This window comes from Bubalus bubalis, chromosome 9 (assembly GCF_019923935.1).
Source record: "Bubalus bubalis isolate 160015118507 breed Murrah chromosome 9, NDDB_SH_1, whole genome shotgun sequence".
Lineage (NCBI taxonomy): Eukaryota > Metazoa > Chordata > Mammalia > Artiodactyla > Bovidae > Bubalus > Bubalus bubalis.
In genome coordinates, this window is record NC_059165.1 from 4,437,937 (window position 1) to 4,582,115 (window position 144,179).

General features: G+C 38.1%; 1 long non-coding RNA gene across 3 annotated transcripts; it reads right to left on the bottom strand.

Moving 5' to 3' along the window:
- Nucleotides 1-3,117: 3,117 nt before the first annotated feature.
- On the bottom strand, nt 3,118-108,171 carry LOC102408134. 3 transcript variants are annotated; one of them, XR_003111233.3, is made up of 4 exons: nt 108,098-108,171; nt 49,238-49,322; nt 42,404-42,462; nt 3,118-4,247 (listed from the first exon to the last, which is right to left on the bottom strand). It is a non-coding gene; the product is annotated as an uncharacterized LOC102408134 (long non-coding RNA). The 3 variants fall into 3 exon arrangements; XR_006553127.2 differs by lacking the exon at nt 3,118-4,247 and adding an exon at nt 31,070-31,442; XR_006553128.2 differs by lacking the exon at nt 3,118-4,247 and adding an exon at nt 34,448-34,576.
- Nucleotides 108,172-144,179: the final 36,008 nt, after the last annotated feature.

Here is a 144,179-nt window from a genome sequence, read left to right on the forward strand (position 1 = left end):
AACAGTTTTAAATCATTGGTTGGAGTTGGTTTGGAAGTAGTCTTATATTAATTGGATAACACAGTCAAGAGAAATCAGTTAATTGCCGACTCACTGGAAAAGATCCTCATGCTGGGGAAGATTGAAGGCAAAAGAAAGAAGAGGGCAGCAGAGGATGAGATGGTTGGATAGCATCACTGATTCAATGGACAAGAACTTGGGCACACTCCAGGAGATGGGGGACAGGGAGTTGTGCTGCAATCCATGGGGTCACAAAGAGTTGGACATGATTTAGCAACTAATCAACAACACAGTCAAGAGAAATCAGCTATTTAACTACAGTTACAGTAAGAAGATAAGGGCCAAGACTGAAAAGAGAAACTAGGAGATCTGGAAAGAGTTACAGAGCAGGAGGAGTAAAGTGGGTGGTTGGCCTCTATGTCTAAGCAATTGGATTCTCAGCTTGCCTCCCTCTTTTGGAGAAGAAAGAATCAACTTTTCAGTTGTTTTCAAATAAAAGCAGGATGAGAACTTTCCTTTTTCAGTATTACACATTTGATTCATTCTTCACTGGTGGAGGAATTATGTATTTTGCTTTAAAATTCTCCAATGAGAGATGCATTTATAATTGTAGGAAGCAGAGAAAGGGTTTACATGCTAGTAGATAATTTAAAAGCGTGGAGATAATTGTGTAAAAATAAAAAATAAAAACTCAGTAAGTGACGGCTGAGTGCCGATAGATTGGATCTGATCCTGAATTTCTAAGGGTCATGGGATGTTGGAATTGAGATTAGTTATTATCATTTCTTCATTTAACAAATTTTAAGGCTTACTTTTAATGTCCAAGTAGATTTGTCCATATGTGTATACCAAATTATTTATGCTTTTATTTTAATTTGAAAGATCTTAACATTTTACACACACACAGATATATGCCTTAAATAATGGGATTTTGAGAGATAAAAATTCTACCAGATCTTTGAACTGTTGGAAGGGACTTTACCTCAAAGCTAATGAAACTTATATTGTTTTGTGATAATAGGAGAGACCCTAGAAATGGGTCCACAGAGTCAGAACTAGATAAAGTTGGCTAGAGTAAGATTCATTATTTCTGTCCATTATTGTTTTTTTTTTTTTCATTCACAACTTCTTTTTTTGTCAGATGAGCCTGGAATGGTGGGAGGTATGTCTCAGATCAGGCCAAAAGGAAGCTGAGCTGTGGATGCACTAAACTTGGGTTTGGTGGTTTTAGTCTCCTGATGGATAGTTAAATTACTGGTTGCCCAAGTATAGTTGAAATACTTCAGATACCCACTGGCCTGATTCCCACAGCAGGGGTAGGTAAGGCCAGAAGTCTTATTATGATATAAATATGTCTTACAACAGTCAACACCAGACATATATGGGAGAAGCTGAGAAACAAGACTCAAAGTATTAATGCATAAATACAGAAGCTGGTTTGTAGAAAATATTTCTAGTCATGAGATATTTTAAATTATAAGTGGAGGATTCAGTTAACATCAGCTCTCAGTCAAAATAAAAGTTCTCTCCTACCCTGAATGTACTTAGTAATACATTTTATGAAGTTCAAATGTACCCTACATTCTTTGTATTTTTGATGGATTTTTGAAATATGGAATATATGAGAATCTCTGTGTTAAGGACACAAATGTCTTGCAGTTCTACAAATGGTGATTGTGTCTGTGTTGACATTGAATGTTTCATCTCACTACTACTGATAAAAACAAATTCAACCAATTGTGTTAGGAATTCTTTTCATAGAAAGATATTATAACATTGTTGTCATTTGAAGAGATGAGCAACGCATATGCAGCCAAAATGAAAGAAAAGCATTATAGGGATGAGTCAGAGGGATTGTTAAGTAAGTCTCACATGTTATTTTTATAAATTCTGTAATGTTTTTAATATTTTCCAGATATTTTGTCTCAGATTTTGTTGTGATTTTCTTTCTTCTTCCAGATAAAAATTCATGTTCGTGCCTAATTTTGTACTTATAACGTTGTAACCTTTTCTGAAAGAGAACTACCCAAATTACACATGGTTCAGGCTCCACAAAACTTAAGTCCACCTTGCAGCTGAAAACAGAACAACTGTGGATGTGCACAGGCAGGGAGTGGGCGGAAAAGGGTAGAGGTGGGGGAAGCGTGGTCCGTCTAGTCAAGGTGTGCTTTTCCTAGGTGGAAAAAGCTTATGAAAAAGCAGCCAGGAACTCAAAAGATGTTTACTCCTTGGAAGGAAAGTTATGACCAACCTAGACAGCATATTAAAAAGCAGAGACATCACTTTGTCAACAAAGGTCCGTCTAGTCAAGGCTATGCTTTTTCCAGTGGTCATGTATGGATGTGAGAGTTGGACTAGAAAGAAAGCTGAGCACCAAAGAATTGATGCTTTTGAAGTGTGGTGTTGGAGAAGACTCTTGAGAGTCCCTTGGACTGCAAGGAGATCCCACCAGCCCATCCTGAAGGAGATCAGTCCTGGGTGTTCTTTGGAAGGACTGATGCTGAAGCTTAAACTCCAATACTTTGGCCACCTGATGCAAGGAGCTGACTCATTTGAAAAGACCCTGATGCTGGGAAAGATTAAACCCAAGAGGATAACGGGACGACAGAGGATGAGATGGTTGGATGGCATCACCGACTCAATGGACGTGAGTTTGGGTGGACTCCAGGAGTTGGTGATGGACAGGGAGGCCTGGCATGCTGCAGTCCATGGAGTCGCAAAGAGTCGGACACGACTCAGCGACTGCACAGAACTGACTGAAAGCGTGGTGGGTTCATGAGAGGAGGAAGCCTCACCCTCATCAGCTCATTTAGTTGTCCTCATCACTCTTTCAGGAGATGCAATGGGAAAATGAGGTTAAACAATTTTTAGTTGAGAGCGGGTACCTCTGAATGCATCTGGAAGCTTATACGGGAAGACAGAGGGAGCCACAGAGGCAGAGTGTAACTTTTTCCTTCAGATCTGATTGTCTAAAACATGCTTCTATCTAGTTTTTATGTTTGGAATCTTTTCATTAATTTTCCATATTCTCCATTGGAGCAGGTCTATTTTTTTTTTAAAATCCACTACATACTGCCTTTCAAAGTCCCTAACACAGGGAGCCCTAGCATTAGCTTTCCCCAGGGATGAGGCACCTGTCCACTCCATGACCCAGCTCCTGCGTTAGCCCCGACTTTGGGGCAGGAGCTCCCTACTTGTTAAGGCCAGCACTTTCCTCTACAGGAGTTGCCTCCTAGAGACTGGGAATTTGTTAAAGGCCTGATAGAAAAGGTAGGGCAAATGTTTCATCTGTTCTTGGTTTGTGGGTTCCAAGCACATGGTTTCTGAATGTTACATTTGGAAGTGGAATTCAGTTAATTCACAAGCGTTTTGATCAAATCATTGATTTTATCCATTGTCTTCTGTGAATGAACAACGCATGATGCCTGGCTCGTTTCAAGCTGTCTCTTCCCTCCTCTTATATATTCAGTTGACACGTTCTTTCAAAGGTTAGGGGCATTTGGGAATCTGTGTGTTTTGAGAAGAAAGGTGAACTCATTAGCTTCACTTTCTAAATATTTTAATAATGTTACTGAAGCCTGGAATGCCACCTTTATTCAGCTATCTCTTTTGTTTTTCTGCCACAACCGAGTACTTATAGTGAATGGCAGTACATATTAATAAGCAGGCAGCCCAGGTTAATGATGATAATTATTCCTACATGGTGTACACTGACAATGTGTGCAAAGATATTCACTCTTCAAAAAAGCCCCAAGGCAGTACAGATAATTCTGACACTGAGTACGTTATCTGAGAAGAAGGTTAACAATGCTATGTGATACTTAGCTTTTTTTTTTTCTTAAGTGAACATTTTAATTACCTGGGGATACCGTCCATGACTGGAATTCAGTCAGTGAGCAGAGGGCCAGTTAACTTTTCAGGAGATCCCTCAGAGAGAATTAGAATTTTAACCATTAACATTATAGGCTTGCAAATAGGGACACTATCTAGAAATAAATAAGCATAGTCAAGAGTTTAGAAAAGGTCAGTGTTTTAACTCAAATTCTCATAGTGGCTTTCTAGTTTGAAATAAACATTTACTTTTTGATTAGCCACGGCAAAAGCATGAAACTATAGAGTTATCCTTACTATATTCTTTTCCAAGTCCACCAAATTTTCCACAAAACCAAACGCTCTCACACTTACCGTGCCTGTGCTTTGCTTTCTATTCTTCTAGTCTAGGTTACTCTCCAAACCTCCGTTCACACCTGAAGAATTAATGACAAGTGACGGATTAACAGTTCATTGTGACATTCCACTGTTTTCCTCCCAGGGTCAATCAAGAAGCATTAAAACCTTAAATCAGGCATCTCAAATAAAACACCAACAAGGGCCTGTCGAGCGACATTCATGGGTAAAGCTGGGCAACTGAGAATTAGAGTAAAACTAAACGGGAGGCTTCAGGAAGCGGGGATATCCCTGCATGTCTCCAGTAGATTATTTCCAAATAAACATACTGCTCCAATTTTGCTAAAAAAAAAAAAAAAAGTGCTTTTTCAGAAGACGCTTGCAATGTAGGTTTTTGTGAATTCTTCCATGTTTAAATTTTGTTCACGAATTCAAACACTGTACAGGTCAGACATAACATATCCAGGGCCAAAAACAGTCCAAAGGGCAGAGGTTGGTAACTTCTGCTTTGAACTGGAGGGGACTGCAGTAACACACACACTTTTATTCCCAAGCTCAAGAAACTGGAAGATCCACAATCCTCTGATGCACTCGGAACCCTTTGTCCTTCTTTATGGTCCTTCATATGCTCTCCACCCTGGGGACCCGTCACTCTGCGTGGCTTTCGGTACATCCTCTTTGTACAGCTTTCTAAGCTCCTTCTTGCTTACCAAACCATATTCCTACTACCTCCCTTCCTTGGAGAATGAATCAATTTTCTCATTAGGTTGCGAGGGTATCTGGCACATACTATACTTAGCACTTAACATGGTGTGCACATGCTAAATCTTTGTTTGTGTGTTGGTCTCCCCAGTCATAATGTGAAGCCCATCTGGAGAGTCTTTTCATTTCTTTATCAGCATCACAGTATCTACTTTGTAATAAACAATAAATATGTGTGGAATGAGTGCATGGATGAGTGAATGAACGCTAGAAAGCTACTTTGAAGGTTTAAGTATTCTTTAAACATCTTTGCTTCCATCAGGGGGTGAGACTATAGAATACATTCAGTACATATTTGTTAAATAGGAAATGAATGTCAGCCAATGAGGGAGGTTATTCTTTGAAGAGTTAGGGGGTGGAACATAGGAAATTCTCAGTGCCTGTATCCCTTAAATCATTTTCCACCAGGATAAATAGGTTCTTAAATTCTCTCTGATTCCTAAAATGTAATTTAAAATATAAAGTATCATATATGAATACATACATATGTCTACATGTGTGTATACATACGTATATATATGATGGCAATGTATTCATTGCTTTCATGATGATCTTTTAACATATCCTTTAGTGCTTCTTCTAATTGAGACAAATAAGTAATGGCTTCAATACCACAACTGAGCAGTTACTACTGAGGCAATACCTTATATGAAGTCTATTGATTATAAAGTAAATTTTTTCAGAAGCATGTCATGATGAATTTGAATAAAAAAACCATCTGGCAATATTCTACCCACACGACATTTATTATAAATGCACACACAGTTACTTGAAATATATTTGTTTATATCCAAGGTGTTCAGTCTGATCATTACACAAGTGAAAATCTGCTTGAATCCTTCTGCCCTGAGTCTTCTAGGAAACTGCCGTACTAGAGCTGGATTTTAATTTAAAAATCGAGATTGATTTGGAAATATGTTAACGATTAAGTTAACGACCTAGTATAAAAGTGTCATCCAAGAACTCGATCCTTCCTGTTGACCAATGAAGATACCTAAGGGTGAACAAAATGACGCTTCTTCTGTAATAGACATCTTCTGTACCTATGGCCCTCTCTTATTTTTACAGGGATAGTGCCAGTAGACGACCAACTGCTTGTTCTAAGGGTGACTCCAGCTAGCTGAATAGTTTTGAGGACAAAATCAAATGATGAAGGCCAGTTGTTTCATCACTTGTACGTCTTACCGTTAAGATCTTAGCTAACCAGTTACGTGAGGATCAACCAACGAATTAAAGGTCTAGGCATGTAGGTAGCTTGTGGCATGCAACTGAACTTTAAAAGTAGAAAACAAAAGTTGCTTGTTAGTTTGTCATGCATCTCTTGATAGCACGCCGTAGCATATCACGATACCGTTCAGGAGCTTGTACTATTTTATCTGACATCAGACACTTCAACAATGAGCGGTTAAGAATCAGGAACGTTTTTCCCATTGGGATGATGCATACCATGTAACCAAATTCAAATGAGCAGATTTTCAGAGAGAATTTGAATCTCTTCCTGGGGCTAAAATAGACCTGCCACTGGTCTCTCCATTTCCTTTGGTAAGCCCTTTGTATCTTAAGCAGTGGAAAATAAAACAACAAATGTTATTCAGCAGAAAGATGAAAGCTCAATATATGTAAAGTGAGACAGAGAAATGGAAACATGGCCTGTGGATTCTGCATGCGCGCCTCATAAAATGCAAGCACGAATTTCCTCTCGCAGTGAGTGTGGTCCAACATTAACCGAGGCATGGGGCACGATTATGAGAGATAAGATTAGTAGTTAGAGAACAGACAGCAAGCTGTTTTACCCACACTGAATATAATTTCACTCCTCTGATCTATTAGGCCCTCTTGGCGCACATCTTTGTAGATTTTTGCTAGTTCTCAGGAATGCATTAAAAAACCCTATAGGCTATAGCTAAAATGACTGAATATTTTTTAACGTCTCACATGTTGACAGTCCTGATTTTCGTTATATAAGAAATAACTGTCGATAGTGCCATTTAAATCCCTACTCTTTAGACTTGTGAATGCTAATGGCTGGGCTGTCGAACTTCAGCTTTTCCTGTAATCGTTATTCCCGGTTTCCTGTGGTGGGGATGTATTGAACATAAGAAATTAGCTGCAGAGAGAATTAGAGGGTGGAAGTCTGAGTCATGTAAATGCCAAAAGCTTTTTGTGACATTTTTCAGACTTTAAAAATGGAAATATGTTATTTGCACAGTAGCTCCTGATGGAATATGACATACTGCAGCGATGTGGTGAGTTTAAGATTGGGCTGCAGGCCATTAGGAGCCCTCTGCGTGAGAGCCTGGGGCCTGAGCAGAGGGATGGGAGTGAGCTACTTGGAAGAAGCTCGTCATTTGCTGACAAGCCAAAGAATCCTCGTTAGATCAAGAACGGCTAATGAGAACTGAGAACTTGCTTGAACCTGTTATCCTAAGTAAGGCTTAGGAATATAATTTTCAGCTTGATGTAACTTTTGTCTTTATTCCAGCTGGTCTGACATCATCATCATTATATCAGCACACGCACAAAAAATTATAGGGCTAAGTACATCCCTTAACGCTCATATTTCAATTAAGGCTGAGTGCTTTCATTCAGTTCAAATGAGAAATCTTTCTTAGTAGATTGTGAGGCTTTTTGGGGGTCCTGAGAGGCATGGAGGGTGGTGTGGTGGTACATGGCAGAACTTTCTCTAGAGAAAACTGGAGGACTCCCATCTGTCTCACTGTCCTTCACCTCCTGTTCCAACGGCTTTTGGCTTTTGAAGCCTATGGGGGTGATGGGGGTCGGGGGTCGGGGGGCAGAAACTGTCTCCGGTTTCACCTTTGGTTTGCAGAGTAGATCTCTCTAGACGTTTATTTCCACTTCAGGGGATAGCTTTGTAATCCTCTGAGCCCAAGTTTCCTATAAACACGGGAACGTGGTCACACTTACTTATTTTTCTGTTTGGGGGATAGAGTAACCCAATTAGTAATTTTGCTGTTTTCCTGCAGGGTGTCATGAATTGTGGTGAGAAATGAGCTTTCTTAACCTCTTCTGCTTTCTGTTCTAGAAAATTCAGCATTCAGCTTTTGGAAGATACAGAATCTAGGAAAATAGACATATGATGTTTGGAAGGAGAAGAGTCAGATGGCCAAAGGGACACCGGAAAGAATTTTAGAAGTGTAGCACGGAAATAGATGATTAGTAAAAAAGATGAAACAAAGCAAAACAGGAAGCAGGGGTTTTGACATTTATTTCCTTTCGAAAATGTCTTCTGGGAAGCCCCTGTCCAGGCTTCGCCATGTACTCCCATAAATTTAATGCTGTTTTCCCTTAAATTCTCAGTGAAGCTGAAAAATGTCATTAAACTTCTTCTCCCAAAGCAAAAAACCTAGCTGGCATCTTTGACAATTTCCTCGTCATCTCCCCTCAACTTACCATCAAGACATTAATTTTAATGTAAAAACCTCCTCATTTCTCCTTGCTTTCCCCCGACTCCTGCTTCTTAGTCGTGACCCTTATTTCATCATAACCAGATTGGGCAGTTTACTGATCTCTCATCTTCCTGTCTCACCCCATTTCTCCATCTTCACTATTGAGATAGATATTTCACAGTTTTGTGATTATGAAATATTGCTATTCAGTCACTCAGTTTTGTCTGCTTCTTTGTGACCCCATGGACTGCACCACATGATGCTTCCTGTCCTTCACCATCTCCCGGAGTTTTCTCAAACTCGTGTCCGTTGAGTTGATGATGCCATCCAACCATCTCATCCTCTGTCGCCCCCTTCTCCTCCTGCTTTCAGTCTTTCCCAGCATCAGGGTCTTTTCCAATGAGTCAGCTCTTTGCATCAGGTGGACAAAATATTGGAGCTTCAGCATCAGTCCTTCCAATGAATATTCAGGGTTGATTTCCTCTAAGATGGACTGGTTTGATCTCCTTGCAGTCCATAGGACTCTCAAGAGTCTTCTCTAGCACCACAGTTCGAAGGCATCAATTCTTTGATGCTCAGCCTTTTTTATGGTTCAGCTCTCACATCCATACATGACTACTGGAAAAACCACAGCTTTGACTAGATGGACCTTTGTTGGCAAAGTGATGTCTCTGCTTTTTAATATGCTGCTAGGTTGGTCATAGCTTTTCGTCCAAGGAGCAAGCGTCTTTTAACTTCAAGGCTGCAGTCACCATTCACAGTGATATTGGAGCCCAAGAAAATAAAGTCTCTCACTGCTTCAATTGTTTCCCCATCTACTTGCAATGAAGTGATGGGACTGGAAATATTAATACTTTTTTTTCCCCTTCTCTACTGATGCTCAGGCATCTTGCAGGAAAGTCTGAGACTGAAAAGAGTAATTCATTGCTTCCTGAGAGTGATAAAAACCTGTCATCATGTTCTTTTGCTCTCCCGTTCAGTTCAGGAACTATTTTCCTGTTGCCCATGGGAAAAAGTCCATATCAACAGTCAAAGCAATTCACAATTGGTTCTTTCTTACTTCTCAGGTTTACTTGTCTGCCTGTGTTCACCCACACACAAGTCAAGCTGACAGTGTTACGGTTTCATGAACTGTCATTTTTATAACTTCACACTTTTTTCATATTCAGTTTTCTGTGCCTCAGGTGCCTTTCCCTATCTGACAAATATCTGGTCTCTCTTTAAAGTGAAAGTGAAGACGCTCAGTGGTGCCCGACTCTTTGCAACCATGTGGACCGTAGCCTTCCAGGCTCCTCTGGCCACAGGACTTTCCAGGTGAGAGTACTAGAGTGGGGTGCCATTGCCTTCTCCAGGGGATCTTCCCAACCCAGGGATCCAACCTGGGTCTCCCCCATTACAGGCAGACTCTGCAGTCAGAGCCACCAGGGAATCCTAGTCTTCTTTAAGATTCCTCCTAAATGTCATCTCTTCTCTACTTTCTTGATACTCTCAGGCTGAGTGAGGGGTTTTCAACCTGTAGGCTTTCATACTTTGAGATGTATTTACACTTCTGGATTGACTGTAATGTTCAAAGCTCTTTATGACAACGGTTTTGTTTCATTCATCTTCTGGAATTGCAGGTTTTAGCACTTTATGGGAGAAAATATACACTACAAAATATGCTTCTTTAGCATGTAGATTATTTTAGGCTGATTATTTTAAAGAAAACAGCATACAGAAGAGCTGTGGAAACAGTAAAATCTTCCTGCTGTAAAAGACATTTAGATTTATAAGGAAAATCTCCACTTGTACAAGAGTCTGCCTGGAGGTCACATGAAGGGAAGGATAACAAAGTCTTTAGACACATTATCAGCGGAGAAGGCAGTGATTTAAATCTGCATAACCATATATGTGTTTACTATGCTTTTCCTGGTAGCCTCTCATCACTGACTCCCCACCCCCAACTTCTTTTGTCTTTAGCTGAAGATGCTGTTTAAGGTGATGGCTTCAACCATTTTAGAGAGTTATTCAGTTTTCCTGGGTCTCTCCTACATACACAGAGAATATATACATTGTGAAACTTCTCTTTGTTTTTTCTCCTGCTAACCTGTCTCATTTTATATTAGATGAACCGAAGAACCTAGATGAGAAGGGATTTTTTTTCCACCCCTACATTCACAAACCCAATCAAACCCATTCAAGTAAATGCATGAATTGAAGACAGAACTCAATCCTTTTCTCTTTGCATCAACTATCAGAAGCAGTGGAAATCAAACAGACTGAATATTCTATATACTGCCTATATGGAATATGATACAGGGAGCAGTGAATTCATAGAAGGAGCATCTGCAGTTTTGTCGGAACAGGATCTCTGGTCACTCTGAGGTTTACCCATCAATGTCATTTGAAGAAACGTTCTGCTAACAATGTGCCACCTTATTGAATTCTATTAGAGAATTTCACTGCAGGTCTAATCGCTGCTCACCTTGGTGTCAGGCTGCTTTTCCTTTATTAACTAATCATCTACTGGCCCAGTGGGGTTCTTCTAGCCTCCAAGCTTCTCAAGATATGTCAAATCAGATTATCTGCCTTTATTTTACACGGATCAAATTTTAAGTTTTTCCGAAACTCGTGAAGAAACAATTTCCCACCATTTAATATATGCAAGCTATACCAAGGCATGCACTTCCATAACCTGAGCTGAGTTAGTCATCGGCTTTGTTAATTAGCTTCGGAAAAGTAAGTCAGCATAACCATAGTACTAAATACATATATTTGACAAATTTTTTGTTCTACCTTACAACACAAAGTAGAATGGTTTCTAAATATCAGCTGTAGAACAGAGATCACAGACTAGGCTTCGTGTACACTAACATGACAATGTCATAGTTCAGAATATTTTTGCTTCACCAGCTCTCTCTCAGGAAGGATTCTATGAACTGGGTTGGCCTTGAAATTAACTGTTATTCGTAAACTGTTTTTGTTAATTCCAAATCAACATGCTGAGAATTATTTCTATAATATAGTCTTCTAGTGTTCTAGAAGACTTTCATAGTGAAATGTTCTCAAATTTAAAGGTGAGGCATTTTGAAATATCACAAAGTACCAACTGGCATAAAATATGTCAAAAGTATCTTCAGATTTGCAACCAGTTTGAAAATTAGAGTTCAGTGGTTTATGACCTTTTGGAGTGTTCTTGAGTTCCTCTAAGTTTATACTCTATGAAACCTAGTCATCATATGTTAGAGACAATAAATCTTTTTACCTTCTCGTGTGTGTGGATTGGGGGTATATACTTGTATGAAAGTCCAATAAATGGTTCAGTTCAGTTCAGTTTAGTCGCTCAGTTGTGTCCGACTGTTTGCGACGCCATGGACTGCAGCACGCCAGGCCTCCCTGTCCATTACCAACTCCTGGAGCTTACTCAAACCCATGTCCATTGAGTCCATGATGCCATCCAACCATCTCAACTTCTGCTGTCCCCTTCTCCCACCTTCAGTCTTTCCCAGAATCAGGGTCTTTTCCAATGAGGAAGTTCTTCGCATCAGGTGGCTAAAATATTGGAGTTTCAGCTTCAGCATCAGTCCCTTCAATGAATATTCAGGACTGATTTCTTTTAGGATGAACTTATTGGATCTCCTTGCAGTCCAAGGGACTCTCAAGAGTCTTCTCCAGCACCACAGTTCAAAAGCATCAATTCTTCAGTGCTTTATATTTATAGTCCAACTCTCACATCCATACATGACTACTAGAGAATCCATAGCTTTGACTAGATGGACCTTTGTTGGCAAAGTAATGTCTCTGCTTTTTAATATGCTGTCTAGGTTGGTCATAACTTTTCTTCCAAGGAGTAAGCGTCTTTTAATTTCATGGCTGCAATCACCATCTGCAGTGATTTTGGAAACCCCAAAATAAATTCTGCCACTGTTTCCACCGTTTCCCCATCTATTTGCCATGAAGTGATGGGACCAGATGTCATGATCTTAGTTTTCTGAATGTTGAGTTTTAAGCCAACTTTTTCACTCTCTTCTTTCACTTTCATCAAGAGGCTCTTTAGTTCTTCCTCACTTTCTACCATAAGGGTGGTGTCGTCTGCATATCTAATGTTATTGATATTTCTCCTGGCAATCTTGATTCCAGTTAGTGCTTCATTCAGTCCAGCATTTCTCATGATATACTCTGCATTTAAGCTAAACAAGCAGGGTGACAATATACAGCCTTGATGTACTCCTTTCCCGATTTGGAACCAGTCTGTTGTTTCAAGTCTGGTTCTAACTATTGCTTCTGACCTGCTTACAGATTTCAAATAAATGGTTAAGAAAACGATACTTTTCTGTTAAGTATAGTTCAGTTCAGTTCAGTTCAGTCGCTCAGTCATGTCTGACTCTTTGCAACTCCATTAATCGCAGCACCCCAGGCCTCCCTGTCCATCACCAACTCCCGGAGTTCACTCAGACTCACGTCCATCGAGTCAGTGATGCCATCCAGCCATCTCATCCTCTGTCGTCCCCTTCTCCTCCTGCCCCCAATCCCTCCCAGCATCAGAGACTTTTCCAATGAGTCAACTCTTCGCTTGAGAAGGCCAAAGTACTGGAGTTTCAGCTTTAGCATCATTCCTTCCAAAGAAATCCCAGGGCTGATCTCCTTCAGAAAGGACTGGTTGGATCTCCTTGCAGTCCAAGGGACTCTCAAGAGTCTTCTCCAACACCACAGTTCAAAAGCATCAATTCTTCAGTGCTCAGCTTTCTTCACAGTCCAACTCTCACATCCATACATGACCACTGGAAAAACCATGGCCTTGACTAGACGGACCTTTGTTGGCAAAGTAATGTCTCTGCTTTTGAATATGCTGTCTAGGTTGGTCATAACTTTTCTTCCAAGGAGTAAGCGTCTTTTAATTTCATGGGTGCAGTCACCATCTGCAGTGACTTTGGAGGCCCCCAAAATAAAGTCTGACACTGTTTCCACTGTTTCCCCATCTATTTCCCATGAAGTGATGGGACCAGATGTCATGATCTTCATTTTCTGAATGTTGAGTTTTAAGCCAACTTTTTCACTCTCCTCTTTCACTTTCATCAAGAGGCTCTTTAGTTCTTCCTCACTTTCTGCCATAAGGGTGATGTCATCTGCATATCTGAGGTTATTGATATTTCTCCCGGCAATCTTGATTCCAGCTTGTGCTTCTTCCAGCCCAGCATTTCTCATGATGTACTCTGCATATAAGTTAAATAAGCAGGGTGATAATATACAGCCTTGACGAACTTCTTTTCCTATTTGGAACCAGTTTATTGTTCCATGTCCAGTTCTAACTGTTGCTTCCTGACCTGCACATAGATTTCTCAAGAGGCAAGTCAGGTGGTCTAATTAGTAATAGATGAAGAAACCAGAAGTTATATAATTTACTCACATAAATGAGGTGAGTTGTTGCAAATATAAGAATCGAATTTATGATTTCTTCTCTTCATTGCCAGATCCACTGCACTTAAAAATAATTAATAACTTAACTCAAAAGTAATGGATAATTTGAAAATATTTGTTTTCCCTCATAGTTGCTATACTTATTACAGCTTATATGCTAGTATTTTTACTTTTGACAATGTGACAATAATTTTTGATAAACTTTAGTTTTATAGCAAATTTATGAGGGCCAACCTAAGTAGAAAATATATCTGAGTTGTAAGTTCATTTCAATTTTACTGAGATGTTGTTTGCCTTGAATTTATCTTGAATGAACCTGGATTTAAGAATGAAAGATTTGAAAGCTATTTTTTCCTCTTCATTTTATTTAGCTATTTAACAATTTATAACATATAACTAATGAAAAAGTAGTATAAGGCTAGCTGTAAAGTTGTTTTTAATTAAATAGAAAAGTGCTCACCATTTTTTTTATTTGTTGCAAATTTTTATTATGAATACCTACTGAAATTTGTCAAGTGCTTTTTGTGTATTATTTATTGAGATGATTACATTTTACTTTTTTATTCTGCTAATGTGATTTATGCTGATTTTCAAATGTTGAAACAGTTTTTTTGAGTTCTTAAATATATCTCACTTATGATTCATTATCCTTTTTATATCTTGTTGTATTCTAATTGATGTATTTTGTTAATTTTTGTGTCTATTTGTATGGAAGATTTTGTCCTATAATTTTATTTTCCCCTCTACTCCTACCTTTTCTGTTTTTTTTTTTTTTTTTCCTTTTCTGGTTTTAATTAAGCATTTCATTTGATCCATTGTATCTTCTCTCTTTATATTTTAATTTTCCTTTTTTGTTTTTTTTTAAATTGTTGCTGATTGTCCTAGAATTTGCAATATAAATTAAACTAAGATGTGTGGTGTGCTTAGCAGCTCAATCATGTCTGAATCTTTGTGACCCCATGGACTATAGCCCACCAGGCTCCTCTGTCCATTGGATTATCCAGACAAGATACTGGAATAGGTTGCCATTTCCTTCTCCATGGGATCCTCCTGACCTAGGGATCAAACCCCCATCTCTTATGGTTTCTGCATTGGCAGACAGATTATTTACCACTGATCCACCTGGAAAGCCCTAAATGACCTCAGTCTATCATCAGATAACATTATAGCACTTCACAAGTAGTACAGAGACTCATAATACAGTATTTCTATTGCCTCCAACTCATCCCTTATGACATTACTGTCGTCTATTTCACTTACACATATACTATGTATTACTTTAAAAAATAACTATTTTAGATCCATTAAGATTAAGAAAACTAAGATTTTGTTTATATTTTCCTTCTCCAGTGCTCTTTCTGCAGATTCACATTTCTATCTATAGAATTTTTTTTTTTCTCCTTGAATAACTTCTTTTAATACTTATTTCAGGGCAGGTCTGTTGCTGATAAATTCCCTCATTTTTCATTTATCTAAAAAGTCCCTATTTTTCTTTTATTTTTGAAGAACAATTGGCGGAGTTCCCTCCCCTCCCAGTACAGTAAATATTTCATTCTATTTCCTTCCTATGTGTATGATTTCTGATGAGAAGTCTGCTGTAATTCTTTGTTTCTCTTGGGGAAAGTGCCCTGCATCTACCCCCAGCTTTTTTCAGGATTTTCTTTTTGTCCTTGGTTTCCTGCAGTTTGAAAATGATATGCCAATATGTATATTTTATGATACTTTTCTTGCTTGGTTACCCCAGAGCTTCCTGGACCTGTGGTTTGGTATATTTTATTATTTTTATAATGTTCTTGGCCATTATGAAAATATTTATTTTGCTCTATTCTTTATTGATCTTCCAGTATTCTAAATACACACATGTTGGACTATTTGAAATTCTCCCACAATTCTTAGATGTTCTTTTCTGATTTTTTTTTTCATGTCTTTTTCTCTTTGTATTTCAGTTTGGAAAGTTTTATTAATCTGTCTTCAAGCTCAGTGATCTGTCCTCGGCTGTCTGGTCTACCAAAAAGTCCATCAAAGGCATTTTTCTTGTTACCATATTTTCAATTTCTACCATTTCCTTTGGATTCTTTCATAGAGTTCTCATTTGTATGCTAGAGTCAGAGAAAAGCCTTTCTGCCAGGTGAAATAAGGCTCTGCTAAAGTTTTTCCCACTGGAGAGAAGGTATTTAGTAAGGAGACCAGACTCTGGGAATACTTCATAATGGTTACACTACCTCTCCCCGTCTTTTCTGAGCCAACAGGACATCTCTATTGGCTCCTCACTATGAGAATCTGGTGGGATTCCTGGAGTAGAAGTGTGAGCCCCTCCTAAGATTGCAGCCCCAAGGAGTTTTTCAAACTAGTTTACTCTCAGGTTCTAGCAATTCATCAATATTACCACTTAGTGTTGCTACCTTACCATGGCTTTTCTTCCAGGAAACCCAGCTTTGGTTGTGACTTTCTGAATATGCCTGATGCTGCAACTTCTGTGATGGAAGCTTGCCTTATTTCCTCCACGGGTCTAAGAAAAGTTGTTGATTTTCAATCTGTGTATTTTTTTTTCTTGTTGTTTAAGGATGGAAGTGATGACTTCCAAGCTCTTCCATGTCAGAGCTGAAACTAGAGTCCTGGCTTTCTATTCTTATGATAAATTGGCATTCTTTGCTTCCAGGGCTATGTTGTCCTTATAAAACAAATTAGAAAGAATTCCTTCCTCTGTTGTTTTTTGAAATATTTTGTGTGAGAGTGATATTTTATCTTCCTTAAATGTTTGATATTAGTAGAAACTGCCAAACAAAGCTAGGATTTTTTTTGAAAATATTCTGATTATAAATTCAATTTCTTTAATAATTGAGCTTGCCAGATTTTTCTATTTCTTCTTTTGTCAGCTTTTCAAAAAATTCAAACTGCTTTTAAGTTTCTCTCTCTTTTTCTTTTTTCTTCAAGAAATGGTTCCATCTTATGGTCTAATTTACTAACCTGAGATGGCTTACAGTATTTCCATTATCTGAACATAGTGTAATAATAGCTACTAGTTAATTTCTGTTATTGCTAATTTTAGGGCTTCCCAGGTAGTAGAGTGAAGCAGTGGTTAAGAATCTGCCTGCCAATGCAAAGGATACAGGAGACGCAAGTAATGGCAACCCACTACATTATTCTTGCTTGTAAAATTTCATGGACAGAGTAACTTGTCAGGCTTCGGTCCGTGGGGTTACAAAGAGACAGACATGCCTGACCATGCATCACATTACTAATTTTATTTTATTTTTCATCAATCTTCCCATAGGGTTTCCGTTTTCTCTTTTAAAGACTCAACTTTTGGATTTTCTCCATGTTTGTCAGTCATCAGTTCAGTTCAGTTCAGTCGCTCAGTCTTGTCCAACTCTTTGCGACCCCATGGATTGCAGCGAACCAGGCCTCCCTGTCCATCACCAACTCCTGGAGTTCACTCAAACCCATGTCCATTGAGATGGTGAAGCCATCAATCTTTCCTAGCATCAGGGTTTTTCCCCAGTGAGTCAGTTCTTCGCATCAGGTGGCCTGAGTACTGGAGTTTTCGCTTCAGCATCAGTCCTGCCAATGAATATTCAGGACTGATTTCCTTTAGGATTGACTGGTTGGATCTCCTTGCAGTCCAAGAGACTCTCAACAGTCTTCTCCAACATGAAGTGATGGGACTGGATGCCATGATCTTAGTTTTCTGAATGTCGAGCTTTAAGCCAACTTTTTCACTCTCTTCTTTCACTTTCATCAAGAAGCTCTTTAGTTCTTCTTCACTTTCTGCCATAAGGGTGGTGTCATCTGCATATCTGAGGTTATTGGTATTTCTCCTGGCAATCTTGATTCCAGCTTGTGCTTCATCCAGCCTGACATTCAGCATGATGTACTCTGCTATGAGTTAAATAAGCAGGGTGACAACAAACAGCCCTTACCTTCTCCTTTCCTGATTTGGAACCAGTCTGTTGTTTCATGTCCAGTTCTAACTGTTGCTTCTTGACCTGCATACAGGTTTCTCAGGAGTCAGGTTAGGTGGTCTGGTATTCCCATCTCTATTTTTGTGTATTTGTTTTATTAGTTAATATGAACGGTGTGTTTAACATTGCAACTATGACTATTTCTTTCTTTAGTTCCATCAGTTTCGTATCATACTTTTCAATGTTTTCTCATTAGGTGCATATTTAAACTTGTTTTGTATTCTGTTGTTTGATCTTTTATTATTATACAACATATCTCTTTGTTTCTAGTAACATCCCTTGTCTTGAATTATAACTTGTCTCATACTAATACAGCCATAGCAGTTTTTAAAATGTGTTTATTGCTATGTGGTGTATATTTTCCATCTTTTTACTTTCAGTTTCTGTGCCTGTTTTTAATGTATGCATCTCTTAGTGAGCATATGGTTGGAATTTGCTTTCTGAAAGCAGTCATACAATATCTGTCTTTTAATTTGAGTACTTAGTCTATTTACCTTTAATGTAATTATTGGTATGGTTGGGTTAAAGTTTACTGTTTTAACCCAGGCATTCTATTTATATAATTTTTTTTTGTTCCTCTGTTCTTTTTTTTTTTTTTTGATGTCTACTTTGGGTTTAATTTAATATTCCTAGTGTTTCATTGAGGCTTCCCTGGTAGCTCAGTCAGTAAAGAATCTGCCTGCAGTGCAGGAGACCCAAGTTCAATCTCTGGGTCATGAAGATGCCCTGGAGAAGGAAATGACAAACCTCTCCAGTATCTCTGCCTGGAAAATCCCATGGACAGAGGGGCCTGGCAGGCTACAGTCCATGGGATTGCAAGAGTGGGACACAATTTAGCAACTAAACCACCACAGTGTTTCATTTATTTTCTCTCATGGTTTTTAGCTATACCTTTATATTATTATTTTAGTGGTTTCTCTACTAAATAACATATCACTCTCATTAGAGTCAATTTAGAATATTTTATCACTGCCGGATTTGCACATCACACATTAAGACATAAATATCTTACAGCAGTATACGCACAACTTTCTTTTGTTCTAATTTATCAAATATTATCATTTTACATGGGCTATAAAGCACTTTATAATTATAATATTTTTGCTTCAATGTTTCACTTGTTTTCAAAGAGAAATTCATAGACAAAAAGGATAATAATTATTTGCTCATGTATTTAAGATGTCTTTGGCTCCAGTATTTTCTGAGAAGTCAGTTTCGTGCCTACTTGTGGTCCTCTACATCCAATGTCTTGATTTTCTGTGATTTCATTTCGTTGTCTGCCTTCTTTATGTTTGGTTTATGGCAATTTTGCTATCATGTGTATAGGCATGGTTTTCTTTGAGTTTATTCTGGGTTTAATGAGCTTCTCAGATCTGTAATTAGATTTTTTTCATCAAATTGAGACTTCAACCATGTATCGTCATATATTTATTCCATGTCTTTTTATCTCTCCTGTCTTTTTTGGGGGCCCTATTTGCAGATGTTCGACTGTATGATATTTCCCCATGGATCACTGAACTGATCATTTTTCTTCTATCTTTTTTTATGTATTATTCAGATTGGTTGATTTCAATCAAACTGTGTTGAAGTTTTCGAACCCTTCCTGCTATTTCCAATCTGACATCAAGCTTATGAAAGTGAACTTTTTCATTTCAGATATTGTTATTTTTCATTCTAGGTTTCACTTTGCTTCTTTTTGTACTTTCCTTTCTCATCTGAGATTTCCCATCACTTTACTCATTGAGGCCATATTTTTCTTTAAGATCTTTATAGTACCTTTTCTATTATATATATTTATTTTAATATATGTATATATTTATTATAGTATCTTTATTTCACTACCTTTTAATTAAAATATTTGGATCACCTCAGAGTCATTCTACTCACTACTTTATGATGCATCATACTTTTCTGCTTTCCAACATGCTTATTAATTTTGCATTATTTTTGGAAATTTACAGGTGATAAATTATAAATAGCATAGATTGTATAGTCTTTTTAAAATAATGTAGAGTTTTGTTTCAGCAGTTTGACAGTTTACCAGGGGGCTCCTAGATCTTATCAAGGCTTGGCTTAGGCTTTCTTAGTATATGGTCCTTATTATTCTAAAGATATTTATTTTCTAGTGTTTCAGCTGAATGGCCAGGATTGATAAGTTTTTTCAACCCTGGTTGGGTTGGAACTTAAGGCTTCCACACTGTGCAACGTTTAGTATTTTTGTTTCACTCCCAATCTTTGTTAGCACCACTCTCTGGCTGACTGCTCAGCATCTTACTCTCTAAAATGTAAAGTGAAGACTTTGATCCAGGGACTTAAATTGAGACTAGTTTTTTCCTACAGAGGATGAGATGGTTGGACAGCATCACCAATTCAATGGACATGACTTTGAGCAAACTTGTGGGAGATAGTGAAGGGCAGGGAAGTCCGGCGTGCTGCAGTCCATGGGCTTGCAGAGCTGTACACGACTGAGCGACTGAACAACACCAACTCTTCCCAAGCAACCTTCTCTCTGACACTTTGTCCTACAAAGTATTCCACTGCTTTCTGCAGCTCTAAATTCTGGCTTTTGCCTTCTCAACCTTGGAACTGCCCGGTTTCTGTTGGTCTTCAATTCCTTATTCTGCTTTAGGGGATCTGTCCCTAGACAAAAGCCTTGGTGACCGTGGAATGCAGCTCCTGTGTCATCCTTTTTCTCAGAAAGAATTCCTGTGCTGCCTGTTGTCCAATGCCACAAAAAAGACACTTCGTATACTTTGTTCGGTTTTATGGTTACTTAACAAGTTTGGGCAAGTCTGGTACAAATAAATCTTTCATATTTGGAAATAAAAGTCCCAATAAAAGTCCCACACTGTTATCTTTTAAAGAGAAGAATAGCTTCTGGAAGGTGATAATTCCAGTCTTGTACAAGGGGATGTACTGATATATTCGTTGCTGGTAAGCGTTGCAGTACCTGAGACGAAGCAGCGATGCCACCTCGCTGTACTCAACAAAAAGGTCCAGGTAGAGGAAGAGGACTCTCTCTTTTGGTACTATGACATCTGTTCTCAAAAGTGGTCCTTGGCTTTACATCTAGTGTCTCAGTATTTTGGGTTAGAGCATCTAAATTCAAAAGGCAGGCAATGAAGAGGCAAATCTGGAATTTGTGTTAGATAGCTTAGTAAATATTTGTAACTAATTTTTTCTTCCTATTAAAAAAAAAAACCCGAAATGGTGTGATTTAACTTTATATGTTTCAACACATACTAGGAGATATGAAAATGTTTACAGTCATGTGATATTGACACAACCATTTTATTTGATTTTAAAACATCACCTTTTACAATATGAAGAAGAGTTGAAAGGATGTGGTTAAGCTATTGATATGAGAATTTAAAATTTGGGCTTTCTTTCTTTTATTAGGTTCTAGCTTTTAGATTTATTTTTACCTAAACTGGAGATTTTCCACATGAAGTATATTTCATAGCAGTTTTTCTATAATCAACAAAATGAAAAAGACATGTGTTAAACACACAATCCTACATAGCAAAGTATTGGGCATGGATCAGATTACAGTGGCCATTTTTAAACATAACATAACCCATGCTTCCTCATTTGATTTTGAATAAAGACTGAAACAGCTGGGTCCCATTCTTTTTCATTCACCCTGCAGACTCAAGAGTATGGTTTTCCAGCTGTCACTCTTAGCATTTTGTGATTTTTTAAAAAAATTTAACTCACTCCATTCCTTCAAAATGTTTCTACACATTTTCTTCTTAACTAATTGTAGTGTAATATATATTAGAGATTGAGAATTATCTTTTCTTCTTTTCTGGTATTATATATCAAAAATTTGCCTTTAAGATTGTATTTTCTCAACTGACAACTCACTTAAAAAAGAACTCTATTCATGTATCCTGTGAAATTATCTACTAAACCAATCCCTCCCCAATCTTAAGAGTTATGTTTCCAAAAATCCCTACAGTGGGAGATCTAAGTTTTCTGTGCTCTATGTGATAGTAAAACTTGAGCCTTGTGTAGTCTGAGGGCAACCATCAGAGCTCATATTAATAGTTTTTACTTTCACCAAAGTAAAGAAATAAAAATGTCCTGTTTCACTACATTTTACTTAGTAATAAAGTGTCCTATACTATTAAAATATGTAAGTCACTTGTTTGCAAAAAATGATGAATGTCCCCCTTCATCCTTAACTCAGTTATCTGTAATTGTGAACAACTTAATCCCCAGTTAATGTATGCACTAAGGAGTATTTCTTTTTATGTTTGATACTCCATGGTTGACTTCTTTATGACTCTATAGCTCAGACTGGTTGACTCCCTCTGTTCAATTCTGTGATCCCAGTAAGCCAGTGTGACTCATTAACCCTCAAGAAATATATGTACTCAGCATGATCTTCCACTCATTTTCACAACCTATTTTGTTTCACTCTGAGTTCCTTTCCTCTTAAATTCTCTCCAGAAAAAATTACTTATGATTCACACATCCATGATTTTCATGTAATGAGAATATGAGCTTCAGAAGGATTTGGTATACATATTTGTTCCCGTTATTTAGAGAACTTAGAAAGACATTATATTTTGGAATAACTCTTCAAATTTATTATTATATTGCACATATGAAGCATGGTCAATGAGTCCTTGTTTTATGAGTAAGTCGTCTTAAGTTTTAGCCACCCATCCACACTATCCTTGCACTTCTAATTCAACATTTCTATTCTTTCTAGCTTTGTTTTACTAACTGAGATTATTTTCCCTAGTTCATGGGCTTTTTTGTAGACTTTCCATGTGTAGAATTTGCTTGTTCTTACAATTTAGAGAACTTAGATATTAAAATTTGATAAAAATGCAAGCAACCAAGTAAAGTGGCAAAAGTAAACAAAATATTGCAATGGAGATTTCTACAAATTAATTTTTCAGAACTTATGGTCATTAGTATTGTGAAATAGAAGTTATTTAATGATATTACTAGACCTGGAGGACACCCAAAATTTAGAAGCAAGTTAAATAATTTCCCTGCTCTAAATTAGTCCTAACAAAAAAATTAAGGAGAAGATTTTTGATCAGCTATTTATACAGTCTTCATAGAAAATACACCATCTCGTTACAAAACATGGGATGATTCTACTAAGAAGTCTGATGAGCCTTCAGAACTGAGTACCCATCTCTAGAATATGGTGGCTTTATCAAAGGGCAGCCACTCTGTGAAGCTAGCTTAAAATAAACTGGGAACTTTTCACATCACCTTAAAGATGTTTTCTCCATAACATTTGGCACCTGGTAATCTTCATGGGTATGTGTGTCCCTGAGATGTTGACACTGGTCATTACTACTTAATTGAGACAATGTGGATTGGTTTTATGGGAGTTGATGAGTTCTTGGCTCCAAACTCATATTTAGCAGCCTACTCCACATGTATACCTAGATTTCCACATTCAAAACTCTACATGTACAAAACTGAACTCGTAGTATACACCTTGTCTCAAATCTGCATCTCCTGTGGGTCTTTTCCACTTGTTTCTATTCTTATATGTCAACATCATTCATAATCCGTGTTTTCTTTCTCTACACACCAAGTCCAGCGGAACTGCAAAGCCTCCTGACCAATATATCTAAGTTACATCATTCTTTCCTAAATTACTGAAATAATCTCATATTTCTTGAATCAAGTTATTTGTTGATACTATCTTCTGGGCATTATGCTTAGGACTTTACCTACATGATTTTGATTAGTCTTAATTCACATTAAAAGATGATTACTAGCCCCACTTTACATTTCAGAGAGCCGACACTTCAAAAAATATTTTCTCTCCAAGACCTTGTAAATCACAGAGCTAGCATTTGAACCCAACTTCTTTAATTCTAAATCTGGACTTTACACCTCAATGATGATTAAACCTTTGTGGCAATCTTAGTTATAATAACAACAAAACGAAAGCACAGGTTGTAGGATGAGAATCTTTTATAAAATTTATGATATTTAGAAGGTAAACAAACAGAACTCCCCAAACCCTAAAGTAATTGTGATCATTAAAATGGCACTCTCAGAGTTATTAAGGTAATTGTTCTACTTTTTTAATTCTGCCTGTGCACGTGGCAGAAACTGTGAGAGGCCTGAGATTCTTCCCTGCTTGCAAGCACCAGAGTTTCACAGATGACTGCAGAAGACGTGGGGCTCCTGGGTATATGGGGTTATAGTATATCATTCATTTTTTTAGGCCTATTGTTAGAGAAACCTTTCTCATATTAGTATGTTAGGATATTTTAATAGCACATAAATGTCTGTGGTTTAAATTCAATATGGGTCCTAATTTCAGACTATATATTAAAGCTACAGCAACCAAAATAGTATTTTGTACTAATCGTGTAAAAACAGACACAAAGAAAAATGGGACAGAAGAGAGAGCCCATGCACTGATGGTCAATTAATCTATGACAAAGGAAGCAAGAATATATAACGGAGAAAAGACAGTATCTTCAACAAGTAAGTGGTCTTGAGAAAACTGGACAGCTAGATGTAAAAGAATAAAATTAGAACATTTCATCATGCCCTATACAAAAATAAAGTAAAAATAGATTAAAGACAAAAATGTAAGAACAGAAATCATAAAACTTCTGGGAGAAAACATAGAAAACTCTGACATAAATCATAGCAATATTTTTGGATCTGTCACCTAAGGAAATGGAAATGAAAGAAAAGTAAACAAACGGGACCTTAAGTTAAACATAAAAGCTTTTGCCCAGAAAGGAAACCATTGACAAAATGAAAAGGAGACCTACAGAAAGGGAGAAAATATTTGCAAATGATGTGACTCACAAGGGGTTAATATCCAAAAATATACAAACAGTTCATACAACTCAGCATCAAAAAAAAAAAAAAAAAAAACCAAAAAACCCAAACAACCCAATTTTTAAAAATGGGCAGAAATCTAAATAGACATTTTTCCAAAGAGGATACACAGACTGCCAACAATCACATGAAAAGATGTTCAACATTGATAAACATCACAGAAATGCAAGTCAATGAGATAGCACCTCACAGCTCTCAGAATGGCTAGCATCAAAATGACCAAACACAGTACATGTCACTGAGGACTGGAGAAAAGGAAACTCTTGTTCACTATTGGTGGGAGTATAAATTGGTGCAGCCACTATGGGAAGCAGTATAGAGGATCCTTAAAAAAATTAGAACTACCATATGATCCAACAGTCATGTGTGGATGTGAGAGCTGGACCATAAAGGCTGAGCGCCGAAGAGGATGCTTTCGAACTGTGGTGTTGAGAAGACTCTTGAGAGTCCCTTGGACTGCAAGGAGATCCAACCAGTCCATCCTAAAGGAGATCAGCCCTGAATATTCATTGGAAAGACTGATGCTGAAGATGAAGCTTCAATACTTTGGCCACCCAATGTGGGTCACAGTCAAGAACTGACTCATTGGAAAAGACCCTGACGCTGGGAAAGGTTGAGGGCAGGAGGAGAAGGGGACGACAGAGGATGAGATGGCTGGATGGCATCACTGACTCAATGGACATGGGTTTGTGCAAACTCCTGGAGACTGTGAAGGACGAAAGCCTGACTGCAGTCCATGGGGTTGCAAAGAGTCGGACACGTCTGAGTGACTGAACAACAACAGTGATCCAGCAAGTCCACTCTGTGGGATGTATCCAAAGAAACCAAAAACGTTAATCAAAAAGATACATGCATCTTTCATAGGAGAAATATTGATAATAGTAAAGATATAGAAGCAACCTACATATTCATCAACAGATGAAGAGATAAATATGTACACAACAGAATACTGCTCAGTGACAAAAATAATGAAAGTTTGCTATTTGCAACAACATGGGTGAACCTGGAGTGTATTCAGTTCAGTTCAGTTCAGTCACTCAGTCATGTCTGACTCTTTGCGACCCCATGAATTGCAGCACGCCAGGCCTCCCTGTCCATCACCAACTCCCAGAGTTCACTCAGAGTCACGTCCATCGAGTCAGTGATGCCATCCAGCCATCTCATCCTCTGTCGTCCCCTTCTCCTCCTGCCCCCATCCCTCCCAGCATCAGAGTCTTTTCCAATGAGTCAACTCTTTGCATGAGGTGGCCAAAGTACTGGAGTTTCAGCTTTAGCATCATTCCTTCCAAAGAAATCCCAGGGCTGATCTCCTTCAGAATGGACTGGTGGGATCTCTTTGCAGTCCAAGGGACTCTCAAGAGTCTTCTCCAACACCACACTTCAAAAGCATCAATTCTTTGGTGCTCAGCCTTCTTCACAGTCCATCCATACATGACCACAGAAAAAACCATAGCCTTGACTAGACGGACCTTTGTTGGCAAAGTGTATTATGCTCAGTGAAATAAGTCATCCAGAGAAAGACAAATACTGTATGTTGTTACTTATAAGTAAAAGCTCAAATATAAAATAAGCAAATGAATATAACAAAACAGAAACAGAGCCACAGGTAAAGAGAACAAACTAGTGATGACCAGTGGGGAGAGGAAAATGGGAGGGGCAAATAAATGAGGGCAAGGTAGAGGTAGGGTCACAGTAGATGAACCAACTATTATGCATAAAATAAGCTATAAGGAAACATGTGCTACACAGGGAATGTAGCCAATATTTTATAACAACTTTAAATGCAGTATAGTCTACAAAAATATTAATTATGTTGTACATCTGTAATTAATATAATATTATAAATCAATTATAACTCAATAAAAATTTTTTTCCAAATGAAATTGTTACCATTGTGGGGAAAAAATGATTTAAAAAACTAAATCCATTAAGTACAATCTAATGTTGGTTTCACATTAACACAGGTCAGAGCTAAAGGTAGAAGGGCATTTAAAAAATTTTTACAGATTTACAAATTTGCTAAGATTCTTTGTGTTCAGTGGAGGTCTAGGCAGAACCACCCAAGAGAGAACTTCAAAATAACTGAGGGTGATAAGAAATTCAGTGTATCTGAGCTAATGATCTCAAGCTCTGAAATATAATAACAGTTTGCTTGTTATTTAGTATATTAATAACTATTCCACTTTATAGGATTCCTTAAACACAGTTTAACTTCAGATAAATTTAAAACAAATTCTGCTGTTTGGGCAGATTTCAAGTGTGCACTGAAGAGAGGAAGAGGTGAAAACACTTTCAGCTGAGCTACATATTAACAAACAAAAAAAGGCACATTATGGTACCTATTAATATGAACCTAAGTATTTTAGAAAGATTTAAATTCAGTGTGCAAGGTTTACTTTTTTTTAATGCTGACATCATTCTTAAAGAGATGGGAATACCAGGCCACCTGACCTGCCCCCTGTGAAATCTGTATGCAGGTCAAGAAGCAACCGTTAGAACCAGACATGGAACAACAGACTGGTTCCAAATCTCGAAAGGAGTATGTCAACGCTGTATATTGTCATCCTGCTTATTTAACTTATATGCAGAGTACATCATGTGACATGCCAGGCTGGATGAACCACAAGCTGGAATCAAGATTGCTGGGAGAAATATCAATAACCCCAGATATGCAGATGGCACCACCCTTATGGCAGAAAGTGAAGAGGAACTAAAGAGCCTCTTGATGAAAGTGAAAGAGGAGAGTGAAAAAGTTGGCTTAAAACTCAACATCCAGAAAACGAAGATCATGGCATCTGGTCCCATCACTTCATGGCAAATAAATGAGGAAACAATGGAAACAGTGACAGCCTTTAATTTTTTGACCTCCAAAATCACTGCAGATGGTGATTGCAGCCATGAAATAAAAAGACGCTACTCCTTGGAAGAAAAGTTATGACCAACATAGACAGAATATTTAAAAGCAGAGACATTACTTTGCCAACAAAGGTCTGTCTAGTCAAAGCTATGGTTTTTTCCATTAGTCATGTATGGATGTGAGAGTTGGACATTAAAGAAGGCTGAGTGCCAAAGAATTGATGCTTTTGAACTGTGGTGTTGGAGACGACTCTTAAGAGTCCTTTGGACTGCAAGGAGATCCAACCAGTCCATTCTAAAGGAAATCAGTCCTGAGTATTCATTGGAAGGACTGATGCTAAAGCTGAAACTCCAATACTTTGGCCACCTGATGTGAAGAACTGACTCATTTGAAAAGACCCTGATGCTGGGAAAGATTGAAGGTGGGAGGAGAAGGGGATGGCAGAGGATGAGATGGTTGGATGGCATCACTGACTCAATGATCATGAGTTTGGGTGGACTCTGGGAGTTGGTGATGGACAGAGAGGCCTGGCTTGCTGCGGTCCATGGGGACGCAAAGAGTTAGACACAACTGAGAGACTGAACTGAACTGAACTGAATGCTGACATCACTGTTTAAATAAAATGTTTTTCCCTGGCAACAATTTTTGATTATTTCTTATTTTTAAGTGCATTCTTAAATTTGACAGGCAAAGATATATTCTTCAATAATGAGAGAATTTAAAGTAATGTCCATATATATAACAAAACAGAGAGCAAAACAGCAGAAAGGATCTCTGAAAGAGGCGTTGGGCAGGACGAGAATGAATAATGGGAGAAGAGAATATCAACTGATGGTTGTCATCTTTTTTTGATAGGGAAGCTGACCTAGCACTAACCAGATTTTGTTATCATTGCTTTAACAAACCATTTTATCCAAAGGATAATTTCGAAACCACACTCAGGACAAATTTATTGAGTTCCACTTTTATAGACAAAACTGAAGCAGCATTTTAAAAATTTTCATTGAAAATGCTTATAATGCGGATCTTGATTGCACTGATGTTAATCAATTCAAGGGCTATGATAAAACTTGTAATGAGATTGGCAGGCCAGCAAGAATCCTCACCCCTTTCCCTCTCGTAACATTAGTTTTTATGAATTGAAACAATTCCAGTTTTCATTTTATGTTTTAATTAAGGAATGTGCATCTGAAAGACTTAAGACATCAATTAGGTGATTTGAAAGGTTTTCCAGAAATGAGTTCTACTTTTATGTCCCCCAGTGTTTGATGTGATACGGTTGGAAGAATGTAATATTTATTTATTTTTTAATTGACATAGAGTTGCTCTATAATGATTTGTTAGTTTCTGCTGTGCAGCAAAATGATTCAGTTATACATACATATACATTCATTTTTATGTCCTTTTCCATTGTGGTTTATCACAAGGTATTGAATATACTTCCCTGTGCTATATGGTAGACCTTTGTTGTTTATCAAAAGATAATTTTAAAATAATCAATTTAGAAAGATTTTTCATGTCTTAGATTCTAAAAATGGTGAGCAAATGTATGGGCCTATTGCACTGAATTGCATATCATGTCTACTGAGTGATTTCCATTCAATGTATAGTCTTTTCTCTATTTCTCATACGTACCATTAATTTAGTTTTTAAAAAACAAATATGTAAGTATTAGATCCATTTCAGCTTTTTCTTGCAAAGGTGTATAATCAGGATTTAAATCTGTAAATAATTTGTGCCTTCTTAGCTGTTGAATTTGAAAATGTTTATTCTGTGTCTGAAAAATAGCTATATGTAGACATGCTTTGAAGATATTCAATAATTCTCTCCTTGATCTCCCAGATTGCCCACTGACAGATCCTTTTTACTATTTGACAGGCTGCTATTCTACTTGATAGCTGTTCCAACTCTCTAGGAATAAAAATCTACTGTTTCATCCTTAAAGTTCACCTGTATTATGCTTTATCTTCCATGTCCCCCTCTTGTTACTTTAGTTTGATCTGGTTGTACTTGTCATAGTTCAGTTTATCAAACAGAATACCTTTCAGGTGCTCTGCCATCTGGTGTCTATATATATAGAGAGAGACAGAGGTATATAAAACTGGTAATATTTTTTCTTTTTTGCATCAGCTATGTATTATTTAATTTTGTAAGAGTTTGCCTTCCCTGAATAATACTTTAAAAATTTATTTAGATATTTCATTTATGATTCCAGTGAATATTTACAATCATTTCATTAAATTTTCTAAAAATATTACAAAGAGACCATGAGTAGAATAGCATTATGCTTATGAATTAGTTGAGAACTATTCATCCTTTATACTCAGTCTTATAATTTGGGAATTTTTAAAGAATACCTAACAAAGAAGATCTCAGAAACGAATGAATAAAGGTTTACTGAAATGAATTGAAAAAACTTGGAAAATTTTTGGAAAAATCGATTAACTATGGGAAAACTTAGATCTCTCATTCAAATATTCACACATTCTGGCTGAATTAAAGATTTAAATAATAAAATTTAAAGAAAATGTCTTGCAAGGAAAAAAAACGAAATAAAGTAGAATTTTATAAGCTCTCTAAAGTAGGAGACAATTTCTAAGAAGATGAGTGCTAGAAGTAGTGAATGAAAATGTTAGTTGTTCTGAGTAACATTAAAATTAAAAACTTCTTAAATGTCATAAAGTAAATAATGAAGCCGAACTGGAAAAAAAACCATGCAGCATATATGAGAGGGTAGAGTATATTATAATTAGTACATAGGGAATTTATTCAAATTTAAGCAGTATATAATCACACTAGATAAATGGGTCAAAGGCATGAACAGATGATTCACAATTCAATTAAAGGTACTGAGAATTGTCTTATAAGCTAGTATATGGTCTAACCTAAAAATATTTCATTTGTGCTGGCAAAGATTATATGTTTTGTTGTTGTCAGATGCAGTGTTCTATGGCTGTCCAAATTATTGCTCTACTTGTTAAAATCTACCCTATGTTTACTGACTGTATTTAGTAGTATTGTCAATTATTGAGAATGTGGCACTGGACTCTCCAAATACAATTGCTGAGTCATTTAGTTCTCCTCTCAATATGTCAGCTTTGGTTCCATGTACTTCTGGGTTCCTGTTTTAAGTACATATCTAAGTTCTTTCTTTCTAATAGCCCTTTATCATTATAAAATATCCCCTTTATTTCCAATAATGTTCTTTGCCTTAATATTCCTTTTCTTATGGTATCGTTTAGCTACACCAGTCTCACAGATCTGTTTGCCTGGTATGTGTTTTTCCATCCTTTGAGCCTATTTGTGCCTTAGACGCTAAGGTATTTTTCTTGCAGGTAACGAAGTTGAGTCTTAATTTTTACTCAGTTTAACGAAATGCTTTTTATTGGAGTATTCACCCCATTCACACCTAATGTAATTATTGCAAAAATTGATGAAAATTTTGGTTTCGGCACTTACACTATATTATATCTACTATGGTTCTCCTTATGTTTATTCTACTCAGAGTTTTTGGAGATCATTGATTCTTTTCAGGAATTTTTTTCATCTAATAGGTCATACTTCTTTCACTGTTTTTTTTTTCTACCTTTTTCCTTTGTTTTGGGACATCCATTGTACAAATATTATTAGTATGCTTGATGTCTCACAGTTCAATGGAGAGCTTTATTTTGTCAATCTTTTCCTTTCTGTTCTTCAGAATGGATTATTTCTATTGATTTATTTTCAGCTTCCTTGAGATTTCTCTTCTGTCATTTCAAATCTACTTTTGAGCAAATCTAGTTAGGGGATGGGAGCCACTCCAGACAGGAAGGCCTCAGATTTCCACGATTCTTTCTTGGAGGCCAGCAGTTCTTCATTAATAAGCGTCTCTATTTGCTAATTGGTCCATTTGCAGAGTTCTGAAAGGGTTGCTTTTGATATTGTCTAGTTTTATAATTATTTTGGGGGAAGGTTTTTTTGTCCACTTCACATCACCGTAGTCACATTCCTGCTCACCAAATAATTAAATTCTTAATATGCATTTTTAAAATAGTTCAGCTCCATTATCTACGAAAGATAAAAGTCATAATAAGATATTGGATGGTTTGCCTATAAAATCAGCAAAGATTGAACACTTTTGTACACTGAATTTGGCAAGAACAAGGATATGGGCATTCTCAGGTGTTTCTGATTGCACTATAACATCAAAACTTTTGTTTTCTCTTTTCTGTTTCCTGAGCCATACAGCAAATTCCCATTGGCTATCTATTTTACATATGGTAATGTAAGTTTCCATGTTAATCTCTCCATACATCTCACGGTCTCCTCCCCTCTTCCGTGTCCATAAGTCTATTCTTATTCTGTATGTCTGTTTCTCCACTGTCACTTTATAAGTAAATTCTTCAGTATCATTTTTCTAGACTTTGTATATATGTGTTAGAATATGGTATCTCTTTTTCTCTTTCTGACTCACTTCATTCTGTACAATAGGTTCTAGGATCATCCACCTCATCAGACTTGACTCAAATGCATTCCTTTTTATGGCTGAGTAATATTCTATTGTGTGTATGTACCACAACTTCTTTATTCATTTATCTGTCGATGGACATACAGGTTACTTCCATGTTCTAGCTATTGTAAACAGTGCTGCAATGAACAATGGGATACATGTGTCTATTTCAATTTTGGTTTACAGTGGCTCTGTATCAACCTAGAGAGGTGGGGTGGAGAGGGAGATGGGGGGGAGGTTCAAAAGGGAGGGGATATATATATGTATATGTACGTATGTATGTATACCTATGGCTGATTCATGTTGAGGTTTGATAGAAAACAGCAAAATTCTGTAAAGCAATTATCCTTCAATAAAAAATGAATAAATTAATAAAAAAAAAAGAATGAGGAGCAAAGGAGAAAATCACATGTTGTCAGTGTCAATTTAAACTGGTATGGTCATTATGGAAAGTAGTATGGAGTTGCCTCAACAAATCAAAAATAAAACTATAATATGACATAGCAAAAAAATTATTTTCTCTTTTATTGATTATATTTCCCTGAATCTAAATTTATAAAATGTTTTAAAGTAGTTGTTTAAAAAAATGTTACTATGAGCATATTATAACATTCAAAGAATAATTTAATAGGGAATATAGTTAAAAGTAAGTCCTTCTCCTGAACTTTCACATCCTCTCCCTGGAGGCAATCATGGTGATGTCTTTCTTGTGAATATTTATAGAACTAGTCTTTGTACATTTAAACTCAAAAGTCTATAAGTTAAAAAAAGAAATACAGACACTTGGATATTCAATATGCAAAGTTTTCCTCCTACTGTTTATTATTAACAGAATATCTTCTGTTATTGATCATGACCAATCAATATACGAGGATACTCTGCAACCAAATATTTTACAATTTTCATATTTGGAAAATTAGAAAATTTCAGTTTTTTTTTTTTAAACTATCTCTACTTTTTCATACTTAAGAAAATTCCATAATGGACATGTATTGATTCTGTAATTGTAAAAGAGACTTATTATTAAATGCATATGTGTTTTGACTCATTACTTTTACTTTCATAAATTTATTTTAGAAAATGATTGCAAATGAAAAAATTATAATGTATAAATTAGCTTGTTGCTGAATATATATTAAAATAAGAGTTTAAACTAAACTCTAAATTTATTATGTACAATATGGCTCATTCATTTGAAAGATATTTAAGCAGATAGCAAAATGAATATAATAGCTAATATTTTACTGAATAGCATTATTACATGCCAGGCATTGTTCTAAAATCTTTAAATGTATTACTACTTTTCACTGTAAGAATAATTTTGTGAGATAAGGATTTAAATTTTTCTTCATTTAACGGAAGAGAAAACTGAAGCAAAGTTCATTACCTTGCCCAAGGAAAAGTCTATAATGATATGCAAAAATACTTAGGTAGTTTTAGGTCAGGCTGCCCAGAGAAAGGATTTTGAAATTATGTAGGAGGAGGGGGCAGCCACGAGGGTAAACACCGGAAGGGAAGCAGAGGAAACAGTTCAGATATGCTCCAGACGTGTGGTCACAGGGAAGGTCTCAGCAGACCCTGTGGGGAGCTCTGGGGCTGCGGCGGCCCTTCAGAAACGTCCTGAGCCAGCGTAATGGGCTGGGCCTTCATACTTCTGCAGTGAATGTGGATCCTCCTTAGTGGGTGTGTGTGAAAAGAGAGGAGGTGTGATTTTGGCAAGCCTGCCTTCTCTAACTGAGGGTATTTCCCTAAGAGTGTGAGCTCCGCAACCTGCCAATCCTCCTAGCATCTGAGAAAGCTAGTGCCTCAGTCCTGAAGGAGGGTCAAGGTGGTACACACAGCCCATGAAATGATAAATCACTATAAATGCATATGGGGTCAAAAATAAAAGTATTTATACATGTATAATTTGTTACCTGATATGGATGGTCTATGCACACACACATGCAGACACACATATATGCTTAGAATGGAAAGAAAATATGTGTTCATGATGGGAAACAACTCTTTTCTTCTAATTTAAATTACTTCTTTTATAAGTACAAATACTTTAAATAAATGGTTATTCTCAAAATTTCTATCAGCTTGGTTAGTTGAGTTCAGTTCAGTCGCTTAGTCGTGGCGACCCCATGGACTGCAGCATGCCAGGCCTCCCTGTCCATCACCAACTCCTGGACCTTATTCAAACTCACATCCATTGAGTCAGTGATGCCATCCAACCATCTCATCCTCTGTCGTCCCCTTCTCCTCCTGCTTTCAATCTTTCCCAGCATCAGGGTCTTTTCCAATGAGTCAGTTCTTCGCATCAGGTGGCCAAAGTCTTGGAGTTTCAGCTTCAGCATCAGTCCTTTCAATGAATATTCAGGATTGATTTCCTTTAGGATGGACTGGTTGGATCTCCTTGCAGTCTAAGGGACTCTTAAGGGTCTTCTGCAACACCAGTTTCAAAGCATCAGTTCTTCGGCACTAAGCTTTCTTTAAAGTCCAACTCTCACATCCATACATGACTACCAGAAAAACCATAGCTTTGACTAGATGGACCATTGTTGGCAAAATAATGTCTCTGCTTTTTAATATGCTGTCTAGGTTGGTCAGAACTTTTCTTCCAAGGAGCAAGTGTCTTTTAATTTCATGCTGTCAGCTTGGTGAATTGAAAGAATTCCAGGTGTGTAGGATTTTTCTAATGCACATACTGAAGTATAAAAGACAAAAGTTATATCAATGGGAAGAAACCCAGGGTTTAAAAAGACTATTAATTCCATATTTGAATAAAAAGGATAACTAGAGTTAAATGTCAGGTATAAGAATATTATAAGACCATGTATTCTCTTGAATGTTTCATATAATAAACTATAACTTTTTTGTTACTGTTGGGAAGTTTTGTAATTAGAATAACTCCTTTCAGTCGGAAACTTCAGAGACAAAATCCATTCACAGTTTAGGCAATATGAAGTATCTGACCATATGTAATTTGCTGCCTGAGTTATTCTGATCGACTTCTAAATTGTTGGCTTTTCATTTCTTAAGTTTTGCATTGTCTTTTCCATGGAAAAAGTAAAGAGTTAAGAAAGAAAAGGAATAGACTGATAACAGGAATGACTGCTTCTGGGTACTCAAGGTGGAGAAGGCAATGGCACCCCACTCCAGTACTCTTGCCTGGAAAATCCCATGGATGGAGGTCCCTGGTGGGCTGCAGTCCATGGGGTCGCTAAGAGTCGGACACGACTGAAGTGACTTAGCAGCAGCAGCAGCAGCAGGATACTCAAGGAGTACAGTTTAGCTCATCTTCCGGGCAGCTTTCAATATTCCCGACCAGCGCCAAGGTGCCAACTGCTGATTGCCTGTGGCTATTACAGAGATCACCTCCACGAATATAAACCGGTCTTTTACAATTTTCTCATCTTGCTGTAAGCTCTCTCTTGTGTGCTCTGCTCTTAGGAGAACCAGTATTAAGTTGACACAGTCACTTTAGGTACTCTCTTCCTCTACTCTTCAGTGTTCTTAAAGCCAGTGATTCCTCCTGATGCAACTTAATTTCTCCATATTAGTGGCCATTGCTGGGCACCCGTGACTGGGGGCCCAGGAAAGCCTGCTAGGGCTGACTGGTGTGACCCACCGGGATAACGCTTCATCGGGAGCCTGAAGGGTCACACAGGACAAGCAGCACTAAAGTGACTTTTGTCACCTTCCTGGGGTACTAATTTACCACCACTTTGCAGACATCTGGCATATAGTTGTTTATGGAATTTTTAAGTTTAGGAATCTCCCCACTTTAGGAGTTTTGAAGGGGCAAGTCTTCGAGTTCATAGGAGCTGAAAATACTACAAGCACAGACACCTGAACTGAGCTCTGCTAAGCAGACTCATTTATGTCCGGCCTGGATTCAGGACGTAACATCACAGGTCAAAACGGACTGAGAGCTCGCTCCTTCTCACTGACGGTGGCAGTTCTGGGTGGGCCGAACGGAACTCCAGGGACGCAGTGGTATCAAGGGGCAGTAGACGTGCTTGCTGAGGGCATTACTGCTCCCCTTTTTGGATACATAGGAGGGTCACCCTTGCTGACTTCCTTGTCACTGGCTAAAGGATAGGTGACTAGTCCTGATTTAGGAGCAGAAATGAGAGTCTGACTTCTGGCTCAGGTGTTTAACAGCTGGTGAAAGACTCTCTAGAGCTAGTTCCCTCTGCCAGAGTGAATGGTAAAATTCCAGATATTGACTCCTACCAGCTCGGGTCCCAGCGTGGAGACCACGCAGAGCCGAGCTGCCTGAGACGGGCAAGCGGTGTGGATGAAAAACAGCCTCTGCATCAGGACTGATGCAGTGGCCACAAAGCAGGGCTCCTGGGGTCAAAGTGGCAGCTGGGCTGATGGGCGTTTGGCCAGAATCCTTATCCAAACAGTCTGTAAGCATGATTTTTGAGCTGTTTCCAAAAAAAAAAGGAAAAAAAAAAAAAAAGCCTGTAGCCTATTCTTCACCCTTTTCAACATTTCTGTGAACTGCCTGGCGTGTTCCATACACTCCTTTTTCTTTTTCGTCCCAATCGGTAAGACCCAGCACAACTCTGCCCACTCCAGCTCCCAAACATCTCGGTTACCTTCAGGATCCAGCTCTGAATTTCTCTTCCATAAATTTGTAAGAAAAAAAAAAAAATCTTTGGAAGCTACTGATTTTTAAAATCTAAACTTCCTCTCTCAGTTCAGCTCAGTGGCTCAGTCGTGTCCAACTCTTTGAGACCCTATGGACTGCAGCACACCAGGCCTCCCTTGTCCATCACCAACTCCTGGAGTTTACTCAAACTCATGTCCATCGACTTCTTCTCTAGAGTAACAGATTTCAAAATTTTACTAAAGTTATAAAGTTTGTGTAGGTTGTCTTCCCCTAAGTTTATCACTTTCAAGCTCCAAGGTTTACCTCAATTCTGTACAATAACTTTGATGAATAAAGAAACATTCACCCCTGTTTTCCCTAATCACGCTGTTAACTTCAGAAATATCCCTTCCTGCTCTTTGCTGTCCAGATTAAGCTCTCTTTATCTGATTACACTGACCATTGCAGATGGCTCCTGGGGGCTTCAAGGACTGTACTGGCCACTGAAGTCCATCTGACATTCCTATCCCACCCCTGCCAGCCAGGGGTGTGCACGCAGTGGGGGAGTGTGTGGCATGCCTTCCCACTGCACCACATGGTCTTACTTTCTGTTAAGTGATGTCTGAACTGGATAACCTCTCATATCTCTTCCAACTTTATGAAGTTTTGGATATCTTTCTTTCTGAAGTAACAACTGGTAGCTCAGAACTTATCTCACCATAAACATAGTTCTGTGAACTTTTATTTTCCAATTTTGAAGTGCCAGCAGTTCCTTAGGCCTTGAGGATTCCCTCGATAGAGCAGTTCCTTATTTTTGGCACTACTGATTGCTGGGTCCAGATAATATATTGCTGCAGGGAAAAGGGCTGGCTAGTGTATGGTAGGATGCATAGCAGCATCCTACCTCTACCCACTGCAGGGCAGTAGCAAAGCCAAGGTGTGATGATCAAAACTGTCTCAGTTCAGTTCAGCTCAGTTCAGTTCAGTTGCTCAGTTGCATCCGACTCTGTGACCCCATGGACTGCAGCACGCCAAGCCTCCTTGTCCATCACCAACTCCTGGAGTTTACTCAAACTCATGCCCATTGCATTGGTGATGCCATCCAGCCATCTCATCATCTGTCATCCCCTTCTCCTCCCACCTTCAATCTTTCCCAGCATTAGGATCTTTTCCAATGAGTCAGCTCTTCGCATAAGGTGGCCAAAGCATTGGAGTTTCAGTTTCAACATCAGTCCTTCCAATGAACACTCATGGCTGATTTCCTTTAGGATGGACTGGTTGGATCTCCTCACAGTCCAAGGGACTCTCAAGAGTCTTCTCCAACACCACAGTTCATAAGCATCAATTTTTCAGTGCTCAGCCTTCTCTATAGTCCAACTCTCACATCCAGACATGACCATTGGAAAAACCATAACTTTGACTAGATGGACCTTTGTTGGCAAAGTAATGTCTCTGCTTTTTAGTATGCTGTCTAGGTTGGTCAGAGCTTTTCTTCCAAGGAGCAAGTGTCTTTTAATTTCATGACTGCAGTCACCATCTACAGTGATTTTGGAGCCCCCAAAATTAGTCTGTCACTGTTTCCATTGTTTCCCCATCTATTTGTGATGAAGTGATGGGACCAGATGCCGTGATCTTAGTTTTCTTAATGTTGAGTTTTAAGCCAACTTTTTCACTCTCCTCTTTCCCTTTCATCAAGCGGCTCTTTAGTTTGTCTTCACTTTCTGCCATAAAGGTGATGTCATCTGCATATCTGAGGTTATTGATATTTCTCCCAGCAATCTTGATTCCAGCTTGTGCTTTATCCAGTCCAGTGTTTCTCATGATGTTCTTTGCATATAAGTTAAATAAGCAGGATGACAATATACAGCCTTGATGTACTCCTTTCCTGATTTGGTACCAGTCTGTTGTTCCATGTCCAGTTCTGAATGTTGCTTCTTGACCTGCATACAGATTTCACAGGAGGCAGGTCAGGTGGTCTGGTATTCCCATTTATTTAAGAATTTTCCACAGTTTGTACTAGTGAGTCACACAGTCAAAGACTTTGGCGTAGTCAATAAAGCAGAAGTAGATGTTTTCTGGAACTCTCTTGCTTTTTCAATGATCCAGCAGATGTGGGCAATTTGATCCCTGGTTCCTCTGCCTTTTCTAAAACGAGCTTGAACATCTGGAAGTTCATGGTTCCCATACCGTTGGAGCCTGGCTTGGAGAATTTTGAGCATTACTTTGTTAGCATGTGAGACGAGTGCAATTGTGTGGTAGTTTGAACATTCTTTGGCATTGTCTTTCTTTGGGATTGGAATGAAAACTGACCTTTTCCAGTCCTGTGGCCCCTGCTGAGTTTTCCAGATTTGCTGGCACATTGAGTGCATGGGCTATATACAAACACAGTTTTTAAAGCTAGGGTATCATGTTACTCTGTCTCCATTTCAAACGCTTGCTGTAAACTCTTCTAAATAATTTTTAGCAGTATCAAACTAGTTTAAGTCTGGACTAACAAGAGTTTTTTTTTTTTCCTTAAAAAAATACAGTATCCAAGATGTTTAAAATGTTTTAAGTATCTTCTCTGCAGAGAGTAATGAGAATTAAGCTTTTATTATTCTTTGTATCTAGTGATCATACCATTGTTAGTGGTAAAATCTCTGTTGTTAGAAGAACTTTTTATTGCTTTTCCCTCTTCTTATTCTTCATCCTTAACCTGCAGGCCACTGGTATTCAAATTGAAACAGCTAGCAGGGGCTGAGTGACAGCTGACATTTTTGTTTGGCTGGTAGTACATGTACTTTGCGTGTGTGTGCTTATTATGAGTGTGAATTGTGTGTGTGATATGTCCCTGTACATCTAGCCATTCAGCGCTTTCTCTCTTTTTTTTTTCTTTTGGTTCAGGAGACAGATGTCCACCCTGATAATCTTTACTGATAACCCTGTGACTGGAAATTGACTTGCTACCTATGATAAAGTGAAAATGAGGCTGAGTCAGATAAAGAGGAAATGAAAGAGTCTGTAGAGAGGAAAATGAGCACGGAGTCGATGGGTGAGAAAGAAGGCTGAGGCACGGTGATTCAGGATTATTTGATCAATGCAGGGGAAACACAGGGGGAAATAGCAAGCCACCCCATGGTTTAGTACTCTATCTACACATCAGTCAGAGAGCCGTCTGGGAAATGATTAGCTATTCCAGCATCCAGCGGGTAATGCTGGAGTGAGAAAAGCAGGAGACGTGAACGAACCGAAACAACTCAGGTCATGAGACAGCTGGATGTGTGGATGCTATTCGGACCAGCAATCGGCTCGTAACAGAAATAGTGTGAAACTGTGATTTTAGCATTATCCGTATTGGCACTACCCTTGGATATTATGTACAGACTGCATTCTTTTAGAACAAACAGTAAGCTGAAGGGAGAGCAAAGGCAAAAGAGGCAGGGATTCCTTGAAAGGACAAGCATAGGTTTAAAAATTAATGAGAAGGCAGATGACAGAAGAAAAAGGAAGCTTGAATGGGATGGTCACTCTGAAGCAGACAGACCCTTGTGGTCCTCTGAGGCCTGCCTATCATTAATTGTTGCCTCTCTCAGTCTTCTTAGAGTCTATTCACTATTATCTTTTGAAAGTGGTATTTGATTTTTTTCAAGTCCAGCTCAGGAATATGTTTTAACTCCATTAATTTTTTTGCTATGTCAAACTTAAAAAGAGCTGCTTTGTTTTGGCTTCTCATGAGTTCTGAAATATTTTCATCATATGCCCGGAGATATGTTTTACACAGCAGGTGTTAAGGATCCAATAAGGTCTGTTGGACAAATGATTCATAAATATGTGTTCACATGCTGTACAATAGTTGAATAGAACCGCCCAGATGGAGCCACCCTATTCTATTGAGGAAGTGGAATGTGTTTTTGTAAAAACTGTGATACACATGGTTTTTAGCCAAGGAGCCAGACTCTGAGAAAGTTTTTGGAATAATATACTTATGTTGTACTGATTTGTTCAGTGGGAGTGTGATGTAAATACACCCTGATTACATATTACAGCAAGGCCTAGAGGGTCTTAATAAAAGAAACTTGAGACATTTCAGGGGAACTATGACAAGAAAACAGTTAAAATGAATGCTACTGATGAAAAAGATGCTATCTGGTATTTTTAAAGTGACAGAGATTAAGACGTAAGCTTGAATACTTGGGTGAAGAGTATGTTTTACATCAAATAGACGATGACTAAAGACCAGATTTTGATTCCAACACATTCCATTTTGTACAAATGTCACACTGGTGAGTGGGAGACGTAACTGTTTTCTGAAGGCCTGGAAGATGGGGTTATCTAGGGCCTTTCTCAATCATGTTTTAGCTAAGAACTAGGAACTGAAGTGACAGGCTTTTAGTGCTCATACACTGCGTCTTATGGAAGAGCTTTCTAATTTTGATGAAATACTGAAAAAGCATGAAAGACCTTGCCCCACCATCTACATGAAAACACCCTTTCGTCTGTTATCACGGTTCCCAGGATGTCTCATCATCATGTAGGCATTCACAGTGACAGGGGATTAGTGAAAAGACCCTGACTGGAGAAGGACCTGAGTGCCAGAAGGAGCGGTTCGGATTTCATTCTACATACATAGGGGGCCCATCAAGGAAAGGAATGGCCAAGCTGCAGTCAGATTTCAAGAAGTTGATGCCAGCAGAACTAAAAAGAAGGGATTTGAGGAGAGAGAATGAGCACAGTGAAAGTACTCAGTGGTGTTTTTCTTGGCTGTGGTCAGCTCGCTGCACTATGAGTTCCCGAAATGACTGATAAAAGCAGGCCATGGATGCCCTCGGTAGATTAGTGTGTTTGCAAAGGACTCCCTTGCTCGTTCTATACCTTGCCCCCAAATTCAAATGTTTAGTTTCTGCTTCTTGCCTTAAGATTGTCTGTATCCCAATTTCAAGGCCTTTGGATCATTCTTTTCTCCCAAAGACTTTGACCTTTTCCTCTCCTAGAAGGCCACCCACCATGCAGAACCCCTTGCCATTCACTTGGATTGTTCTTCACCCTCAAATCCCCGTGTGGTGGGCAGAATTTGGACAATTATAATGATCTTTATACTCCAGCTGAAAGATAATGCCGGTTACGGCAGGGAGCTGATGATTAAGGGAGATATTATAGTCAGAGCAACAGTATTTGGTGATTAGTTTGAGGGGCAGAATAAACAGAAGGCAGATCTGTGATTGTAGCCCTGAAGAATCTAGAGGACTGTGTGTGTGTGTGTGTGTGTGTGTGTGTGTGTGTGAGTTGCTCAGTGGTGTCTGACTCTTTGCGACCCCATGGACTTGTAGCCCGCCAGGCTTCCCTGTCCATGGGATTCTCCAGGCAAGAAGGCTGGAGTGGATTGCCATTCCCTTCTTCATAGGAACTTCCCCACCCAGGGATCAAAACCTGGTCTCCTGCATTTCAGGCAGATTCTTTACTGTTTAAGCTACAGGGAAGTCCTCTAGAGAACCATGTGTGAGAGCTTGGAAAACATGCGAGCAACAGGGTTTTTAAAAAGTGACTTAAATATTCAGTATGTTAAGTTTGAGATACCTGGAACATATTTTGGTGGAATTGTGAGAGCAGTTCTTTCAGGAGTCTGTATTTAGACACATAGACATGCAAGTGATTTCTGGAGATGGGAGATGAGACAAGCTCAGTGCTGATTTTCACCACAGGAAGGAGGAGAGGAGGGAAAAAGAAGACCCATGAAGGATTTTATTCACTCTTACTTGATTCAGAGGGACAAAAACCGGCAAAGAAAATTCAAGGAGGGTTAACAGAGGTGTGAGGAAAGGCAGGGGTGTGAAGCAAAGGTGAATCGAACACTGCACAGCCTTATTCTTCTTAATAAAAATGGTATATAATCATCTGCTATAGAAGGAACCAAGAATGAAATACACTGGCATGCCATTTTCCCGAATAACTTACTGTTTGGTGGTTTTCTTTGGTTATTTACACTTCTTCCTGGTTAATTGTGTTCCGTTAGCCTGAAAGTAAAGACCAATAAAAGAATAAAGCATAGTCCCTGCTGAGCACAGGTGAAGGCAAGCCTTTGATTAGTGACTATACTCTGAGCTTAAGGGTTTGTGACTATTTTTTGACTTGCCTGCTGGATTCATAATTTACATGAAAATAGCTAATAGGTGTGCAGCTGCTGGGTTCCTCAGCTGGCTACTAGATGTTTTTTGGAAACTTCATGTCAGTGAATTCTGGAAATGCTTCTTCTAGCCTCCTTGCTTGTAACTTGCTCCTTCAGCTGTCTATGTAATTAACTTGCCTGGAACCATGTTGTGCTTTATGATTTAAATGGTCCCAATTAAGTGAGTCATACTTTCAGGGGTACTGGTGGGATTTAAATTTTTAGCGAGACATTTCTGTTCAGCAAGTCTTCATGTGAAAGAGATGAAATTTTTAACGAAGTTGTTCACAGGCTCTTGGAGAAGGCAATGGCACCCGACTCCAGTACTCTTGCCTGGACAATCCCATGGACGGAGGAGCCTGGTGGGCTGCAGTCCATGAGGTCGCTAAGAGTCGGACACGACTGAGTGACTTCACTTTCACTTTTTGCTTTCATGCATCGGAGAAGGAAATGGCAACCCACTCCAGTGTTTTTGCCTGGAGAATCCCAGGGATGGGGGAGCCTGGTGGGCTGCCGTCTGTGGGGTTGCACAGGGTCGGACACGACTGAAGCAACTTAGCAGCAGCAGCAGCAGCAGCAGCAGGTGTGTGCAAGAGAAAGGAGAGAGACAGAGGATGAGGAGAGAGCGAGAGAGAGTGGAGAGGAGTGAAAGCAGAGAATACTCTGGTTTTCAATTCAGTCCTTTTGGGACTAAGACAAATTGATCAACCACCTGAATGTTCTGATAACCATTTAATCAGATTTTTCTTTACTTCATGCTTTGTTTTACACATTGCTCCTACCCTGGAAAAGTTAATACTATTTCCAGAGAGTGTGATTTAGAAAACTGATGAATATTAGACCTTATGGGAATTAGACTCAATAGGAGATAAAGTCTTATCTCTTTTAATATTTTGAGGATAATGAAAAAGAGTTTGTTACTATAAATAAGAAAATATTCACATACCACCAAAAGATTATTCCCATCCTTTAAAAAAATCATCCCCAGATTTGCATCGTATGAACAATTGTCAAGCTAGAGTTGGTACTAATTGTACTCTATGTACCAATATAGATGATGTGGATGAAAATTATGTACCTATGGTGGTGGTTTTGTCACTAAATCACATTCAACTCTTGCAATTCCATCGACTGCAGCCCACCAGGCTCCTCTGTCCATGGGATTTCCCAGGCAAGAATGGAGTGGGTTGCCGTTTTTTTCTACAGGGGATCTTCCCAACCCAGAGCCTGAACCTGCATCTCCTGCATTGCAGGCAGATTCTTTACCAACTGAGCCACCAGGGAAGCCATGTATCCATAAAACTGTGTATTTGTCAGAGATCTTTCCACACGTGATTAATAATCATGCTACATTACCATCATAAATATTTTGGAATTGAAAATACTGTAAATAAACTCAACATGTGAAGGTAAATATCATATTCATGCCTTTGTACAATAATAATAGTTCTCGACACAACTGAAGCGACTTAGCAGCTGCAGCAGCAGCATAGTGTAAGACACAGGATATGAGAAAAAGACTCAAAGATGAAAAGAGAGCATTTGCCTGAGCAATTGAGAAAATGCCATTTCTACTTAGTGAAATGGGGAAATATGGGGAGGAGGTTGTAGTAAGAAAAATCTGAAGTTCAGTGTTGGGCATTTAAACTTTGTAATCATTTTTTATGAATAAGTTTATCTTTCGGGGGCTCCAAAATCACTGCAGATGGTGACTGCAGCCATGAAATTAAAAGACGCTTGCTCTTTGGAAGGAAAGTTATGACCAACCTAGACAGCATATTAAAAAGCAGAGACATTATTGTGCCAACAAAGGTCCGTCTAGTCAAAGTTACGATTTTTCCAGTCGTCATGTATGGATGTGAGAGTTGGAGTATAAAGAAAGCTGAGCACTAAATAATTGATGCTTTGGAACTGTGGTGTTGGAGAAGACTCTTGAGAGTCACTTGGACTGGAAGGAGATCCAACCAGTCTATCCTAAAGGAAATCAGTTCTGAATGTTCATTGGAAGGACTGATGCTGAAGCTGAAACTCCAGTACTTTGGCCACCTCATGCGAAGAACTGACTCATTGGAAAAGACCTCGATGCTGGGAAAGATTGAAGGCAGGAGAAGGGGACGACAGAGGATGAGATGGATGGCATCACCGAATCAATGGACATGAGTTTGAGTGAACTCTGGGAGTTGATGATGGACAGGGAGGCCTGGAGTGCTGCAGTCCATGGGGTCGCAAAGAGTTGGACACAAATGAGCGACTGAACTGAACTCAACTGATAAATAGACAGAGATACACATGAACATATATCATAATGTATGTAAAAGGGAATACTCTCAATCTTTGGCTGTTTGTATTTTCAATTTAGTAACACTCCTTGGAGACCTGTCCATGTCATCATATCCTGGTACACCTCATTCTTTTCTAGTAGCTGCACAGTGTTGTACTCTTACAAAATTCAGTAGTCCCTCACTGACTGACATTCAGTTTGTTTCTATTTAGATTATTTGCCTTTGCTAACAGTGTTCCAGGGGACATCCTTGTCTCTACAGCAATGCACACTGAGAGCTGTGTATCTGAAGGACGTATCCCAATAGATTAATTTCTGGATGAAAATATACACACTTTACAGTTTGATGGACATTATCAAATGCTTTCACAGGCAAGGTAGCATGTCACTAATAGTTTACAGCAAGGTAGCCATCTCATGAATAGTTTACAGGTTTCTTTAAAAGGCTGTTCATCAGTTGAGTGACTGTTGTGTCAAGAGATTCATTTGTGTAAAGTCAAAAGAGTAACTGACACAGGTCATAGAGAATAAAGTTTTGATTGATGCTACGAGGAAGAGTTCTTCCATAGCCACAAGACCCTGCAATACTTGTGTGATTACGAGTTCTGGTTCCATAAATGTCCAAAGCAGAGAAGTGTATTACTTTGGATGCAGTAACTTTTTCACTATAAAAAATTTTACTGTGATAAATTTAAGCCAAGATTCCAAATAAGCACTGTTTAATAGCAGGATGTACTGGGGATAACTGATTAGCTATCTGGACAAAAGTAAATTTATACACTCATACTTTATCACCAGAGTAACTGCAAAGGAACAGAAGTGCTAAGTATTAAAGGTCATATCATCAAAAGGCTGAATATCTACCACCAGAGTCATAGAAGCAACAAAAACAACCAATCTAAGAATGAATATTTACCTATAATCTTAAGAGGAAAGAACTTCCAAAGCCTCTGAAAGGTAAAAAATGTAGGGAAAAAAAACCCCAATAACTTTTAGTAAAGTAGAAAAAAACTGATTCATTTTCATAAAAATGAATATTTTTGCATAAAATAACTAAACTAAAATATTCAGCACTTAAGAAAGGATATATAAAATACATATAGAAAAGAAAATATAAAATATAAGGGTTAAATTGATACAACATCAAATCAAATATGTTATTATATAAGAGTGAAGTCTCTCAGTCATGTCTGACTCTTTGCGACCCCATGGACTGTAGCCTATCAGGCTCTTCTGTCCATGGGATTTTCCAGGCAAGAGTACTGGAGTGGGGTGCCATCGCCTTCTCCAGGGGATCTTCCTGACCCAGGGATTGAACCCAGGTCTTCCACCTTCCAGGCATTATATAAAAAGGATACTTTAAATAAACCAACATTAAAATTTAAGGAAACGGGCCGACACTTAAGCAACTATGTTAAAGAGAAATAGGAACCATAAGTTCAGAACTGGAATGATAATGCTCAATTTCACTAGGAACCATAAACACAAATTAAAACAATATACTACATTTAATCTATGAATCACAAGATACTTAAAAAGGTACTGAGAAAACCATCTGGCTGACAAGAGTGAATAAACTGGACATTTTAATAAACTGTTAATGTTGATTTTAGAAAGCAATATAGTACTGCTGCTGCTGCTGCTGCTAAGTCGCTTCAGTCGTGTCTGACTCTGTGTGACCCCATAGACGGCAGCCCGCCAGGCTCCCCCGTCCCTGGGACTCTCCAGGCAAGAACACTGGAGTGGGTTGCCATTTCCTTCTCCAATGCATGAAAAGGAAAAGTGAAAGGGAAGTCGCTCCGCCGTGTCCGACTCCTCATGACCCCATGGTCTGCAACCCACCAGGCTCCTCCGTCCATGGGATTTTCCAGGCAAGAGTACTGGAGTGGGGTGCCATTGCCTTCTCCAAATATAGTACTGGAGTACCTCATTTATAGATGTTATCTTTTGATTGACATATAAATTATTTTCTGTCTCCTGAGAAAATAATATATATGTAAAATAAAATTCAATCATTAAAATGATTAACAGCAGTATTTATGAAAGAACTTTTATTCTATCTCACATTCAATGATAAGGAAATAGATACCTATGAATATATATTGTGATGGATTATTATGCAGAATTTAACACTAAATCACTGCAGATTGTGATTGCAGCCATGAAATTAAAAGATGCTTACTCCTTGCATAGAAAGTTATGACCAACCTAGATAGCATATTAAAAAGCAGAGACATTACTTTGCCAACAAAGGTCTGTCTAGTCAAGGCTATGGTTTTTCCTGTGGTCATGTATGGATGTGAGAGTTGGACTGTGAAGAAAGCTGAGCGCCGAAGACTTGATGCTTTTGAACTGTGGTGTGGGAGAAGACTCTTGAGAGTCCCTTGGACTGCAAGGAGATACAACCAGTCCATTCTAAAGGAGATCAGTCCTGGGTGTTCTTTGGAAGGAATGATGCTAAAGCTGAAGCTCCAATATTTGGCCACCTGATGTGAAGAGCTGACTCATTGGAAAAGACCCTGATGCTGGGAGGGATTGGGCCAGGAGGAGAAGGGGACGACAGAGGATGAGATGGCTGGATGGCATCACCAACTCAATGGACGTGAGTTTGAGTGAACTCTGGAAGTTGGTAATGGACAGGGAGGCCTGGCATGCTGCAATTCATGAGGTCACAAAGAGTAGGACATGACTGAGCGACTGAACTGAACCGAAGAGGAACTTAAGGAAAATTCTGAAAGAGATGGGAATACCAGACCACCTGACCTTCCTCTTGAGAAACCTGTATGCAGGTCAAGAAGCAACAGTTAGAACTGGACATGGAACAACAGACTGGTTCCAAATAGGAAAAGGAGTACGTCAAGGCTGCATATTGTCACCCTGCTTAGTTAGCTTATATGCAGAGTACATCATGAGAAACGCTGGGCTGGAAGAAACACAAGCTGGAATCAAGACGGCCAGGAGAAATATCAATAACCTCAGATATGCAGATGATAACACCCTTATGGCAGAAAGTGAAGGAGAACTAAAGAGCCTGTTGATGAAAGTGAAAGAGGAGAGTGAAAAAGTTGGCTTAAAGCTCAACATTCAGAAAACTAAGATCATGGCATCTGGTCCCATCACTTCATGGCAAATAGTTGGGGAAACAGTGGAAACAGGGGCTGACTTTTTTTTCTGGGCTCCAAAATCACTGCGGATGGTGATTGCAGCCATGGAATTAAAAGATGCTTACTCCTTGGACGGAAAGTTATGACCAACCTAGACAGCATATTCAAAAGCAGAGACATTACTTTGCCAGCAAATGTCCATCTAGTCAGGGCTATGGTTTTTCCAGTGGTCATGTATGGATTGAGAGTTGGACTGTGAAGAAGGCTGAGTGCTGAAGAATTGATACTTTTGAACTGTGCTGTTGGAGAAGACTCTTGAGAGTCCCTTGGACTACAAGGAGATCCAGCCAGTGCATCCTACAGTTGATCAGTCCTGGGTGTTCATTGGAAGGACTGATGCTGAAGCTGAATCTCCAATACTTTGGCCACCTCATAAGAAGAGTTGACTCATTGGAAAAGACTTTGATGCTGGGAGGGATTGGGGGCAGGAGGAGAAGGGGACGACATTGGATGAGATGGTTCGATGGCATCACGGACTCAGTGGACGTGAGTTTGAGTGAATTCCAGGAGTTGGTGATGGACAGGGAGGCCTGGCGTGCCGTGGTTCATGGGGTTGCAAAGAGTCGGAGACGACTGAGCAACTGAACTGAACTGCACTAAGAGGAACAATAATAAGGATGTGATTAGAATATAACAAATCAAAAAAAAAGACACAAAATTCAATAAACATTATGATTAGACCCTTAGGGAGAAACATTCACTGATAGATTAAAAAAATAAAGGAAATACATCAAAATATTTAGAGTGGTTTTTTTTTTTGCCTAGAGGATCTTCAGGTGGTTACTTTCTTTTTTTAATTTTTTTTTAAATTTTATTTTATTTTTAAACTTTACATAATTGTATTAGTTTTGCAAAATATCAAAATGAATCTGCCACAGGTATACATGTGTTCCCCACCCTGAACCCTCCTCCGTCCTCCCTCCCCATACCATCCCTCTTGGTCGAAACGTATCCTTTTATATATTTGAAATGCTCTTTAGTCAGAATGTACGATTTTCTGGTTAAAAACTAATTTCATGAAATGAACAGTTATGCACTGTAAAGATTCATCCTGATGCTGCTTTTTTTTTTTTTTTTTCGACTTTAGAGAAATAAATAAATTTTTACCTCTGGATTCTGAGGCTTTTTCTTAAATTTTGTATGATAAGAAATCAAACCTTACTTGAAGAATTACACACCTGAAAGGAGCAGTCTCTGCGTTGCTAATTCTGCCTCCTAAAGGATTCTCAGAGTTTCCCAATCTCCAAAGCACTCCCTTTCATCCTGTTTGAAAGATAAATTCTGTGTTATATCTGTGTTGCGGTAATTGCCAACTTTAGCAACAGGCAGTGACTCCCCACACCCCGGCATGAACCTGTGTAAGTGTGCTCATTTGAAAGTTTCCAAGAGTCTAAATCTTGCTCAGTGCTTTGAGTTTCCACAGAAGTCTATCACCTGGGATTGCAGACCGTGCACTTTTAAGTACTGTGTCCCGGCAAAGGGAAGAGAGAAAGAAAACTGAAGCGCTGAATAAGAAGTTGAAAATTCATACTCAAAATCCCCACTAAGTGATTCCCATATCTTTTAAAATTTTCAAATGACCAGAACACACTAAAGCCTCTAAATTTGCTCTATCTTATGACCACTGAGCAGAATTAAAACTCTGGAACATGAATACCAGTGTGACTGACAGCCAAGTCTCCCTTGAGGGCAACGCAGAGTAGAATTAGATGTGCATTCCAAAGACAGGATTCCTCTTCACCCATCTCCAATATCAGGGTCTTCGCATTTTTTAACAGACTGTGTCAGACTTGGATCATGAGAAAGAATAGAGATTGTCAATAACTTAACTGTACATGTGCATGTGTGTTATACACACGTATGTAGGACACAAATACCCGTATTTCTACACATATATATTATATGCAAGGCATGTTACACACTCCTTTAGAAAATTTAAAAATTATGTTTATCTGTTAAATAGTGAGATAAGATGGGTTATTATTGACCCAACATGAGCTTCCTCAATTTTTATCTAATTAAACTAATTAGGAAACCCAGTACTTGCTCATCTAGAAACTACAAAGCTGGTCTTTAATCTTCAAAGCAGTTTGCTATGTTAATTCATTTATTCTTATATTCAGGTGTGCATTTGTTATTTTTATATTAACCTCCTGAATATTTTCTACATGTCCCATTGCCAAGAATAAGAGACTATCTAATGCATTACAAGGTAATATTACTCACATGAGTGTTCTAACTTTTGACACTGATTCTTCAAGGTAACAGCAGAAGTCTCATAAAATAGATTCGGTTTGCCATCATTTGGAATAACTGAGCAGCTTATAAATACATTTCCCTGGGGACCTCAGCAGGTTATGAATTTTTTAAGAGACATCGAGCACTACCAGCAAGTCACAGGCAGTCTCCGGCATCACAGCTCTTCCAGCTGGCCTGAGCCTTGCTGCCTCTATTTGTACATCTTCACACGAGGAACACTCTAGGAACTAAAAACTGTTCCCTCCTTCATTATGCATGTGGCGTGCGATGCAATTTACCACCTAACAGATGTCATAGCTAAGTACCCAGGATCATGTCATGATTCATTCATCTTAAGATAATCTGCTTCAGAAATGCATGGCTTTTTATAAATTGAGAGAATTTGGCTTTTGAGTAATTCTTTAAAATGCTGTCTATAATTTTTATTTTTTTCTTAAAACAATTACAGCCTTTAGATATTTGTTTTCAGGTTAGCTGCCATTTTTTTTTGTTTGACTCTGAATATCTCTGTCATAAAAACAATAATAAAAAGCATCATTTTTTTTTAACCAGAATGGTTATTGAGGTAACCCTGGATATTATCCTAAAATTGAGGTTTTAATGTCTAGGCAAATCTGGAGAAACATTATTTCTCTGCCCCCATAAAGCAGACAAAAAAATTCCTGCCGGGTGGTATTTTACATAATATTGTCATTAAACATGGTCTATCTTTAGCGGAAGAAGCAGACGGTAATAAGTCAAATAGGGATGAAGAATTATCTGAATCTGAGGTGATACACTTGCAAATGAGTAACCGAAATTATTATTAAAGGTAGAAATATGACATCCAGATTAGTGGAGTAAAAGGTTGAAAGAAATGTTTAACTATTGGGAGTAATTATCAAAGGCTTTTTTGTAAAAGAATAGGTTACACACTCTCCTATTTTTAGCAGCTTATTTTTCTATGCTAGAATAAAGAACTCATAGATTCTTCGCTGCAGCTGTTTCGGTCTTGATTAATCTAAGTACTTTAGCCATAAAAGGAAAAGTAGCTTAATTAAAAAATGTTAGAGCAGAATAGAATACATTTACAATAATTTCCCTTCTCTTTTTGGCTAAATGCAAGAAAGAAGATCATCCTTTCTTTTAGAGGGAGCGAATCAATATCTGTGCCTTTACAATTACCCTCGAGGCGCAATGTTACACAGACGGGTGCACAAACAAAGGAATCACGGCTTAAAACCATATCCCCCAGCGTTAAAATAAGAACTATTTAAGTCTTGCTACATTTATTTCTGTTCTCCTCCTCCAATCAAATGCTATCATTACAACTTTCAATGTTAATCCCATAAAAACTTTTCTCCCAAATTAATTCTGTTTTTAATTTCCCTTTGAAGGGATCCCAACTGATTTCCTAATTACCTTAAGGTGACTATGTCTCATTAGGTCGATGTTGTTTAGCTTGTTTATAAAATAAATTTAGCCTCTTAATATTTACACGGCTCTTGAAAAGTTTGGCTTTACCTCATACTTTCCAGTTGGGAATTCTCTGCTTTCCTCCCTTGTGAATGCAGAAGTCGATTTCCTATGTTGGGCATTTGTAGGAGCCCTATAAGAGGGGTTTTCTTATGACTGCTGTCAACTGCTTTCCATAAGTATCTGTAATGATAGGCTATAGTGGGAGAGAATACACAGTTTAAACTAGAACAGATGAATATTTAAAGTGTTGATTGTATGCTGGTAAAAGTTTCCTTTTTGGTAAGTTTAAGAATACATCTAAAGATTTCTCAGTTGTCACGGCGGGAAAAGGGAGAGGATTAGGCACAGAGTTCTGTAGTATTAATCATCAAGATCTATGGTTCTAATATCAGTGTCTTACCTTCCTCAGCAATTATCTCGATTTTCTTACCACAGAACCAGCCTGTTGCTTTGCATCACGGCTGAGGCAGATGACAACCCCGACATTAGTTATTTTTCAGTGGGAACTTCCCACAAAAACTCAATTCGTTATGTTCAATTCTACCTCGTGGTTTATTTAATTTTAAAGGATTTTTTACTATTCCATGTGAAGATAATAAAACATTTTTAATAATGCTCAATAATACTGCACACAGAATAAAACTAAGCACCACCCACTGCTTAGCTCCCCAGAGTCTGTATTAAAGGCTAAACAAAACATACCACACAAAATTAAGGGAAGGAATGGGACCAAGCTGGATTGAGCAACAGGACAGTATTTTATTTCATTGGCCTAAATATATCATGGGAATATAAAGCTATCTGTACTCCTAATATAAAATTGAAAATAATACATTGCTTTGCAGATCCTTCAGGAATTGATAGAAGAGGCAATTTGGTTAAAACATTTTCTAATTCTTTTCCTTTTGGCTAAACTCACAACTATAAACTGCATGTTAAAAGAGCAATTCCATTATAGCTTTTAGAAACATATGAAGAGAACCTCATTTTTTTTTTCCCATTGTGGGACTAGTTTATAGATTCTGCTTCTTCTACACAGAAAATATGCTTGCAATACAGTTGGCTCCTTCAAAAGAAGGAGCTTCTTGGTACGGCCAAAAGTCTCTAAGAAGACTCAACAGTCAAGTTGTTTTGAGTTGCCCTTGAATTGATTGAAAAAGTAAGAGACTTGATTTCAGGAATCTAAAGAGTATGAGAAGCTATCTTTTAAGAGACATATCTTCAAAATTGGCAACAAAGAATAGTCGTACTTGAGGTACTTGCTGATGGAGAATCTATAACCTCTGCCAACTAATATCTAGCAAAAGACTTAGCCAGGGAGAAACGATACATATGACATTTATCCAGTCCACTCTTTCTGATAGGTCAGGCAGTTTTCTAGTCCTAAATGCACATTCCTTCAGAGGACAGGTAAGTAAGTGAGTGAGACAGGGCAGGGGAGGCATGAGTATTTGCAATCAACATTTGAGTTTATAATTACAAAACAGAAAAGGGGCATGTCATTGTCTCAGATGAAATGCACGTGCCAGATACATATACAACTATGTGGCTCTTCTGATTGATTCCAATCTGTGGCAAGTCCTAGGGTTTCCACTTACCATCTGTTTGACCAAGCAAGTTTCTTACACTCTTTGTACTTCGGTTTCCTTATCTGGAAAATGGGAAGTATAACAGCACCTACCTCATGGAATTACTATGGGGAGTAGATGATTTGATACATTTATAGTGCTTCAGATAGTACCTGGTACACACCAAGGGCTTTATCCACATTCATTTTGTGTACGTGTTTTGTTCTGTGCCTCTATCTCAATTTTCCGTGTTTACACACACACAGCACACACGTACAGACATACTCATGAATAAATGAATGATTAAGACTGGATTTGGAGGATAAGAGAGAAGCTGCAAAGACTGGACGGTTCGTATTTGTCCTCCAGGAGCCACTCTCTACCTCCTTCCCCCTGTTCTGTCTCCTCTGGGCGCCAGGAGGCTGACTTCTGCCAGTGACACAATGGACTCCCATGCCCTCAGGCTTTCAGGCAGATTTGCCTAAGGGGAGTCACACACTGGAGACTGGGAAGACTAAGGGAAATGATGTCAGGGTGTTTTCTCCTCTGCTTCCTCCCTGTGGGAATATTGCTGGTTGGGTGGGTTCCTCTGCTAAAGGAGCCGTAACTACTGTCATGGTCCATGATGCTCTCATTCACCTCTTTAGGTCTAGAAGGTGACAGCGCCTTGTCTTGCTAGCCCTGGGATGTTTCATCATATCTCATGGTGCCTGTTCACCTTTGTCAATCACCTTCCTTGACCAGCCTGTTGATTATACCCTCTCTTTCTTGCCTGAATCCTGACTGATATACACTCTTATTTAAAATGTCTTGATGTGTTCTCTCTTCTTTTCTTAAATCCTGCTAAAATGATAGAAGATTAAAAAAAAAAAAAAGGTAACGAATCCACAGAAAGCCTGGACATCCAGTAGGAGAGGTAGCAACAGAAAACACAGTGAGTAGACTGACATGAAAATCAACTCAACTGAGGACCACAGAGGGAGAGAAGACAGTGAAGTCGCTCAGTCACGTCTGAGTCTGGGCGACGCCAGGGACAGTAGCCCACCAGGCTCCTCCGTCTGTGGGATTCTCCAGGCAAGAGTACTGGAGTGGGTTGTCCTTTCCTTCTCCAGGGACCCTTCCTGACTCAGGGATCGAACCCAGGTCTCCCGCATTGCAGGCAGATGCTTTTGCTGTCTGAGGACCATGCTTGCCCACAAAAGAGACCTTCAAAACAACTGATCTTCCTTCTGCTTCCAACCTGAACAAAAGCCTGGAAAAATCTATACTAGAGAAAGCACAAACTAGTTGAAGTAATGGCTAGTGGGATGACCTGAAGTTACTAAGAGAGCAACACATTTGAAGCAGTAATATCCTTGGGAGGGGTTCCCCCAAAATAAGCTATGAGGAAAGCTGGATAGAGCATTTCACAAGTCCAAGAAACAGGATCAGTTTGCAAGGTTACAAGTGAGATGGACAGACGTCTGCCTGGAATGGCTCTGATGACCTTATTGGTTCTGATGATGTTGCATCTACAGGCTAAACTGTAGGAGAGACAGCCTTTGAAAATGCCAAGTCAACATCTAATTTGCAGCACTCTTGTTCTGCGTTATCAGGAAACCTAAATTCACATAGTTATTACACAGTGAAAAAAAGAATAAATGTTGAAAATATATTATTCAGACAAATATAAAGTGATCTGGAAATTTAGTTTATGTGAGCCTATAAAACTGGGTGTTTTTCTGTTCAGGCATTTATGTGAACATTCACGCATGTATGAAAACAAAATATTGGAAAAATTGCTTTCTAGATTCACTGGAACTTTATAACACCCTCAGAGTCAAGAATGATTTTCTTAATATAAATGCACAGTGCTTGACGAGAGGGTAATAAAGAAGGGTGTGTGTGCGTGTGCACACACGTACTCCTCTAGAAGTCTACACTGCTGAAAAGCATCAAAATGGTGTCCACATGGCTGGTTCCTTCCTTCCATTATTATCAACTGACTTTGTATTGTACTTTTCTCTGGAAAGAATGTACACAATACAAATGCTCAGTTTTATAGTTGCTTACATTCTAACCAGATGAAGTGAAGAAAAGCAACATTTTCCCTTTTGTTTTCTTACACAGTAAATGGAAGGGATATTTAACTGTAGTAAAAATGAATCTCTTTCCAATAGTAAGAGCAACTTATAACTACCAATAACCAAAAACACGCCCCAGAACATTTTGTCATTTTAAAATAACTTAGATACTGTTTATTTTGTGGTTGGACTATCAATTCATTATAAATAGCTAAAAACTCCTGAACATCTAAACACATTTCAAACATGGTTTGAAGTGGCAGAATTTTATTATTATAAAATCCTTTTAAAACTAACTTAACATCATGGTTTCCTAACTTCTTCCCCAACTAAAGCAAAACAAAAACAAACAATGGACATAAAAGGAAGAGAAAGAAGAACCAAAAGTGGCTAAGAGAACTAGACAAATATAATGCTTTAGTGTCTGAGCTATGTGATCCATATTAACCACACAAATGCATTTCAGACAACATTCATGAGAAGTTTCTTAAAAAAGTATACAATTTGGTGGGTATTCATTGAACAACAGAAGTTTAGTTCTCATCTGAACTCCTATAAGTGATTCTAAGAGCATCAACAATAAATATTCCCAAGGCTTTTTTTAAGACACGAAAATGAGCATATTCCTTGATGGGTATAATTTCACTAAATCCTAAAGGGGTTCTGGTATCAGGTTTCCTGAATCTGAAATATCTAACTCATTAAGGACTTTTAAATATGGTTTCCTTTACACAGGCTCAGAGTAAAGATCGTAATTGTACGTGTGTGTGTTCAGTTGCTCAGTCCTGTCCAACTCTTGGTGATTCCATGGATTGTAGCCTGCCAGGCTCCTCTGTCCATGGAATTTTCCAGGCAAGAACTCTGGAGCAGATGGCCATTTCCTACTCCAGGGGATCTTCCAGGGATCAAACCCACGTCTTGTATTTTCTGAATTGGCAGGTGGATTCTTTACCACTTGCCATCTGGGAAGCCCAAAGTTTATATTTATTGGGGCTTCTCTGGTAGCTTAGTCAGTAAAGAATCTGCCTACAGTGCAGGAGACCCAGGTTCAGTCCCTGGGTTGGGAAGATCCTCTGGAGAAGGAAATGTCAAACCACTCTGATAGCCTTGCCTGGAAAATCCCATGGACAGAGGAGACTGGTGGGCTACAGTCCATGGGGTTGCAAAGGGTTGGACACAACTTAGCGACTAAACCACCAAATATCCATTGAGGCTGTTAAGACCAATACAGAGAATTAGAATTTCAACATTGTAGATAATGAGGATAATTAACTTTCTGGGTTAAATGGATGAAATAATTTCAAAATAGAGTGAAATATTTTATTTAAGTTAATCACTGTTAAGAAACATTATTTATGAAAAGAAAATCATTTTTACAGTTAAAGTATACATAGCAATACAGCTCAGTGGCATTAGATACATTCACATTATTATGCAATCATCATTACAATTCATCTCCAGAACTTTTTCTTCTTCCCAAACTGAAACTCCATATCCATTAAACAATTTTCCATTGCTCAATTTCCCCAGCCAATGCCCCACCCTGCTTTTTTTAAAAGTTGCTCAATCACGTCAAACTCTTTGAGACCCCATGGTCTATACAGTCCATAGAATTCTCCAGGCTAGAATACTGGAGTGGGTAGCCTTTCCCTTCTCCAGGGGATCTTCCCAACCCAGGGATCAAACCCAGGTCTCCTCCATTGCAGGCGGATTCTTTACCAGCTGAGCCACAAGGGAAGCCTGGTAACCACAATTCTACTTTCTGTTTCTAAGAATCTGACTACTCTAGGTACCTCATATAAGTGGAATCATATAATGTTTGCTCTTCTGTGTCTAGCTTAATTTAAAATAATCTCTTCAAGTTTCATTCACATTGTAGCACATGTCAGAATTTCATCACTTTTTAAGGCTGAATAATATTCCATTGTATACACATATGACATCTTTTAAATATATTCATATATTGATAGACAAAGAGCTGTTTCCACCTCTGGGTTACTGTGGATAATACTGCCTTGACACGGGCACAGACATCTGTTTGGGTCCCTGCTTTCATTAATTTTGTGTATATACCTAAAAGTGGAACTGCGGGATCATATGGTAACTCTGTTGAATTTTCCAAAGAACTGCCATCTTGTTTTCCACAGAGGCTGTATCATTTTACATATCCACCAACAATGCACAAGGATTTAAATTTCTCAACATTGTCCCAAAGTTGGTTATTTCAGTCTTTTGATAATAGCCAACTTAATGGGTGTTAAGTGATCTCTCATTGTGGTTTTGACTTGTATTTCTCTAACGATTGGATATGTTGAGCCTCCAAAAACAAAATAATTTCAAAGTTTGTGCTTTTTAGTTCCCATCAACACTAGAATCAGAAAGTTGAAATTGCTTTCTATAATCATTTAGGTCAATCTAACATTATATTTTTTAAAAGGAAAACTTAAAAGTCACTGCATATTAAATTAAAATTTAATGAAATTCAAGTTATAAATAAGAGTATCACAGCTATTCATTTGATCGAAACGATGGAAAAATATTTTCTACACCCTGTAAATTGCTAATTTACTTTCTCATTTCAAGATTATGTGAGTAGCAGGTTATCATGAGGTAAAAACGTATTCTAAAAGATGAAGAAAATGTTTATACATGTTTATACCTAAAGAAACAAAAAAATTATCAAACAAGCAAACTGGGGTATTTACTAAAGCAATAGTTGGGCTAAGAATAAAGAAATGTCAAAGAAATTGAGGGTAAATATTGAAAAGGAACTAAAAAGCCTCTTGATGAAGGTGAAAGAGGAGAGTGAAAAAGTTGGCTTAAAGCTCAACATTCAGAAAACAAAGATCATGGCATCTGGTCCCATCACTTCATGGGAAATAGATGGGGAAACAGTGGAAACAGTGTCAGACTTTATTTTGGGGGGCTCCAAAATCACTTCAGATGGTAATTGCAGCCATGAAATTAGAAGATGCTTACTCCTTGGAAGGAAAGCTATGACCAACCTAGATAGCATATTGAAAAGCAGAAACATTACTTTGCCAACAATGGTCTGTCTAGCCAAGGCTATGCTTTTTCCAGTGGTCATGTATGGATGTGAGAGTTGGACTTACTTTCAATAAGAAAGCTGAGCACCAAAAAGTTGATGCTTTTGAACTGTGGTGTTGGAGAAGACTCTTGAGAGTCCCTTGGACTTCAAGGAGATCCAACCAGTCCATCCTAAAGGAGATCAGTCCTGGGTGTTTATTGGAAGGACTGATGTTGAAGCTGAAACTCCAATACTTTGGCTACTTGATGCGAAGAGTTGATTCACTGGAAAAGACCCTGATGCTGGGAGGGACTGGGGGCAGGAGGAGAAGGGGACGACAGAGGATGAGATGGCTGGATGGCATCACCGACTCGATGGATGTGAGTTTGGGTAAACTCTGGGAGTTGGTGATGGACAGGGAGGCCTGGCGTGCTGCGATTCATGGGGTCACAAAGAGTCAGACACGACTGAGTGACTGAACTGAACTGAACTGTTCTAAATTTAAATTTTTAAAAAAATCTTTAATGGATGAAAGTAAAGAGGCTATGAGATGTGTTGATGCTTTCATTTCAGAGATCTTTATTAATGTTGTGTATAAATAATGGGGACCATGGCTGGAAGGAGCATAAAGAAGGATGGTTAAGGCCAAGAAATATGGTCTATTTGGAAAACAGATGGCTTGTAAAAATCCAGTTTATGAACGAAGGTTTGCAGGAATTTTGCTGGTTGGATGTAAGGAGGGTTCCCCCCCACTCTCAGTATTTCCATTTGATCATAGAAAGCTTTGTGGTGATATTTTTGAAGCTAGTGACTCTGATGCTGCCAGCCAAAGAGTTTCAATGGTTTCCTCTGAAAAGTAGTTTCATACTTCCTTTTCCAAGACAGTAAATTACCCAAACAAAAGTAACATGTGTAGTTTGCTGGAGGCCATATAAAGAGAGAGAGAAATGTGTTTGCGCAGCAACAAAGGACTGTGGCTTTATTGGCAGCCCCATCAAAGCTAGCCCATTTGCTTGCCAAGGCAGTGTGAATCCACTGCAAGATGTGTGGAGTCTGTTACAGAAATAATTTTCCTGGAGCACCCACTTGCGGACTGTAACTCTTTTCAAGTCTCCTGATTGAGAAGGAAGATTTTCTGTGAGAGTGCATAGCTGCTTTCATCTTTTAGCTTTCAGAAATTACACATGAAACAATTTTGATTTTCATCGGTCAACAATTTTTTTTTTCTTTTTATTTATCAAATCACTGAAAAGATTTATTCTGGAAGCCCTTTCCGAACTATCTTATCAACAATCACTTCTGATAGTAATGAGTTGGAATCACTTAAGATGTGATTCCAAGAATTATCCTGAACTGTTTTAATCTACTGACTGGAAGTGTTCTTTTTTGAAGGATTAATAGGGAACATTCCAAACTAGAGAAATTCTACTTCTGTCTTGTGATAATATATATTAAATCTATGAATATGGCACACTACAAATCCACAAAATCTTATTTACTTTTAATCCAAAGACTTTGTTCTATTTCTTAAGCTCTAATTTAAAGACAATGAGGGATCTAAGTTAAGCCCTTTTGCTTGTGAAGATAAACCTTTATAACTGCAAATCACTGAACATCTTGTTAACTGGTTGAGCCTGCAGCCAGCTGGAATGACACAAAGTGCAAAAAAAGGAAAAAAGCTATCGAAACCTGATTCACATTATAAAGGTCTTGAAGTCTTATATAGAGGTTTAGGTACTATAAATAATTCTGTACTGTAATTTGCTCAATGTAATTCAGTATCTTCTAACTTAAAAAAAAAACATCATTCACTTCATCTTCAGTAGAGGAATGATCGTGGTTAAAAGGAATTCATAAAATTAATGCCTTAGACTTAGCAATTAACAACAGGCTTGAATTTGTATGTTATTTATTTAATATATTTGACATAAGAATATTTTAAGAAATGCTACAATAATTTTTTATGATTTTGATGTGTTTATATTTACTATCAGATAATAATGGACCATATTTGCTAGCATATGCTGGCTTGTACTGCTACATCTGATTTATAAAATCTGAATAGAATACAAAATATATATTTGCCAGTATGTTTGACACTACTGAATTCTATCATTGGGAGATGACATCTTAAAACAATTCTGGAAAGCATCCTTAAAAACACACAGAATTAGAACTCTTGTACCAGAAAGGACATCAGGTAGCTAGTCTTTTTCCCTTATCTAGGCTCCTGGCCTCCTGGAGTAGGAGGGGAAAATAAGCCACTGGAAGTAAAAACAAAGCATGTTAGTTCTATTAATACTCATTTCATTTTTTAAAAAAAGCACATTCACATTACTTTAAAAATATACATTATATGGGAGAGAACAAGATGGTGGAGAAGTTGATGGACATGCAATACATCGCTCTCTGTGGATACATCAGGAATACACCTTCAGACATAGAAGTCCTTGCAGAACAGCTGAGAGCAGACAGGACAACCAGACCAGTGGAAAAGAATATATAGAACCACGCAAAACTCGGTAAGACAAAGTAACTAAGGGGAAAAACAGGAGTGTCAGTAGGACTGGACTTGCCCTTGGAGGGTGGGGGCACTGAAGCAGGGGTCCCATCCCCACATTGGAGCAATTGTCTGGGTCAGAGGAGAAACATTTAAGGCTGCGAGTGAAGCACCTGATCTGTGGCAGCCCAAATGGAATGAGAATTAGACAGTCCTTGCCGCAGCCATACATACCCCGGACAGGGACACAGGTTTCTAGAAAGTGCAGCAGCTGGGAGCTGGAGTAGAGGGATTGTGAAGCAATCCCAGGGAGAGGGCTGCTATTGACTGTGGAGAGATGGACCAAGAGGTCGTGAAAGAGGAGATTGTGGTGGAAAACGCCTTTGGAGGAAAGTGGGGCAGCCATGGAAGCAAGGCAATACTGCTCACCATAGCTTCTCTCCACACACCAGCATTGGCAGCTGAACAATAGAGAGGCTGGCCCATCCAGAGCCTGAAGCTGGGAACTACAGAGTAGGACCCCACCCAGGCTGGCCCCTCTATGTGCCTGATGCACTGAACAACAGAGAAGGACCTCAGGCAAGAGAGCCCTCTAAATGCCTGAACAGGCGGAGCTACGGAGAAAGACTAACCAAAAAGGCCTTGTGATTGCCAGCTACCAGAGGCTTGAAAAAAGACTCTGATAGGGCCATAACTCCTGCAGCTGAAGCAGTCCACGTCCCTGCACACTTGGCGCCATCAGGGCTCCGTGATACAAGCAGCTGCACCGCCTTCATGCTCAACCCTCACTGGGGCACAGCTGCCACAGTCAAAAAAAGCCTTGCATCTATGCACGCAGAGTTGTTTTGGTGATGTCCAGTTCTTTGCAACCCTGTGGACTGTGTCCTGCCAGGCTTCTCCGTCAATGGGGTTCTCCAGGCAAGGATGCTGCAGTGTATTGGCCAATACTGGTTACCATACTCTTCTAGAGCACTATATTTCCTGCTGCCCTAGCTGCCAACTCCCCTGAGTACTTGGTGTTTCCAGGACCCCTGCGACTCAAGCAGCTGCATCACCTCCACACCTGGCCTTCACAGGGGCAAACTCAAATCCTCCAGGGAAGCTTCAGGAGCAAACCCCAGTGGTCAACCAACAGGCAGAGGTGGAAATAAAACCACAATTGAAGCCCAGGGGCAGTGTGGCTAAGAAAGAAGCCCCCAAACCTTCTCACCAGTTTTACAAGCTGCAGATAAAATCTACATGATCAACTAGACAGACTGTGTCTGTGGAATATATAAAAGGACATTGAGAGTTCCCACAAAAGAAAATGCATTAGTGTTGATGGCTGTGGACATTGGAGGCAAAAACACACAGGAGTAGGACCAGATTTGAGTCTGAGCTGCCCCCACAGCAGGTCCAGAGAGCAGCACAGTGTTGGAGGGCATCCTAGGGAGGTGAGGTGGACAGTGACCCCAGCGAGGGAAAGGACCCTAAGAGCAATGACTCAAGAAAAGATTTATTATTCTTATATTTTGACTTGTTCTGTAGTTTCCTGAGGTTTGTTGTTGTTGTTGTTGTTGTTTTTTCTCTCCTCTGTTACAGTTGCCAATTTTATTAGCACTGTGAAATCTAATCAAGGATTTGTTTTCTTTTTTTTTTCAATCACATTTTTAATTGCTATTATAAATCTCAACCTCTACATTGGCCTTTTGCAGTTCTGTGGGGTTTTCCTTTTTTTTTCTTCTTTTTTTCCCTCTTTATTTAATTAAAAAAATTTTTAAACCCATTATTATTTTTTCTACATTTATTTCTTTGTTTGCTTTTCCAACTGTTCTTTTCCCCTTTCAGTTACTCTTTAATGTATATAGATCTTCTTTATCTACCTATCTATAACTTTGCATTTCTATTCTTTTCTTTCTTTTTCTCACCAAATTTGTTAGTTTTGCTTTCATTGCTTTATTTCCCAATTAACATCTGGCTTTAGTTTTGTTTTCCAGTTTGTGCTTTAGTTAGTTTTGTTCTTAATTGGTGGATATCATTTTTGGTTTCCTTTGTTTGCTGGGTCAATCTATTTACTTTATTTTTGTTGGACTGTTTTGATTTTGTTTATGGGTGTATATGTATATTCCATTAATTTAATTATTATTTGCCTGATTTTATAACTGCCATTTGTCTGGGGTTCACCTTTGGTTTCTCATTTTAGATATTTTTAAAAATCTCATTTAATGCCATAAAAAAAACAGCTGTGTAATCTCCTTTCCTGGCCAGAGATCAAGCTCAGAGCCTTTGGAGTGGGAGCAGTGACTTCAAGACCCTAGACTACCGGAAAACTACTAACCTTAGGGAGTATAAAATAGTGAGAACTCCTACAAAGGAAACCACTTGAATATAACACCAAGTATCACCCAACTCCCAGTAGCACCCTGTGCAGGACGCCTCATCCAAACAACAAACAAGACAAAAATACAAACCTAGTTATCATTAGACAGGATTACCACCTCACCCAGCCCCGTCCATCAGAGGAAGAAAAAAAAACACTCAGCACAAATCTCACCCTATACAAACCTTATACAAACAACTGAACCAATCTAAGGAGGGCAGAAACCAAAAGGAAGAAAGGGTTCAAACTTGAAGCCTGGGAAAAGGAAATCTCAAACACAGTAAGTTTAAAAAAAAAAATGAAAAGGGAGATAAATATTGCACAAATGAAGGAACAAACTAGAAACGCAGAAGTCCAAATAAATGAAGAGGAAATAGGCAAACTATCTGAAAAAGAATTCAGAATAATGATAGCAAAGATGATCAAAAACCTTGAAAACAAAATGGAGAAAACGCAAGAATCAATTAACAAAGATCTATAAGAATTAAAGAATAAACATATAGAGACAAACACCACAATTACTGAAATTAAAAATCTCTAGAAGGACTCAGTAGCAGGATATCTGAAGCAGAAGAATGGATCAGTGAGCTGGAAGACAAAATGGTGGAGATAACGTCTAAAGAGCAGAATAAAGTAAAAAGAATAAAAAGAACCGAAGATAGTCTCAGAGACCTCTGGGAAAATATCAAATGCACCAACATTTGAATTATAGGGGTCCCAGAAGAAGAAGAGAAAAAGAAAGTGTATGAGAAAATTTTTAAATAGATTGTAGTTGAAAATTTCCCCAACATGGAAAATGAAATAGTCAATCAAGTCCAAGAGGCACAGAGTCCCATACAGGATAAACTCAAGGAAAAAAAAGTCAAGACATATACTAATCACACTAACAAAGATTAAACACAAAGAAAGAATAGTGACAGCAGCAAGGGAAAAGCAACAAGTAACATACAATGAAAACCCCATATGCTTAACAGCTGAAGATCTTTCAGCAGAGACTCTGCAGGCCAGAAGGGAATGGCAGGATATATTTAAAGTACTGAAAGGGAAAAATCTACCATCAAGATTACTGCACCTGGCAAGGATCTCAATCAAATTTGATGGAGAAATCAAAAGCTTTTCAGAAAAGCAAAAGTTAAGAGAATTCAACACCACCAAACCAGCTTTACAACAAATGTTAAAGGGATGTATATAGTCATGAAATACAAGAGAAGAAAAAGATCTACAAAATCAACCCCAAACAATTAAGAAAATGGCAATAGGAACATATATATCAATAATTACTTTAAATGTAAATGGATTAAATGCTCCAACCTAAAGACACAGAATGGCTGAATGGATACAAAAAGAAGACCTATATATATGCTGTCCACAAGAAAACAACTTCAAACCTAAAGACACATATAGACTGAAAGTGAGAGGATGGAAAAACATATTCCATGCAAATGGAAAGCAAAAGAAAGCTGAAGTAGTAATCCTCATATCAGACAAAGTAGAAGAGGTAAGGAAGGACACTTCATAATGATCAAGGGACCAATCCAAGAGGAAGATATAACAATTATAAATATCTATGCACCCAACATAGGAACACCTAAATACATAAGATAAACACTAACAGACATAAATGGAGAAATTGACAGTAACAAAATAATAGTAGGAGAATTTAACACCCCACTTACACCAATGGACAGATCATTAAACAGAAAATTAATAAGGAAACATGTCTTAAATGATACAAGATGGATCTCATTGATATCTTCAGGACATTCCACTCAAATGCAGAAGAATACACTTCTTCTCAAGTGCACATGGAACATTCTCCAGGATAGATCACATCTTGGGTCACAAATCAAACCACAGTAAATTTGAGAAAATTGAAATTCTATCAAGCATCTTTTCCAACCACAACACTATGAGACTAGATATGAATTACAAGAAAAAGACTGTAAAAAACACAAGCACATGGAGATTAAACAATACATTTCTAAATAATGGACAGGTTAGTGAAGAAATCAAAAGGGACAACAAAAAATTCCCAGACACAAATGACAATGTAAACACAACAACTCAAAACCTATGGGATGCAGCAAAAGCAGCTCCAAGAGGGAAGTTTGTAGCAGTACATACTACCTCAAGAAACAGGAAACACATTGAATAGACAACCTAACTTTACACCTAAAGCAACTGGAAAAAGAACAAAAACAACAACAAAGCCCCCAAAATTAGAAGAAGGAAAATAATCATAAAGATCAGAGCAGGAATAATTGAAAAAGAAATGAAAGAAATAGTAAAGATTAATAAAACCAAAAGCTAGTTCTTTGAGAAGATAAAGCTGACAAACCTTTTGCCAGACTCATCAAGAAAAAAAAGAGAGAAGAATCAAATCAACAAAATTAGAAATGAAAAAGAAGAGGTTACAGCAGACAATGCAGAAATACAAAGGATTGTAAGAGACTATTATGAACAACTATATGGCAATAAAATGGATAACCTGGAAGAAATGGACAGATTCTTAGAAAAGTTCAATCTTGCAAGACTGAACTAGGAAGGAATAGAAATTATGAACTCCCCAATTACAAGCACTGACATTGAAAGTATTTGTGATAAAAAAATCTCCCAGAAAACAAAAATCCAGGACCAGATGACCTGCACAGGTGAATTCTATCAAACATTTAGAGAAGAGCTAACGACCATCCTTCTAAAACTCTTTCAAAAAATTGTAGAGGAAGGAACATTTCCCAACTCATTCTATGAGGCCACCATGACCCTGATACCAAAACCAGACAAAGAAAACATAAAAAAGAAAACTTCAGGCCAATATCAGTGATGAACATAAATGCAAAAATCCTCAACAAAATTCTAGCAAACAGAATTCAACAATACATTTAAAAGCTCATACACCATGATTAAGTTGCGTTTATTCCAGGATCAATCTTGCATTTATCCAAGGATTCTTCAATATATGCAGTCAATCAATGTGATACACCATATTAACAAACTGAAAGATAAAAATCATATGATAATCTCAATAGATGCAGAAAAAGTCTTTGACAAAATTCAGCACCCATCTATGATTCAGTTCAGTCGCTCAGTTGTGTTCAACTCTTTGCGACCCCGTGAATCGCAGCATGCCAGGCCTCCCTGTCCATCACCAACTCCCGGAGTTTACCCAAACTCATGTTAATCGAGTCGGTGATGCCATCCAGCCATCTCATCCTCTATCATCCCCTTTTCCTCCTGCCCGCAATCCCTCCCAGCATCAGGGTCTTTTCCAATGAGTCAACTCTTTGCATGAGGTGGCCAAAGTATTGGAGTTTCAGCTTTAGCATCATTCCTTCCAAAGAAATCCCAGGGCTGATCTCCTTTAGAATGGACTGGTTGGATCTCCTTGCAGTCCAAGGGACTCTCAAGAGTCTTCTCCAACACCACAGTTCAAAAGCATCAATTCTTCGGCGTTCAGCCTTCTTCACAGTCCAACTCTCACATCCATACATAACCACTGGAAAAACCATAACCTCGACTAGATGGACCTTGTGATTAAAACTCTTCAAAAAATGGGCATAGAAGGAACCTACCTCAACATAGTAAAGGCCATATATGATAAGCCCACAGCAAACATTCTCAGTGGTGGAAAACTGAAAGCATTCCCCCTAAGATAAGGAATAAGACAAGTATGTCCACTCTTACCACTACTATTCAACATAATTTTGGAAGTCTTAGCTATAGCAATCAGAGAAGAAAATGAAATAAAAGGAATCCAGATCAGAAAAGAAGTAAAACTCTCACTGTTTGCAGATGACATGATACTATACATAGAAAACCCTAAAGATGCTATCAGAAATTTGCTAGAGCTAATCAGTGAATTTAGCAAAGTCACAGCATACAAAATCAATACACAAAAATCACTTGCATTCCTAAATACTAACAATGAAAATCAGAAAGAGAAATTAAGATTCAATCCTATTCACCATTGCAACAAAAAGAATAAAATATCTAGGAATAAACTTACCTGAGGAGACAAAAGCAGAGACATTACTTTGCCAACAAAGGTCTGTCTAGTCAAGGCTATGGTTTTTCCTGTAGTCATATATGGATGTGAGAGTTGGACTGTGAAGAAGGCTGAGCGCCAAAGAATTGATGCTTTTGAACTGTGGTGTTGGAGAAGACTCTTGAGAGTCCCTTGGACTGCAAGGAGATCCAACCAGTCCATTCTAAAGGAGATCAGCCCTGGGATTTCTTTGGAAGGAATGATGCTAAAGCTGAAACTCCAGTACTTTGCCCACTTCATGCAGAGAGTTGACTCATTGGAAAAGACTCTGATGCTGGGAGGGATTGAGCGCAGGAGGAGAAGGGGACGACAGAGGATGAGATGGCTGGATGGCATCACTGACTCGATGGACATGAGTCTGGGTGAACTCCAGGAGTTGATGATGGACAGGGAGGCCTGGCATGCTGCGATTCATAGGGTCTCAAAGAGTCGGACACGACTAAGCGACTGAACTGTACCATATATTTCAATGCTATGTGAAGCAGGTACTTAATAAATAGAATTGAATAGTTTTCCAAGGCTTAACTTACTTTTTTTTGATTATCTACTTGACAGATGAGTTGGAAAACTGTACTCTTTTCATATTCTCAATATTTGTGCTTCAGAAAAGTAGTTCAGTCTTCTGATAATGTAGACAAGCTTACCTTTGAGAGGGAGCAATTGAGGGGGAGAAAAAATGTGTATATTTGGGAAAAACATATTCATCAGATTAGAAAATATTTTTCTGGAATTTTTTTGTTGCTATGCTTATTATGTGAGATGCTCACATTTAAACATTACATGTGTTATGTTTAAACACATTTAAACATAACAGAAATTTTAAAATTTATGTAAATATTGTGAAAATTAAAGATATGTCTAAATCATCTAATTACATATAAACAATATACCCAAGTTTATTTTCTATTGAAGTTGCTCTGATGATAAGCAAAATCTGTTTGTTCTTGTCATCAAATTTCAGTTTAAAAGATTACTACTGTTTTATTTTTAAGTGCTCTGGTTCAGTAATTCACCTTGATATATTTTTATTATCTAGGAATTATTCCCAGTGCAGTTACTGGGACAATGTATTGGCTTTTCCCCTATGCAGAAGATTGTTTAATTAATACTGTAACATCGAGAGTGCAAAAACAATCACAACATATTAAAATGTGTCAGATACTTTAACTGACTACTACATTTAATCCTTAGAAGAACTCTATAAGGTATTTTAATTATTAATCTTTATATGTAAAGAAATGGAAATTCAGAAGGTTAAGTGACATTCTCACATTGCTTGTAATGAGAAAATCAGATGTGAAACCCATTTTTCATGACTCCAAAGTCCATCAGAGAGAAATCCTTTCCTATGGCAACCATGCAGAGCCTAGCATTAACCATTCGCTTCACATATACATCCTACTGGCGACGGGCTTCCCTGGTGGCTCAGCCAGTGAAGAATCTGCCTGCAGTGTGGGAGGCTTGGGTTTGGTCCCTGGGTTGGGAAGATCCCCTGGAGGAGGGCACGGCAGCCCACTCCAGTATTCTTGCCTGGAGGATCCCCATGGACAGAGGAGCTGGGTGGGCTTCAGACACGACTGAGCGACTAAGCACCCACACTACTGGTTATAAGGTTGAGGATATCAGCTCATTGTTGCTGGAATAAACAGTTTGAATCACACATTCAAGGTGGTGATTCAGTGTATCATCTATCATCTATTTTGTGGTTTTAACCAGTCCAATGCTCTAAGTAAAATTAATTCAAGTAACATTAGCTGCTGCTGCTATTACTACTACTTTGTCTCTCCCCACTCCCACAACCTCCCATTCCTCCTTTTTATTGTTATTATTATTACCATTGTTATTGATTGGTTGCAGCAACACATATAGCTTTCTTTCTTTTTTGGAAAATTCTGTTTTCCCTCCTTCAAATGTGATTTCCTAGTGCTGTAGATAAAATTCTGGAAAGCTGACATTTAAACTTTTCAAAATAAAATATTTTTCAAAGCTAGATTTTAAGGAATCAGTCTGATAGCAAAAGCAACTCATTAATAAACTAATTTAATTTAGTGGGTCTCCAAGAGACACCCACTATAAGTAGTACAATAACTGCTTTGGGTTCATGGATAAGTTACACTTACCTTTTAAAGATAGATATGTGCATAATTAATTACAAAAACATTTCAAAATGCTGTAGCAATTGAGGCATCCACCAGATACTGTGAAGCACTGAGAAATGAGTAATGAAGAATTCCAGGGGAAATTAGAGGCAAGCAGATGAAGTAGACCAGACAAGGAGGAAAGTTACTGACTACCCTATTCTTTTTGGTAATTTAGTTTTAGTACTGTATGTTAGAATGATTATAGAATAAACTTATTTGCTATTTAACCAATGAAGAGGATTCTGGGACTATGGCTCCTTGAACATGTTTCATCTCTATTTACTGCTCAGTCAATCAGTGTCTCCCGAGGCAGGTGGTTTCTGAGACTGTGGCCAGCTGAGTACAAGTCAGGCAAAGACTTTGTAGAAAGAAGCAGCCAACGACTTTCTCACTCATGATCAGGCAATCGCCTGGAGACCAGAAACAGGAAACCTCAAGAGTTTCTCTATGGTAGATGCTGTGAAAAGCTTGGCTGTCAGAGTCTAGGAGACGCAAAGTTTAGTTTTGACAGACCCACAGGAGTTGGCCTGGTCTGGTTGATTGAAAAGAACCTGAGAAATTGCTGACAAGTCGGGCTGTTTTCAGCCTTTCCTGGGGCCTCATATGGGAAAGAATTTGCTGGCAATGCAAGAAACCCAGGTTCTATTCCTGGGTCAGGATCTCCTGGAAAAGGGCATGGCTACCCACTGCAGTACTCTTGCTTGGAGAAGTCCATGGACAGAGGAGCCTGGTGGGCTACAGTCCATCGGGTCACCAAGAGTCAGACATGACTGACTGACTTCACTTACACTTAAGGCTGTTTTCACTGAATTCGTGAAGGAAAGAATACGTGAGAAAACTGGATACCAGGAAAATTTCCATCTCACTGTCTTAAGGGAATGTTAACTTTCCTGCTGCTACCATTCCTGCCCATGGTGGAAGAGAAGGTTTTGGCTTCCTTTTATTTTGGAACTGTTTAGTTTAGTTCAGTTTAGTCGCTCAGTCGTGTCTGACTCTTTGCAACCTTGTGGACTGCTGCATTCCAGGCCTCCCTGTCCATCACCAACTCCTGGAGTTTACTCAAAGTCATGTCCATTGAGTTGGTGATGCCATCCAACCATCTCATCCTCTGCTGTCCCCTTCTCCCACTTTCAATCTTTCCCAGCATCAGGGTCTTGTCTAATGAGTCAGTTCTTCGCCTAAGGTGGCCAAAGTATTGGAGTTTCAGCTTCAACATCAATCTTTCCAACGAATATAACTGATTTCCTTTAGGATGGACTGGTTGGATTTTCTTGCAGTCCAAAGGACTCTCAAGAGTCTTCTCCAACACCACAGTTCAAAAGCATCAATTCTTCAGCACTCAGCTTTCTTTATAGACCAACTCTCACATTCATATAAGACTACTGGAAAAACCATAGCCTTGACTAGACAGACCTTTGTTGGCAAAGTAATGTCTCTGCTTTTTAATATGCTGTTTAGGTTGATCATAACTTTCCTTCCAAGGAGTAAGTGTCTTTTAATTACATGCATAAGTGAGTGAAGTTGCTCAGTCGTGTCCAAGTCTTTTCAATCCCATGGACTGTAACCTACCAGCCTCCTCTGTCAATGGGATATTCCATGCAAGAGTACTAGAGTGGGTTGCCATTTCCTTCTCCAGGGGATCTTCTTGACCCAGGGACCTAACCCCAGTCTCCTGCATTGTAGGCAGACGCTTTACCATCTGAGCCACCAGGAAAGCCCAATTACATGCATTACATGCATGGTACAGCCTTAAAAAAAAAAGTCATGCAAATACAAATATTTTGAATTAATTATTGGTAAAGAGAATCCAACACAGAAACACAATAATGCACTTAAATGAGTCATAATTTATTCCAGGAATACAAGGGTGATTAAGTATCAAGAATCTAATGGCATAATCCACTACACAAAGGAATTAAAGGAACAACATAATTACAGAAGAGGAAAATAATTTGCTTAAATTTGCCAGTCAGTAAGAAAATCATTAGGTTAAATAGTAACAGAAGAAACTCACTTAAAGATAATAAAGATCATAAAACCTGGATCAAGATGGCAGAGTAGGAGGATGTAGAACTTACCTCCTCCCACAAACACATTAAAAATACATCTATATGTGTAACAATTCTCATGAAAGTAACTGGAAACTGGCAGAACTCCTATATAATCAAAGCTCCAAGAAAGAACTCTATGTAACTGGGTAGGACAAAAAAACCCAAAGGCATCAAGGCATGATCTATGTCCCTGGGAGGGACCTGGTCTCCTCAACGGGAGGAGAAGGTCTGCATGGGTGGACTCTCACCCTGGGGTGTGAGCAAGTTGAGCCACAACCGAGCACCTCAGTCCTGGGGTCCTGCATGGAGGAGGTGGGCCTCCTCACCTGTTGGAAAGTGCTCTGAGACAGAAGGGCTGGAGAAACCTAGACTCTACTCCCAAGGAGGGTACTTATGCTGATTTGCTGGCAATCGGGGTGGAGAGAGCCTTGCACTGGTGATGTCACTTCCCTGCACTCCCCAGTCTGAAGGGGTGAACGCCTCAGCCCTACTAACTCCACAGCATAACCTATTGCAAGAGCTGGGCAGAGACTTGATCCACCTGTGCAGACACCAGGGTGCCCAGGGAATGACAGAGGTAAAGCTACAGAAGCCATTGTTAGAACCCGCAAGGGGTGGTGAGGGTAGCCGTGAAAGAAATTGTCAGTATGCACGAGGAGTGATGCTACAAAAGTGTATAGCAGCTAAGTGCTCAAGCCCAGGCAAGCAGGGCCTGGAACAGGACTCATTCTAGCTACAGAGAGACAGCCCAAAGGACTCCAGGTATAGTCCAGATGGGCTGGTGATCACCATTGTCAGCGCACTTAGGAGTGGGCAGTGGCTGATGTTTTAGCAATGAATCCCAGCTCTACCCTCTCCACATCATAGCCTAGCATTAGATCTAGGAGAGACAGGCCCTAGGAGAAGTCTGCCAAAGAGGCCGCCCAGATCTCAGGTGGCGGTTCAGCAGCCTCAATTCTTGCAGCCATAGTACTTTGACTCCCAGCCACAGCGTCCTCCACAGCATGGCCTCATGCTAGATCTGGGATGAATACAACAGAGAAAGGAGTGCATTCTTGGGCTGCTTCTGAGCAGAAGGGGCAGATCCCCACACAGATGGCACATGGTCCTCTGTGACTGTATGGGCCCAGCTTACTTCAGCAATCACCTTTTTTGGGGCAGGGCACATACTCAAAGGCAGAGGAGCCTGGCTAAATCCAATTCTCAGGGTTCGTATGCCAAAAACTGAGAAGTAGAGCCCATCCTTGACAAGGCAGAGACAGAGTAGAGGAAGCCCTGCCTCATGTCCAGCACAGACTGTAGTTACTACACCAACCATATCCCTATCAAGGGGATACTGGCCAGCACACCCTGAAGGTAGCCATCGCCATCACTGACACCAACACCAGCCCTCATACCAGAAAACACTGGATCCACACTGTCTGCACAGGGATGCGTGCATGCGTGCTGTCATGCTCAATTCTTTGCCACCCCGTGAACTGTAGCCAGCTAGGCTCCTCTATCCAGGGGATTAGCCAGGCAACTATTCTGGGGTGGGTTGCCATTTGCTCCTTCAGGGAATCTTCCCAACCCAGGTGTTGAACCCACGTCTCCTGGGTCTCTGACATTGGCAGTGGATTCTTTACCACTGCGCCACCTAAACAGCCCCCTACACAGGGATACTCCTACATAAAAACATGACCTTCAAGACCACAGTAGATAATGATCTTCTAAATTTATAGAGGCCTAGAAAGCTAAGTAAAATGGAAACGGAGAGGAACTACTCACAGCTAAGAGAACAAGAGAAATTCCCTAAAAGAACAAATAATGAAACAGAAATCCCTAGTCTACTAGACCTCCAAATTCAAAACTATGGTAAAAAAAAAATGTTAACTGAACTAAGAAAAATTATCAATAGAAATGCAGAACACTGTAACAAGGAACCAGAAACTAAAGATGATCAATCAAGAGTAGATAGTTAAATTGCTGAGATAAAAACCTATCTAGAAGCAATAAATAGCAGACCACCACAGATGAGGGCTTCCCTGGAGACTCAGCTGGTAAAGAGTCCGCCTGCAATGTGGGAGGCCTGGGTTCCATCCCTGGGTTGGGAAGATCCTCTGAAGAAGAGAACGGCTATTCACTTCATTATTCTGGCCTGGGGAATTCCATGGAATGTATCATTCAGTTCAGTTTAGTCACTGAGTTGTGTCCGCCTCTTTGCGACCTCATGAATTGCAGCACGCCAGGCTTCCCTGTCCATCACCATCTCCCGGAGTTCACTGAGACTCACGTCCATCGAGTCAGTGATGCCATCCAGCCATCTCATCCTCTGTCATCCCCTTCTCCTCCTGCCCCCAATCCCTCCCAGCATCAGAGTCTTTTCCAATGAGTCAACTCTTCGCATGAGGTGGCCAAAGGACTGGTTTCAGCTTTAGCATCATGGAATGTATAGTCCTTGGGATTGCAAAGAGTTGTACATGACTGAGTGATTTTCACTTTCACTTTTCACAGAAGAAGAAATAAGTGATCTGGAAGATAAAATAATGGAAATTACCCCATCAGAACAGCAGACAAAAAGACAGATGAAAATATAAAGGAAGAAAGTAACATATGAGGTCTATAGGATAATATCATGTGCCAGCCTAGGTATATTATAAATTCCAGAAGGAGAAAAGAAAGATAAATGGATCAAAAATGTATTTGAATAAATTATGACTGAAAACTTCCTAAACCTAAAGAAGGAAACATATATCAAGGTACAGGAACCACAGAGAATCCCAAACAAGATGTACCCAAGAAGACCTACTTCAACACATACCATAATTAAAATGGCAAAAGTTAAGAATATATAATTCTAAAGGCAGCAAAAGAAGAATAGTCAGTCTGTTACAAGGGAGCCCCCACAAGGCTATCAGCTGATTTCTCTGCAGAAACTTTTCAGGCCATAATGGAATATCATGATATATTCAAAGTCCTGACAGGGAAAAACTGAAACCTAGAATACTCTATCCAGTAAGACTATCATTAAAGCAGATGGAGAGAGAAAGAATTTCTCAGATAAGCAAAACCTAAAAGAGTTCAGCAGTATTACATTTACCCTAAAATAAATAATAAAGGGCCTTCTTTAAATAGCAAAGAAGAATCCATAGGAAAGGGAAAATCACAGTAGGAAAGGGAAATAGGTAAAAGAATTGAAGAGCACTTAAATAAGCCAGTAAGTATATTAAAAAGCCAAAAAATTATAAAAGCAATTATGTCTACAATTAATAGTTAGAAGATGAGCATGAAGACGTAAAACAGGACAAAGGCATAATATGTGGCAGAAGAACATATAAAATTGTAGATCTTTTATAATGTGTTTCAACTTGAATGACTATCAGTTTAAAGCAAGTAGATATAGTTATGAGTCAAGCTACTGAAATCCATGGTGACCAAAAATCAAAAATATACAACAGATTTTTAAAAACTAAAAAGAAAGCAACTCAAGTATACTAGACAGGAAAACCATCAAACTACACAAGGGAAAACAAAAAGAATAAGAAATGAAGAACTACAAAAAAACTGGAAAACACGGATTAAAGAGGCAAAAATTACATACCTATCTATAATTACATTAAGTGTCAATGGACTAAATGCTCTGATCGAAACAGTCAGAGTGGACTGACAAAAAAAGAATCTATAATATGCTGCCTGTAAGAGATTCCCATTCACGTCTGGGCAAAATACACACTTAAGCTGAAAGTGAGGGATGGAAAGAGATGCTTTGTGGAAATAGAAAGTATAACAAAGCAGGGGTAGCATTACTTATATCAGATAAAATAGACTTTAAAACAAAAGCCATAAAGAAAGACATGATATAATGATGAAGGGATGAATAGAGATGAGGATATTACACTCCATAACATATACACATCCAGTGCAGGAGTACTTAGATATATGAAACAAATACTAAAAGACATAAAGGGAAAAATGAACAAGAAAACTATAACAAGAGGAGACTTTACATCCCACTGACATCAATGGATGGATCAGCAATGACGCAATAAACCAGTTGGACTTAATTGATAGATATAGGACATCAAATCCAATAAAATCAGAATACAAATTATTTTCAAGATCAAACACTAAGTCATGAAATGCACCTCAACAAATTTATGATGACATAAATTATTTCAAGCATCTTCTTTTGTTTGTTTGTTTTACTACAACGGTATGAAACTAGAAATCAACCACAAAAAGAAAAATGGGAAAATAACAAACATATGGAGGATAAACAGCATGCTACTAAAACACCAATGGGACAAAATAAAATCAAAGAAGAAATCAGAAAGTATTTCAAGACAAACTAAAATTACAAAAAAATCATACAAAATGTCTGGGGTACAGTAAACAGTTTAAGAGGAAAATTTATAGTGATACAGATATTCCTCAAAAAGCAAGAAAAACTTCAGATAAACAACCAAACATACCACATACAAAAGTAATAAAATAACAAACAAAACTCAATCAGCAGAAGGAAGAAGATATTAAAGATCAGAGAAAAAGCAAAACAGAGATTAAAAGAAACAACAGAAAAGATCAATAAAACCAAGAGCTGATTTTTTGAAAAGATAAATAAAATCCAAATGCTCTAGCCAGAATAATAAAGAAGAAAAGAAAGAGGACCCACACAAATTCAAAAGTAAAAGAGGAGAAATAACTGAAACCACATAAATATAAAAAACATAAGAGAAAACTAGAACAGTTATGTGCCAACAAATTGGACAACTAAGAAATGGGGAAATATCTAGACATACAGCCTGTAAAAACTGATCTAAGAAATAATTTGAACAAACTGATCACTAGAAGTGAAATAGAATCTGTAATGAGAAACATCCCTGCAAAAAAAGTGCAATACTGGATGGCTTCCCTGGAGAAGTATACCAAACACACAAAGAAACACTTACACCTAGCCTTCTCAGACTATTCCAAGATAAGGAAGAGGAGCAAACACTCCTAAGTTCTTTCTATGAAGGCAACATTACCTTGATCCCAAAGCAAAGACATACAAAAAAAAAAAAAAGAAAGAAAATTACAGGCCAATATCTATGATGAATATAGATGCAAAATTCCTCAACAAAATATTAGCAAACCAAGTCCAACAAGACATAAAAAGGATCATATGCCACAATCAAGCTGGATTCATTCTATGGTCTAAGGACAGCTCAACATATGCAAATCAATCATATGGTGAATCAGTATGTGATACACCATATTAGTAAAAAGAAAGACAAAAATTGAATGATCACCTCAATTAGACACAGAGAAAAACATTTGACAAAATTCAATAACCATTCATGATTTTGTAAAAAACTCTCAATTAAGTGGATAAAGGGGGAACATATATGAACATAATAAAAGCATTTACAACAAACTCACAGCCAACATAACAATCCATGATGAAAAGCTGAAACCATTCCTGCTAAATTCAGGAATGAGACAACAATTCCTACTCTCAGCACTTCTATTCAAAATAGTGTTGGTAGTCTTAGCATAGCAATCAGATGAAAGGAAGAAAAGGTATCTGAATGGGAAAGAAAGAGGTAAAATTATTACTATTTGTAGATAGCATGAGATTGAGAGAATCTAAATCTAAATTTTTAGATCTAAAATCTAAATTTTTAGATCTAAAATCTAAACTTTAGATCTAAGATCTAAATTTAAATCTAAGATCTAAATTTTTAGAGAATCTAAATTTTTATCTAGATACAAATATCTAGATACATACATAGATAGAAAGAGAATCCTAAAATCTCCATACAAACCTATCAAGTCTAATAAACAAATTCCATAAAGTATAATGTACAAGTAGAATAAACAGAAATCTGTTGCATTTCTTTACACCAATATGAAATATTCAAAAGAGAAAGTAAAACATCAATCTTGTTTAAAATAGCACAAAAATAAAACCTAGGAAGAAACTCAACCAAGAATCAGAAAGACTTATATGCTAAAAATGATATAACATTGATAAAGAAAACTGAATGTGATTTAAAGAAATGAAAAGATATCCCATGTTCTCAGACTGGAAAATTAATCTGGTTAAAATGTTCATACTACTGAAAGCAATCCACAGATTTATTGTAATTCCTATCAAAATACCCATATCGTTCACAGAACTAGAACACATAGTCATAAATTTTATATGGAACTAAAAAAGGCCTAGAATTGCCAAAGCAGTCCTGAGGAAAAAGAAAAAGCTAGAGGCATAATCCATTCAGACTTCAAACGTACTATAAACCTACAGTAATCAAAACAGCATGGCATTGCCACAGAATCAACTAGGGAATCAATGGAACAGAGAATACAGAAACAAACCAATGCACCTACCATCAGTTAATTTACAATAAATATAGCAAGACTACACAGTGGAAAAAAGACAGTCTAGTCAACAACTTGTGTTGGGAAAGCTGGATAGCTACATGTAAATCAATGAAGTCAGAACACACTCTCACACCAAAACTTACAGCACAAAACTTACAGTAGTTTGAAGATCTAAATATAAGACACAACACCATAAAACCCCTACAAGAGAACACAGGCAAACATTCTTTGACATGAATCATAGCAATGTTTTCTTAGATCAGCTTCTCAAGGCAAAAAAAAAAAAAAAAAAAGAAAGCAATATAAACAAACGGGCCAATCAGACATAAAAGCTTTTGCATAGCAAAAGAAATCATCAACAAAACAAAAGACAATTTACAGAATGGGAAAAATATTTGCAAAGAATGTGACTGAAAAGGGGCTAATATCCAAAATACACAAGCATCTAATTCAACTTAATATTGAAAAAGCAAATAATTCAATCAGAAGTTGGAAAGAAGACCTAAATAGACATTTGTCCAAGGAAGACACAGATTACCAACAAGCACATGAAAAGATGCTCAATATAACTAATTATTAGAGAAATACAAACTAAAATCTACAATAAGGTATCACCTCACACTGGTCAGAATGGTTCTCAGAAAAAAAAAAAAAACTACAAAGTCATAATAAATCCTAGAGTGAGTATAGAGAAAAAGGAACCCTTTACACTGCTGGTAGGAATGTAAATTGGTACAACCACTGTGGAAAACTCTACGAAGATTCCTTGGAAAAAAAACAAAAGAGCTACCATATCATCTACCAATCCCACTCTTGGGTATATATTCAGAAAAAATGAGAAGAGCAATTCAAAAAGACACATGCACCCCAAAGATTATAGCATCACTATTTACAAAACCCAGGGCATGGAAACAGCCCAAGTGCTCATCAGAAGACAAGTGGCTTCAGAAGATGTGCCATATGCCACGGACAATGGATTCTCACAATACCACGCAGGCATAATAAAAGCATGAAATACTGTCATTTGCGGCAATATCAATGAACCTAGAGACCATTATACTTAGTGAAGTCAGACAAACACAAATACTATATGATGTCACTTACACATAGAATCTAAAAATAACACAAATGAATCTATATACAAAACAGAAACAGGCTCACAGACAGAAAGCAAACTTATGGTTACCAAAGGGCAACAGAGTGGGGAAGGGAAAAATTAAGAGTGTGGGGTTAACAGATACTAATTACACAAACAGTTAAGCAACAAGGATTTACTGTATAGCACAGCGAACTATATTCAAGGTCTTATACTAATATACAATGCAATATAATGCAAAAAAAAAAAAACCTAAATCACTTTGCTGTACACCTTAAACTAAAACAGTGTTTTAAATCAACTATACTTCAAAAGATCAGGAACAAGACCAGGATGTCCATTCTTGCTGCTATATGATACAGCTTATATGTGGAATTTAAGAAATAAAACAAACTAGTGAACAAAACAAAAGAAGCAGACTCTCAGATACACAGAACAAACTAGAAAGTGGAGAAAATGAAGAGCCTCTTGATAAAAGTGAAAGAGGAGAACGAAAAAGTTGGTTTAAACCTCAACATTCAAACAATGAAGATCATGGCATCTGGTCCCATCACTTCATGGCAAATAGATGGTGAAACAATGGAAACAGTGATGGGCTTTATTTTCTTGGGCTCCAAAATGGTGACTGCAGCCATGAAATTAAAAGACACTTGCTCCTTATAAGAAAAGCTATGACTAACCTAGACAGCATATTAAAAAGCAGAGACATGACTTTTCTGACAAAGGTCCATCTAGTCAAAGCTATGGTTTTTCCAGTATTCTTATACAGATGTGAGAGCTGGACCATAAAGAAAGTTGAGTGCTGAAGAATTGATGCTTTTGAATTGTGGTGTTGGAGAAGACCCTTAAGAGTCCCTTGAACTGCAAGGAGATCCAACCAGTACATCCTAAAAGAAATCAGTCCTGAATATTCATTGGAATGACTGCTGCTGAAGCTGAAACTCCAATACTTTGGTCACCTGATGCGAAGAACTGATTCATTGGAAAAGACCCTGATGCTGGGAAAGATTGAAGGCGGGGGGAGAAGGGGACAACAGAGAATGAGATGGTTGGATGGCATCACCGACTCAATGGACATGAGTTTGAGTAAACTCCAGGAGTTGGTGATGGACAGGGAGACCTGGCGTGCTGCAGTCCATGGGGTCTCAAAGAGTCCTACACAACTGAGCAACTGAACTGAACTGAACCACTGGAGGGAGGGAATGTGGTAGGAGGGGAATACAGGGGTAGAGTAAAAAAGATTATTGTGGAATATATGCTATCACGTGTGTGAAAGTTTTGAAATTTGTAAAGCACTACAGAATTTAAAGAATCATTCAAGAAAAAAGTTAAAAATAAACAATTAAATTTTAAAAGATAATAAAGGTGATTTATTAAAAACAAAAATCAGCATTTTTCTAAGAAGCAAAAATTATTACCATTAATAGCAGGAATGTGACAAACATATCTGCCATTTTTATTATTATTCATCAGTCTGGAAAAGCTAGATAAAACATTAAGACAATCAAGTTATGTATTAGAAAAAGTAGAAATAAATCTTATTACATCCAAAATCTCTGATTTAAAAAATTCACTAAAATTAATAAAAGTATGTGATACATTGCTTGCATAAAATACAAAACACAAAATTAGATGCTTTTTCTATACTAAAAATAAGTCGGAAATAGATATAGCAAGACTTTTATTAACAATACTATGAAAAAAAAATCACAAAATTCTTAGGAATTAAAAAGAAAGGAAAAGTATCTATAGAAAAAAAGTAAAGAAATATTACTGGAGGACATATGTGGAATATAAACAGTATGTCTCAGGGAGGGCATGAAAACCCACTGCAGTATTTTTGCTGGAAAATCTCCTGGACAGAGGAGCCTGGTGGGCTACAGTCCATAGTATCCCAAAGAATTAGACACAACTGAACCTAGATAGCATATTCAAAAGCAGAGACATTACTTTGCCAACAAAGGTCCATCTAGTCAAGGCTATGGTTTTTCCAGTAGTCTTATATGAAGGTGAGAGTTGGACTGTGAAGAAAGCTGAGCGCCGAAGAATTGATGCTTTTGCACTGTGGTGTTGGAGAAGACTCTTGAGAGTCCCTTGGACTGTAAGGAGAGCCAACCAGTCCATTCTGAAGGAGATCAGCCCTGGGATTTCTTTGGAAGGAATGATGCTAAAGCTGAAACTTCAGTACTTTGGCCACCTCATGCGAAGAGTTGACTCATTGGAAAAGACTCTGATGCTGGGAGGGACTAGGGGCAGGAGGAGAAGGGGACGACAGAGGATGAGATGGCTGGATGGCATCACCGACTGGATGGACGTGAGTTTGAGTGAACTCCGGGAGATGGTGATGGACAGGGAGGCCTAGCGTGCTGGGATTCATGGGGTCGCAAAGAGTCGGACACGACTGAGCGATTGAACTGAACTGACTGAAGTGAAGCTACTTAGCACGCACAGATGCAAATGATATGTCTACAAAGGAAAGGTTATTTTACTGGATGGAAAACACTTGCTATCATAGAAAATAAAATGGACAAAATACTAAATAGAATCTCAAGATTTTTTTCAACTTGATAAATGTCAATGTAAAACTTACATGAAAGAAATGCCATTTTAAGATAATCAGAAAAATTACAAAAGAAAGTAATAGAGACTTGTCCTATAAAATAATGTCATGACATAAAACATTCAGCTCCAATTTCTATGATATTGCTATAGGTATAGTTAAGCACATCATAGAGCAGAATAGTGAATCCAGAAAAAGATCCAAATGTATATGAAAACTTAATACAAGATATAATGACATTTCAATTCAGAGTAAAAAGAGTGGTTGTTGCTCAATTGATTATCTATCTGGAAGCTAATAAAATAAGTTCTCCATTTTAGAGTATACAAAAACTAAATTCCATCTGGGGCAAAAACTGAAATATAAAGAGAAAAACAATAAAACCTTATAAAAAAAAACATACGGAAACTATTTTAGTCTGGGAAGTATGGGAAAAGAGAAGGAAAAACTTTTCACTCGAAGAAAACAGGAAATTACGAAATTAAAGATGTGTCTACATCGTAGACCATATAAAATTACATACAGATATGACATATAAGCAATAAATAATAGAGTTTGGTAAATACTTGAATGTATAAGACAAATGCAGGGATACCATCATACCGTATGATCCAGCAATCCCACTGCTGGCTATATACCCAGAAACAAGAAGAGCGATTCAAAACGACACACGCATGCGCATCACAGCAGCGCTGTTCACAATACCCAGGACTTGGGAGCAACGCAAGTGCTCACCCCTAGACAAGCGGCTTCAGGAGATGTGCTGCGCACACACACAGCGGACCACTCAGATGCCAAAAAAGACGGAGATACTGCCATGCGCAGCAATGTTGATGAACCTAGAGAATATCATGCTTCCTGAAGTTAAGTCAGAGAAAGACAAATACAATCTGATGTCACACATGGAATCTCAAAATGATACAAAGAATCTGTATGCAAAATAGAAGCAGACTCACAGACATAGAAAACAAATTTATGGTTTACCAAAGGGTAAAGGAGGGGGAGAAACAAATTAGAAATATAGCACTAACAGATATAAACTGCAATACACAAAATAGAAAAGCAACAAGGATTTACTGTATAGCCCAGGGAATTACATTCAGTATCTTGTAACAACCTATAATGGAATATAATCAGAAAAAAAATCACTATACTACCCACCCAAAACTAACACAATAGTGTAAATCAAGTATGTGTGTGTGCTTAGTCACTCAGTTGAGTCCAACTCTTTGTGACCCCATGGACTGTAGCCCAGCAGGCTCTTCTGTCCATGGGGATTCTCCAGGCAAGAACACTGAAGTGAGTGGTCATGCCCTCCTCCAAAGTAAATCAAGTAGACTTCAATAAAAAAAATTCTGCATTTAGGCATCTCTTGAAAATTTATTACAAAATTGTATTTGTAAACCCCAAGAGAGAAGGAATATGAAATACCAATTCATGGGACACCAAACCAAACAGCTTGCAATTATAAGAAAATTGAGCTCACTAGTATTCAGGGAAGTTTGATAATGTGATAGGGCTAATATTCATTACTTGAACAAAAATAAAAGACCAATAACTATCTTTGACGCAATGATATGACTAGAGAGTTACTGACGGAAATGTGGGATGTTTTATCATTTTGCACAGCAATTTAAACACTACGCAAATCTATTTCTGTCCTTCCTATCTATCTGGTTTTGACAATCCTGCTCCTGGGACTCCATGCCATTGAGGGGGGAAAAACATGTGTTTGGGTGCACCCAGAAAGAAATGAACTATCTATGAATTAATCTTCACAAAACACTGGATACACGCTAAGTCATGGTGGAACATGCCATCGAATGACACAGGACCACATGAGCTGATTTGAAATGATCTCATGATGTGTTTTTCAGAAGAGAAAGCAAGATGGAGGAAAGTGTGCAAACCGTATCCCATTTCTGAAGGAAACCATGATCAACCTCATATATGTTTATGTTACACGTATATGGGGCTTCCCAGGTAATGCTAGCAGTAAGGAGCCTGTCTGCCAATGCAGGAGACCTAAGCCACCCAGGTTCGATCTATGTCAGGAAGAACCGCTGGAGGAGGGCATGACAACCCACTCCAGTATTCTCACCTGGAGAATCCCTGGTCAGAGGAGGCTGGTGGGCTACAGTCCATGGGGTTGCAAAGAGTTGGACATGACAGAAGCAATTTAGCATGCATGTATATGCACATGTATATGCATATGTGATTGTATGATATGAAAACAGCATGACAGTGTGCATAAGAAGTAGTTAATATCCTATAACTTATAGGGAAGGAAAACAAGGAGGAAATAAGTGGGGGAAAAAAGGAGAAAAACACAATAAGAAAAGCATAACACACATAATTCTACTTCTGTGTTGATGCGAAGCCATATTTATCTACATTTATGGAATCTTAAAGAAAATTAATAAAAACAAAGAGAAGAAGCTGGGAAAGATGTCTATATTATGAGTGCCATAAAAAAGGGTGAAATGTTTTGAGCATTTTATTTTTTATCTTAAAGGGTTAGTTATTTATTTTTGGTCACAATGTTGGCAGAAATACCTTTAAAACATTACATCTACTTCTATAAAAGAAATTAGCATGTTCCGGGGGTTTGTTAAAACTCCATGTTTGGAATTCATACCGTAGGAATAGACCTGAAGAATGCTTGCAGTCCAGACCCATTACAAATGGGAGATGGTAAGTTGAAGGTCATTTCTCAAAAATACAACAAACTGGTGGATACAAGAAAAAAGAATCTAACTCGCAGGCAAAGAGAACACGCTAGTGGTTACCAGCAGGCATGGGAGAAGGGCTGAGGGAGGTAAAATAGGGTTAGGTGAGCAAAAGGCACAAACTATCAGATGCCAGAGATTCAAGGGTGTATCGGACAACATGACGAAACAGCCAATGTTTATAACTGCAAATGGAGAGTAATCTTTAAAAATTGTATTTTATAAAAATAGTATTTAAAAAATATCTTGGCCCAATTTATTTATTTATTTTTACTTGTTTGGCATGTGGGATCTTAAACTGAAAAAAATGAAAAAACAAAAAAATATTTTCTTGGATTCTTTTATTCAAGAAATGGTCAAGAACACACTGTTGCTGTTCTGAGTTACCTTCATTTGGTGAGCAAGCAGGCACATAGACTGCTTCTTTACAAGAGCTGAAGAGAGTCAGAAGGTTATTAAGCCTCTTAAGAATGGAAGGAAATAAGCTTTCTGGAAGAACCAGATGGAATTTTAATCTGAAACCACATTGGCAGCTGGGCTCCCAAGGGCATGGACGTTTGTCCCTCCAATTTGAAATACGTTCCTGTTTCTCTTAGCTCTGATTATTTGTCTGTTAAAAAGAATGTAGTATTATTTCCTTACCAACCTCAGTAGAACTTGAATCCCTTGTCTGTGTCTGTTGGTGTCTTACCTTTGTGTCATCATTGCATATGTTATTTTAGAAAACTGCCTTCGTTTGTTTATTCAGCAAGTATCTTTTGAATGCCTACCACGGACTAGACACTGTGCTAGGTACATTGCATGTGTAAAGCTGCATTACGGCGGCTTTATTGTTACTTCAGTATATCTTCTCTCTGGAAAAACTTCAAGACTTCCTTGCCTACCTTTGTGATATTAATAGCTTCCTATAAAGAGTTCCTACAATAGCTGCGCTAGAGAAACTGCTCCTTATTGTACGGTAGTGGAGTGCCTTACACTGCATTCTGTACAATAATAAATATTATAGTAAGGTTCTAGTGCATTTGATGATATCTGGCCAGCTTACCCATAATAACTCTGCCTTCATTGTGCAAGAAGGGCCTTCTATGCAAGGCATAAAACCCAATTGATTTTTATGAAATAAGATGCTATGAAGAAGAAATGCACTAAGTGTACCGTATCACAATAATTCCACTTTGTAAGCTTTGGCTTTGGGAACATTGCTGAAAATGCTGTCACTATTCTGAGCATACATAAAGGAGCAAGATAAGGCCAATAATTTAAAAGCCAATGCTATTCCTAGTCAAAGACTTCTTTCCTCAATTAATAAAGAATTTTCTCCTCTGTGTCAGTTAAAAATAAAATCCAAAATAGCTTTATATGATATGATCAAAGAGCAATATGTAAGTTATGTTGAGTCTACAAAGTTTCTTTATTGAATTCTGGGCTTGTTGCTATCTAACTTCAATGTAAGACACCTTATAGAATCTATTATGTGTATTTTAAATGATGCATTCATGCTTGGGCTGCATTTATCAAATTGTTTTAAAGTTAGTTTATTTCAAGAAGCCTGGTTAGTTAAATTTCGTAAACATTTCTAAAATAATGGGATATGAATGGGATATGAATGCAGAAAAGCAAGCCTTCTGATTTCCGGGACAGAAATGTAGCTCTTATATCAGACAGTAAACTGCAGTGCGTTTGGTTGAGTAGACGAACGCCTGCAGCACCGGTTCTTCATCTTATTTCTGCCCGATGCACTTGAAGAAGATAGTAAACTCCAGCAAGCAACAGACACGCGGTGACAGTGATACTGTGGATTGGAGAAGTAGGCTGGAAATGACCAGCCAGTCAACCAACCCACGTCCCACAGGAAAGAGAGGATGTGTAAATGCTCTTCTGGCAGACATATCTGAATGTAGTTAAAACTATGTGGGCAATTCTTGAACCCAGCAATTTTTAATTCTTATTTCTGGTGATCCTAAGTGAAGTAATATATTGTTTTCAAGGCTGGCATCTAGGTGTTCAGTAAAAATACAATTAAATCAAACAAGGAATGGGAGATGCTTTTTAATATCCCTTAATTTCCCATTATGGGAAAGCAGTATATAGTGCCTTGTCATTTAATATTTCCATGTTAAAGGGAACTTCTCACAGTGTTTTATAAAAGCTATCTGGAAATATCTAAAAAATATGCATATATGATAATTATACTACTTATGTATCCACTTCTGATACATAAGGCATTCCCTGGTGGCTCAGAGGTAAAGAATCTGCCTGCAATGAGGGAGACCTGGGTTCAGTCCCTGGGTTGGGAAGATCCCATGCAGGAGGGCCTGGCAACCCAGTCCAGTATTCTTGCCTGGAGAATCCCCATGGACAGAGGAGCCTGGCAAGCTACATGGGGTCGAAAGAGTCAGACATGACCAAGCAACTAAGCACAGCACATCTACTTTTGAAAATCTCTCTCATGAAAGTAAGCCCCTTATATATCTATCACAGAAAGGTCCAGAGATGATCCTTTTAGAGCTATTAAAAAAAAAAAAAAAGACACACCGAGTGACCATTATTTGTATTTTCATACTAGGACATATTCGGCTATTAAGAAGAATAAATTATATTTAAACTAATTCACAGAGGTTTCCTCAAGACATTTTCAAGGAGAAAAAGCAATAACAAAGAAATACCTGACAATTTTTGTGAAAAGAACAGTTACAAAATCCTCATGTATCACTGCAGATGATTAAATATTGGGAAAAAAATAGAAAAGATAAACAAATTACTAATTCCAATACTTTGGCCACCTCATGTGACGAGTTGACTCATTGGAAAAGACTCTGATGCTGGGAGGGATGGGGGCAGGAGGAGAAGGGGACGACAGAGGATGAGATGGCTGGATGGCATCACTGCCTCTATGGACGTGAGTCTGAGTGAACTCCGGGAGTTGGTGATGGACAGGGAGGCCTGGCGTGCTGTGATTCATGGGGTTGCAAAGAGTTGGACACAACTGAGCCACTGAACTGAACTGAACTGAATACAAATTACTGATGGCTGGCATTGAGGGGCAGTCATGTGGCTGGCTATAGGTTAGAGGTTAAAAAAAAGTAAAAATTAATGATAATTAAAAAGAAAACCTCTATGTGCTTTCTTCTACTTATGCAAAATTCTTTGTTTCCTCTCCTACCTACCTATTACCTAACATGTACAAAGTTCTACAAGAAAGCTGAGTCACCAGAATGTTAATGATGGTTATCACAGAATGGCCCAAATACCGTATATATTTTACTTGTTTTCACTTTTATGTATTGTTTGACCTGTTTACATTGTTTGCATTATCTGGACTTTTTTTAAGCACTTTAGTTTTTACATTTAATTGATTTATTTTTTCTTTTTTTAATTTATTTTTTAATTGGAGGAAAATTGCTTTATAAAAATGAAAACTATAAAAACTTTTTAATTATAAAAATAAAAATGGCTTTACAATGCTGTGTTGGTTTCTGCCACACAACAGTGCAAACCAGCGTAGTTACACATGGCGCGCCTCCCCTCCAGGTCGGCACCGAGGGCTAGGCTGGGTTCCCTGCGTAAAAGAGCAGCTTCTCCGCAGCTCTCTGTTTTATACACGATAGCTCACATATGTTGCTGATCCTTTCTCCGTTTGTCTCATTCTCTCCTTCCCCCACTGTGTCCACAAGTCTGTTCTAGACGACTGCATTTCCATTCCTTCCCTGGAAATAGGTTCACCAAAACCATTTTTTTTTTAGATTCCATATATGTGCATGAATATATGATATTTGTCTTTCTCCTTTCTGAATTACTTCCCTCCGTATAACAGGGTCTAGGTTCATCCACTTTATTAGAACTGAACCAAAGGACAGTATTATAAGTATTCATTCTGAAAATTAAATGCTTAGCTTCTTGGCTTTCAGAGTTTTCTCTTTAGCTTTGCTGGACTGAATTTCATGGCTGGAGGAGGCTGGCAGGGTATAGTCCATGGGTTCACAGAGTCAGACATGACTGAGCACACACACACACGAACACACAGAAGAAATGAGTATCTTAGTTAAGATGATGAGATTGTTTGAAGACTCTGACTCAGACCCACGACCCAATTCAGGCCCCTTCGAGCAATATGAAGACCACAGCATGCACACAGAACTCCCTGGATACGGAAATGAAACAGGATGCATTTCAAATCCCTGTGCCACCTCTTATGAGCTGTGAAGCTTGGCAAGTCTAAGTAAGTAAACCAAAACTAAGTCTTGGTAAATAAACTCTTTCTAGAGATTTTGTTTCTTCGCTATCAAGTGGGCACAGCAACTCTTACTTTCAGAGATGTAGAAAGTCTCAAGGACCTATATCTACAAGCGTGCAGCCCAGGGCCTGGATGGTACTTCTTAATCACTCAATAAATAATAACCACTACTGTGATTACTGTTATATATCTGTATATTTTCAGGATGTGTTGCTGTCACAAAAAATGATTGCTTCTATGTGTATGTGTATAAGCATTATTTATATCAAAGGGAGAAGTATCCTTATTTTTATTTTTTAGCTACTTAAGTTCCAGCCATCATAATATATAAATACAATATTGTATTTTCCATGAACTGGGGGAAGTGGAGAAAGCAGAACTGATTCAGGAATACGAAATAATTTTATTTAACTGTCTTCTCTATCTTTATGCCGTGTAATCTTAGCTGAATCTTGCTTTCCCTTTTAACAAGAATCCATCATGATGCTCTTGAACACTAAATCCTTAATCATCACTTGCATCGCCAAGGAAATGCTTGTTCTTGCCAAATGCACTGTTTATTGAAAAGATGCCAACATTTACCACTGAAAAGACAACATACTTGGAAAAGTAAAATGAAGCACAGAATTAATCTTGTGTATATTAAATAAGTTTCTAGAAGCCATTTAATTTGTGTGGCAGACCTGGGTTTGATCCCTGGGTTGGGAAGATCCCCCCTGGAGAAGGGAAAGGCTACCCACTAGGGTATCAGACACGACTGAGTGACTTTCGTTTCACTTTTGAACGTTAGAATTCATACATTCAGACACTGCATAAGAGGAATTGTCTTCCCCACTAAGCTACACTTGTTTAACACTTCCATTTTTTTTTTTCTGTAGAAATAATCACTAAAACAAACAACAGTTTAAGGTGGTTCTCAAATTTCTTGAAAAGTATCAGCAAAAACAAATTATTTCTTATTGTAAGAAGAAATGTCTCAATTAAAGTACTTAAGATAACATAAATTTTCTTTAAAAGAATTCCCATTAGATGAAAATAAAACACAAGAAAAGAACTAAGAGAGACGAATATCATTGACAGTCTCATTAAGCAAACACGTTTTCTCCTGTTCTCATTTTTCCCAAGGTTAAATTTTTTGTCTTCATAGTTGTAATCCTACTGCATGTTGTTTGTAACCTGTGTGAAAAAATTTTATGAAGTAGTTAATTAAAATAGACATAGCATTAACTCAGAGACTTTATACTTCCTCTACCCTTTGTGAGTCAATATCCTGTTTTCTGTTAGGGTTCAGAAAACAGTGAGTTTAAAAAATCATACAGTCAGATGGGAAAATAATTTACCCATAGTATATAAACTAATTTGACCCTTTCTCTGTAAATTTGGCAACCTCTCGCGAAATTGTGAATTGGATGTTGAATTTGATTAATAACCATATTCAGGATCACATATTTTATGTAGGAAATTTCCCATCATCAAGCTTTTAGAGAAGATTAAAGAACTACTGTGTTAAATCTGTTTATTCTGTGGCAAGGAGAAAGGTTACAAGTGGGAAAATGTGCAGGTTAATTCCCTCTGGTTGGGGCTGCCTTTCATTAGCCATCCTGTAATGAAACATTTGGTTATTGTCACCGGTAGGCATTAATTGCCAGGAAATACATATTTAAATAGCTCATATTTTAGAGCACTTTAGTGATCACAGGATTTTAAACAGTATCTACTTTAGATTAAGATGTCAGAAGTATCAAAACTTGTGAAGTGTGATATGAAAGAGTCCATGTGCTAGACGGGAATAATCTCAATGAAGGCCATTACATAATCATCACTGTTTTCCTCGCGCTTGAGTGATAGTTCTTAATATTCAATTAAGAAGCCTGGTTACAAGGCTCAGATGCTGATCCAGATCTCAAAGAAAGCTTAATTTGTTTGACCCTTATAACCTGCTTTTATTTTATTTGAATTTTTGACTAACCCAGTTCCTGCTACAGCCAGGGAATTTAATCTACATTTATTATTATTATCTCATCATCAACTATTGAGAGATGGACAGGTATCATAAAAGCTAAGTTTCTTCAGGATATTGATTTCTTTTTTAAAGGGAAATAAGCCCAGAGAACCTTTGACCTACATTCCATCTTTTTTATTTGCTAACATAAACAGGAACTATCCATAGATGCAAGGGATTAAGAGACACAGGAGACTAGATTATATATTTTAAACTTTGGAGACCTGAGAGAATGCTTCAGTGTAGAACTGCATTAACTTTTTGACACTTTCCTTAAAATACATCTAAGTTATATGGCTTTGTTTTTCAACTCTGTAGGTACTTAGCGGTATAGGTTTTGAGGTTCTGAGTAAAGCACTCTTAAATTTTACCAAGAAGAGGATATTTACACTGTTTTCATCATTTTCACTCTGTAGTTCCCTTCATAAAGCTCTTTCCAAAAAGAAGACTGTTTACTGAGAGCTGCTGCTGCTAAGTCACTTCAGTCACGTCCGACTCTGTGTGACCCCATAGATGTCAGCCCACCAGGCTCCCCGTCCCTGGGATTCTCCAGGCAAGAACACTGGAGTGGGTTGCCATTTCCTTCTCCAATGCATGAAAGTGAAAAAGTGAAAGTGAAGTCGCTCAGTCGTGTCCGACTCTTAGTGACCCCATGGACTGCAGCCCACCAGGCTCCTCCATCCATGGGATTCTTCAGGCAAGAGTACTGGAGTGGGGTGCCATGCTATTCTGTGTCAATCCTTATATTGGAGCAATTCCTGAGAAATTTACCAACCGTGGTTTTTACTGGATCAGTGTGGTTCTTCATAGTGAATTCTACACAAAGTTTTTTCCAAATCTATTTATACACTGCAAAGAGTTTGAGGTGTACTACATTTGCCAAGCTTAGATAAAGAGATAGCATATCCATTACTGCTCAAGTACTTTTTTCTTTGCCTCATCTGTTATCCACCTCATCTTTTAACATGGAAAAGAATACTCCTCAAATTAGTACTGATTTACATTTATTCACTTAGTGGATACATTGAATAAAATATTATGATCAGTTATGAGAATTTTGGATCAAACAAAAGCACAAAGAGTACTCTTTCAAATTATTTTACTCAGAGTATTATATGGAGCTAATTTCTTTTTCTATTTCTTGCCCTGTTTCATCTCCCTCTCTTATTTCTCTTTTAATTTTAGATATTTTATATAAATCACTATAAGTACAAGTGCCATTTTAAAGTGTTAGTACATGGTTGCAAAATTTTCAGTTTCATTTAAACATATCATTTTGAAATCTCAACACCACCTTCTAAACACTGAAATATATTTTTCCTCAAGTGAAAGAAATTTTCTCTAGGCACAATAAAAGGTCTATTTTTATAATATTTTCCATTTTACTTTTGATTTTTCAGTTACTTTTTGCTATTAAAATCATCCCTTGGTGAGGTTCTTTATGCCAAAATTTTCACGCCGGCTTCAAACTTGTGATCACATCATGGAATGCTTCTCTAGATTCTCCTCAGCCTTTTTTTCCTGTATCTAAAGTCCTCGTGGGTGTTGAAATAGCTGGAAGCAGAAAAGTGTTTGAGCACCTTCTGTTTGCCAAGCACTAAGCACCAGGAAGAATAAAGAAAAGGCATGGCTACATGACTTCTAAATTTAATCCACACATACAGATTGCCAAAAGTGGCACCATTGGACTACTGAAAGCACTAACCCTCTTTCGATGGGCAAATTTGTTGATAATATTTAATATAAACCCTGGGAAGACCAAAAGAACCCTTTCAGTAATTGGGTAGACTAAAGTTTTATGTGATCAGAGACCATGCTTCTGTTAAACAGACCAAAGCCACAAGGTCCAATTAGTTCTCCAGCCTCTTATACATCGTCCTAAGGTAAGAAGGTGGCTCTCTGCCTCTCCTTTAATACGGTGTGATTCTACTACATGCCGAACTCCACAACTGCATCTCTCTTAGGTTAGGTACGGTGTTCACATTTAAAGCTTTGTATATGTTGTTCCTCCAACTTTTTTCCATTATTTCCACGTGCCCCTTTAGTTGTTTCTATCTTACATTGTAACGTATCAGTCAACACTTGATGATTTTTATAGCAGCTGCTTTATGGACCTAGTTTTCCCTTTTTCTGTGATTCAGTTTCAAAAAGAAAGTAAAAGATTCAATTTTCTTAATTGAGGTTCGAGATATAGTGAAGTGGACAGACAAAAAAGGAACTAAATTAATACAGTATACGCATTCTTTCTTAATATCTCCCAGGATTTTTCTCTTCATTTTTGTTTTGTTGTTAAGAGAAAACCTGTAAGACTCTTCATTTTTACCATTATATTGACATTTTTTATTCTTCCTAGATATCTATTTCAGGTAAAATATTCAGCATTGTAGTATATTACGTAGAAATGAAACTGTTAGTTTGGCTCTGACAAAGCTGTCAAAAGTATAGCACAATGTTTAGAATCATCTGTTTTTCTCATCTTTCTAAAGGGAATGACAATATAAACATGATCCCTAAAAAAAAAAGGACCTCATAAAATTAAAAAAAAAAAAGTCTAAGTAATGACATCATCACCATTTGCATTTAATTTTGACACCTACCTCCTAGCTGCTATGTCTGATTTCAAAATGATTTTAAAAACATTCTGGGGTGATTATTTAGAATATCAATATGGCTATGTTTGCAAGTGTATCAGACTGTTTACAGATGTTTTAGTAGAGTATTCAAAATTCTAAGTACAATTTAGAAATCCCCAGGAGAATATTTAGGTGCTATTTGACAATTTACCAAAGAAAGAGCAAATCTTACTTAAAATAGCTGCCCACCATCACGTTTCAATATTGCGAACAAAAGAGCTAAACAAAAGTTATTTTGCAAAATGTTCTCTGTATACGTTTTATAAATTATTCTTTGTATTTCAGTATAACTATCAAACAAGGAAAATTTATCAGGAATTATGTATCTGTGTGTATACATATGGATATTATGTATTTCTTTATGGAAAAAACATATATTTATATATTTTTGATTTTTTCCCATGTAATATAGTGGGATGAGCATCTCTTTGCACATAGTTTTGCCACATAACAAATCCAGAAGATAGTATAACCTTGGTATGCTAACACTGATTAAAAGAAAAAGAGTGATAGAGGGAAGCAAAAGGATATATACACCTCATTAATCATTAACCCAGACAAGATAAATGGTATTTAACAGTTATCTCCTTTAATGCTGAAAAAAAAATATTACTGAATTTCTGTTTAGTGATATCTGGCCTGTTTTAGACACATCAGCATGGCTAACAAATTCCCTTTTAGTCAGTGCTTAAAGAAGATGGCTGCGTTTAGTCAAGGGAAAGGAAGGAATGCCCCTAATTTGACACTTTCTATGTAGGTTATTCTTAAAAATGTTGCAGCTGTTCTTAGTTTTCCATAGAACAATGGAGATACTCCTACAGTTACTTCCCACAGGAAATTATTCCCCAGAGATCGCACTTGAGGAGAATAAGTGAAACTCCTCAGCTAAAGTTCATGTAGCTGCTTTCAAGTAAGACATGAGCTGTGTGAACCAGGGAAGCAGATTAGCATTCAATCTTAAAATCTATATTTAAAAATGCAAATAGTGTAATAAAGTGCTTATTCAAAATTGAATGGTTTTGGAGAGAAATAAAATATACTCAATATATAGGAGTCGTTTAAGTTTCCGATTTTCTTTTAAAAAGTCACAGAGCCAACTTCTACAGGCAATTGCCAATTTAAAAGCTGTGCTTTCTGGCATGATTAGATTTATCTTCTGAAACGCAAGTTCTAAGAAAAGACTCTTCTGCTTAAAAGGAGCTAACCTTAAAACTTTGTGAATTTTAGAATGACATATGTTCAAAATGTCGTATGATTGATGGATGTTTTGTATTGCAAGAGAATAGCTGTACACCTTTTGTGATTAAAAATAGTTGGCAGTTTCAGTCTGAGCTTTGGTGACTCTATTGTTGAGTAGGAGCGGGATGAGGTGCAAACAGGTGAGATGAGAGGCTCAAGGGGGTGTTGGTGGACCAGATGGGAAATGCCCCACATGGCCGACATGGGAAGTGTGGGAAGTGACCCGACACACAGGCAACACAATGAAGTTTGCCTTTGTCTTCCTGATCCTGCTTGAAGTGAATACAGATACCTGTTCAGAAAACTGAGGTTGCTTCTTGAGCTACGGACTCCCTAGGCATACCAGATTCTTGGTGACAGAAATGGTACATTATAGGCTTCCACAAGAGAAAAAGTAGTGGATATTAATTTGAATACTAACAAAATGGAAATGGGTGTTGGTTTCATTAGGGGTAACACTTGTTACTGTAGAAGTATTTAATGACTGATTATCAGTTACAAAATGAGATAACGAAAAAGGGCATATACCTTTAACTGTCCAGTCATTTTGCTGAGAAGCTGAAATAATCCTCAGGTGAATATATCTGTTGTAAGTCACTCTGTTAAAACAGCTGCTTTCACCAACTGTGACACTGTTCTGGAGTTTAAAGGAAAAGGCCTTGCTTTGCCTCAGGCCACGCTTCTTTTCTTTTTGCTTAATGCAGAGATGAGAGAAAAGATGGAAATCTCAGGTGAAACCTCCAGGAGAAAATGCCCTTGTGCATTACAACTTATTTTTCTGGTCTCAGAGAATCTAAAATAGATTAGTCTTGGTGTCTTCCTGATTTTGGCTTGGTTGGCCAGCTCCTTGTGAGCAAGAGGGCTGCATTAGACTCTGAATTGAAGCATTTATGCTGCAATACACAGTTCTCTCTATGAACAATTTGCTAAGCTGTTTAAAATCACAAAAGAAGAAAAGGACATAAAATGTACCATTAAGTCATTCCATGAGATTTACAAAGGCTTTAATGAGATAGGGATGGATGAAAAAGCCTTTTTTGATTCATTAAAGATATCCATCTGATTAAAAGAGATTTTCATCACCTTATCAGCTAATCCAATAAATTGACTACCCATTTCAAAATGACTCCAATTGGATTCATGTCCATCAGAAGGATTTTCTGAAAAGCCCGGCATATTGTATGAAATTCAAAATTATTATCAAATTGCCACTGGAAAAAAAATGTACTAGATCCTGATAAATCTGGAGGATTAGGGAAAAAATGCCCAGAGCTGAAAGGTTACCACAAATCAAAGTTTAGGCTGCACAGTTCTCTTTAAGATTATTATTTATCAGTTGAAAACAAAAATTCCTAAATCAGGTTTGTTTTTTTTTTTTTTTTTGGTAGCCAAAGTAGAAGTGTTTTACAAGGAGGTTATTTGGTATGTTTTTTTGCTAACCCCCTAAAGACCTTCAAAAAACTAACACGGCTTTGTATATCTGGAAAATATTTTAAAATGCCATAGCAATGAGATAGCTAATGCATGGGACCAGCTAATCAAATTTCCAGTTTTTGGCTGGTGTATGCCCTAGTCTAACAAAGTAAGATTAATGGGGTGTTAAAAGTCTGTATGAACTTGTCAGCTTCATGCTGCAAATAGGGTTAATATCATCCAAATGTAGAAATTTTGAAAATTAATGTGAATGAACTAAAGCTTTATGTTTGTCTTTGCTATTAAGAAACCTATGTTTGGGGGCCATTCCTAGCCTTACTTGCCGGGCTATGGGAAAAGCTAAGGGAAGAAAGAAACGTCTCTTAGGGAATATAGTGCCATGAGGTCAGCTACAATGGAGAAATGCCAGACACTGAAATTTAGAAGCAGATAATTTTACCTATTGGACTAGCCAAAAGCGTTTATTTTGGGCCAGTATCTGATACTATGCAGGAAGACAGGCCCCTCCTTTATTTTTTAATTTTTTTTCTCAAAATCACTTTTTGCACAGTCTTCACAGGAAAACTGGGGTGAAGATATTTTGCCCTTGGTGGAATACTTTAGGTAAGGAGGAGGGGTTTTCATACACCATCTCCAGCATTTTAACAAACTGGCCACCATCCATATATTTGTCTATATAATGCCAAACACTTGGATCTCTGGAATCATCCAGATGTCTGACTGCATTTTGAACTTGTCATTCAAATGGTCTAAACCTAGCCTATATCTTATGTGTAGTCTGAATTTTATGGTAGTTGAACAGGCAAGGGGTGAGCAGAATTTCAACAACACCTTTTTTTATTGCTCTATATGTTTTGATTCCCCTGAGACAGCTTCAAATTAAATAATGGAAGCGCACATTTTTAGGATCCCCCAAAGAAGGAAAATACGCGAAACCCAAACCTAAACAGAATTAATTCATTCAGGATGATGCAGGGGGCTGGCGTAAGACACTGACACAGATGATATATGGTGCCTCCGCTATTTGGCACTTATTTTTTGGCACCCTGAAGAAACAGGGCAATAGACCAAGGGCTGGCTCTGGAAGAACACAGTTTATGGTGAGCAATTTGAAGAGTACCAAGAATTCTCTCTCTCACCAACGATTTCCCACATCTGGACTAAGTAACTTCCTTTTGCCTTATTATCTATACAGTATCATAGAGAACCACTATTGATGGTATTCATGGTAATAAACACCATCTTTCAAAGTATAAATCCCTTTCCTCTAATGGAACGATTCTGAATTACAGGGACGATTCTGAATTACAGATTTGTTATGAAAGCGATGAGTAACACTCCATGTGCTCTTATCCGAGTCCTTTATACAGGAAAAGGGAAGTGGAAAGTGGGGGTGGTTGGGGTAAGCATTCTGCAAAACAGACCAGATCCGAGTGGGGGACTCGAAAGAGAAGGAAGCGAAGCTGAGTTAGAGGGTCACAGAGCAGATTGGCGAAAAGAGAATGAAGACGGCCGCGCGTGCGCGGCACCATTTCACTTCCGCCCTGCGCTCACGACGGTCTCCTTCTCTGCGGGAGCGTCTGCAGGCCGTGGCGTAGTCTTACTGCATCATGTTGATCACCGCACCTCTCAGAGCTTCGCACAGAACCAAGCATGTAGTAGACGCTCAGCAAACGTTTAATAGGTGAATCAGTAAATGAAGAAAACAACTGTGGGGCCTGACGGTGTGGGTTAAATTTCAAAGCCTCTAGGCTCACAGGAATTTCAGGAAGTCATATAGCTCAACTTGTCTTCAGCTAGCACTTAAACCACACCAAGAAAGAGCTTTCGATAATTTTCTTTTTAAAATTCCCACATCCTTTCTTCAAAGCATATTTCAGCATCATTTAAAAAATCTATCTTGAGACGTTTCTTCTATAATGCAAGATCATTTTCCTTCATAATAGACAGGAATCTTTGCATAGAACACATCTTTTAGTTTTTCCATGAGCTTCTGCACATGCTTCCCCTTCTTTCCAGAACAAACTGCTCAGGAAAAAGGCCAGGGCTTGCTGTCATTGTTTTAGCTTAATTTGTTCAAAATGTCTTCATCTTAGTTTCTCATTTTTAAAGGGAGAATAATTTGAGGAATCTTCCAGCAAAGTCTGGGCAGAGAGTGGTCTCCCAGTTCTTTATTCTTTTTTTTTTTTTAATGGTATGACAATTTTATTCTTATTTTTTTAATTATTATTGTTATTATTTACTTTATTGTATTGGTTTTGCCATACATCAACGTCAGTTCTTCATTCTTAAAGTTGAGGAAAAACTAAGATACTTTAGAAATTTGGGGGTTTTCATAGCAGTCTGTGATGAAGGCAGACCTAAAACCAGATTCCACTTACTTCACTGTGATAACGTTTTACATACTCCGTGTAGTTCCCTTTATTCATGTATGTTCACTTAGCATCAGCTTTGTCAAGGGACACCCACCTCTTTCAAATACGACATAGACTTTCGATGTTGAGATGGTTTTTTCATTTGCCACCATGATCCTTATAAACTTTTATTTTAGTTTTCTAAAATGGCTTGGTTGTAGGATAAACACTGATAACAAAAATAGGAGTATCCAGTGACTGTTAGATCATTTTCAGTGTTTATATAATTGTTAACTCTTTATGAAAAGGATGAGTTTCAGGGAAGTTGTGAAGTAAATATGGGTAAAGTAATTCTGATATTCCTATTGTCTTACTCTTTATTTTACCATGGGGAATCTTACTTAAAAGATTAACGTGAAAACATTTGGTTTGGAAATAATAACAGTATCTACCTTTTAGATAGGGTATTTCCAAAAAGCTATGATCAACCTAAACAGCATATTAGAAAGCAGAGACGTTACTTTGCCAACAAAGGTCCCTGTAGTCAAAGCTATGGTTTTTCCAGTAGCCATGTATGGATGTGAGAGTTGGACCATAAAGAAAGCTGAGTGCCAAAGACTTGATGCTTTTGAACTGTGGAGTTGGAGAAGATTCTTGAGAGTCCCTTGGACTGCAAGGAGATCAAACCAGTCAATCGTAAAGTAATCATTCCTGGGTGTTCATTGGAAGGACTGATGTTGAAGCTGAAACTCCAATACTTTGCCCACCTTATGTGAAGAACAGACTCATTAGAAAAGACCCTTATTCTGGGAAGGATTGAGGGCAGGAAGAGAAGGGGACGACAGAGGATGAGATGGTTGGATGGCATCACTAACTCAATGGACATGAGTTTGAGTAAACTCTGGGAGTTGGTGATGGACAGGGAGGCCTGGTGTGCTGCTGTCCATGGAGTCGCAGAGTTGGACAGGACTGAGCAACTGAACTGACTGACTGACTTATCTACCTTTTAGATGATTCAAACAAAGATAGTTCTCTAAGTTTTGGAAAGATATAGTTTTATGCAAAACAGGTATACTCCACGCACATTAAGTTTATATTGTTTAGAAAATTAAAGTACCAAAATGAGATGACTAGTCCAGTGATAGATTGGTTGATCGAAAGGTCTGCAACTCTGCCTAGGGTGTCCCTCAAAACTTGGTTCCAAGAGAAAACAGCCACAGCCACGTGAAGAAGCCAGTTAATACGGAGGCGGCACAAGCTGACAGATCAAATTGCCAACTATTCCCAGCCTCAAAGAAGAAGTCCAGCTTGTTCACATTTGCCAGCAGAGGAGTCCCATTTTAGGCTCAAACCTTCTCTCCATTTCTTTGTGAGTGAGCTCTAACAGAGGACACCTTAGACCTTGGTGTGGGGAGCCAAGGTCAAGCTTACCTCAGCTTTTGGCATTCAGCCTTGGCAAGAGCTGCAGCCTTCGGAAGAACAATAGAGGTTTCAGTTTATCACTCTCCTTTGTTGCAACCACTGCTGAGAAACTTTCCATACAGGTACCTAATCATGACAACCCTGAAAGGCTGTGCTAGCTTTCTGTATATTTTGATGAGAATGCTTAGACTCAGAGAGGTTAAATAATGTACTCCCAGATACACAGTCTGGAGAAGGCAATGGCACCCCACTCCAGTACTCTTGCCTGGAAAATCCCATGGACGGGGGAGCCTGGTAGGCTGCAGTCTATGGGGTTGCGAAGAGTCGGACATGACTGACATGGCTTAGCAGCAGCAGCAGCAGATACACAGTCTGAAAGTGACAGAACCAGATAGCCTGTGCTGTTGGATTGGAAGAATTAGTATTGTTAATATGGCCATACTACCCAAAGCAATCCCCAGATTTAATGCAATCTTTACTAAAGTACCCATGACATTTTTTCACAGAACTACAAAAAAATAATTCAAATCCATAATGAGCCTTGAATAACAGACCTTAAGTTAACAAAGCAATCTTGAGAAAAAAGAACAAAGCTGGAGGTATAAACCTCCTAGACTCTAGTCAATACTGCAAAACTACTGTAATCAAAACAGCATGTTACTGACACAGAAACAGACACAAAGATCAGTGGAACAGAACACAGAGCCCGGAAGTAAATCCATGCACCTGTGGTCAATTAATCCATGATTAAAGTATCAAGAATAGACAATGGAGAAAAGACAGTCATTTCAATAAGCAATGCTGTGAAAACCAGACTTGTAAAAGAATGAAGTTAGAACATTTTCTCACAGCATTTACAAAAATTAATTCAAAATGGATTAAAGATCTAAATGTAAGATCCCAAATCATAACATTTCTAGAAGAAAACACAGGGGAAGCACTCTAACATAAATTGTAGCAATTTTTTTTGGCGGGAGTTCTGTCTACTCAGTCAATAAATTAAAAAAATAAAAGTGAAAATAAACAAATGGGACCTAATTAAGCTTGAAAGAAACCACTGACACAAAATGAAAAAGCCTGTGAAATGAGAACATATTGACAAATGATGTGACCAATGAGGGGTTAATATTTAAATATATAAACAGCTCACACAACTCTCTCTATATATATATTAAAAAAAAAGAACAATCCAATTTTAAAATGGGCATAAGACCTGAACAGACATTCTTTCAAAGAAGACAAACAGATAGCCAACAGGCATATGAAAAGATACTCAACATTACTAATTATCAGAGAAAGGTAGTCAAAACCACAATGAGATACTGCTTCACACCTATTAGAATGGCTATCATTGAAGAGCTTACAGATAACAAATGCTGGATAAGATGTAGAGAAAAGGGAACCCTCCTACGCTGTTGGCAGAAATGTAAATTAGTGCAGCCGCTATAGAAAACTGTATACTGCTAAGTCACTTCAGTCGTGTCCGACTCTGTGTGACCCCATAGAAAGCACAGCCCAACAGGCTCCTCTGTCCCTGGGATTCTCCAGGCAAGAATACTGGAGTGGGTTGCCATGTCCTTCTCCAATAGAAAACTGTATAGAGGTTCCTTAAAAAAAACTAAAATAGAGCTGCCACGTGGTCCAGTGATTCCATTCCTGGTATATAGCCAGAAAAAATGAAAGCGTTAATTTAATAAGATACATGCACCCCGATGTTCACAGCAGCCAAGACGGGGAAGCAGCCTAAGTGTCATCAACAAAGGAATGCCTACAGAAGATGCGCTCTGCGTGTACAGTAATACGCAGACTATCACTCAGCTGTTAGAAAGAATGAAATTCTGCTATTTGCAGCAAGACGGATGGACCTAGAAATATTATGCTTAGTGAAATAAATCACAGAAAAGACAAATACTGTATGATATAACTTATATGTGGAATGTAAAGAATAATACAAATGAAGGTTTATGCAACACAGAATCAGACTTACGGATATAGAAAACAAATTTGCAGTTGCCCAAGGAGAGAGGGAAGAGGGGAAGGACAGATTAGGGTATGGGATTCAGAGAGAAAAATCACTCTGTATAAAATAGTAAAGTAACAAGGATATATTGTATACACAGGGAATTGCAACTATCATCTTTTAATAATTTATAATGGAGTATAGTCTGCAAATATACTGAATCATTATGCTTACACTTGAAACTAATATAGTATTTTAAATTAACTATATGTCAATACAAATGGAGAAGGCAGTGGCACCCCACTCCAGTACTCTTGCCTGGAAAATCCCGTGGATGGAGGAGCCTGGTGGGCTGCAGTCCGCGGGGTTGTGAAGAGTCGGACACGACTGAGTGACTTCACTTTTCACTTTCATGCGTTGGAGAAGGAAATGGCAACCCACTCCAGTGTTCTTGCCTGGAGAATCCCAGGGATGGGGGAGCCTGGTGGGCTGCCGTCTATGGGGTCGCACAGAGTCAGACATGACTGAAGTGACTTAGCAGCAATACAAATAAATGAATAAAGATAAAATAAAATCATGTTCTTAAAGGACCCAGAATTTATGCCCCTCAGTGGGGTATCTCCCCGACCCCAGGAGACAGCAGGGTCCGGGCTTGGCGACACTGTTCCCCTCGGCAGCACTGGGGCTGGAAGCGCCAGGGAAACAGGTCAGCTAAGTGGGATCAGCTGGTACAACAGTACATGCTCATCTCATAGGGAGCCTACCCTCTGTTTGTTTAAAATGATTACATTTACAGTCAGAAGAAACAAATATTTCAGTTTCCCACTTTTCTAGTTTCATAATCTAAGTGCATTAAACTCTGGTGGTAATCCTATCGATACATGCCTACAGCCTAAGAGAAAGAGCCCAGGTTTCGGATTCAGGCAGATCTGGACTTGGAATTCCACCTTGATTAAGTCACATCAGGCCAGTTACTCTATCTACATTTTCTCATTTGTAGAAACACAGCAACACCTTCTGCACAAGGTAGTTATGAGCAATAAAAACAGTGCAGGAAAAGATCCAGTGCATGCTATAGAATAGAAACCAAATAAGTGATATGCTTTATTTTTTATCATCATAGATTTAATATTAATTTTTATTAATAATAGGAGTAATAAGTCTTGCCTACTATAAGTGGTTGTTTTTATTTTGCCTACAAGATAAGAATTCCTAACAAGCTAATTCGTTTGCAAAAAAAAAAAAAAAATAATAAATAATGTTTGCCTATGTGCTGTGCTTAGTTGCTCAGTCATGTCTGACTCTTGTGGCCCCATAGACTATAGCCTGCCAGGCTCCTCTGTCCCTGGGAGTCTCCGATAGGGCCAGGTATTTTAAAAGTAACCTTTTTGCTATGCCCTTTAATGGCTTTTGTGTACCTATTGTAATCTTATTAGTTGGAATGTTAATTCTGTAAAGCATACTAGACTGAAGCTAATTGTTAAACATAACTCTTATTCTTTTCATAAAGAAATACCAGGTTCACTTGCAAAATAGTGATAGTGCAACTCGGTGGATGTAAATCATTAGCCACATTGGATTAAAGATTTTAGTAATATTTCATAATACTTGGAGAATGATTCTCGATGACTGCCTCCTACGACTATATATCAAATTCGACTAATAATGCCAACAGTTAAATATCAACCTTGTCAAGAAGTACAAATGAAATGACTTCGAGACAAGAGGGAACTGTCAGGACATTAAAGTGCTGTTTCTGCTACTAAAATGGGTAGATTGATGTCACACCATCTCCTTTGTTTCCCCTCTCCTTGCGAATGGGCCCTTTCTTCCCCGTCACATTCACCAATGCCTAGCGTTCCCTTGGCTTTCAGCTACAGCCGTCTTGATAGGAAACCACGTCAAAGCTAGGAGGCATACAAGGTAGTCTTTATCTTCTCTTAAAATCTCAGTGCTGAAAAAGGATTCTTCTAGTGTTTGCTTGTTAGAGTGCTCGTAAAAAGATGTGCTGTTCCAGCAACTTGTAGGCTAGTCAGAAGGTGGTATAAAACCATCAGTTATCACGTGGTAATATCCTTTTATTAACCACTGAAATATATCAAGATGTTTCATGACAACCGACAATGCCAGGTGCTATTATTGGTCTAATGGTTTATACATTTGCGCTTTCTTCCACTGAGCTCTCTCTTCATGCTTACTTTTCCTTTTGTTTAAAACATTTTTAAAGCATGTGGGAGCATCCTAACTTTTCAACATCTATTTTAATATCATATATTTATGGGCACTCAGTCAGCTTTTCAGGTTTCTTGCATGCTATTTCCTAAAGTGCAGGCATTTCCCAAGTCAAGAGCACCTGATGTGCAAACATCCCATCCTTCCACTGTTTGCTGTGGAGCTGTTCTCCCTTGCCCTTCAAATAGTGACCCTCTCTTCCCAGCCTGCTTCTGGAAGTAACTTTCTTTAGAGGATGATGTTTTCTCATAGCTGGTGCATGGAGTAATCTTGCTAAGTTCTCAGTTATTTGGCTTATTTTTTCTTTCAGTACATTTCAGATCAGTCAACACCACTTTGGGCTCCCCCCTGCCTTCTTTTGCAGCCATATATTCATTTTAACACATCTTTTCTCTTGTCCTGTAATTCTTGCCTAGATCCTTCTTGTAAAGTCTCTTTCTTCTGTCTTCTTTCCTCTCAATTGTGAGGCCTCAAAGGATTCTAATCAAAACTAAAGGTGAGTGAGTACACCACCTTAAGGAAATACACAGATTTCATTAAAAAAAAAAAAAATCAGAATTTATGTACAAAATCTTGAAAGTCCTAGAAACTATCTTTAAATTTCTTCTAGAATTAAAAAAAAAGCTCTTCATCTATTCTCTCTAAATAAACCCAATTTCCCCCAAGATCAAGGATATAATTATTTTTGTTTCATCCAATTCTGTGTTAATTGCTTGCCCTATTTTGCTCTAATTGTCATCAAAGGTATAGTCTTTCAGGTAAACATTGGCTTCTCAGGCTTGTGTGGAGACCAAAGCGTTACTTAAAATGAAAGATAAAGAATAACAAAAAAAGAATAATGGCAGTTTATAAGAGATAATTTACAGTTTACCATTAAGTTTTATACACCTAATCTCATGTCATTTCCCTCAAATTTCTATGAGACAGATAGGACAGGAATATCTTATTCATCTCAGAAGTAAAGAAACAGAGACCAGGAAGTTAAATTGTTTCCTGTAGTGTACATGGCTAGTGAGGATCAACAGAGATTGGAACTGAGGGGGTTTGCAGATTAGAAACATGGAGAGAAGAGTGGAAAATCTATCTTAAATATTTATAATTTGTTTTGACTTTAGTCAAAATTAATTGAGCTTTGCCAAGGACTATGAAAATCCGTATTCCTGATAATTAATTTAGAAGAGCTTCACAAAAGCTCTTCAAGACATACTTAAATTGCTTCTGATAATATTTGAAATTCCATAGGTTGAACAGACCTCCAAGGTTTAAGACTTATCTCAAATGTAGAACCTGAACGATCTGAGATAAATTTAGAACCCTAGAGACTGGGACATCCCCACAAAGCACTACTTTCATGTCTGGAAAAGAAAATCTATTTTTGGAATATAAATGGTTAGAAATCAAACATGATGGAGAACCCTCTTTACTAAATGTTAAATATTCAGGTCCTCTTGATGACCCAGTGTAATTCACAGTTAGACTTATATGGCTAATATCTTTTTAGTAAGACCAATAATAAACTACAAGCATGGTTCCAGGTGAATTAAAAAATACACTTTTTGTAAAGTACTAAGGTCTTTTGATAATCAGGAAAAAATTTCAGACAGAGGCGAAAAAAATGACATCTTTTGTGAATCTCTCCTAGTGTCTGTTCAGTCTCCTTGATGAATTCCATTATCACAAAAATGACCTTTCCAGTTCATATCTCTTTTGAAGCTAATGCAATTCCTCTCCATTCTGTTATAATGAAAGTATTACATGGATAACTATCCAGCATTATCTTCCAGAAGGAGAACTAATTTGGGAAAGAAATGAAGTACTTGAATATAATATCAGATCTCTCTCATTTTTCCCCCCATCTTCGTAGAGACCTGATGGGTAGAGCTAGGCAAGTTCATGTACAAGGTAAATACCCTGAGCTCCCTAGCTAATGCAGAAATAATTTTTATTACCAGATTTGTGAACAGTGGTATGAATGCTTAAAGAACAGAGCCTCAGATAAATTCAGAGGCATAAATTGGTGAACATGCTGCAGACACCTTTCTGTTGAATTTCCTTTTTGCAGCTGTATAAATGAAAATATGAAGATTCACGCACACTTCCTGGATACACTGCAGGTTTCAAATGTGTACTGCCTGTCTCTCCCCGTGAGAAGCATCAACATGGGCTGGAGAGAGCATAAACACTAATTATGTACTCTTGTTAACTGTGTATTTCTTTGAAGTGGTAGCAAAACGTGAGCCTGCGTATGGTGAAACGAGCTGGGAAAAAGGACGGAACCTTCCTCAACAGGCTCACACATGTAGAAAGGTCAAGTTTGTGGTGCTTTCCCTCGAGAAACTGACCCCGATTTCCAGTTCTTTCTGAAGACCTCATGTCTCTAAGAAATACAACTTATGGTGGTATACTGATGAGTTAGGATATAGCACACAGATCCAAACCAGGTTGCATATCCCTAGCCAGGTCACACGGTTAGAGGTCAGGCCTGTTAAACCCTTTGCAGGGAGCCAATGAAAGGAATAATATATAAATCCCTGCCTGTTTCCTATGATAATAAACATCTTAGTGTAATTCCTCATAAGAGGTAAAACGCTTTGTAAAAATGCCTTTACTATTACACTCCCTATGAGACAATTAGCTGGCAGAGATTTTTAATTGCTATGTTGTGGATGTGGAAACTGAGGCTCAGAAACACTAAGTAGTTTATCTAGGTCTACCTAGGGCCACCACACTGTGAATTAAAAAACTGGAAAGTAGAAGGCAACAGGTTAGAACGAGGAGACAATTTAGCTATTGAAACCTGTGTTCATTCTGCGGTTAATGACTTTGAAGGTTAATATCCCAATTTGCTCAATTTAGCTATTAATTAACTTCATAACATTAAAAATGAGTTCTTCAATATTTTCAAACACTAGCTTAACATAAGTAAATAGAAAGTGAAAGCCTCATTTTTGTTTTATATAACTGTCAAAATAGCAAGGGTGTCTCAGAGATTTCTTTCCCAATCTGTTATTGTCATGTTAATGCTCTGGGGTTATGCTGTTTTATTATGACCCAGTGAAGAAGAGCATTAGTGGAATGGTAAATATTTATTTCTCAATTTGCTATTTCCTTTTTAATGCAATTCTGAATATAATTTTATTTTCTTTCTGCAAATCCTTCCACACTTTCCATTATGCTGGAGGTGGAATATAGTGATATTAAACTCTATGAGTACATTTCACATCCCTTTCAAAGTGGCTTATTTCCTTCACTGGGATGCCACAGGCTTGGGATTTGTAGATCAGAGCCTGACTTTTAATGCAGTCCTCCAGTTCCTAATAATACACTTTTCATCTATACCGTCCTTGACACCACACAGACATCCCATGTTGAAACCTTTTTCAGAGTCTTGACCTGTCTGCTAGACTAAACAGAGACAAGGAAACAGGTAGTGACAGGAATGAAACATAGTTTGGGGATCTTGGGAGGAAAAAAGGAAGTAAAAAAATAAATTCTTTTTGATGTACAACATAGTCACCCAAGCTGGTGGTGTCTCATCAGAACCTCTCAATGTTTGGAAGTTTTCCCAAGACTTGCCCTAGTGAGACTGCAAAGACTTATTAGATCACTGTGTCTGCTTCCCCACCTGGGCAGGAAAGAGTCATCCATACGGGGAACATATGGCGTGGTCTTAGATTAGCAACAAAGAATGTCAGTTGGCAGACAGATGGAGGAGAAGCAGAGGGCTGTGTGTGCTTTGCTAGCCTGGATCTCAAAATGAATTCTAAAAATCATATCCACTTAGTTCAAACACTGACCAGCCTGTGCAAAGAAGCGCAGCTAAGCTTTACTGGACATACATTCTGATCTAAGAACAGTACTTTACAGGGCTTTTCTAATCCTCACCTCAGTTGTTCTATTGTCCCCATTTAACAGATGATGAAAGTGAGGTTTACAAGTGTGGGGTCACTTTGCAGAAAAGTCATGTATCTAGGCAAGTGGCAAAGTCCAAGAGTCCCACCCAGGAGTCTGACTGGAAAGTTAAGACTTTCCAGAGGTATTAAATCAAAGAACGTAAAACTGACTTTATAGACTAAAACTTTCTAATCATGTCTGCAGTTTTTAAAACAAGGGTAAAGGTCATGTCCCTTTTCCTTTCAGCTGTAAAAATCAGTGCATTTGCTTGCTATACTGCTTAGTTTAATGGTATTGGGGATATAGAAGTGGACTTTGGGAAATAGAAATAAGAAAGAGGATATGCAAATAGGATGGGTATAAATACTGAATGATAAATATTTGCAGCCCTCCCCCTTTCAGCACACTCCCCAAAGGAAGGGAGAGACTTACTTGTTGGTTCAGATTGAAAATGCTCCTTTGTTGACAGAATCTGAGCAGTGGTACCAGGGCTGGTGTCCTTCCCTAAAGTGAACGAAATGAAAGTGGAATATTTAGCTAGATCGTAGAGGAAGTGGGGATTAGGGGGAGCACAGTTGTGAACACGTTGTTTCTCTTTTTTTCTTCTGCACTTCTACGAACATGGTGCTTTTGATTTTATTGTATCTGCTCATATATTATTTAACGTCTGTTCATGATTCACAGCTTTAGCCGTGAAGTTGTTAGACAGAGAGTTTAGGAGTTAAGGGAGAGCAGGAAGAGTCTGAGCTCCGCGGTGGGATATGTAGGAGAGGGCGAGTTCAGTGCAAAAAGAAGGCAGTAAAAACTTTACTGGGGGTCATGAACTGGAAACCATTTGAAGAGACTCGAGGAAAACCTGAGTTTAAATCTACAATTTAAATATATATGTCATCTGTTTTTGTTCCATTTCCTTTCATTCCTTGCCTTTTCTTGCTATAATCGAGTGGGTTTTTTTTTTTTTTCTTATTCCATTTTCTGCTTCTATTAGGATTCTTTTATTAATTTTATTACTTTAGTGATTACCACTGACTTCACCACAGGCATCCTTAAGCTATTAGAATCCACTTTAAATAATATATATATATATATATTTAACTTTCTAGTCCTCAAGTCTCTAAGTCATGTCCAACTCTTTGTGACCCCATGGACTGTAGTCCACCAGGCTCCTCTGTCCATGGAATTCCCAGGCAAGAATAAAGGATTGGGTTGCCATTTCCTCCTCCAGGGGATCTTCTTGACCCAGGGATCAAAGCTGCATCTCCTGCATTGGCAGGTGGGTTCTTTACCACCTGGGAAGCCTTCTAGACATGTAGAGGACCTAGAATGTTTTAATTGTTTCTCATTCTTCCCACAACTGCCTTTTGGATACTATTGTTGAATATTTTAATTGTCTCTGTATTTTAAACTTCACATGATAATGTTATTGCTTTAAACAGTCAAGATTTCATTTAGATTTGCTCATACATTTACCCTTTTTGATGACCTTTCCTTGCTGCATTTCCTGAGCTTTAATCTGGTATCACTTGTTTTTATCCTAAAGAACTTCCTTTTGTATTTCTTTCAGACAGTGTCTCCCAGAGTGCATTCTGTTAGCTTTGGTTTGGGAGAGAATTACTTAAGTTCACCTCTCTTTCTTTAAAAGAATTTTTGAAAAACAAACCGCTTAATTGATGTATAATTAGCATGTAAAAAGCTGTTCATATTTAATGTATACAACTCAGTGAGTTTGGGATAAGTTTATACTCATGAACCCATTACCATCATCCCCTAACTTATCTATTACCTCCCAAAGTTTCCTCCCACTTCCTTTATTAAAATTTTTGGTAAAAATGCTTAATGCTTAAGATCTCCACTCTTAGCAAATTTCTGTCATGTAATACATTACTATTTTAGCTATAGGTACTATGCTATAGTCCCATAGACAGAGGAACCTGGTGGGCTGCAGTCCATAGGTTCCCAAAGAGTCAGACATGACTGAAGCGACTTAGCATGCACTATGCTATGTAGTAGATTTCCAGAACTTGTTTATCTTGTGTAACTAAACGTTATACATTTTGACCATCATCTTCCCATTTCCTCCTTCCTCAGCTCCTGGCAAACCACCATTCTATTGTTTTCTTTATGAATTTGACTATTTTAGATTCCACATGTTAAGTGAGACCATACAATATGTGTATTTCTAGGTCTGGTTTATTTCACTTAATATAATGTTCTCCAGGTCCAGCCATATCATTGAAAATGGCAGGGTTTCCTTTTTTAAGACTGAATAATGTTCCATTGTGGGGTTTCCCTGGTGGATCAGACAGCAGAGAATCTGGCTGCAATGCAGGAGATCTGGGTTCGATATGTCATATCTTAATTTCCTTCGTTAACCAATGAACATTTAATTTAAGCTGTTTCCATATCTTAGCTATTGTGAATAATGTTAAAAATGAGAGTGTAAGTATCTCTTTGAGATTCTGACTCAATGCTTAAGATAAATCCCAAAAGTGGGACAAGGAAATTCTGGAATTTTAGAGCTCTTATGGGCCTCCCTGTCAATCCTCTGAGGGCACTGTAAATCATAAATATCTTCAATGTACAGCTGCAACGATTTCTTTGAAAAATGGACTTGGAGGTTAAAGGTAAATGAGCAATCCTTGCTCTGTATTTACTAATTGTTTGATTTTTAGAAAGTAATTTAACTCTTCCAGGCACAGTTTTCTCACCTATAGTATGAATTAGATTGGATCAAAAACATTGTGAGGCCCCTTTTGGTAGAAAGGACTTGAGCTATGACTTAAATCTGCTCATAGTTAAACATTTGCTTCATCTGTGTGTTTCACCTGAGGTGCTATTTCTACCCTCATTTGTATTCAGGCTTTTGGTAAACGTCCCCTACATCAAGATGTGCCCGACATCAAAAATTTTTTTTCAGTCTATTATGTAGAAGGTTTCTGATTCTGTAAGAAAAAACCCTGAATTTCCATTTTCTATCTCTAAAACTTCTTCATTTTTTCTCCTACTTGCTCTTTCAATTCTCCTTAGGGAAAAATGTTTCTTTCTTTCCCCCCGCCCCTCTTTTAGGAGAATTTCTCATTTCTGCTGTTTCCCACACATTTTCTAGAAAGTTTTTAAAGTACTTAACTGTTGAGTGCATTTAAGGTATTTTTAAACTCTTTCGTGTTAAAGACTATCTCCTTCGCTATTAAAATGAACAAGGAGAAAGGCGCTCTGGAAAAGAATCCATGCTCTCATTTGTTTAGACACCTACAAGGGTACTGGGTGTGTTACCGAAAGTTCATCTTTTCTCGAGGCTGCTTGTCTTAGAATGAAACTAATAGAAGTAATGCTGATGAAGAGAAACTGACATTTGATGGCATCTTTTAAGTTTTAGGATGCAATTGTGTCTAAAGACAAGCCACACTCACCCTTCCAATTATGTAAATGAACCTATGTGGCAGACAGCTTTTAAACCGACCTTTAATAATTAAATTTTAGCAATCTGACTTGAGAAAGCTGTAAAATCCGACTGCCTGCTATACATGACTGTGCCATCCCTTCCTCTTGAGGTTAGGTAATAACTTGCTTCTAATAAATAAAATAAGGCACAGGGGTGGGATGTCAATTGCATGGTTAGATTACTAAAGATTGTGACTCCTGCCTTCCTGGCACACCCGATTGCCCTACCGTTTGAACACTTTGAAGAAGCACACTGTCACGTGCGTGAGGTCAAACGGTAATGAAGGTGAAAGAGGAGAGTGAGAAAGCTGGCTTCAAACTCAACATTCAGAAAACTAAGATCATGACATCCAGTCCCATCACTTGATGGCAAATAGACGGGGAAACGATGGAGGCAGCAGTGACAGACTTTATTTTCTTGGACTCCAAAGTCGCTGCAGATGGTGACCGCAGCCGTAAGATTAAAAGATGCTTGCTCCTTGGAAGAAAAGCTATGACCAACCTAGACAGTGTATTAAAAGACAGAAACATTACTTTACCAACATAGGTCTGTCTAGTCAAAGCTGTTTTTCCAGTCGTGATATACAGATGTGCGAGTTGGACCATAAATAAGGCTGAGAGCCAAAGAGTTGATGCTTTTGAACTGTGGTGTTGGAGAAGACTCTTGAGAGTCCCTTGGACTGCAAGGAGATCAAGCCAGTCAATCCTAAAGGAAATCAGCCCTGAATATTCATTAGAGGGACTGATGCTGAAGCTGAAGCTCCAGTGTTTTGGCCACCTGATGCAAAGAGTGAACTCATTGGAAAAGACCCTGATTCTGCTCACCTGAAACTATCATAACATTATATGTTAATTGGCTATACCCATATACCTGGATTCCCAAGTAGCACAGTGGTGAAGAATCTGCCCGCCAATACAGGAGATACAAGAGACATGGGTTTGATCCCTGGGCTGGGAAGAGTCCCTGGAATAGGAAATGGCAGCCTATTCCAAGTATTCTTGCTTAAATTCCATGGACAGAGGAGCTTGGGGGCTACAGTCTATTGGACTGCAAAGAGTTGGACACGACTGAGCGACTGAGCTGGTACATATACCCAATACAAAATTAAAAGTTAAGGAAGGAAAAAATCTAGAAATAGAATGACCATATGACCCAGCAATTCCACTACTGGGCATGTGCCCAGAGAAAACCAGAATTCCAAAAGACACAGGCACCCCAACGTTCACTGCAGCGCTGTTTACAACAGGCAGGACATGGAAGCAGCCTGAATGCCCATCAGTAGAGAAATGGGTAAAGAAGATGTGGTACGTATACAGGGTGCAATATTACTCAGCATAAAAAGGAAAGAAATCGGGTCATTTGTAGAGACGTGGATGGACCTAGCGACTGTCATACAGAGTGAAGTAAGTCAGAAAGAGAGAATCAAATACTGTGTATTAACACATAAATGTGAAATCTAGAAAAATTGCATGGATGATCTTATTTGCAAAACAATAATAGAGACAGAGATGTAGAGAATAAACATATGGATACCAGTGGGGGAAAGTGAGGTGGTGGTATGAATTGGGAGATTGCGGTTGACATATACATATTATTGATACTAAGTATAAATACATAATTAATGAGAACCTACCCAGTGCTCTGCAGTAACCTAAATGGGAAGGAAATTTAAAATGAAAAAATATTTCCATATATATGTGTGTGTATATATATATATATATATATACACAGAAATTGTTTATATTGTATTATTACTTGGTCGTCTCTTTGGTGGCACAGTGGTAAAAAATCCACCCACTGATGCCAGAGACACGGGTTCTCTCCCTGGGTAGGGAAGATCCTAGGAAGTAGGAAATGGCAACCCATTCCAGAGTTCTTGCCTGGAGAATCCCAGGGACAGAGGAGCCTGGTGGGCTGCCATCTATGGGGTTGCGCAGAGTCAGACATGTCTGAAGTGACTTAGCATGCATGCATGCATTGGAGAAGGAAATGGCAACCCACTCCAGTATTCTTGCCTGGAGAATCCCAGGGACAGAGGAGCCTGGTGGGCTGCCGTCTCTGGGGTCGCACAGAGTTGGACGCGACTGAAACAATTTAGCAGCAGCAGCACACACTGTTAACTGAAGTATTGTTACTCATTTCTTACAGATTGCTGAGTTTACCTGTGTTGCTGAATGGTAATTGTCTGAAGACTTTGCAGAATTTCTTGACACCTATAAGTGGAAATTTGTTAATATTTTGTCTACTTGAGGGAATTCTGCATCTTTCGGATCTTGAAGGGATGCAGGGCCAGTCTCCCGTATGACAGATGAAGGCACCACCTATCTGCTTTTCCGTCTTTCTATCGAGCTGGAGCAAAGGCGTGTGGGAATATTAAGCTGAACGTGAAGGCAGAGAAGCAGCTGTCCGTGGGGAAATCTCAGGAAAGCACAATGCAGGAAGTGGGAAGAGCCTCTCCAAAGGCCCCCTGCTGGAGGTTCTTGGTGTTTTTGAGGCACAACAAGGAAGTCAGTGTGTTTGGGGCACTATAAACAAGGGGCCAAGTAGCAGATTTGCAGACATATGTTATACACACAGTTCCAAGAGTCATTTAAAAGATGAAGAAATTGAAATCAAGAGGTGGTGACTTGCCCAAGATTGCACAGTAAGTAGCAAAACCAGAGCTTGGAAGCTCCTCTTCTGATCCAAAGTCTTGTGTTTTAAATCAAGATGCCATTTTATGTTCACCTCTAGATTGCCTTAACATTTTGTTTATGCCTTTGTGGTCTCTCTTTTGTTAAAGTTATCAAACGTCAGGAATCACACCTTCTGGGGTTGCATTGAATGAATGCAGCACAAAGTTCAAATAAATGCTTTCTAAGAACATTTGATGAACCTCTTTAAACAATAGACTGTTCTTTCTGCTTCAATTTATTCTGGTAGACTTGGCTGAATTTCTTAATTTAGTGGAAATAATTCAGAGTAGATTTATCTGATTATCTAGCAGTTTAGCAATAACATTCTGTACCTATATCATATTATTTATCTTAAACCCATTTACAAATTTTGTATGGATTAAAATTACTTGTATATTCAAACATTCAACTAAGGAGACAAAACTTAAAATCATATTCAATACAACTGAGATTATTCAGAGCATACTGTCATACATAATACATACATACACATATCCATAACTAAATGAGTGCTCAAACCAAAAATATTTTTTCAATCCCTAATGAAGAATTAAATGCATCTTTACTGATGGTGTAACATTGTAATAGGCAGGTGATTTAATTTGTGTTATTTTAAAAATGTAATTATTAAATATTCATGACATATTATGCTTTATAAGACTTAAATACTCATACAAAAATCATATGGTGAAGATAAAATGCAGACAAAGAGTCTGGGTTCCCACAGCCACCGACCCCTAAATGACCTGCTAATAAATGCCAGATTCTCATCTTGTAAAACTCCTATGGGAGAATAATAAAGGATGAACATTTGGTCCAACATTTATATAAAACAAGTACCTTTAGTTTTCTTTCAAAAGAATCATTTTCTAGCTCTATAAATGTCTGTAGTCCTTTATGAAAATGTGCACCTCATATCACACAGCTAGAACCATAAACGTACACAGTTACACACAGAAGTTCAGACATCCGGCCTAGCCAGTCTAGATGATTTAAATTAAAGTTGATATTTACATTTTCCTAGTTCCTAGTACATTTACCAGCTAATTATATAATCCTTCTTTTTCTTGGACCATAACTTTGGTTGTGAAATTTGGGGGAATAAATTTATGTAGATTCACAACAGAAATAAAATGAACATAATCAGTCTAGCAATTAGTCATTGCTACAAGCCAGAATTCCCAAACTTTTTTGTCCAAGGGGACTACAGAACAGATGGGTACACTTAGAGCAGTGAAGAAAATAATGAGGTTGTGACTAATACAAATATAAACTAAAATAAATATAACAAAGATACTTAGAAGTGAGTCTAAATTAAGAGAGTGGGAAAAACTATGCCAAGAAGTATATACAAAGCTCAGTGTTTGCCATAGTCATAGCTTTTCCTCAAGAAAAGCAACTCTTGGAATCCCTGTGGTTAATTTAATAGTTGCAGTGGCTTATGCCATATAAGTCTGCTTCAACTTTAGTTGTTTTCAGAGCAAAAGTTTGTCCTGGAGACAAAGGCTTAGCCATTGCTCTTGTTCAGTGGCTAAGTCGTGTCTGACTCTTTGTGACCCCTTGGACTGCAGTGTATCAGGCTTCCCTGTCCTTCACCATCTCCCGGAGTTTGCTCAGACTCATACCCATTGAGTTGGCGATGCTCTCTGATCATCCTCTGCCACCCCCTTCTCCTCCTGCCTTCAATCCTTCCCAGCATCAGGGTCTTTTCCAGTGAGTCAGCTTTTTGCATCAGGTGGCCAAAGTATTGGAGCTTCAGCTTCAGCATCAGTCCTTCCAGTGAATATTCAGGACGGATTTCCTTTAGGATGGACTACTTTGATCTCCTTTCTTATAGTCCAAGGGACTCTCAAGAGTCTTCTCCACCACCACAGTTCAAAAGCATTAATTCTTTGGCACTCAGCCTTCTTTATGGTCCAACACATCAGTTGTAAGAAAATCTTGCCCCATAGATTAGATGTTCCGTATCGGATAATAGCAGATCTACTCAATCACATTCGTCTAGAGGGAAAGGAGTGCTAATTGCATTCTAGTCTAATAATTAACATTCCCAGATTTCCCTAATTTTCAGGTTCTCTATATGCTTTGCTGTGAATCAGCTTTTGAAGCTCTAGGACAGAGACGGATATGGACAATGAGAGGTTCCCAAGCTATGATAGTTGGTTACTAATATACTCCTATAATGGACTCACCATAGTTACTCAGTGAGAGTCTCTTAGTTATCAGAAAAAGGTGCAGTTCTTGATGCCAGAATGTCCTAGATAGATTAGGGGTTGGAATGGGAGAGAAAGAGGGGGAGGGAGTGAGATAGGAAGAGAGGAGGAAGAGAAAAAGGAGGAGGGGAAGGGAGGTATAGGGGAGGGGAGGGCAGGGGAGGGGAGAGTAGAAAGAGAGACAAGAGAGACAGCAGTTACAAAGGAGGAGGTTTTTCCCAGTTCAATGTACCTAAAAAAGCACCCACACCCTAAAATCCATGAAGAAAATAAATTAATAGAACAAAAAATATCAAAATCAACAATATCAAAATATCAAAAGCAATGGGAGAATAAATTACAATCAGAGAAAAAAATTACAGAGCTACAAAATGTCGAAATTCGTCTGGACTCCAAAGAAATAAAAGAAGGAAAAATACCACATAGGCAGAGATGATGACAGCAAAAGTAATAAATAAAATCAAAGAAGAAAGCTTAAATTTAAAAACTTACATACAGAATGACCCTAGAGTGGGGTTGGTGGTATATTCCTGTCATAGAAGTCTTAATGACAGACAAGAGGATGAGGACACAGATGAGCGAGACCAGGTTTGAATATGAGCTCATCATTTTTATCTGTCAAGCTTTTTGCAAATGACATAGTTTTATCTATAGCATGGAAACATAAATATCTCCTATCTCAAAAAGTTATTACAAAAACTATTGTTAATTATTTTCAAGTACTTAGAATAATGCTTGGTACATTGTAAGTGTTCAGTCAGTGTTAGCTATTACTATTTCTTTTCTGTATGCTTAAAATAATTCATCATATAGTAAGTTTTTAAAAAAAGAATGGAAGTGGAATAAAAAATGTTAAAAGTGTAATTGGCTGAGAATATGTCTATAAAATAAATACAAATTTAAAAGTTGTTCACAGAAGACACACAATGTTAAATGTTAATTTTTACAGAAAACTAACCTCAGATATCATATTTTATCAATTGATACTATGAATGAGACAGAGAAGAAGTAAAAGTATTTCTCTGTTTATGTTAGAGGAAATCAAGAGACATTATTTTAATTTAGGCAGTATTTAGAGACATGCAAAATGCAAAAGAAATCCCAGGGCTGATCTCCTTCAGAATGGACTGGTTGGATCTCCTTGCAGTCCAAGGGACTCTCAAGAGTCTTCTCCAACACCACAGTTCAAAAGCATCAATTCTTTGGTGCTCAGCCTTCTTCACAGTCCAACTCTCACATCCATACATGACCACAGGAAAAACCATAGCCTTGACTAGACGGACCTTTGTTGGCAAAGTAATGTCTCTGCTTTTGAATATGCTATCTAGGTTGGTCATAACTTTCTTTCCAAGGAGTAAGCGTCTTTTAATTTCATGGCTGCAGTCACCATCTGCAGTGATTTTGGAGCCCCCCAAAATAAAGTCTGACACTGTTTCCACTGTTTCCCCATCTATTTGCCATGAAGTGATGGGACCAGATGCCATGATCTTCGTTTTCTGAACGTAGAGCTTTAAGCCAACTTTTTCACTCTCCTCTCTCACTTTCCCCTGGGATTTCTTTGGAAGGAATGATGCTGAAGCTGAAACTCCACTACTTAGGCCACCTCATGTGAAGAGTTGACTCATTGGAAAAGACCCTGATGCTGCGAGGGATTGGGGGCAGGAGAAGAAGGGGACGACAGAGAATGAGATGGCTGGATGGCATCACTGACTCGATGGACTTGAGTCTGAGTGAACTCCGTGAGTTGGTGATGGACAGGGAGGCCTGGCGTGCTGTGATTCATGGGGTCGCAAAGAGTCGGACATGACTGAGCAACTGAACTGAACTGAAAATGCAAAAAAAAAAAAAAAAAAAAGGAAAACATAAAGTAGTGCATCCATCATAGAATAGAAAACAACAGAAAGGGTAAAGAATCCTAGGAACATAGAAATCAAAGTACAGACATCAGATGTAAGAAGACATATCAATGATTTTTAAAATACATAAACTGATAAAGTGATATTATGTAAATTTAAAATCTCAAGTGTTAGATTAAAAAGTGGCATGCTACTATATGATACTTAAACTAGAAAGCTAAAGCTGAAATACAACCTGGGTAAAAACAAAATAATTTTGAAGATTTATTAGAAAAATTAAAAAAAGAGAAACTTGGTTGGTAACCAAAAAGCAAATATAACAAACAGGATAAGTTCATGTTGATAAAATACACCATCTACAATTAGGATAGAAACATGGATTTTATGACCCATAGTATAAAATTATACAAAATAAAAAAGAGATAAAACACATTATTTTATAAAGATAAAGTTGTTACAATAGATAGGAACAGTCTTGTTGTTAGGTGGGGCTTGTTCTTATGGGGCTTCCCTGATAGATCAGTTGGTAAAGAATCCACCTGCAAGGCAGGAGACCCTGGTTGGATTCCTGGGTCAGGAAGATCTGCTGGAGAAGGGATAGGCTACCCACTCCAGTGTTCTTGGGTTTCCCTTGTGGCTCAGCTGGTAAAGAATCTGCCTCCTATGAGGGAGACCTGGGTTCGATCCGTGGGTTGGGAAGATCCTCTGGAGAAGGGAAAGGCTACCCACTCTAGTAGTCTGGCCTGGAGAATTCCATGGACTATACAGTCCATGGAGTTGCAAAGAGTCGGACACAACTGAGCGAATTAAAAAAAAAAAAAAAAAAAAGAATTCTTAGGTGATGGGATAAAAATTGAAAAGCTTATATAACTAAACAAGTTTTGATATTTCATATAAGCACATATAACTATATCAAACACAAATAGCACTATTTACATATACGAGCAAATTATGTAGCTTTTCTGTAAGCAGATAGATTTTTTGGCATGTTTTTGATAGACAGAGGTTTAAAAAAAAACTTCAATTTATCCAGAGACTAGTATTTATTTAGTCAATATTTTCTGCTCATAATGTGATATAAATGACCTTTATTAACAAAAGCTTAAACAACAAAGCAAATGACTTTTTGTTCAGTTGAGCTTTTGCTAATTGATTTCTATTTAAAACCACTATGAAATTTAAAGTCCCTTTTCTAAATAACTTGTGGATCAAAGAGAAGATCAAAACAGCATTTGTAGGGTATGAAGGAAATATTAGCTGTATCAGAAGACAGAAAAAGGGTGGAAATCTAGCTGATAATATTGTGAATCTAGCGTTACCTTGATACCAAAACCGGGAAAAAGAAACCACAAAAAATTAAAGAATAATTTTGCATGATGATATAGACGCAAAAATCCTTAATGGAATACATGGAAACACCAGCAGAATTACTTATCAAACCAAGCTGACTTTACCCCAAAAATGCAATTAATTTTAGTTCTCTTATGTGTGATAATTGCATCGACAGTGTAAGCAAAATAAACCCTGTGAGAATTTTAATAGGTCTCCTCAATACAGAATTTTAATAGATGCGCAACTTCCCTACACTCAGTTCCCTCATTTGTAAAATGTAAATAACAGCAGTACGCACCTCAGAGGTTTGTTGTGGGGATTAAGTAAATTAATCTAGGTAATATGCTAACAGTGTTTGAGAATGGAATATAAATATTAGCTACTATTTGTCAGAACTATTTCCCTTAAAATTTAGATAATTAAGCCTATATTCATTCTATAATAAAGACTCTCTTTTATGTCCAGAGCCAACATGATAATTCATTATAAAACAAAGGAATTATAGCCACTGAGATAAATAAAAGTGCAGCAGGCATACAGTTATTAATTTTTGATATTTTATAATAATTTTGATCTATAGTATATTATTTAAAACAAAAATAAGAGATACAATGATTGGCTGAAGAAGACAAAATATAAACTTTTTCATTTGCTGAAAACTCTTGCAGAATTTTATAACTCATAGAATTCTGTAAAATTGTAAGATACAAAATGAATACACAGCCTTACTTTACACCAAAAACAGAAGATAATGTCTCATGGAAGACTTCTTTCTCATTGATATAAGCAACATAAAAAAACACGGAAATAAATATTATGCTAAGGAAGTGGGAGATATGTAAAATTTATTGTGCAATCATACAGTAGAATATTCTGTGTACGTTAAGATAGTGGTTCTAAAGGATTTTAGATTATGTGGGGTGCTTTCTGCAATGGTTATATGATAAAAGCAAGTGATAGGCTTTGAATTCGTAGTCTCCATCAAGTGTGTGGTGCATGTGTGCTAAGTTGCTTCAGTTATGTCCAACTCTTAGTGACCCCATGGACTGCAGCCCGCCAGGCTCCTCTGTCCGTGGTATTCTCTAGGCAAGAACACTGGAGTGGGTTGTATGCCCTCCTCCAGGTTTCTCCATCTAGTACATATTACTATATGTAGATGTTAAAAGAAAAATCACTGAGGAATTATAAAATGCTGTCAGAAATGTATGGCAAAACCCACTACAATATTGTAAAGTAATTAGCCTCCAATTAAAATGAATAAATTAATTTTCAAACAATAACAACAGCAGCAAACAATGTTCATCTCCATTTGCTGGAATTCACTTTGATTCTTATTTTTTTCTATTTTCTAAATTTTCTGAATGATCATTATATGTTTTCTATAATTTGAAAAATATATAACTAACATGTAGGTGCATGCAATTTTTAAATATTTCTTTGGTTTTATCATAAACCTCAAACATTTTATATTTAAGCAACCAATTTATGTGTAATCTATATTTGTATCTTCTGAAAATTTGAGACTATGTATTGAAATAAGAAATTTCCAGGATGGATTTGTATAATTTACATTTGAGATGTCCTTCAAAACTACTTCACAATCTTCCTTTTTGAGTAATGATTAGAAACTGGAGTAAGCAAGTAGAAGCACCTTGAATGTTAATCCACTGGCAAGGATGAACAAGAAGACTTTGACATACTCTAAAATTGAGGGGGCATAACAGACTATCCTCTGATCTACGGTAAGCACGTGCGAAATTGACAGTGGTCAGTAGATAACACCCAGGTGACTGGATCCTAGGCTTGTGGGTTCCCAGCACGTGTAAGATTTCCATCCCAAACGCGGCACAAACGCTTTTGAGCCATCAATTGTTAAAAAACAAAAACAAAGCAAAACCCTAGATCAGAATATTTATCCATGGTAAGTAGTATGAATAGACCCCCCAACGAGTTTTGGGGTCTCCTTGATGCTCTGTCTGGTGTAAGAACTCGTGAAGTTTGCACATTTGACATACTGGGAAGGAGCTCTGGTAAGAAGTGAATCTTAATTTCCTGCTTCTCCAAGTTGAGATGCTCAGCGTATCCCTCTACTGAGCTCTTCTGTGTAATTGTGTTCTTAAAGACTTTAGGAAGCGCCATTCAGGCGAGATGCCGAACCACAAGCAGGAAACACATATGCCTGTTTCTCTGACTTGATGCTGTAATTTCTTTCTGCCTTACATCCCATGCTTCAGCAACTACAGTTTTCTTTCTGTTTCTTAAACACGTGTTCGCTGTGTGAGAGCCTTTATATTTGCTGCCTCTACTGTGTGCAAGTACTGTGCACCCTACTGCTTCACCACGACTTTACTGTCATCGGTGTTTCAGCTCAGATACGGCACGTTTCCTGTTCATCTAACGGCGTCGTTATGATCATTCTCTGTCTCATCTCCCAGTTTTAATTCTTTAGAACTGTTACACCTATATGAATCATCTTACTTGTCTGTTGATTATTTTATGTAATACACTATCATATGAGCAGAACCATTACCCACAGAACCCACTGCACCATCCGTAGTACTTAGTACATATCACAAAATGGGTGTTCCACAACTCTCTGTTGAATACAAGAATGAATGAGTCCATGAATTACAGTAAACTTCAAATCTGAGGTTGTGTCAGAGGTTTTGGATACTGTGAAAGGAATCTCTCTCCTCTCCTATCACATCTAATAATCACTTTCTGTTAATATACATAAACATTATATAAAATGATTTATTTTTAAATCATCTGAGTTGAGGATGATTGCAGAGAAAATAAAAGCTGGAGATAGGCTGGGTTTCAGATCACTATCAGCGTTGACCATTGGTGTTGGTGTTGAAGAAACCAATACTGGAAAGAGGGATGAAAAAAATTGGGAGTGGAATATTTTTTTTAGATTTGGCATGTTTTCCATGTGTATATATATTAGTCATTACTCTTTATATTGTGAGTTTTCTTTTAGCATGTTCAAATTCCATGATCAAATCACGATTGGGTGTTTGAAAAAAATAATTCTGTCACTCTTTTGGCCATTATCTTGTATTATAGCTTGGTAATCAATTATGCAAGAAGTTGAGCTTGGCATAGTAAGTGTTCTCAGATCAAGTCAGCCGGATGTCTACTACTTTATACAGCAGGCAGTTTGAGATATCTTTTTTGGCCATATTATGCCATCTATATATGCTGTTGAATATTTAAAGGGATATAGATAAATTTTTAAAAATCTGAATAGGTTATTTATGTCACATATTCAATTATTTCTAACATATGATCCATAAAATATTTGGATTTCTTGTCTTACAGTTCATGATATAAATGATTAAACATGATTAAAGCAAGTAATTAAACTTGACGATTAACACTAATATTTTTTGATCTTTGGGGATTTTTAGATCCAAAAGCAGAGAGTTTAATTTTTAGTTTTGTATTTGCATAATCTGTCCTGTACACAGTTTTAATATTAAGAAAAGTACTCATTTGAGACTAAGAGTTTTTTCTACTTGAATTCTAGAAGTTACTTCTTTTAGTTATTGAGCAACAGAGACAAGAAATTATGTATTCTTTAGTGTTAAATTTATTAAGTTAATGAACTTGTGTTAGGAGTTTATAGTATGCAATATTTTAGACTCCTGTTCCAAAAAATAAAAGGATTATTATTCCTTGTGATCAAAATAAATTTTTGCACTTGTATTCATCTGTTCAACTTGTATTACAATTATTGTGTATGTATATATTACAAAAATAGGTAAATATAAGCAAATTAGACATTCGGAATATTTTAAAGAGTCCACATGCTAATCTAAAATATATACATCCTTTTGGAAGGAAAGAAAGTGTAATATTTGTTGCAAGAGAGGAAGACTGCTTACCAACATTACTGATTCTTAGAGCCTGTTGGAGAATGAAGCTAACCAAGGGAAAGCCCTGTGGGGGTTAGGAAGCCAGTTAAGCTTCACACATATGTTTGCTGCAGTTGGAAGAAAGATTTCTCATCCCCCTTTGACTGCATTAAAAAGCATTGGAAAGGCTGTGGATTCAGGTTTCATGCTCTTTGCAACTGAATTCTTTTCCTTTTCATATTTTAAATTTGTAACATGTTCTATATAGTCCTTAAGTGAACATCCTGTTTTCAGGACTTGTAAAACTCCATTGCTTTGAACAGCGAGCCACATGGCAAGACTACAAACATAAATCGCCCAGCTGTTAAGACGGAAAATACCATATAAATCACTGTGGAAGCATCTTGTCTTACTATTTTGGAGAGCCCACTGAAGTATTTTCAAGGAAAGGGATGCTAAATTTTTTAAAGTCTACAAAAAGCACTGTCATGATTCTTTGGACTTTACATTATAATTTCAGATTGTTTCATGAAGGGAAACTTTGTATAGCTTGTTCTTCAAGTAAAGAAAAAAAATTCCCACTAATTTCTCTCTTGTCCCTGGTCTCCTCCATGTGGTTTGTGAAATATGACACTGTATCATGATTTAAATCTATTTAAATGACTATTTTTAAGTTCTTTGAAATAAAATTCTAGTTATCCCCACCTTGACCTTAGAAATAAAAATGAAGTCTTTGGCCAGTCTTCTGGATTGCAAATGTTTCTGTGAACAGGGACAACCTTCACCAGGACTATCCTAGAAGTTGGGCATTCTGGAATCATACAGAGGTAGGGTGGATACTCCTGCCATGGGTAGTTTTTGTTCTTTATGTCATATATTTTTAAATTGAACAGATATTTTATATGCCGGCAGAGAAAATTATAGTGAGAGAAGGAGAAAAAGTCTAAACGCTTTAAGAAAGGAGGCTTGGATTTTGAGACAGGTAAGTTATTGAACGATATTAAATGTTAAATGTATGTTACTTGCCTCTCCTGTTTTAGTCCCAGATTCTCATGTGTGGAGCCCATTAGGTGGCCTTGCTGCCTTCACTTCAGTCACCTCTTCACTCTCCATGGAACTGTGGGGTCACTGCTCCCAGCAATCCCCAAGGAGCAAAAATCCCTGCAACTAAAAAAGCAAACAAACACGAAAACCAATTCGAAATGAAAGTCTTAATTCATGTAAGTCTCTCAGGGAATGTTTAATTTTAAGGAAGCCTCTATGTTGTTTTCTGTTTCTCAAGGGCCTTCAGTTCCTTATCAGTTCCGGGAAAACAGGAAGGAGCAGAGCTGCACACAGTTCTCAGGACTGAGGTCATGAGACAGAACGCATACCTGGATTCTTTTCAGGAACCTTTTACTTTTCTGTAAAACTACTTAGTCATGTTCCTATTTCCAATACATGGATTGTCTTCTGGCCCTGTGACGATTGTTACTCCCTTAGTTACTGTTGTTATGCATTTGGTTTTGGTGTTTTTGCTCAACTTTATTTTTCTGCCTAAAGCTTCCTTGTATAACAATATATAAGCACACGCCGCCATGATTAAAGCACCCTTGTTCCACTAGAGACTTGGGTCCCTTGCGTCCTTCTTTTCTTCGCCTTCTTTTTGTCGACTCCTGTCCCCGACCATAACATAAGTTTATCCAGATTTTGTGGAATCAATCTTGCTTTCTTGACTTTCAAATAAGGCTCTTAATCACTTCATTTTCTAACAGCTATTTCAAAGAGCTTGGCTAAACTCTTTTTTTCTTGGAAGAATTGCTTATTCTTTCTGATTGGGAGACAGTAAAGAATGGAGTTATTATGGATTATTATACTGGATTTAATATACAGTTTGTGGCAAACTATTTCACTTCTCTAAGTGTCTTCATCTGTAAAATAGTGCAGAAATGATAATACGTTGCTCATAGAGTTGTTATGAAGATTCAATAAACAAATATTCTGTTAAGAGTTTGCCATGGCACCTTGACACAAGTGCTCAGGTGGGGAAGGCTGGAAAACACTGGAATTTACAATCATAGTTGATTATTTTTGTGCTTAATATTCATTTGGAATAATTTAGAGCTATAGAGTGTTAGAGATGGGAGGGCCTCAGAGGTTATTTAGTGAATGATTTCATTTTATACAGGAAGAGCTGAAATCTCTAGTAAGAACATGACTTTCCCAAGGCCACATAGTGAAAAATGTGGAACAAGACCATCCACGTTCATTTTCTAAGTCTTCTAAGTCCCGTGTCTTCTTTTCATACCATATTCTTATTATGCATCTCTGTTTTTCTTTTTGGCAGCTTCTCAATGGGAGTGAAACACACACTTGGCAACATATCTGCTGTAAAGATACAATGTTTTCTCACTGAACCTTTTAGACATGTCACTTTGAGTAAAAAGATGTGCAGAACAAAGCATGGGGAAGATTTTTTTCTGATGTTTCCATGATATAGGCATGGTCATGATATATTTCAATAACCATCTTTTAAAAGAATGAACTCACTGAACTTACTATTCATACAAGAAGGTCATCTATTTATTTAACTCATAAGAGTGGAACATAGAAGCAAGATCTGGATGTACATGTTTGTAAAGTCATTTTGCAATGAAATGCAAAGACAGACAATATAATGCCTTTTATGGGATAAGGTTAATGCTTACTGTGCCTGGAGCTTCCCCGTTTGACAAAGAAGACCTTAGATTTATCAAATGTTAAACACATGGCTTTAACGGTTCATATTAGGAGCATTCCTGAGGGATTTGCACTAGTTGTGAGGTTGTATTCACTTCACTTTATTTCTTTCCTGTTGCTCTTCTATTTCCCTTTGGGATGTGTTTCATATGTCTGTTATTGCTTTGAAGATTTTTCATTTCTGTCTCATGCTTAACACCTGCCATTGACTCCTTGTATAACTTACGAGAAATGAATGGCATTCTTTGCCCCCCACCCCGCCCCAGGTACCAGTCTTTATAAGGTAAATGCTCTTGTGTGGATTTAGAAAAATAGTGTGTATTTCTCCCAATTTTGTACCAAATTAAGATTTTACTTTTTGGTGTTGATAAATTTTTGGAAATATTATATATTTTATTTTTTTCTTCTTAATTATTTGTTACCTTGTGGAGGAAAGCAAAAAAGGACATATCCCGTGATTTCATTTTCAGACAACAATAGATACATGAGAACATTGAGTATAGGGATAACTTGGGACCCCAGAAAATTCCTTCTACTGGGTGGATCATTTTATTCCCAGTTATCTTTAGGTTGTTGAACTGGGTTGGACAGTTCAACAATTGCTACAAGATAAAATAGTATCTTGTAGCAATTTGAACTTGAAGAGAGATTTACGCATTGCTAAGTCAGAAAAAGTTTTTTCCAGGGCTGTGTTCAGGCCTGGTTCATAAATGCTCAACTGGAAATCGTACAGTCGTCTGCACCTTTTGGGTTGTTTCTGTTGCTGTGCAGGTGGCAAGAGAAGAGCATTCTGAATATAAATCGATCATCATTGTATGTAAATAACAGAAAAATAGACTTGTGAATGTGCTTACAGAAGGAATCACTGGAAAATGTTCAACTTGTGTTTCTGTGCTGTATCTGTTCTTCTTCCGCTTTCATGACACTTGAATGATTAAATAGAAATCAGGTTAAGAGAAAAAACATATTGTGGTTTGAAAAAACTTCTCACTCAAAGAGATATTTCTTGCTTTCTTAAATGGAACTTTTATATTGATCCTTCAGGCAGAGCTATTCTTTCTCAAAATTTTGTAACCCTTGCTCAGTTGGTACCCACTACCATATACCTTTTATGGGTATTGCTTGTTGTTTAGTGGCTAAATCACGTCCAACTCTTCTGTGACTCCATGGTCGGCTGTAACCTGCCAGGCTCCTCTGTCCACGGGATGTCCCAGGCAAGAATACTGGGATGGGCTGCCATTTCCTTTTCTGGGGTATGTTCCCCACCCAGGAATCGAATGCATATTTGTTGCACTGGCAGGCAGATTCTTTATCACTGAGCCATCTGGGAAGACTTAAATGTATATTACAGTTATCTTTATAATTTCACCCTTCATAATTTAAGCCTTTTTAGGTTAGAAAGAAAGAAGAACATGAGTTTCTTAATCTCATCTGAATTATGTTTTAATTATTGATGGGCCATCTAATAATGTTCTTTTTTTTTTAATTTTATTTTATTTTTAAACTTTACATAATTGTATTAGTTTTGCCAAATATCAGAATGAATCTGCCACAGGTATGCATGTGTTCCCCATCCTGAACCCTCCTCCCTCCTCCCTCCCCATACCATCCCTCTGGGTCATCCCAGTGAACTAGCCCCAAGCATCCAGTATCGTGCATCGAACCTGGACTGGCAACTCGTTTCATACATGATATTTTACATGTTTCAATGCCATTCTCCCAAATCTTCCCACCCTCTCCCTCTCCCACAGAGTCCATAAGACTGTTCTATACATCAGTGTCTCTTTTGCTGTCTCGTACACAGGGTTATTGTTACCATCTTTCTAAATTCCATATATATGTGTTAGTATACTGTATTGGTGTTTTTCTTTCTGGCTTACTTCACTCTGTATAATAGGCTCCAGTTTCATCCACCTCATTAGAACTGATTCAAATGTATTCTTTTTAATGGCTGAGTAATACTCCATTGTGTATATGTACCACTGCTTTCTTATCCATTCATCTGCTGATGGACATCTAGGTTGCTTCCATGTCCTGGATATTATAAACAGTGCTGCGATGAACATTGGGGTACACGTGTCTCTTTCCCTTCTGGTTTCCTCAGTGTGTATGCCCAGCAGTGGGATTGCTGGATCATAAGGCAGTTGTATTTCCAGTTTTTTAAGGAATCTCCACACTGTTCTCCATAGTGGCTGTACTAGTTTGCATTCCTACCAACAGTGGAAGAGGGTTCCCTTTTCCCCACACCCTCTCCAGCATTTATTACTTGTAGACTTTTGGATCACAGCCATTCTGACTGGTGTGAAATGGTACCTCATAGTGGTTTTGATTTGCATTTCTCTGATCATGAGTGATGTTGAGCATCTTTTCATGTGTTTGTTAGCCATCTGTATGTCTTCTTTGGAGAAATGTCTATTTAGTTCTTTGGCCCATTTTTTGATTGGGTCATTTATTTTTCTGGAGTTGAGCTGTAGGAGTTGCTTGTATATTCTCGAGATTAGTTGTTTGTCAGTTGCTTCATTTGCTATTATCTTCTCCCATTCTGAAGGCTGTCTTTTCACCTTGCTAATAGTTTCCTTTGATGTGCAGAAGCTTTTAAGGTTAATTAGGTCCCATTTGTTTATTTTTGCTTTTATTTCCAATATTCTGGGAGGTGGGTCATAGAAGATCCTGCTGTGATGTATGTCAGAGAGTGTTTTGCCTATGTTCTCCTCTAGGAGTTCTAAAAAGGCTTAAGCGAAGACTTTGGAAAGCAGCAAGCATGTAGGTTAAAGAGTGAGGATTATTTTCCAAAACCAATCTGAAGCCAGTTTCTTGATATCCTACTTCTAATTCTCCTCCAGAGCTTGTAAAATGAATTTATAGTTATGTACAGTCATATTTGGAATATACTTAGGCTTCATTCTTTGGAAGAGTAAAATCTATGACTGATTCTTTTTAGTATAGAATGACCATGGTTAGACCTACTAGGACAGAGCAGAGAAAAAAGTACTTTTATACACCATAAGTATCATTTCCTAGCTACCCAATTGACTGAAAATGGCCCCAGGTCTCGCTTATCTGCATGATGTGAAGGAAATTTTTATTTATTTTTATTTTTTTCTCTTTTGGCCTAGACTTGCAGCATGTGGGATCTCAGTTCTCCAAAGTGAAAGTGAAAGTTGCTCAGTTGTATCCGACTCTTTGCAACCCCATTGATACTGTCCATGAAATCCTCCAGGCCAGAATGCTGGAGTGGGTAGCCTTTCCCTTCTCCAGGGGATCTTCCTGACTCAGGGATCAAACCCAGGTCTCCCACATTGCAGGTGGATTCTTTACCAGCTGACCCACAAGGGAAGCCCCTTGGTTCCCGAAGTAGGCATCAAACCCATGTCCCTTGCATTGGGATTGTGGGGTCTTAAGCACTGGACCACCAGGGAAGTCCTGGAAAATTTTATGTTATTAATCTTAAGGTTTATATCACTGTGATCACATTTTCATCTTTTCCATGATTTTTTTGCCCACTTTGAAATGGCACTATTTTTGCCATTTGCCCATGAACCCTAGATAAATGGTAGGAATGTGGAATTAAGACTCGACCAACATTTCTATAGCTTTCTTCAACAAACCATTATGTATCTTATGGTATAAACTTGACTTAGTGATGGACCACTCTGTCCTTTAAAGTAACTTATGCTTACATCAATCATAACATAAAGCAAGTTATTGATTCCTTCTCCTCTTCTTTGCCCTGACCTGCTTCTATTTTCTCTTTTCATTTCTTTGCTGCTCTCTTCGAGTCTTGATCTTAACTATTCTACATATAACATATAATTATATATAAATATTATATATATGGTAAATAGTGTACACAGTTTATAGCATGTGTGTATACACGTATATGTTAAGTTTCTCTTTTGTCCTGACTTTCTGTCCTTCACTGTAGATTTAGATAACTAACTGCCTACTTAATATTGTCGTTTGATTATCTATTCTGAATTTCAAATTTTGCACGTCTGAAATCAAATGCCTCATCTCCCCCATATCCTCGTCTATACCCAAGTCTTCTAGCAGGCTGCCCCATCTTAGTTAAGAGCAACAGCATTCTTCTAGGGTATGAAGACCAAGCCCTTCCAATCAGCCTTGACTCGTCTCTTTCTCTTCTACCCCATGTCTCATTTATCATCAAGTTCTATTGACTTCTGAATATAATCACATTCTAACTTTTCTTACCACCTTCTCTGCTAATCTCCTGGACCAAGCCCCTGCCATCTTTCCCCAGGGTTACTGCAGGAGACTTCTAATGTTGATTTCTCTGCTGTTGCCCTTGTCTCCCGGTCTATTCCCTCCACTCCAATCAGTTCAGCATTGAGAGTTATCTGCTGTAATCCTTTTGAAACATAGTCAGATCATGCCACTCTTCTGCATGGAATTCTCCACTTGTTTTCCAGCTCACTTGGAAAATAATCAAAGGGTTTAAAATGACCTGCAAGGCTGTGAATCATCTGACTTCTCATTATCTTTGTCTCTTGCTTTACTCCTCCCTCCAGCTTCAGGCCATTTGTGTCCTTGAAAATGTCCCTTTCCTAGGAGGGTTTACCCTTCCCTGGAAAGAACTTCCTCAGGATACCCACTGTAGCTTACAAGGCTTGTTTCAAATCTACAACCTTTCTGGGGAGACTTTCACTAAACACTACTAACCATATTAGGAAAGCACTTTATTAGAGTTGCAACTTCTGCACTTCCCTGGCACGCCTTCTGCTTTACTTGACTCTCTGCAGCACTGACCATCACCTAAAACCTCCACACTTTTCTTATTTAGTGTCTGTCTCTCACTGTAGACTGTGTAGGATGTAAGCTCTACTCTTTGAGTCCTTTAAAAAAAAAAACTTTTCCACTTCTCATCTACCTCTGCATAGGATGCTAATGTATAAAGAGTGATAGGAGGCTTTCTGTTTTCTAGTCATACAGGAAATTGTGGTCTTGACTTTGCTTCTTTCTAGGCTTTATTGTCAAATATTTTTTCCTAGCTACAGTCCATAGGGTCCCAAAGAGTTGGATGTGACTGAAGTGACTTAGTACACATGCATTTTCCCCTAGTTAAGGGTGCTAACTTTCACTAACAATGTAAGACCATCACTTTAAAAATAATCGAAAGAGTTCCTTAGTCAGTTCTCATTGTTTCATCATGGTTATTTGATCCCATACTTGGGTAAATATTTACTGGAGGAATATTCTGAAAAAAAAATTAATACAAATTCATTGGTCATTGTATACAGCTGTTCATAGTACAAATAGAATCTGAGAATTTACTCTGTGCCAAAAGTCAGGTAAGACAGGAAAACCTTCATTCTTAAATATCTAGTTCAGGAGGGACTAGGAGGGAAGAGAATGTTGGACAGACAATGAATTTTCGGATGGTGGTCAGTCTGGGAAGAAAACTAAGGATGGAGATAGGATGGTGATTGGTTGGCCTATGGTATGGGCCCTTAGCTATGCAAGATCTAATTCTGTTCAAGATCAGGAAGGCTAGCATGATCTTCAGTTCAGTTCAGTTGCTCAGTTGTGTCCAGCTCTTTGCAACCACATGGACTGCAGCACGCCAGGCCTCCCTGTCCATCACCAACTCCCAGAGTTTACTCAAACTCATGTCCATTGAGTCGGTGATGCCATCCAACCATCTCATCCTCTGTCGTCCCCTTCTCCTCCCGCCTTCAATCTTTCCCAGCATCATGGTCTTTTCTAATGTGTCAGTTCTTTGCATCAGGTGGTCAGAGTACTGGAGTTTCTGCTTCAGCATCAGTCCTGAAGCATGACCTTAGCACAGGCAAATGAAGGGGAAGGTGGTACAAGTTGAATTCGGAAGGGTGGACAGGAGCCAGATGTATAGCTCCTCATGGGTGGAAAAAAAAAAAAAAAGAATTTGTGTTCCTTTTCAGTGTGACTAAAGCCATCCTAGGATTTTAAGCCAGGGAATAACATGAAAAAATCTACTCTGGCCTCAGTGTGGAGAACGGTAACTGGGGCATAGGGAAAGAACATGTGTGCTCCGTGGGCTTGTTGAGCTGACCTCGGGCAAGTATACACAAGGGAGCACCTTGACCTCTATCCGTCCTTTCCTATGAAGGAACAGAACATTTTTTTCCAGCAGTCTTTGACACATACACCCTGCTAATTACATTTTCAAAGATTTAATCTAGACCAAATAAACACTTTTTCGTGTGTGCCACTTAGAGTTAGGAATATTTAAATTTTGACGATTATTTGTTAGATCCATGCTGAGATGCAAATATTTTCAAGACACCTAGTATTGCATGATATAATAGCAAATCACTTTTAAGGGGGGCATTATGGTATGGTAAAGTCATTGAAGCTTTTTAATGTAGCATGCTTTTGAATTGTTACATTGTCCTTAATACTAGTATACAGTGGTGCCATGGGCTGGGCAATTTCCTGCCTTCTTATGAAGCATTGTGCTCGTGGAACACAAGATCATGTCATGAAATCCAGGAGTGTGATTTATAAGACCCTTTGCTCACTTCTGCCTGGTGTCACATAGTAGACTTGCCTGAAAAGGACAGTGTAGGAAGTGAGGTATGATTTTGCTAACCCCAATTTGTTTTCATTTATTTTAATTAAAACAAAAGAGAGTAAAAAGCCATTTTTGTCTAATCTGAAAGTGACCCTACATTTCACTTGATCTTGTTTTCTTTTAAGAAATCTGTTTTCCTTTAGGAATATTATTACTGACATAACTCTTTAGTTTTATGAAAATGTTCCAGTAACTTTGTGGTTTCTTTATCCTTTATTCATAATAGCTACAATAAAGAATAAAACAGCCATAGTTTTTAAGGTCCAGTAGGAATATGTTTATTGATAGAAAAGAACTGCGAAGGACAGCATGCAGAAAATTTTATATAAAGTGGTCCCAAGTGACATTGATAGAAATTATTTTTGATGCTTATGTTTCAAATATGCTGTACAAAAACAGAAAAAAAATGATGCAATTGAATGCATGTTTTTACATGCATCACAGAATATCCTTTTGGCCTGTTCTATTCATTACAATGGAAAATAGAATATTTGGCACCACAGAAAACCAGGCCTTATAATTAAGTGACATCTATTTGCTTTCTGGACCCACAGTCAAGGGGTATAAAGAGTATTCTCTAAACTTAACTTTTGAAACATGACAAAAGATATCATCTGTTTTCCTCAACTTACATGTCTGGATTCAGTAATAAAAGAAAAAGGAGTATAACTGTTTTCCATATTTAAACTTTGTTCTATAGAAGACTAAGGTTTGGTGCAATGATTAGGCTATCATCTACAGAAGACAGCGGACCCTCTGCATCACATATTTGCAGCTAGAACTTGGTGCGAGAATGCCTCATGCTGTCGTGGGTCCCGTATACGCAGATGAGCCCTGGACAAGCTCCTCTCTTCTCTCACTTTCCTACCTGCTGTCTAACTGGCCTCACTTGCAACTTTTGACACTGGTAGAATGACTCCACTATAAGTCTGTCTACAGTCAGAGCAATGATCCCTTTTGGAAAAATGGCTCATGACTGCCCCTGCAGTGTGGCTCTGTGGCAGCAGCTTAAAATTTACTCCATGTATCCTTGCAGCATCTCTCGTATTCTCCCTGGACCACGAGTAAGAAGAAACCAGAAGGTCTGGGCTTCGATGGTAGGTCCCCGAGTCACAGATGTGACCATAAGAATAGCATGCATGAATGGAGAGGCTGCAGAGAATATCTAAAGCAAATCCTACTTATTACAGGCGTCACTTGAAAGGCACATAAGTATCGTTCAAAAAAAAGTTCTTAAATTCTGATTGTCCATGGACCTATTAAACCACTACTTTGTGTCAGACAAATTCCAAATGGATAGAAATTATTCTGAAATTACATCAGATCAGATCAGATCAGTCGCTCAATTGTGTCCGACTCTTTGCGACCCCATGAATCTCAGCACGACAGGCCTCCCTGTCCATCACCAACTCCCGGAGTTCACTCAGACTCACGTCCATCGAGTCAGTGATGCCATCCAGCCATCTCATCCTCTGTCGTCCCCTTCTCCTCCTGCCCCCAATCCCTCCCAGCATCAGAGTCTTTTCCAATGAGTCAACTCTTCGAATGAGGTGGCCAAAGTACTGGAGTTTCAGCTTTAGCATCATTCCTTCCAAAGAAATCCCAGGGCTGATCTCCTTCAGAATGGACTGGTTGGATCTCCTTGCAGTCCAAGGGACTCTCAAGAGTCTTCTCCAACACCACAGTTCAAAAGCATCAATTCTTCGGTGCTCAGCCTTCTTCACAGTCCAACTCTCACATCCATACATGAATACTGGAAAAACCATAGCCTTGACTAGACAGACCTTTGTTGGCAAAGTAATGTCTCTGCTTTTCAATATGCTATCTAGGTTGGTCATAACTTTCCTTCCAAGGAGTAAGCGTCTTTTAATTTCATGGCTGCAGTAACCATCTGCAGTGATTTTGGAGCCCAGAAAAATAAAGTCTGACACTGTTTCCACTGTTTCCCCATCTATTTCCCATGAAGTGATGGGACCGGATGCCATGATCTTTGTTTTCTGAATGTCGAGCTTTAAGCCAGCTTTTTCACTCTCCTCTTTCACTTTCATCAAGAGGCTCTTTAGTTCCTCTTCACTTTCTGCCATAAGGATGGTGTCATCTGCATACCTGAGGTTATTGATATTTCTCCCAGCAATCTTGATTCCAGCTTGTGCTTCTTCCAGCCCAGTGTTTCTCATGATGTACTCTGCATAGAAGTTAAATAAGCAAGGTGACAATATACAGCCTTGATGTACTCCTTTTCCTATTTGGAACCAGTCTGTTGTTCCATGCCCAGTTCTAACTGTTGCTTCCTGACCTGCATACAAATTTCTCAAGAGGCAGATCAGGTGTTCTGGTATTCCCATCTCTTTCAGAATTTTCCACAGTTTATTGTGATCCACACAGTCAAAGGCTTTGGCATAGTCAATAAAGCAGAAATAGATGTTTTTCTGAAATTACTAAAGGTAATTATTATGTGTATGTGACAAAAAACTTAATTTTCACATGTTACATATAACATTTAAATAAAATTTGGAAAAAAAAAACCTCAGAAAAAATGAAAATCTTTCACAATACTAACATTTAGGAAAATAACTCTTAACTATTTGGAAAAAATTATGACCAGTTGTTTCCATACTATATAATGTGAATAATATATATACAGTTACAGAGAATCCTATTTATGTACTTTGCAAAACACTGAAACGACAATACCCTAAATGCTGTATAGATATTATTTATACTCATAACAACCCTATAAGATAAAGGTTACTATTTTAATCTCCCCATTAAAGAAATTAACCCAAATGTCCACCAACAGGTGAATGGGTAAACAAATTTTGGTATATCTATGCAATGGAATATTGTTCAGTCATAGAAAGGAATGAAGTTCATGTTACAACATGGGTGAACCTGAGCACATCATGCTAAGTGAAACAGGCAAAAAATTCACATGCGTATGATTCTTTATATATAAACTATTCAGTAAAGGTAAAAAGAAACAGAAGTCAGATTAGTAATTGTTAGGAGGGGAGGGGAGAGGGTAAATGGGGAATGATAACTTAATGGGTGTGCAGCATTTTCTTAGGGTCATGAAAAAGTTTAGAAACTAGAAAGATGTGATGTGATGGTTGCATAGCACTGTGAATGCATTAAATGCCATTGAATCGTACACTTAGAAAGGTTAAATAATTTACCCAAGAAGAGTTGACTCATTGGAAAAGACTCTGATGCTGGGGGGGATTGGGGGCAGGTGGAGAAGGGGACGACAGAGGATGAGATGGCTGGATGGCATCACTGACTCGATTGACACGAGTTTGAGTGAACTCCAGGAGTTGGTGATGGACAGGGAGGCCTGGCGTGCTGCGATTCATGGGGTCGCAAAGAGTTGGACACGACTGAGCGACTGAACTGAACTGAACAAATCTACTACGTTGTTGATCCAGGATTTAAACTCAGTCTTTGCCTTTTTACTATGTGTTTAAATATAATGAGTGACTAAGAATAGTATTTCTTCCTTAAACTCTCTATTATTGTAAATAACTTTCTTTAATAATAAGTAAATGCTCCTTAAATTTTCCTTCTGAAAATATAAAATAAGACACAACCTCCACCTTCTGCACTTAAAATCTGGGTTCTAACATGTAAATTTTTTTATTTAGTGTATCATTCCCCAAAGACCTGGCAAGACAACTGGAGGGCAGACAAGGTCCTGCCGGCTGTTGTTAACTCCTCACTTACAAGGAGGATGATTGAGGTGGAAGGAAGGGCACTGGGCTTCAAACGTAGCTCTTTCTTCAGGCAGAAGAGCCTTATATGTTAAGAGTCCAGGGAGGCCTGAAATTCTCTTACGTATCCAGTAGCAGAGTTTGGGATACATTCCAGAGATCTAGAGATTCTAAAAATCAGCCCTGGCATTTCCTGACCAGGACAAACGGGTGTATGAAGAAACGAGGGTTCTTTCTCCACCTTCCACTGGCAGACACCATAGTCTCAGCAGAAGCAGGTCCAGTGGCAAAGTTTAGGAAGTGCTAGGACAAAGGGTTAATGAACTCACCCACATTATTTGGAGCTAAAATAAGTGACCTGGAAATATCACTTAGTTCAGGAAAGCAGTTTTTGCTTGTTTTCTTAGTAGATGTGTGCCATATTGGAAATATCTATGCTATGCTGTTGGGGGAAATGGAAAGGACACGTAATTGCATGTAGTTGATTTTTTAAAAAAGGAAGCAAAAAAGGCAGAACAAACATTTGACTAGCGACGTTTTCATGGACGTGTATCAAATGCTAGTCTTAATTATTCTCTCGGAGGTGACAGTCATATTGATTTCACTTCTGCTTTTGTGTACTTTTGAGATGTCTATAAATGCTATACAGCTTGTTCAATAGACAGAACTATTGAAAATTAATTACAAGAGTGCTCCAGATTCTCCATTTCACTAGGTTTTGAAAATTTAGAACAAATCCATTGCTTCATTCATGAATATACCTTTATGAAGTGTCTCATGTGTCTAGGGCCCTAAGTGTTCCATGAAGGGAAAAACAGACATGGGCTAGTAGGCAGTAAACTTACCATTTGAGAAACAAACAGAACACATATCTTTTCTCAAATACTGCTCTCCAACATTCCCTCTATGCTTTCCTACTTAATAATTGTTCTTAGCGGCCTCCTTAATCCCCTCCTTCCTCTTCCTTCTTTCTCCTCCTTTATTCTTTTTTTTTATTTTTTGACAAACATGCCCTCCCACTCCCCACCCCACAAAAGAAAAGGCACCTGGAAAGACGGAAGGATCCGATGCGACCAGGTTGAGGGAGGCGTGGCCCGTACTACGCACGCCACGTGCTTCCTGTGGCCCATGAAAGGGTATAGGGACGACGGTAAAGTAACGGAAGGACTTTAGCAGATTTCGTTTATATTTCAGATAGAGAATTGTGATTGCAGGGGAATAATGGATTAGAGACAGAATGTTCTGGAAGCAAGAAGACAGAGACTAGACTATTGCAGAGGTCTGGGTGAAGGTTGGTGGCTGGAGAAGGAAGGAACAGGACGGTTTTTGAGAAGTTTTCGTGGTTTGGGGCAAGATGAGGCGAGTCCTCCGTGATTCTTCCTCTGACCTTAGGCTATAACAGACTGGCCCTTGGAAAAAAGAACTTGGACAAAGGTTTGCTTTTCTTTTTCTGATCCCATTCCCTCCGACTGGAGATACATGTTGTTGCTTGAAGTGAAAGTGAAAGGGTTAGTTGCTCAGTGGTGTCCGACTCTGCGACCCCATGGGCTGTTCCCTGCCAGGCTCCTCGGTCCATGGGATTCTCCAGGCAAGAATATCGGAGTGCTTTACCATTTCCTTCTCCAGAGGATCTTCCCAACCCAGGGATCAAACCTGGGTCTCCTGCATTGCAGGCAACTTATTACCATCTGAGCCACCAGGGAAGCCCCCTAAATGAGTTACTTATAATAGAATGACAATGATGTTTTTCTTATAAATTAAAGCACTGACCAATATCTTATTTCCCCTTGTTCTTTCTAATACTGCTAAGCCTACCAATCAACAGTTTGCATGCTCATAGGTAATGCTATCCTGTTCTTTATGGTAATATTTCTAAAAATTTAAGAATTACAAAATTTTCTCTCCTGTTATTGAACTGAAGCTCCGATACCTTGGCCACCTCATGTGAAGAGCTGACTCATTGGAAAAGACCCTGATGCTGGGAAAGACTAAAGGCAGGAGGAGAAGGGGATGACAGAGGGTGAGATGGTTGGATGGCATCACCGACTCAATGGACTTGAGTTTGAGCAAACTCTGGGAGAGAGTAAAGGACAAGGAAGCCTGCTGCAGTCCATGGAGTTCCAAAGACTTGGACACGACTGAGCGACCGAGCAATAATTGAACTATGGATATTTCCTACTCTTATAGCCCTAAAGAATTCTAACATCTAAATTTTTAAAAATTTGAGGTATTTAAATGATCTCCACCTATATATAAATATAACATCAACTATTACTGTGATGTCGAAATGGTGGGTTTAACTGAGAAAAAAGTGCTGCTTTAGATCAGTAATATTACATGTATCCAGGTATTATATTTAATTACAAATGTTTTGTCAAAGCCATATAATTGACAAGAAATTGTCTTCACACAGATTTTACCCAAGGCTTAGTTTTATTTATATTTGACCCTGCAGAATATCCAACTTATCAGAATCAGAGGTCAGCAACACATTTTGGTTGAGTTCCATGAATTTATTTCAAAAGTTTTGAAGCAATAAAGAACTAAAGGAACATATTCAGCTTTTTATATGTTTAAATGATGAAACGGATGAAATGATGAAATTGCCCGAAGCTTTCACTTTTTTCTCATTGGTTTCCTTTTTAGCGCCCCCTCCCCCACCACCAAAGTAGGACAGCCCTTGCCTGCTTCCTGTCCCCCACAACCTCTGGATTGCTTTGCAGGCGGCATTCTGGATACTTAACTCTTCATGCCAGCAGAGCAACAAAGGCAAATTCTGGAAGGCACCTGATGTGCTACCTGCAATGAGCTGAGATTGGAAAAGTTAAAAGGAAACTTGTTGTTTTGCTCACTATATTTCAGAGTGCTGAAAGAATGAAATGGGCACATGTCAACCCAAGGACGGAAAGCAGGGGAGAAGCTGCCTTGCATGCAAGAGCATGTCTGGGAGACCACTGCTGAGGAAAAGAGGGCATTGGAAAAAAAACAAAAGCAGGAGGGAAAAGGAAACTTCAAAGCAAAAGACACAGGGTTCTTCAAAACAAGAAAGGAAATTGGAAAAAAGTTCACTTGGGAGGGAAAAAGCACATGGGAATTTTCTCAATAGAAGGTACAAACCCAACTCTTCAAGGTAAGAATCACAGCAAAGCAAGAGATGAGGTGAGGTGAAGACGCCTAGAATAGCACATGAAGGCTTAAGAGAGAAAGATCATTACTTGTTTCAAAGTCAGCAGGCTCCTGTGATTAAAAAAAGAGGCAGTGGCTAGAGAGGGGAAGGAGAGGAGGTTGGTGTTAGATCATGTTCAGCAGAGTTTTTCAAAATATTTGTAGTAAAGGACTATTAATTTTCTTTAAAAAGTATTTCTAATCCATAACAGACCAACGCAAGATTCTACTGTTTAAAAACGCACGTGCACCGTTGAGCCGCATACAACTCACCACCTGATTTCTGGCAGCGTGAGCTGGTTTCACGTTTGCAGCAAAACAAGTTGAGTGCTCACATATATATGTTCACAGCACTGTCACATGAGTATCAATACTTTAAATATTTCTAAATATTTGCTCTTAATTTTTGCACTTATGTCACAAACGGGCACCACATTTTAAGCGGCACTGATCTAATGAGTTTTGATTTGATTCTAGGTCCAGTGGGAACTTGTGAGAGTGTTTTCCAAAACTGAGTAAGCTTAGATGATTGGCATTTTAAGTCACAAACAACAGCCTTTAAAGAACATGTTGGAGCAGGGCAGTGGTCGAAATAGGGAGTGTGGGCGACTTTGAAACGATGAAGTCAAAATGATAGGTAGCGACCATGAAGATGGATAGATGGATTCAAACTGTATTGGTGATGCTTCCAACGGTGTTACTAGGTTGGGTGTGAAAACTGAGGGTGAAGGAAGAATCAAGAATGATTCAGGGATTCTATCTGAGGCAACTGGGTGGATATCACCCTTTGAAATGGGGAAGATAAGAGGAATGGTTTGGGATGGATGTGGAGGTGATGGAACTACGAATTCTGTTTTGATTATGTAAACATAAACTTGTTACAGGAGAGAAATGTGGATGAAGAATCTCATGTGTTTAAAAGGTGATCTCTCTCCTTAAAACAAGACATCTACGTTCCTGGTCTCAGAATTTCGAGCAGTCATCCTAACACTGCTTTTGATGAACTAGTGAGCTGGTCTGACCGTAATACTACTCAAGAATAGTCAGGCCTCTGCGCGCAGTCAGTGGTTACCCGCGGAAAGATCAATTACTGGCCTGTAAGCAGAAAACGTCCCCAATACGTGCACACCATCTTAAAAATGTGCTGTTCGTCTTTTTATGACTGAAATCAGGTTCACTTCAGGGTGGGATTAGAAAAAATGGATTTGTATTCAGAGTTGAATTACATGTATAGATTTATAATTGAATTTAAATGGTGGAAATGAAAAAAAAAAAAAAAAGTCCTTTAAAATGCCTTAGCTTACACGAAAGAGTGCCAGAAAGGAGAAATAGGGACTAGTCAGCAACTTCCTTAGAGTTCCAGAGAATAACCTTTGAATTCATACTAATTAGCTTCAAAGGTCCTGGAAAATTTGACCCCGGTAACTGCCCTGTTGAACTTTGCTAAGCACGAATAGCAGTTTAATTCTCTGGTTGGCTGGTGAGGACACGGCAAGCTATGTGAAGAATTTCTCATTTACTAAGAAATGTCCTTATGATACACATGACAGCATTAACTCAATGCCTCTAACATACTCCTCATTGTATTTTTTTCTAATCTTTTAAAATATTATGCTTGATGTTATCAAAACATCAGTGTCTACACTGTGTCATGTCCTTTTTTTTTTTTTTTCCATGTTAGGGTTGATTCTTACTTCTTTTGCGTTCTGGTGACATGCAAAGTTCATCATATAAATCCCTCTAGAATTACCTTGTCTCTCAGACCATAGGTTTAATATATTCCTCCAACCATAAGCTTCATTGGAGATGAGCACACAGTACAAATGATGTATCTAATATCAAAGATAGTAGAAATGTTGTCAAACCATGGCCACCAATCGTTTTTGTCGTTGCTGTTCATATTATTTCCAGGGAAGGAATTTACCTACCTCATTGTCTCTAGTTTCTAATTTTCACCGTTTCTAAACCAAACGTTAGTTGTTTTATTGGAAAAAGACAATTAAAAATTATCATCTACTCTGCTGGCCCACAGATTTTTTTTTTTTCCCCCAGAAAATTCAGTGGCAGAAACACATATCCTTGAGGATTACATTTAGTCATGGTTGAAAAATTTGAATATGACACATTTTACATCTTGAAGACTAAGGGTTGATAGAAGGCCAGCTATTTCAACTTCAAAGCTGATGAAAACAGCCAGTATTAATTGTTGCTAAATACATGAGATGTATCTCTCATGCCATGTATCTATCTGCCTGGTAGGGGCTTTCTCTGGAATGTTATTAGAGAACAATATATTGAATTCTTTATCCTGATTTATCCTGGGGGACACAGTTATACTGATGAGATTTTGATCAGGGCATCAGCCAGCAGCCTCACTAGCTACTAGGTTCTAATACCCAAGGGTAATCCACTTATCAATTGAGATAGTATTTTTTACTTTTATCTGTGGAACAAATTCCCTCCAAGTGTATATTGTGGACTCTTTTTGCCTTTGAAAAAACTTATATTCCAAATATAAATATTTCTCTCCGGGCAAGATTAGATTTTGCTGAGCTGGTATCTGTAACTAAACAGGGTCTGCAGAGTTATTATCCCTAATGCACCAAGTGGTAATAACTCAGTCAGGTCTGTGCTTTCTAAACCAATCCTCAAACCCACTCCATCAATTTTTGTGTGTGACTGTTGTTAGTTTCTCTTGCTTGCTAAAATCACGTGCCTTTCACTGCCTCTAGGTCCCAAAGCAGTAGGTACTGCTTGTTAAATCTGCAGAGAGATTTAACGTATTGGTTATCAATACTCCACAGTTGTTATTGCCAAGGAATGAGATTTTTTTTATTGTCAGGCTAGTTCTCCTCCAGACATCAACCAGCAAATTTTGAAGAAGTTGCTATAGATTTCAGTGCTCTAGGGGTGCTTTTTTCTCTCTCTAATCAACATAACACTATATAACTGAAAACACCTCAGGAAATTTACCTAATATTTACAGTGTGAAAGTGGGCTTCTTTTAAAAAATGACATTGGTAGCTCTTTAGATTTTATGATTAACCTAGTCAGGAAATATCAGGATATTTCAGGATAATCAGGATAAACTGTTACTCCTGAAACTTTACCTCTCTGTATATCTTCATTGTCTCAGTATTAGTAGTTAAGTACATAAAGTGGACTAGGCAGGTAAATTATTGAATTTTCACTATGTTCTAGGAATTAAAAAGATAACAAAGACAGATGTCTGAACTTTCACTAGAGGAAATGGGCATGTAAACAAAACAATTCCACATCTGTATTAACTGCTGTGAGAGAGATATGTAAGAGACAAGGGTGAGTGGTTGCTGTTTTGCTTTTAACATAGACTAACCCATTTACGACAGAGGATGAAATGGCTGGATGGCATCACTGACTCGATGGACGTGAGTCTGAGTGAACTCTGGGAGTTGGTGATGGACAGGGAGGCCTGGCGTGTTGCGATTCATGGGGTCGCAAAGAGTCGGACATGACTGAGCAACTGATCTGATCTGACCTGAACCCATTTTACCTGGAGATAGGGGATAGGGAAAAGGTCTTTGGAAGGCATTAGAAAAGATGTATGGCATAGACCTTGAAGAATTTTTCCAGGTAGAATAGATGGAGAAATACTGTAGTCAAAGTGAAATTATTGATAATTTGAAAAGGCTCAGAGTCAGGAGAAAGCATGTTTGTAAAACTTCTCTTTCAATGAGATTTAATCTTCAGGGTAAAAAAAATTCATTTGGAATCCTCCATTAGGTATAAAAGGCTTCTCAGGTGGCGCAGTTGGTAAAGAACCTGCCAGCCAATGCAGGAGAAACAAGAGACATGGTTTTGATCCCTGGGTTGGGAAGATCCCCTGGAGAAGGAAAGGTCAACCCACTCCAGTATTCCCACCTGGAGAATCCTTCATAAACAAAGGAGCCTGGCAGGCTGCAGCCCATGGGGTTGCAAAGAGCTGGACATGACTGAAGTGACTGAGCACACGTTAGGTGTATAAGACAAGTTAAAAAGGTGAAGGGTACTGTCGCTGCTAAAAATAAATGAATAAAAGTTATGATGAGCTCGAATTTTACACCTGAATTGTGACATACTCTGAGGAGAAGTTTTATACTAGGAAAATATACATAGCTGATATTTCTGAAGTAGGGATAGATATTTTGGGGAGTAAGCGGGTCACAATTTCTATTGATCGATAAATTTTTAAAAGTCAGAATAGTCCTGTTAGTCCAGGACTATTATTCATTATTACATTTATTCACTGAAAAAATCTGACAGATTTTGCTTTCTATAACTAACAAAGTAGATAATAGTAAATACCCATTCCCTGGAAAAAATATTAGATCCTATCACCATATTGATAACATATTGAGAAATCCTTCTCCATCTCCATCAGTATGGCAAGAATTGCAATAGCACCCCACTCCAGTACTCTTGCCTGGAAAATCCCATGGACGGGGGAGCCTGGTAGGCTGTAGTCCATGGGGTCGTGAAGAGTCAGACACGACTGAGCGACTTCACTTTATCTTTTCACTTTCATGCATTGGAGAAGGAAATGGCAACCCATTCCAATGTTCTTGCCTGGAGAATCCCAGGGACGGGGGAGCCTGGCGGGCTGCCATCTATGGGGTCACGCGGAGTCGGACACTACTGAAGTGACTTAGCAGCAGCAGCAAAAATGTTTCATCTTCTTTTACAGTGAACTAGGTAGCTGAAGCCGTTGACTGTGTGGATCACAACAAACTGAATTCTGAAATTCAGAATTTCAGAAACAAACTAATTCTGAAAGAGATGGGAATATCAGACCACCTGATCTGCCTCCCGAGAAATCTGTATGCAGGTCAGGAAGCAAAAGTTAGACCTGGACATGGAACAACAGACTGGTTCCAAACAGGAAAAGGAGTACATCAAGTCTGTATATTGTCACCTTGCTTATTTAACTTATATGCAGAGTACATCATGAGAAACGCTG